Below are 144179 nucleotides of genomic sequence, written 5' to 3'. Positions count from 1 at the left end.
GTTTATTAGTTTTATATTGTACGTCACCCTTTGCACACAAAAAACGTAATTTCCTTGAACGAGTTAGCTTATGAAATATTTACTTAATTAGTATTGTAATGTGGCTGAATATAGTCCATTTACATGAAAGATTCCTAACAAAAGTAAGAATCTAATACCCCCAACTTAGAAAGATACGATTTACTAGGAAAAACTTCTTGGGCGGATTAGAAAGAGTTGTCCAGAAGGAGCTTTCTAAGCATATCATCAGCTATAGTTTTGCTGTCTGTCAAACTGTAATGTCATTCGGCTACTGATCAAAGATTATATACTCCTTTCTTAGTTAAATTTCATTTTAATGAAAAGTAATCGGAAACTGTGTGGTGCTATAGCGCTCTTGCTGTAGTTTCGAAACTTTACAACATCATCTCTCAGATATCCTTGACAGAATTCAACTACAACGCACGAAATCACCCTGTGGATATCGCTTAAGCTTAAAAATCTTAATCGGGTTGGATCCCAATATTTCCAAAATTAAATTTGCTCTACTTTCTTAAAATTAAGAATTAGATCATTTGCAGAAAACCACTCAACAATATTCATAAACACAACTACTTTCGCATTATTCTTATTAAGTACGACGTGAGCCATCTGTTAGCTCTAATTCCATCTAATTCGATAAAAAATTTGTTTTTATAACGAAATACTATGATTTACACTGTCAAAAATCTTGGAAGAAATACCTATTGCTCATGTATATATATTAGATCCTTGTAAAATCTAATGGTGAATGTGTAAATAGCAACTTTTCTGATATCCAAATTCTAATTATCAAGTACGTTACTGTTGACATGCAACTTTTCTGCTGTGATACCGCGTCATACGTAAAAAACTATTTGTGGGGAATCCAAATTTTCAGACACTGTAGACATCATCGCGGAAGCGTACACAGTTATATATTATTACTGTAGGAACGCTAGTTTAAAACACACTACTTCATTCAGAATTGTATGTAATAATGTCCTAAGATAGATTACTGATGTCAGTTACGAAAAACGACCATAAAATGTTAATTGGTTGATGTGGTGTAAGATAATTTTCCTGTTGTAGTCGTACTGATGGTTGGATATTAATTGTTTCATAACGCTGTTAATTGTTTCATAAATCGTAGAGGGAGACCAAGAGATGAATACACTAAGCAGATTCAGAAGGATGTAGGTTGCAGTAGGTACTGGGAGATGAAAAAGCTTGCACAGGATAGAGTAGCATGGAGAGCTGCATCAAACCAGTCTCAGGACTGAAGACCACAACAACAACAACAAATGCTGCATTGAAAAGGGAAACTGAAATGAATTAGCAACGGTTCAAATCACATTTTATGCAAATAAAACGATTGTACTTTGTACATTTTTTCAGCTAGTGCAATTACACCGTACATGAATTCAAAGAACAAATCGCAGCACTCAAATTCTGTTACCTTATAATTTAATAAACGTGATCTACCTTAGACTGAGTAGTATTGACCGGGCGGGGTAGGGCAGTGGTTAGCACGCTGGGTTCTCATTCGGGAGGACGACGGTTCAAACATGCGTCCGGCCATCCTGATTTAGATTTTCTGTGATTTCCCCCAAATCGCTTAATGCTTGGATGCCTGGATGGTTCCTTCGAAAGGGTACGACCCCTTTCCTTCTCCATTCTTGCCTTTTCCGGGCTAATACTCCGTCTCGAATGACCGCGTTGTCGACGGTACATTCAACAATAACAATCCTCTTCTCCAATTCATAGTATGGGTCTCTCTCTCGAAAATCAAACATTATACAAGTACTATGCACGCCTCACCGCGTCCCAAAATGGGTTAAGGAACACACAGGAGGTTGGATAGACCCTCAAGGTTACCTGATCGCCATCCTTCTGAGATAATCTGGTCTCACCTCACAAAAAACTGATCTAATAGTTCCGCATTGTAGCAATTCAAAATTAAAGCAATGGTTGGCCCACGTAGTTTTGATTAAGGGAGATCGAAGTTAGTTGCCGTAAGGGGCTCGTTGGCACATAGTTTCTATTTTCTCCCATCGTGAAGGGAGAGTAATGTAATCTTGTTAGTAGGGAATAAATATAAAGGTGCACCATACAGAGAAACTTCAGTCTACTGGGTATCGTCTCGAAGGAAGTTGAGTAGGTTTTTCAACAAAACTTTTTTGCTTTAGGGAACCTGTAGATGAAACTGAGGTGCAACTGATGACAATTGAACTGTGGTTGCATGTACGTATCACGATCTTTTATTTATAATGTTTGGTAGTGTGGTACCGATCTCGCTTCTGATATTGGCGTTGTTAAGTATGGGGTCAGTTGACGTGGAAAGATCAACTTGTCCCACACTTGCGCCAACTAAACCATCCATTACGGTTCATTAGGAAAGAAACAATTCCTGTAATAAATGAATACATATTCATCACTCCAGAAGAAATTCACCTTTCCCAAAGACGGGCCATGACAGTAATCTGTCACCACAAAATGAAGTATTACTTTTCTGTTAACAGAGAATTTTGTCCAAAAGTGAATCGTGGCTGAATCAGCCAGTAAGAACAAAAGATATGTACAGGAAAGAATGGTTACATGGCTAAGGATGATAAATAGAAGAAGAAAACATTTCCCAGAAAATATGAATTATCTTTATTGTATTTTGGTGGCGATGTGTCGAACCTAAGCTATGCCTAAAATGATGACAGCTTGGCCTTCAAGGACTGGAGACCCTCTCTGCGGCGAAAGCCTTTACCCTCAGCCTCCTGCCAAGAAGATGATGGGTTTCATTCGATAGTTCCCATGAACCGTAGACAGCCTCGAAAAGGTGCCAACGGATCACATCGATCAAAAGCAACACTGAATCTCCCACACTCTCCCGGTGCTCCTGATACCCTGAATATCATGCAAATGATACTGTTTTGGTTAAGTATCGCCAGTTCCCTGGGGCGAGTGTCGATCCGATGGAGATGATCTTCGCATGTCCACCATGCTAAAAAGGGGGAAAATTGGTGATTGCCTGACGAGGATGATTTGCCGATTCGGCCAAAGTGAAATTGTGTCGAAATTGAACGCACCTGTTCCAGCTCCTGAATTTGTATTTACTTTAAAATCTGTATTTGAATAACTACAGATAGTTGTAATAATAAGCAGAATTTATTTTTCTGGAAGAATTAACAGTTTGTTCATACTCTTAATATCACACATTTTTGGCCCACACAAGCAGATTTATCATTTTCAAGTATTCATGAGGAATTTATTATTCAAGAATTTATTCTTTTTAAATGAAAGCACGCAAAGATTTAGTAAGACGTTTTTTTCTCGATAAATTGTTGTTTATGCCTAAGTATCTCTATCAGTATCAGGTTATGTAATCTAATTCCTTGGAATAAAACTATAAACAGCCGACCAGTTGCAATGGATAATGAATTCCTTACCTAGGATTCAACTAATTTAAATTTGTCTTCTTCAGAAGGTGGCCTAAGGACAATGAACATCATATCTTACATTAGAAAGGTATGAAACTTAAGTAAAGAACAGATTTTGACACAAATTAGAGAGCTCTTGCATTACAAAAATATGAGAACGACGACTGGTACTTACAATTTTACATTAGTATGGACTGATGTATCATCGCCGTTTTTACAAATGTCGGCGTAGATCCATTTGCCAAAAATAAAATATAGCCCCAGAAGTAGGCTTTGTCACGTAAATATAAATTAGTACATGAATGTTGCAGAGCTCACAACCGACTGAGTGTAATCGGCCAGCGTATTTACTCTGCGGCCAGGGCAGGTGGCGCTCATGGTGCGAACCATGTGCCGATTGGCGTACAAAAGCAACGTGTAAATTATCAGTATTAATAGCGTCCTTAGATAAAGTAACAATAAAAAGAAGGTAAGCATTTAACACTCCCGTTATAACAGTATGGGAACCTTGGTACAATTAATGTAGTTATACATCAAAAAGGCAGGTGGCGCTTACGCCGAGAGACAGCACAGTGACATATACAGCCAGAATACAAAAATTACATTACTATATTAGCGAAGCCCACACACGGTATATATGTCAGACTTTAAAATTGACAATAATGGCTCTTAAGACAGAATTACGAACCTTGGTCCACAATCCAGTTAATACACATTCGCAGGGAACCCACGTTTTAGAGCCAGACAAAATCACATAAGGGCCGATGTAGTGGCAGCCATACATCGTGAGAAAACCACATCACATAAAGGGTAGTGAACTTAAAGATTTGAAAGTGCATCATAGCTTCCTGAGAAAATAGACCACTGAGGTTACCAGCATTAATGTTATACCATAAACAGTACAGGTTTAAAGCCTTCGAAAAATTGTCTACAAGCAAGGTTCAACTGATCGTTCAGTATATTACCGTCTTTGAGCTCTAAATGTTTAAAAATTTGTAACTCTTCCCACAGATCTAGTCTACTCCCTTTGACTTGTCTGTGTAGGATAACCGTGTCTTCTAACTGTTTAGGCGTATGGCCGGCTATCAAGAGGTGTTCAGCAAAAGTAGAGCTGAGTATATTCGCTCCTTTTTTACCTAACAGGTGTTCTTTATATCTTGTTTTCACAGCTCTGCTTGTCTGACCAATATAATATGAAGGGCAGTTATTACAGGTTAGTTTGTAAACACCTGAATTGGGAAACCAATCGCTGGCAATCTCTACTGGATGTACAAGATTTCTATTTAGACTGTTATCTGTAGAGAAGGAGACGTTACAGTTATATTTTTTCTTTAGAAGACGTTTAATCCTATACGATATATTACCCAAAAAAGGAATGGAAATAAATTTTTTAGCTTCTTTGCTATCAGTTGGGAGGTTGTTGCTCAAAGTCGAACAGTTTTGGGAAATTTTCTTATTGAACAAGTAATCGATCTTATTTTGATTGTACCCATTATTAGCCGCAATCGCTTTGATGACATTCAATTCCTTTTGTTGATCAGCAGGTGATAAAGGAGTAGTTACCATTCGGTGAATGGCAGAATTAAATAACGCCAGTTTATGAGCTTTTGGATGAGTTGAGTCAGCAGGGATGACATTATCTGAATACGTTTCCTTACGGAAAATATTGAAATTGATGGAACTATCCTGATTAGAAATTGTTAAATCGAGGAAGTTAAGTTCACCTTTTTCATTCTGAAGTTCTTTTGTGAAGGAAATCTTTTCATGTAAACCATTGAAAGTATTGAAGTGAAGCTCTAATTCATGATATGTACTATCAAAAGCAATGATAATATCGTCAACATAACGTGCATAATAGCGGATTTTGTGGCGTAATTCTGAACTTGAATTGAAGAACGTTATTTCCAGGGCGTTGATAAAAACATCTGGTCAGACAGGCAGAGCTGTGAAAACAAGATATAAAGAACACCTGTTAGGTAAAAAAGGAGCGAATATACACAGCTCTACTTTTGCTGAACACCTCCTGATAGCCGGCCATACGCCTAAACAGTTAGAAGACACGGTTATCCTACACAGACTAGTCAAAGAGCGTAGACTAGATCTGTGGGAAGAGTTACAAATTTTTAAACGTCTAGAGCTCAAAGACGGTAATATACTGAACGACCAGTTGAACCTTGCTTGTAGACAATTTTTCGAAGGCTTTAAACCTGTACTGTTTATGGTATAACATTAATGCTGGTAACCTCAGTGGTCTATTTTCTCAGGAAGCTATGATGCACTTTCAAATCTTTAAGTTCACTACCCTTTATGTGATGTGGTTTTCTCACGATGTATGGCTGCTACTACACCGGTCCTTATGTGATTTTGTCTGGCTCTAAAACGTGGGTTCCCTGCGAATGTGTATTAACTGGATTGTGGACCAGGGTAATTCTGTCTTAAGTGCCATTATTGTCAGTTTTAAAGTCTGACATATATACCGTGTGTGGGATTCACTAATGTAGTAATATAATTTTTTGTATTCTGGCTGTATATGCCACTGTGCGTTAGTCTCTCGGCGTAAGCGCCACCTGCCTTTTTGATGTATAACTACATTAATTGTACCAAGGCTCCCATACTGTTATAACGGGAGTGTTAAATGCTTACCTTCTTCTTATTCTTACTTTATCTAAGGACGCTATTAATACTGATAATTTACACGTTGCTTTTGTACGCCAATCGGCACATGGTTCGCGCCATGAGTGCCACCTGCCCTGGCCGCAGAGTTACTACGCTAGCCGATTACGCTCAGTCGGTTGTGAGCTCTGCAACGTCCATGTACTAATTTATATTTACGTGACAAAGCCTATTTCTAGGGCTATATTTTAATTTTGGCAAATGGATCTATGCCGACATTTGTAAAAACGGTGATGATACATCAGTCCATTCTAATGTAAAATTGTAAGTACCAGTCGTTGTTCTCATATTTTTGTAATGCAAGAACTCTCTAATTTGTGTTAAAATCTACTCTTGACTTAAGTTTCATACCTTTCTAATGTAAGCTATGATGTTCATTGTCCTTAGGCCACCTTCTGAAGAAGACAAATTTTAATTTGTTGAAACCTAGGTAAAGAATTCTTTATCAATTGCAACTGGTCGGCTGTTTATAACTTTATTACGTGGAACCGTTGCTGTTGTGCAGCTGTGTTTAAAATACTAATTCCTTGGCATATGAGAACTAACATCAGATCTGTGGTTACTTCGCGTAGTTGTAAGCTTGTAGGAAAAGTGTTTTGGGGGTTAACTAGACGCGAATTTAACTAATGGTGCTTACATATTTCAGTAGTGAAAAAGTTAAGCTATTCCCCGCATTCACTAGTGTTGCTAAAAATAAGAAAATCAAAAACTAAAATTTTTGCCTACTAGCCCCGATATCTCCAACCTAGGCAAAAGCTCTCTCCGGACACTACCTTTCTGCTGATGTTTAGAAAGCTGTAAAATTATACGTGACATTGGGGGGCCGGCCGGAGTGGCCGAGCGGTTCTAGGACCTACAGTCTGGAACCGCATGACCTCTACGGTCGCAGGTTCGAATCCTGCCTCGGGCATGGATGTGAGTGATGTCCAGGGGTAAGATAGGTTTAAGTAGTTCTAAGTTCTAGGGGACTGATGACCTCAGAAGTTAAGTCCCATAGTGCTCAGAGCCATTTGAACCATTTTGGACAATGAGGGTCCGCACTCATGCCCAAATTTTATCGTGTGTATGAGTTAGGTGAGTTGAACATATTTAATGTGACACCAGTTTCACTCTCTATTTCTGTTACAACATCTGAACATTAATCAAATGTATGCGAATGCACACAATAGTTACTAGTGCTATACGTATACGGGGCGACTGTGTCAAGATGCTTAAACATTATGAGGATGATCGAAAAGGGTAAAAGTATCAATCTGAAGTAAGGACCTCTGGTCCCGAAACAACCAAATCCCAAGTTATAAGTGAAAATCGTTTCGATACCTCTGGCAGTGGAATATATGTACAGATACTGTTGTTGCTAAGACTGTAGGGTAGGCAACTTTCCGAGGTGGTTGTACTGACCAAACAAGGAAAAACTCATATGAAAATAGTCTCTATAACGAATACCTTAAGAGCTGTGAGCAAATGTTCAACTTCGATACTGTGAAACACATCTTTTGCTGCAGCGTCTTTGGACTCTATACATTGCAAGGGGAAGTATGGACGAAATCAAGAAAAAGGAAATATGGGCACTAAATTGCATACCTTAAGAGCTGTGAGCACTTACTCATCTTCGCTACTTTAGAACATGTCTCTTCTACTGAACAGCTGCCCAAAACTCTTAAGATATATTATAGCATATTTTTCTTATCTTAGTCCATACTACCACCTCCAAATAATATGGAAAACAAAGAAATGCAGGGGAAGATGTATGTATCGAAGAAGAACAAGTGCTCTTAGCTCTTAAATGGTGGATCTTAGAGTGCATGTTTGCCGGAATGTTTTCCTTCTTTTGGAGAGTACTACCACCTCTGACACTTGCCCACCCGACAATCTTAACACAAAGAGTACCGGTATATGTATTCCATCGCAAAATGTATCAGAATGATTTTCGATTATAACCTGCAAGCCATTGCTTGCTTCATCATAAATATATGTCTCAGTAATGCTGCATGTTACCATCTTCACATAATGAAAAGCATTATCTTCTCAATAACCTTCAAATCGTGAGCTATACCCTTAATTTTTATTCATGGAATTAGTGAGTTTACTCATGACACTTTTTCTGTCTAATCCTGCAGTCACTTTAAGAACGCAAGTTAATAATCAAATTAATTAATTTAATAACATTGAACTTAAATTGCTGGTGTAGCCATATACCAACATAATAATATTAGAACAGTGAATGTTAGGACTATGATTGAGAACAGTGGGGTATTTAAGTTAACAAAATAATGACAAGTTTTATTAATCGTTTTATAACTAACACAAACTGATAAATCTTACACAAAAAATCACAAACACAAATCAGAAAAGACATAGAGTTTGACTGGCAAATCCTTCACAGGAATGGAAGCTATACAAATTCCCCCCTGAATTAATCCCTTTTACAAAGCATCTTGACTTTGTTTACCTGAATCCAATGTGACGCCCGACTCTATTCAGATGGAATCAACTATGACCAAGTATGTCACAAACTATGGTTCACTGGAGACCTGAGAACTGTGAATACCATTTCACAGCCCTAGCCAGTGTAGCAGTATGTTACCCTTTCATCTTGATGCAGGCGACGGCAGTAAGCGGCGCACTTTAAGCGAGTAGCGCCCCGCTGTGGCAGCTGTAATATACTGATGGGACCGCAAAAATTTGTACACTACACTGTCCGGCATTCTGATTATCGGAACGCGGGAGCCTTCTCCATCAGAGCCCTGAAATCGCGGAGATTTCAGTGTGAGTTGCAGCCGTTCGCTTGTTTAGCCAAAGCAGTTTGACTTACAGGGACGACAGTGCGCGCTTGATGTGTCTGAGATGATTTAAAGTTCCACTGTCTGTACAGTTGGAAACTGCCACTTGCTCGTTGAATACCACACGAGAGAGACGACAAGTCTCCTCCGCTAGGGAAAGACCTCAAGCTTTCACCAGGGAAGGACCAGAAGACAAAGGAAGCCAAGAATCACAATCTCTCTCCATCAAACGTAGGTATGGGAGTCAAATTATCAAAACCACCCCACCTTTGCACAAACCAATCGAACTATCCTCTGCTCATAGAATCTCCTTTCTTAAGTGAATGTTTGCCTGGTAGCCAATCCAGTCACAGAGCCGGGGTTCCCACGCCGGAGGGGGCGTTCAAATGGCTCTGAGCACTATGGGACTTAACTGCTGAGGTCATCAGTTCCCTAGAATTTAGAACTACTTGAAACTAACTAACCTAAGGACAACACACACATCCATGCCCGAGGGAGGATTCGAACCTGCGACCGTAGCGGTCGCGCGGTTCCAGACTGTAGCGTCTAGAACCGCTCGGCCACTCCGGCCGGCGCTTGAGGGTGGGGGCGACTAAGCCTTCACTTTGTATATTGTGAGAGGAGACAATCAGTGACTCCAAATTTATTTTGAATGAAAAAAGACTTTAGACTAGAGAGATGTCGTTCGCACGATAAGCATGGCCATGTTTTGGCAATAACCATATGCCTAGATGGGGCTCATTTACGGAGAGATCGAATCCTCCCAGGCCGATCATTTCCAATTTCTGAAGGAAGGCTGTCAAATTTCAGAGATAATATTTATTTTTTGCCACTCGGTAAAAGAATCTGGCCACTCCCTGGCGTCAGGGGTGTTATAGTCTTGGCGCCACTGAACACGTGCACCAGACACTCTGTCCGTATCGTCCCAGCTTCTAACGAGGATTTATTCAGTTTTATGACCTTCCCACTGTGTACGAAGGCTCAGTTTTCAGCAGTTTCTTAAGTAGCTTCCTGCAAAAGCTTTCCGCCAACTGGCCGGCTTCACAACCGACTGTCGCCAGGACCATGTAAAATGTTTTGCAAAACAGCGCCCTCCTGTCTGACCCTAAGTGGAAGGAGGAGAATGCTACGGCCATAAGTCCCTCTGAAGGTACAATCCACTGAGTGCTGCTTCCAGAGCCTGGTCGCTGCATTCAGACTTTCTGGTCCCCAGTCCATCTCTCTCTTCCTGTTCTCTATCGCCTCCACTACGGCACGTCGGGTACAAGTTCTCTAAGTGTTACAGATGCAGTTGTAAGAATACTCTCCCCACAGTTTCCTCATGTAAAAAAGTTCACAATCCACACATACCAAGCGTGGTACTGGGGAACACCAGCACTATGACCTAAAATACGAATATTGATCTAACTCACAATTCTGTTAAAATGAGATAGTGGCGTACCACCTCCCAAACTTTCGACTCTGTCGTTTCAGGGACAGGATCCCTTACCCTTCTCTATCAGCCTTTTAAGTTTGTAACTTCATCACAGAATCATTCTCTTTGAGGTTCGTTTACAAAAGTCTAAATCTTTTAAAATCCATGTTTAGTAAAGTGTTTGTATTTCATATACTTCCGAAATATTGTAATTCTATATAACGAAAAAAATTTTTGCAACCTTTAATTATCGACATGATTGTTACAGGGTCGAAAATATCCGACGCCGGGAAGATGAGGAAACATGCGATGGGGTTTTTACGTAAAAATAAAAATGGCTCTGTGCTTAATATAACAACATAAGATTATAGAGATCGTTACAAGTGAAGAGGCTGGAGGTGAGTATAAACGGTGTAAATATGTGGAGAATGAATGATAGCAAATCACACACGAAAATCGTGTTTGAAAGCTCTGGATATGGAAGAGGTTTCAGCGGAACGCCAGCTTAAATCGAGTACGGAAGTACTTCATCTGGTGCAAACGCATCTCCCGTGACGGCTGGCCAGCTATTTCCGCTGCCGCTCTCTTTAGAAACCGCAGCCTGCGGAACAAACCCGCGCCGCACCTGCTGCCGCCAATACTTTGGTCCCATTCGGTTACAGTGCGCCCTTTCACATTCGGCCGCACGGCGCATCCACTCTCAGGATTGGACGCTCACCACAGAGCCACACCCGCGGGAGCTGCAACCGTTGAACCCATACGCCGCGGCGCGGGAGGGCTGCCAGTGGGACGAGCGATCGAATCGAAACAAATATCGACGCCGGCTGTGGGGACGGGGGTTCCCCCGGCCGGCGCGCCATCCGCTCGCTGGTCACGCGCTCCGTGCCGCCATCTGTGCCGAGATTCCGCTGCCCTGGGACCGGCCCTCGCACAAGGGGCTCTAATGGTGACCACCAACATTCCACAGCGCCCCTCCCGGTGTAAGGACGCCAGACTGCCAGGTCTCCTGAATCGCTGAAGATGATGCGGTATTCAGAGAATATACGCGTCTTAGTCAGAAAACAAGGAAAAAAATTATTAGATTTCAGAAACCATCCATCCGACAGCCATCAAAAAATCAGAAGATGTTGATTATTGGGTATTCTCACAGAAGAATGGCTTATCCATCATTCCCCGTTAGTCTATTCGTCTCTCTCTACAGCAACCTGTATCCATTTCAACCTCCGTACTGAAGTCAAGTTTCAGGCTGCCCAACAAATATTACTCCACACGTATCCCTCCATCACCAACTTAACTATTCTTCGATGTCTCGTGTGCTATCAACCAATTTCATAAAATGCAAACACTTTGTGCGTTAGGCATTTCCGTGCCTGTTTTTATATAGAATGATGCAACACGTTTGCTGTTACCATTCTCTGTTTATTACCGCAACGCGTTTCGAAGCTTTAAACGTTCATCATCTAGTAGAACTGTAGCAATATCTTGGCTAGTAAATTGTTGTTGATGTACAAATTTAGCCACTGTTGGCAACATAATTATTACACCTGTCATTGTGATTACTTAAATACGACATATAAAATGTATTAAGTTATGTAACCTAGACGGTAAAGGATCTGACCACTGGAGATATTTATTCTTTCATTTCTACTTATCTACACAGCCAAATATAATTGCAGTGCTTTGAGACTTCCTCCAAAATTGTGTGTTCGAATTGCTTTATGTTCATTTCACTTATTAGTTGCTATAGACTTACTAAAAATATCTGCACCGTTCACTGGCACTAGAGTAGGTCTCTCATATAGAAACCACCATTTGCAGAGTAAAACTGTGTTTGCACTTAATAAATAATGTAAAATATATCATAAAACGATGGCTATACAATTGCTTAACGATGCTAGTAACGTTCATATTGACTCTGCACCTCTGTCGTGAGTAAGAAATTGCGGAAATGAAGCGGCTGGTTCAAGTTATACTGGAGAGTACGATTGTTCAAGCTCTTCACTTCAGGAAGGCAGTTGACACCGTCCCGCACTGGATTTAGTGAAAAAAAAAAACGCGAGCTTATCGAGTATAAGACCAGATATGAGGCTAGATTCCAGACTTGCTTGGATACAGAGCTGAATACGTCTCTCTTAACGGAACCAAATAATTAGCGGACTACCCAGGGAAATGTGATAGAGCCGTTACTGTTTACAAAATATGTACATGTTCTTGCGGAAAGCGTCCAAAGCTCTTAAAGGCTTTCGCAGATGCTGCGGTTGTCTATAACAAAGTAGTACTGCCGGAAGATAGCAACGATTTGCAGAATGGTCTCCAGAGAATTGATAAATGGTGCATACTATGGCAGTTGTCCTGGAATGAAAATAAACCTAATATGTTGAACATGAAGAAGATAAGAAAGCCACTATTGTACAAGTACACAATTGATGACAAACTGCTGGAAATAGTATTTACTGTAAATTATCAGGAGTAACTATCCAGAGCGATCAGAAGTGGAATGACGAGATAAAACATATACTTTCTAGTAGGAAAGGCGGATGCCACGTTGAGATACATAGGAAGAATCTTAAGGAAATGCAACTCATCTATAAAGGACATGGCTTATAAGGCACTTGTTCGACAGATCCTTGAGTATTGTTAATCAATATGGCATTCTTTGCAGGAAGAACTGAGAGAAGAGATAGGGAAAAAATCTACCGAAGAGCAGCCCGTCGCGTCAGATCGTTTAGTCAGCGCGAGAGCTGTACCAAGATTGGCAGACGTTACAAGAGAGGTGTTGTGCATAACTCAGGGGATTACTTTTGAAATTTCAAGAGAGCAGTTCCGGGAACGATCGAACAACATATTACTTCCTTCCACTTATAACTCGCAAATAGGAACAAAGTATTCTGAGGAGGTATTAAAATCACGTTGAACTTATTGGTTCACGCATGTGTTCACACAAACAAGAAGCAACCACTTGAGAGACGCAGAAACAGGAAGAGCGTCTGTAATTTCCCAATTAGCACAAGGAGAACATTCAAGAAATTAGAGCCAATACAGAGGCTTACCGACATTCTTCTCACAAGCCATTTGTGAGTGGAGCAGGCCATGCGGGATCACTTACTGGTACCAGAAGTACACTGCGCCACAACCACTATGTGATACATATGTAGATAAACCGAATCTCGAAAGTTTCATCTACAATTAATGTAGCACCATATGGATTCAAACTGTGAGCAACACATGCACAATGACTACTGGGGAAAACGGTCAGCACATACCTAATAACAGGACAACTGACACAGTATTTGTCACGAGATGCTCGATGTCTCTATCGACACTACCGACCCAGTGCTCCAGGCACCATCGTAGACACCGTGAGCCGGCAAACAGCCGTCATAAAACTGACCAGAGCTCGGTCGTCTAACACTTTCCAGGGTAGGACCATCTCACTGGCTCCAAGTGACTACGGGAGGTGATTCTGCGCAAGCTTGTAAAAGGGGGAAATCACCCTTCTCATGCGTCACCCGAGTTAACTGTCCACAAATACCTCCTCATTGCTGTAGTCATGTCAAGAGGCCTCTCGGTGACGGTTCAGAAACAGTAGCTGAGCACTGCCGATGCACTAGCGACGGCATCTCTGTTCGTAAGAAGCCAGTGCTCAATAAGGATACTAGTGTGTCACCCGGTGAGAGCTTGAATCTGCCAGCGAACACTGTATAAATGAAATAAATTGTATTACACGGCTCATGTATGTCTCTGAATACGACTGTAAGCTTCTTGATTTACTGATACTGTATTATTAACAGAAATGAATTATTTAGTAATAAAAACTCGATTCAATTATAACGTATTTACAAAGTATTGGAAATTAAGGGTTTATCATAAATTCACCTCTCTTCTAATTCTCACATATCGTTAGAGCTCCGACAACATTCCGTCTATGGCACTGTTATTTATAACGCAGGATAAATCAGCTAATATTGGAGTCAAGTCCGGAGCTTGATGATGTCAGGAGGAGAAGTCTGTAGACTGGATATAGCTAAATCTCTTCTTTCGTTCTATTCTAAGGTGGTAAAAAATGTTTGAAAAATTTTTCCATGGTATGTTTTCCTCTTATAGCACCCTGCTGGGCAATTTGTTTCGGGATTACATGTTTAATATAGGCTGCGCGGTAACTTCACACCACATCTGTTAACTCAACCTCATAAAAGTTTAATGATCGTATAGCACTGATGGCGGGGAGGCCCCTTTCTCAGAATTTCGGCCGCCGGGTGCAAATCTCATTTCAGGAAGCGCCGCACTGGGCGACTTCCACGTCGCGGGTGATGAGACGATGACACAACACCCACTCCACGGGTGGAGAAAATCTCCTACCCTGCCGGGAATCGAAACCGGGCCCGCTGCGTGGTAGACAAACACTCAGCTAAGCAGGCGAACACCTAATCAGCTTCTGTTAACAGATGTGGAATATTGTTATCCCTATCTTAGATATATCACCCCTAAAGAAATTTCGCAACCGAATTCTACAATAGAAAAACTTTCCATGGAAAAATTATCGGCATTTTTCAAAATAGTATGTCGCATTTTCAACCTCAAAAATGAACGAAATAAGGTTTAGTAACGTTCTGTCAACAGACGTCTACTCTCGTCGTCATCAGACTCTGAACTTGACTCCAAAATTAGCTGATTTACGATTCGTTACAAATGACAGTGCTATAGATGGGATGTTGCCTGAGTTCTAATGATATATGAGGATCAGGAGAGAAGTGAATTCGTTGTAAAATCGTAATTGCAACGTTCTGCAAATGATGCTGAAATTGTAACGAGATTTTATTAGTGAATAATGCATTTTTGTTGATAAGACTGTACGGGTACATCAAGCAAGTTACAGTCGTGTTCAGCGGCGTACATGAGAGTTGTAATGAAATGTTTTCCCATTGGTGACTGCTGGATCACAGTGTCTACATCTCCTCCCATGACCATAGGTCAGCAGCAGGGACACAGTCGTGCAGCATCTCGTCGCAGTTATGGTGGTGATTATACTGTAATCAGGTACGCACAGACCGATATTTCGAGTAGCCGTTGTTCCTGTGTTGTTTACAATTTGAATCCACATTCTGGTACCTTATTGGAAGGTGATGCGCGAATTCCACACCTCTTTGAGATCCCTATAAAAGTATAATGGCAGAGGCACCGCGGTCCCTGTGTGTCGCTCACTTGGTAAGGGAAAATTTTTCTGCACTATGGCCATCGACACGCATTTGAGTGATAGGGGCGTACATGTAGTGGGAAAGTGCATCTCTTTTCATCCTCCCTGGGAGAGCTGTTCGAAGACGGCCAAATTCTTTATTCTTGCGTTATTGAGTTCAAGAGTTTTATATCATCACCAGAAACTAACATTGCAGAGTTTATTTGCACAAATGTAGTGTTGTGGTAGGATAGTAGCAATTCCGTGGCTTTCCACTATTACGGAATACTTGTATATGCATTTTCTCCCATTGCTATAGCTTCGATAAGTTCTCGCATGAATGTTTTTTATTTTTAACACTGGGATGTACTACAAATCCAGCGTGTGTCATTGGATTACTATGGTTCAGTGAAAATTACGTTGACAGCGTTCAACATTGATTTTTTTTGTGCACTGCTAGATTACTGTGTTTAGTTATCGTAGTTATAGTTACGTGCCTTCATTCCACCTGGGAGTGCAGTCTCGCTGAAACTCGTGTTTCCTTAACGAAGCCGCAGGTTTTAAAAGCAAAATGTTTGGAGGAGGAGGGGAATGGTGCATCTTATTGGTCCAGAGAAGGACTTGGCACTTAAACTGTGAACAGTGTTTGGCTGCAAAGGCGTCGGCGAGTAACGACTCCTTTGCTGTAGCAGGGAGTTCCCTCCCTGAATAATGAAGAGTTCCAAACACTACGGACATCTCCCCATCGTTGTACTGAAATTTCTGGTGTGTGTTCTCCGTAATCTATATGTGTATATGTAGCACTCTTTGACATTTCTAACTACATATTGCTATCTGCTTACCGTTAGTTCTGTGGGTGGTATATCCCTCACCCAGAACTGATGTTGTACCAGTATCTTTTGCGGTAGTAACCAAGTTTGATATTGTTGGGTTAGAAAGGACTGTGTTTGCAGCTGTAAGTGTATACAGCTGTAAGCCACACATGGGAAAGGGGGAGGGGGTGGGGTTTGCAGATACTGGTCAGATCTCTAGGTCCGTATTTTATAGTGCTGCGTTACACGTACAAAGAGTATGTTTGGTTGGATGTAACAAAAATTAGCTATAACCTCATTGCTTCAACCAATATGTTTACGACTTTAACTTAACGTGCCTTACATCTACATCTACATGGATACTCTGCAAATCACATTCAAGTGCCTGGCAGAGAATTTATCGAACCACCTTCAGAATAATTCTCTATTACTTAAATCTCGTAGAGCGCGCGCAACAAATGAACACCTGTACCTTTCCGTGTGTGTTCTGATTTCCCTTATTTTGTTATGGTGATCGTTTTTTCCTATGTAGGTCGGCGTCAACAAAATATTTTCGCATTCGGAGGGGAAAGTTGGTGATTGAAATTTCGTGGAAAGATTCCACCGCAACTGAAAACGCCTTCGTTTTAATTATGTTCACCCCACATCCTGTATCATTTCGATTACACTCTCTCCCTTATTTCGAAGTTATACGAAACGTACTGTCCTTCTTTGAACTTCCTCGCTGTACTCAGTAAGTATTATCTGGTGAGGATCCCACAACGCATAGCTTTATTCAAAAAGAAAACGGACAAGCGTAGTTAGGCTGTCTCTTTAGTAGATCTGTTGCATTTTGTAAGTGTCTTGCCAATAAAACACAGTCTTTGGTTAGCCTTCCCCACAACATTTTCTATGTATTCCTTGAAATTTAGTAGAATTTATGGCCTTTTGATTTGACTCATTTATTGTGCAATCGATGTTTAACTGATTTCTTTTAGCACTCATGTGGATGACATGACGCTTTAAGGTTGATCAGGGTCAATTGCCAATTTTCGCACCATACAGATATCTTTTCTAAATCGTTTTGCAATTTGTTTTGATGTTCTGAAAACTTAAATAATTGATAAATGACAGCGTCATCTGCGAAGAAACTTAACACGGCTGCTCAGATTGTCTCCTAAATTGTTTAAATAGATAAGGGACAGCAAAGAGCATATAAAACTGTCTTTTGGAACGCCAGAAATCAGTTGTGCTTCACTCGAAGACTTCCCACCAATTACTAAGAACTGTGACCTCTGCAATTTCACTAGATGTCGCTTGTGTGGTACCGTGCTCAAAAGCCTTCTGGGAATCTAGAAATACGGAATTAATTTGAAATCCTTTGTCAATAGCACTCAACATTTCGTGCGAGCCAAGAGCTAGTTGTGTTTAACAAGAACGTTTTCTTCGACGTAATTCATAATGTTCGAACACAATACGTGTTCCTAAATCCTGTTGCATATCGACATTAATGATATGGACCTGCAATTTAGTGGATTAGTCCTACAACCTTTCTTGAATACTGGTGTGACCTGTGTAATTTTCCAGTCTTTCCGCTAACATACCTCACGTAGGACCAGAATCTCTTTGGATTTTGTGCCAGGTTTCGAGACAAAGTCTCGTTGTAGAAATTGTTACATGCATCTCACATTGAAGTCCGTACTAAATTTCCAGCTTCTGTAAAATTTTGCCAGTCTTGGATATTTTGTGTCCGTTAGACTTTGGCATGCTTTTTAGTTATTTCTACAACACAGTGCACACTCATTTTGTGTATCATGGAGCATCAGCTCCGTCGTTTGTTAATTTATTTGGTATAAATCTCTCAATTGCTGTCGATATTACTTCTTTGTATTCATGCCACACCTGGTCTACACTTATATTATTAATTTGGAAGGAGTGGACATTGTCTCCAAGAAGACGTACAGTGAAACATTATCTGGTTTTTCAATAGATATATTTTTGTTTATTTTTGGAGACTTCAGGCGTTACAATATTCAGTCTCGCTACGACGACCATATGTTCACTAATCCCTGTATCCGTTTTGATGCTCGTTATTAGCTCAGGATTATTTGTTGCTATGAGGTCAAGGCAATGGGAACCACTGCATTAAAGACACACAACATGTATCCAGAGGACAGGTAGCCTGTAATTGGAAAAGTGTCATGTTGATCTCTCCATTGACAAAATATTTCGGAATAGTCCTCCATTCGGATCTCTGGGAGGGGACTGCCAATGGCGAGGTGACCATGAGAAAAAGATTGAATAATCATCGAAAGAATAACGTTCTACGAGATGGGGCGTTGGATGTGAGAAGCTTGAATGTGGTAGGGGAGGCAGAAAAACTGAATAAGGATATGCAAAGGCTCAGTCTAGATATAATAGGGATCAGTGAAGTGAAATGGAAAGGAGACAAGCATTTCTGGTCAGATGAGTATAGCGCAGCAGAAAATGGTACAATGAGAGTATGAAGTACGAACGGGAGGGTAAATCAGAGAAAGTGTTACTGCGAACAGTTCAGTGATGGTGTTGTTTTTATCAGAATCGATAGCAAACCAACACCGACGATGAAATTTCAGGTATACATGCCTACATCGCAAGCTGATGATGAAGATATAGAGAAAGTATATGAGGATACTGAAAGGTTAATACAGTACTAAAAGGGAGATGAAAATCTATTAGTCATGGGGAACTGGAATGCAGTTGCAGGGGAAGGAGTAGAAGAAAATGTTTGAGGAGAATATCAACATGGCACATGGAATGAGAGAGGGACAAGACCAGCTGAGTTCTCTAAGAAATATCAGCAACTAACAGCGAATATTCTGTTCAAGACTCAGAAGAGGGGGCGGTATACTTGGAAAAGACTGGGTGGTATGGGAAGATTTCAACTAGATTACATCGTAGTCACACAAAGATTCCGAAATCTGATATTGGATTAAGGCGTACCAAGGAGCAGATTTACACCCAGATCACAATATAGCAGTGCTGGAAAGCAGACTAAAGTTCAAGAGATTAGTAAGGAATAATCAATACACAAAGAAGTGGGATACGGAAGCTCTAAGGGATGACGAGACACGCTTCAAGTTCTCTAAGGCTATAGGTACAGCAATAGGGAATAGTTCAGCAGGCAGTACGGTTGAAGAGGAATAGACATCTCAGAAGTTGAAAAGAAAATCTTAGGTACATGGAAGGTAACTCCGAAGAAACCTTGGGTAACAGAAGAAATACTTCTGTTCATCGATGGAAGAAGGAAGTACAAAAATGTTCAGGGAAATTCAGGAATACAGAAATACAAGCATCTGAGGAATGAAATAAATAGGAAGTGCAGTAAGGCACAGACGAAATGTCTACGTGAGAAACGTGAAGAAATCGAAAAAGAAAAATGATGGTCGGAAAGACCGGCTGAGCATATAGGGAAGTCAAAAAACCTTCGATGACATTAAAAGCAGGAGTGGTGGCATAAAGAGTGCAACTGGAATTCAACTGTTAAATTCAGATGAGAGAGCAGATAAGTGGAAACAGTACATTGAAGGCCTCTATGAGGGAGGAGAAGAAGAAAAAGGAGTCGGTTCAGAAGACATGTAGGATACACTATTAGAATCAGAATTTAAGAGAGCTTTGGAGAACTTAAGGTCAAATAAGGCAGAAGTGGTAAATAACATTCCATCAGAATTACTCAAATCATTGTGGGAAGTGGAAACAAAACGACTCTTCGCGGTGGTGTGTAGAATGTATGAATCTGGCGACATACCATCCGCCTTTCGGAGGAACATCATCCACACAAATCCGAAGACTCCAAGACCTTACAAGTGAGAGAACTATCGTACACTCAGCTTAGCAACTCATGCATCCAAGTTACTAACAATGATAATATACAGAAGAATGGAAAAGAAAATTTAACATGTGCTAAATGATGATTAGTTTTGCCTTAGAAAAGGTAAAGGCACCCGAGAGGCAATTTTGACGCTGCAGCTGAAAATGGAAGCAAAACTAAAGAAACATCAAGACACATTCATAGGATTTATCGACTTGGAAAAAGCTTTCGTCAAGGTAAAATGGTGCATGATGATCGAAATACTGAGAAAAGCAGGGGTGAACTGTAGGGAGAGACGGGTAACATAACATTATGTACAACGGTCAAAAGGGAATAATACGACTGGACGATGAAGAACGAAGCGCTCGGTTTGAAAAGGGTGTGAGACACGGATGTAATCTTTCCCCGCTACTGTTCAATTTGTACATCGAAGCAGCAATGATGGAAATAAATCAAAGGTTCAGGAGCGGAATTAAAATTCAAGATGAAAGGGTATCAATGATACGATTCGCTGATGACATTGCTATCCTGAGTGAAAGTGAAGAATAATTACATGACATGCTGAATGGAGTGAGCAATCTAATGAGTACAGAAGAAGGACTGAGAGTACATCAAAGAAAGACGAAAGTAATGAGAAGTAGCAGAACTGAGAACAGTGAGAAACTTAACATCAGGTTTGATGGTCACAAACTTGATGAAGTTAAGGAATTGTGTTTCGTAGGCAGCAAAATAACCCATGTCAGACGGGGTAGGAGGACATCAGAAGCAGTTTAGCACTGCCAAAATGGGCATTTCTGGCCATTAGAAATCTACTAGTATCAAACATAGGCTTTAATTTGAGGAAGAAATTTCTGAAAATGTAGGTCGGAGCACAGCATTGTATGGTAGTGAAACATGGACTGTGGAAAAACCGGAACAGAAGAGAATCGAAGCATTTGGGATGTGGTGTTACAGGCGAACGTTGAAAATTAAGTTGACACATAAAGTAAGGAATGAGGAGGTTCTGCGGAGAATCGGGGAGAAAAGAAATATGTGGAAAACACTGACGAGGAGAAATGTCAGGATGTAAGGACATCTGTTAAAACATCAGGGAAAGACTTCCAGGGTACTAGAGGGATCTGAAGAGGCCACAAACTGTAGAGAAAGTAAGAGACTGGAATATATCCAGCAGATAACTGAGGACATAGGTTGCAAGTGATACTCTGAGGTGAAGAGGTTGGCACAGGAGAGGAAGTCGTGGCGGGCAGCATCAAACCAGCCAGAAGACTTATGACACAAGAAAAAAGAGGTCAAGTGTGTTTTCACAGCCATTTACTATTTTGCCAGTGCTCATGAACTAACTGCTCGAAATAATTTTCAGAGAATGCGTTTAGCACAATTTCGGATGATGTTTTCTGCGTACCTCCTAAATTAAATACGTATTTCTGCCAACATATCGAGAGTAAATTAAAGTCACCACCAAGTATAATTGTATGAGTCGGGTATGAGTTTGAAATCAAACTCAAGTTTTCGTTGAACCTTTCAGCAACTGTATCTTCTGAATTTGGAGTTCGGTAAAAAGATCCAGTTATTATTTTATTCCGGTTGCCAGAATGACCCCTGCCCATGCTAACTCACTGGAGCTATCTACTTCAATTTCTCGACAAGGGAAACTACTTCTAACAGCAAAAAACACGCCACGGCCAACAAAGTTTAAACTATCCTTTCGGAACACCGTTAGGTTCTTAGAAAAAATTTCAGCTGAACATATTTACGGCTTTAGCCAGCTTTCAGTGCCTATAACGATTTCAGCTTCCATACTTTCTATTAGAGCTTGGAGCTCTGATACTTTTCCAGCACAGCTACAACAATTTACAACTGTTATAACGATGGTTCCTGTATCTACATTCAACCTGTGTTCGGCCTGCACCCTTTCTGACCGAAGCCCTTCTTGTGTTTTACCGTGACACTCTTTCCTAAAAAAAAATCCCAGTCCCTGTTACATGTGTAGCCGCCTCCTGCTTGTGGTGGACTCAGAGGAACCCGAAACCCAATCACCTTATGGCACAAGTCGACAGATCCGTTGCCTACACAGTCGCAGAAGTGTCTGAGCCTCTGATTCAGAGGCTTCCATCGGCTCTGTATCAGAGATCCGCAGTCGGTCCTGTCGACTGTGCTGCAAACGGTGAGCTCTACTTTCATCTCGGAAGCAAGACTGACAGCCTTTACCATTTGTGTTAGCCGCTTGAAACCGGAGAGAATCTCTTCCGATACAAGGCGACACACATCATTGGTAGCGACGTGAGCCACCACCTGCAGTTGGCTGCACCCTGCGCTCTTCATGACATCCGGAAGGACCTGTTCCACTTCTGTAATGACTCCAGCCGGTAAGCATACGGAGTGGACATTGGCTTTTTCCCCATCTTGGCATCCATGCCCCTAAGGGGCCCCATTACAGCTTCCAAGTACCAATAGCTCCACACTCTGTGATTGCCCAGATCTTGCACGCTGAGAAGATTCCTCTGAAACAGGACAGGTGACTTCATCTGGCTAAGCGACAGTGTCAGGCACAGACAGCTGCAGGAACCTGTTTGTCAGACTAACTGGGGAGGACTCACGTGTTGCCTGCCACGCCTCTAGGCATGATCCCACTCGACAACGTGTGAGGAGTCAACCTTGGTGTGAGCAGTAACTGGGCTGGCCACCGGTGAGGACCGAACGAAGAACTCGGACGTGCTGGTCGTCCGCTGGATCCCCACGGTCGGCCCACAACAGTGGTGCCTACCTACTGCAGCTTCAAGCTATGTAACCGAAGCCATCACAGCCTGCAGCTGAGAGTGAAGTGTCACCAACTCAGCTCACATTTGCACACAACAATCATAGTCCATATCCATACTAAAGATTGTGGAAAAATACACTACCCAGACAAACGGACTATCGACATGTGCTGCAGTAGTGTACTGTACACCCTGACGAAAATGCAAGAATTGTGTCTAATAAATTAGATTAATATGCATAGATTCAAAAACCTAATTAGCAAAGCACTCAGGTGAGACTAAATAATTTGACTCTGATTATGAACGTGTAATATGTCAAGAAGTCGGTTTACTTTCCGACGCAGACGCAAAAGGCGAGAACTGTGTCTATTAGATATTTAATTAACACGTAGAAACTCAAGAAACTAAACTATCAAAGCACACAGATGAAATTATACAACTCGCTCCTGGTTAGGAACTCATAAAATTCACAAAACCGGTTATTGCCTGAGTCTGCTACTGTCTCGCACAGTTGCTGCTGCATGACTGTGGGCATGCCTGTACAAGAGTTTATGCATCGACCTACTTTATTTTTGCTAGGCATTCCCATCAGGCTGACCTCATTAGGTGATGGACGTACACAGTTCACCAAGATGTGTGAGTACACAAAATTTTTGTGAAACATTTGGTACCATGTACGCATTCAATTTAGAAATGACTGGTCAGCTTTCTCTCTGGGTGTGTATTTATTTGTAGATCTGGGCTATACACACAGCGTCTTTGGTTGGAAGCATCATAAATTTGCCATGATATCACACAACCTAATAATGTAGTGGTGACTTGACTGAGGTTTATCTATCACAGCATGATATTTCGTATACATCGGTATCGGTGTTCCCTAAGGAATTGGCTATGACGTCATTATTTCAACGAATGTGTTCGATCATCACAAACATACACTATGATGGTACACGTATTGGTAATGAAATGGTGGCTTAAAAATGGTAATTGCGCTCATGCTGTACTGGTATTCACTGACAGAATCATGACATCGACGCAACAAGATATGAAGTCGAGATCAATTATTCAGAACTATAAAATTCGATAAAATATGTCAAACTGTGGAAAATATTGAAGAGTTAGAGTATTTACATGTATGCCTGTATGTGGCGTCTGCTGGTGCCTCAAATGACTAAATATTAAATTTTTATTAACAAATGGACCTAAAGAGTTGTAAGTTAACGTAATATGTTATTAACAAACAGCCTGATCCTCCATATTTGCTGCCTATCCCTTCAGTGAATCCCTCCTACTCTGATGTTCCACTTTATAAAATGTAGTTGGAGATAGGTACTTGATCCTCATTGGTTCATTAAGTTCCACGCCATTGTATTGTCATCTCATTGGCTGAGAGAGATAGGGTGTGGGTAGCAAACCAGTTGCATATCACTGACCAGTATTGCGTCCACGAGCATAAGTTGTGCAGGGTAAGAACCTGTGAACGTTATGAAGTTACATAATGTGATTCTTGAGTTTCTCCCGGCGTATTTGATAATCAAAATATCCACGGGTATGCTGCCGGTCTATAGTGCCCGTTGGACACTATAGACCGGCAGCGTACCCGTGGATATTTTGATTAAGTTACATAATGACCTTGACTACAGCTCTCGCAATAACTTCAGATGTGCTGAGATTCCTCTGGGTAATGTTGATCAGTTTCGGGTGGTTCCCCTTGGAGATTAGGTTGGGGTGACATTCAATATATGTCGGCCAAATATATAACCTGAGACCAGGTGTATAACCTCACATCAGATGTGATAAGATTGTTATCTGCTCCAAAATGAACCTTGCTATGTTGCTCATAACGTATTTTCTGAAACTTTCCTTCTTCTTCTTCTTGTGAATTATCTACTGCTGGCTCCACTTGTCCGCCCACAGTCGCCGTCTTCCTCTGTCTTGGCTTTCCCCAACGTTCGTATTCCGTGTCTCCATTGTCTCCTCCACACAGTTTTGCCAGATGCGTATTGGGGGACCCCTTTTCTTCAGCTGGGATTATCCATCGTAGTATCCTATTTGGTATCCTCTCTTCATTCATCCTATTCACACGGCCAAACAACATATCCCTATCAATTTTCATCCTTTACCAGATTATCCCATTTTTATCCTATCCATACTAGAACAACTTGAGCTTCGTCTCAAGTATTCCATCTCAGGGGCCAGCAGTTTATTCTTATTTGTTTCAGCTCTGTACAAAACTACATTCTGAACTATGGTCTTATACATTCTTTTCTTCGTTGTTCTTCTTATCTTTGTATGCCACAGTACAGAGTTCGTTCCTCTTGTTAAGCTCATCCATTATTAATCATAACAGTGATTTTAACGTTGCTTGCGCCCTGTTTATACCTCAAGATATTTTGCTTTTTCCACACGAACCATTACTTCTTCATCTACATCGAGATTATTTAGTTTTTCCTTTCCTGCAACCAAACACTTCTTCATGTTAATCTTCAGGCCAGCATTAAAGAATCGCCAAAGAAACTAGTATAGGCATGCGTATTCATATACGTAAGTATTTAAACAGGTAGACTACGTCGCTACGGTCGGCAGTGCCTCTATAAGACTCCAAGTGTCTGACACAGTTGTTGGATCGGTTACTGTAGCTACAATGGCAGGTTATCAGGATTTATGGGAGTTTGAATGTGATGTTATAGTCGGCGCACGAGCGATGGGACACAGGATCTCCGACGTAGCGATGAAGCAGTGACTTTCCCGTACGACCATTTCACGAGTGTACCGTGAATATCAGGAATCCGGCCAAACATTAAATCTCCGACATCGCTGCGGCCGGAGAAAGATCCTGCAAGAACGGGACCAATGACGACTGAAGAGAATCGTTCAACGTGACACAAGTGCAACCCTTCCGCAAACTGCTACAGATTCTAATGCTGGAATATCAACAAGTGTCAGCGGGCGAAAAATTCTACGAAACATCATCGATATGGGCTTTCGGAGGTGAAGGGCCACTCGTGTACCCTTGATGACTCCACGACAGAAAGCTTTACGTCTCACCTGGACCAGTCAACACCAATATTGGACTGTTGATGACTGGAAACAATTGGCCTGGTCGGATGAGTCATGTTCACTGTTGTATCGAGCGGATGGACATGTACGAATATGGAGACAACCTCACGAATCTATGGACCTTGCATGTCAGCAGGGGACTGTTCAAGCTGGTGGAGGCTATGTAATGGTGAGGCGCGGGTGCATTTGGAGTGATGTGGAACACCTAATAAGTCGAGATAAGACTCTGGCAATTCACACGTACGAAATCATCGTGTCTGATCACCTGCAGCCATTCATGGCCACTGTGCATTCCGACGGGCTTGCGACAATGAGACACACCAGAGTTCCTGCAGGAACACTTTTCTGAGTTTAAACACTTCCGCTGGCCATCAGATTCCCCAGGCATGAACAGTATTGTACGTATCTAGGATGCCTTTCAACAAGCTGTTCAGAAGAGATCTCAACCCCTTCGTACTCTTACGGGTTTATGGACAGCCCTGCAACATTCATGATGTCAGTTACCTCCATTACTGCTTCAGACATTAGTCGAGTACATGTCACATCGCGTTGAGGCACTTCTGCGTGCTTGCGGGGGCCCTACACGATATTAGGTCGGTGTACCAGTTTCTTTGGCTCTTCAATATATATTACTCTATAAGCTTGTTATCATTGCCTCATATGACCTTCTGTTACTTAAGTCTGATCATCTGCAAAATGCAGGCTAAATATCCTGCAGTCCTCTGATGTCACTCACGTAACCTGGCATTTTCTATGCCAGGACTGTAGGATTGCTCCTACATACAGCTTACATAGGGTCGGTGACAGCCCATATCCCTGCCGCAGACCCGTATTCACCTCGAATTCTTTTCTCCAAGTATTTCGAATGCTCACTCTCGCTGTGTGATTTTCATATAATTTCATAACAGCCTTAACCAACCTTTGATCTAACTACATCTGTTTCACCTTTCACACAGTTTGTTGGTTGGTACATTATCATATGCTTGGTTGATTGATTTGGGGAGGGGACCAGACAACGAGGTCATCGGTCCCATCGGGATAGGAAAGAACGGGGCAAAGACTCGGCTTTGCCCTTTCATAGGAACCATTACGGCAGTTGCCTGAAGCGATTTAGGGAAATCATGATGATATGGTTTCTCTAGCTCAATCAATGTACCAAGCGTTTCCTGTCCAACCTTTGTGCGTTTTTCACATATTAGTTTAATCGTGGAGATGTTTTCCATTAGCGTTCTTCCTACTCGGAATCCTGCTTGCTCTTCTTGCTACTTGTGGGTTGTTTGTTTCTCTACCAGATCTTTCAGTACCTCCGAATACAGTCTTCCAACGAAAGGGATCGCTGTCAATGTCCTATATTTATTTGTCTCATTACGTGTCAGTTTCTTATGCACCGGTCTTATGTAACTTGTTTTCCTTCCCGATGAAATATCTTCTTCACTTTATACTCTTTCAGACCACATCCTTTGCATCTCCAACAATTTCGCTGGACCAAATTTTACAAGCTCATAACATATTGATCCATATCCTCGTGCCTTCTTCATCTCACAGGTCCTCACAGCCTGTTGAAGAACTTTTATATCCAAACGCCATAACTCATCCCGTTGCGTACTCACTTCACAGCTAAGTGAAAATTCAGGTCGATTTTCCTGGAGTAAATCCCTGGAAGTCATTGTCCATTCATTATCATTAATATTATTATGATTTAACTTGTCACTAGATGACATTCTCATTGACCCGATTGTTCACTATGTCTCAGTACTACGCTCCCCACTAATCAATCTCTCAATAACATCTTTCTTCCCACGCCTTGTTTTTCCTTTTTATTCAGGAACGTCAAATAAGCTTTCCTTCTGCATCTCACCAGACTGGTTTCATCTTCCTCACAAGTTCTTCAAATGCTTCTTTCGCGGCTTCATCTATGGCCTTCTTTATATGCTCATATTCCTCTTCTGCTTTCTCTCTGGAGTTTGTTTGTCAGTCGCTGTTCTTAGTACTATCTTCTCTTAATCTTTCAAAGATATAATTTCACCCTGGTCAGCACGTGGTCTCCTTCTCTGTTCGCCAATAATCCAGAAAGCACAGGGAATATAAGTTTTACATTCCATCAAATGATGGTCACTACCAAATTTTGCCCCTCTTTTAACTCTCACACCCTGAATTTTTAAACTGGCCTTTTGTCTCAAGATTAGAAAATCAATAATTCATTTCAATTCTTTTGTACCGCTATACCGTGTAAATTTATGTGCACCCTTGTAAGCAAAGAATGTATCTTCTACTCGTAATCTATACTGCTCCAATAAACGCACAATCATTTTCCCATTCTCATTACTAACATCCTCCCCATACATCGAAGTAGACTTACTATTCCTGTCTTTCCTTACTCTGCTACTAAAATTTCCTGTCAATATCAGTTCATGGCCACTTGGAACAGCTTCTGTAGTTTTTATTAGCATCTGTTCAAAATGTTCTTTGACTTTCAATGACGAGTCGTCAGTAGTGACGTTCACTCTCACCATTACAATACACATGGCTGTATCTTTCAGAACGTGTTTTATCAACCTTTCGTTAACAGTTTCCTATGAAGTAACTCATTTTGACAACCGTTTATTTAGAATGATGAATACTCCTGGTCTCTCCCTACTGCTTTTGTCCACTCTACTAGAATAATGCATGAAGTCAAGCTGATATTCACATATTCACAACCATTTGCGGAAAGTACAGCTCTGCCTACGATGCGTTGTCGTATATCCGTTACAACTTCTTGTTGTTTACTTTTGACGTGCTGTACATTCTAGAAACCAAACGCAAAGTTTATTTTCGTTAAAAAAAAAAATGGCTCTGAGCAGTATGGGACTTAACTTCTGAGGTCATCAGTTCTCTAACCTAAGGACATCACACACACCCATTCCCGAGGCAGGATTCGAACCTGCGACCCTAGCGGTCGCGCGGTTCCAGACTGTAGCGCTTACAAGGGGAGGCCGCCAATTGTGAAATTCAGATTCGAGTCATACTGCGCATATTAAAGCTCATGGCCAGAGGTGTAATGTGGCAAAGCACCTAGATGCACTTCTCAGCCGTTGTCGAGAAAATCGACAGTTAAAAGAAACCGTTGCGGTGAAATACTCTCTACGATTCATAATTTTCTATAGCGTCGTGGCGCAGCGGTAAGCGCTCGGGTTCGTAATCCGAAGGTCGCCTGATCGGATCTCGCGTCATGCAACCCTTTTTTTTAGTATTTGTTTTTTGTAATTCAAATATATATATATATATATATATATATATATATATATATATAATTCCCGGCAATCAGTTGCAACAATTATGCATATAATAAGTTGTTGAAAGTCGTTTGTCGTGGAAAAACTGGCGACTTCGAACATCATTATGTTTTCCGCAAACAAAGTTGTATTTCACAAATGTTATTAATTGTCTTCATAATGTTAACCACGTATACTTAACGGAAGACGTAGAAACGGTATTCCGAAACGAATACGTATAGCGTAAGTCAAACGTTCGAATTAGAATAGAGACCCCACGAACACAAATTTGCTGCGGCAGGTATGAAATATAAACTCCGTTACTCGCTCGTTACACTTGAAGGACAGATGTTGAATGGGTCGAAACGAGCAGCCGCATAACAGCGTAGTTGCCTGCTAACTTCGAAAGAAGGTAGATGTGGTCCCTAGCGCAACTTATAACATCGTCGAAAATCAGTGCGGACGGGAGAGCTTTGGTACACCCTGTTAAAAAAACGGAAAAATGGAGGCGGTACAATTGGAGAGCGATCCGCCTTCACCAACATGCATAAGCAATTCATTAATATATATATATATATATATATATATATATATATATATATATATATATATATTTGAATTACAAAAAACTAATAATAAAAAAAATTGCATGGCGTGAGATTCGATCCGGCGCCCTTTGGGTTACGAACGCGAGCGCTTACCGCTGCGCCACGACGCTGTAGAAAATTATTAATCGTAGAGAGTATTTCACCGCAACGGTTTCTTTTAACTGACGATTTTCTCGACAATGGCTGAGAAGTGCATCTTGGTGCTTTGCCACATTACACCTCTGGCCATGAGCTTTTATTACGCGCAGTATGAATCGAATCTGAATTTCACAATTGGCGGCCTCCCCTTGTTAGAATCGCTCGGCCACCCCGGCCGGCTCTATTTTCGTTTCAGTTGTCGAATTCCATCAAAACTACCAGAAAATCGAGGCATGTAACTGGGTGTTTTAGCTGGCTGCATTTTTCTACGGATTTGGGGGGGGGGGGGGGGGGGTTCCGGCCCATTGCATAACGCCCAATCTACGGGACCGGGATTCTTCATCTTCCCATGGAAGACTGGCTTCACCATGCTTCAGAGTTCTTCCTACCCTCTCATGAAGGACACGGAAAAGGAATAACTAAGGATAGAAAGAGAAGCTGAGTTACATAGTTCAACCACCGGCTCTTGCAGACAAGAAAAGGAAAGGAAGGGGAATGATAGATCGTCGCGGGAAATGCTTCTTCTGTCTCCTCAGCCAGGGCGTGTTTCGCAAAGATGACCCTGCCGTCAGCAAAGCACCAGCATAGCCCCCAACTTTATTGAAGCACGGAAACCTCCCCGCCTGCACGAACAGTGCTTCGTTAACATGGTGTCCGCTGGAGAGGTTCTACAACTTTTCGAAGTACGTTAGTCATGAGACACAAACAACCACGGTACGGACCAACACGCCACATGAATCTCTTTCATGCATACAATATATTCGAGATGTTTTCCGTTAGAACTGACATCGGCATCTACCTCACGTCAAGAGCGCTCTTACACCCGTGGAATACTGAGTACAGTTTCTCAGCTTACCACAACACGGCATGAGGAATCTGCACGTTGCTTCAGGTTTTCTTCACAAGAGCTCTCAATTGTCCTCAAAAATGAAAGTATAATGAGTTTAGGCCATGAACACGTGCGGGCCAGGAAATCTGTCCATCTCCTCCTAACCGTCACGCAATCTGCTTTTAGAACTCCACAGTCATTAACAACAAAGGAGAAGTGACATAGCGCACAAATTTCGACGCACTCGTAACTGCATGTCTTTCATTCGATTCCATGAGGCAGCAGTGTAAGCTACTGTATTGTATATAGGCGAAAAAACATGAGTCCCTAACAGACAGACCAATACAATGCCAGCATATACACAGACAGAAGATCTTTGTTGGCGGCTTGCTCCATCAGTTGTATGATGATTCATGACAGCCTGTTCGTGCAGGCTGTAAAGATTCACAAACTAATGACTCTGAAATACGACAGCTGTAATAAAATATGCACGTAGTTCAATAAAGTGACCACTGCAGTAAAATCGGCTGCAGAAAGTGCAGGCGCACGCTGCAAGTGGACATAGCAGGTTACCATGTAGCAATCACCACGTAGTCGTCTGGCCACCTTCCCACAGCTACTTAATTAAGGGTGATATTCGGGTCTTCTTCAGCTGCGTGAGGAATTGATGTCTCCTTCAACTGCTGTGACACCGATCTTTAATATTTCTCCAAAACACAATTAGAGGGCTCAAATATCCGTGCTGCAAAATCGGCGATCAGTTACCTGAACTGCTCTGACAGAGCACCAACATTCTGGAAACTTCACCCAGTTCAGACGTTGACATATCTGATATAGTAATACAAACATGAAATGGGCAACTGTTAATTATTCTATATTAATGTATCTGACCTAACAACATATTTAAGCGGTGTGTAACTAAACCTGGAAAGTAATTTGTACATCAACAGTAACTTCGGTAAAACGAAATACAAAACACACTCTGTGAACTTAAGAATAACATTAAGCCAAACGTATCAAAGAGGATATTTTGGAATTTCATGTAATACATTTGTTTCGACCCTGGTGCGTTCTCTTTCTATGTGAATCTTATGATTAACCCAGCATAAACTGTTGTAGGCTATGAACAATATTGTGCTAAAGGGGAAGTTTCTATATAATATTTTTTGTTCATTTCCTTCCGAGATACGTGTTTTGAAAGTTTTACCTTACATTATTGTTATGTCCTGCAGAACACGATCATACCATTGTCTCTGGAAGCAAATTACAGAATATCGATATTAACATTTCACTGGTTTTTACGTCATCTAAATGAGTACAGAGACGTCACTGTTATTTCAGAACAGCGTTACCTATCAGTATTACATAACTTTGCTTTAATGAGTCTGTACGAACTGCTTTTACGTTCCAAAGATCATTTAAACTTAAGTGGCAATTCTGGCATCGTTTCAGTAGGCTGCATCCACAAGTAAAGTGGATGGAAATTACACTTCTGGTGTCCTCTATGCATGCTTTGTGGAAGTTACGACAATCCACAGCGAACATTTTCTTGAGAAACGGTGAAGTGTGATCATGTAACTGACCGTGCCAGTCATTGCATCCTGAATAACTGGAATATATTTAGTATATAAAAAGAAATTTTCACTCTGCAGTGGAGTGTGTGCTGATTTGAAACTTCCTGTCAGATTGAAACTTCGTGCTGGACCGAGACTCTAACTCGGGACCTTTGCCTTTCGGGGGAAATTGCAGAGGTTCTGAGTTCGGCTCTCAACACCGCACACAGTTTTAACATCTTATACACCGATAAGACAAAACATTATGGCCATTGCCCACTGTTGCACTGTAAGCCGCCCGGTGGCGTTGCGAGAAACTGACAAGGTAACAAAAATACGTGAGTGGAGCAGACACGTACGGGGGATCACCTTAGAGAAGATATGGGCTGCAAATGGGGAAATCCATTGAGATAAGAGACTCTGACAAAGGGCAAATTATTATTACGCGGATCCTGTGATCAACAATCTCGAAAACGGAGAAGCTGTTCACGTGCTACTATCGTATCTACTGAAAGAAGTAGAAGGACAGCGAAAATACCATTAGGCGCTAAATGAGCTGGACGTCCACCACTCTTCACGGAACGTGGGGTTTGGAGCTTCGTCTGCTCTGTAAAGTGGGATAGATAGTGACCTGTGGCATCTCCGCCTAAAGAGCACCATGCTGGTGGACGCACAAATGTTTCGGAGCATACCGTTCCTCGTACATGGTTGGAGCTCCTCATGTTCAAATGCTCACCCATCGACATCGCCAGTTACGATTGCAGTGGGCACGGAACCATCGAGATTCGAACGTCGGTCAATGGAGACGTGTCGGCTCTTCGGGTGAATCACATTTTCGCTATACCAGGTCGACGGTCGTCTACACGAACGCCGTCATCGAGGTGAACAGCGGTTCGAAATGAGCGGTGCACCACGGAAACAGGTTGTTGCAAGCAGTATGATGTTATGGAAGATATTCTCCTGCTGTGGCTGAGGGGTTCTAGGAGCTTTAGTCCGGAACCGCGCGACTGCTACTGTCGCAGGTTCGAATCCTGCCTCGGGCATGGATGTGTGTGATGCCCTTAGGTTAGTTAGGTTTAAGTAGTTCTAAGTCTACGGGACTGATGACCTCAGATGTTAAGTCCCATAGTGCTTGGAGACATTTTTTTATTCTCCTGCTATTGCATGGGACCTGTGGTAGTAATCTAAGACACGCTGAGATCCTTCTCTCTTTATGCTTGATGTCTTCCCCGACGGCTATGTCATCTTTCAGCGGTATAATTGTCCTTGTCTCGGAGCCAGAACCGTGCTACAGTGGTTTGAGGAGCATTATAAAGAAGTCATGTTAACGTCTCGGCGACCAAATTCGACTGATGTAAATCATGTGGAATCCATCTGGATCGCTATCGGGCGCCATCACCCCTTACGAAATACGAAAATCTGCTGCCCGTTATTTACGCGAATTACTGTCGGATCCCTGATACGCAGAATCAGTGATGTATTTCGATCCAAGGATAGACAAACGAACTATTAAGCAGGTGGACAAAGTGTTTTGGCTCATAATTGTATGGATGGCGGTAATATCGTGATCACACGGTATAAAATGGCAGTGCATTGGCGGAGCTGTATTCTGTACTAAAGTTATTCATTTGAAAAGGTGTCTGACGCGATTATGGCAACTCGACCGGAATTAACGGACTTTGATCCCGGAATGCTAATCCTTTTCTGCATCCAAAGCGTCAAGAAAGTGTCAAGAATACCAAATTTCAACTGGGAGGAAACTGCCAGATAGCTGCACCCTCTGGGTTCCTTGGTAGTCACTTACGTTTGACGTCTCGGTTACGAGTAGGAAGAATTGTATCGGTGATGTAATGACTATGGCTATCTGGTTCTTACCTCCCAATTCCGTGGGACTTTCGATTAGGTTTGAGGCCTCAGTCACGATTAGCAAGAGGTTTTATTAATTGTCTGGTGACGCCTAGAACAGGTGACAGGCGTCACATGTGCAGATCAAACAAAACTATCTTGTGACACCAAAACTTTTTTTTCTATATGTAAAGATCTATGCAGTTGCTGTACCAATGGCACCGTGGTAGTTGTGGAGTGGAGTGATTTTAGCATATTAAATATGTACACCACGTCTACATGCAGTATATCTTATTAAGGAAGAAGTTATGTTCTGAGGACCTAACAGGGCGGAAGGAGTAGTAGGTAGAAGTGCGAGGGAAGATTGCTCACTGGACTGCACTTCCCTACTCTATAGGTCTGCAAACCGCGGAGCGAGCAGGTGATTTCCCGCTGTGTCTACCCCACTATGTGAAAAGAAGAACTACATTCTGTTTCACAAAGCACTACCGAGCGTCGGCAGTGTTCTTTATGCCCGGTGGTGTTTATTTTCCGCAAAGAATGATGAGACTTCATGGATTAGAGATAAGAGTTCCTATTGATACTAACGCAACAGACGGATTCGGACAGAATCTACGTACATCTCTGCACACTCTTCGATCTGGTTAGAAAGGAAATTGCTTCTTAGCCACCGTGCAAGGCAGCTGTTGCTTTCTTCCAGGAAACAATTCTCACTAGGACGAGCACTGCTCACTTTTCAGTTTGCAGACAGACTGCACCTCTCCAGCATATGCTGTCCAGTCACCTTATGTGGGTAGACAAAATTCAGTCATTGAGCTCGTGTCAGTATAGTGGAGTAATATTTGTTTTTTAGAGAGTACTTATTTGCAGTTATTCAGTGAGCTATTATGTAAAATATGTTCCTATAAACATTGGCTTAGAAGCGTATCATTTGAAAGTGTGATACTGCCAGTAACCATTGTAGTGTTGGTGAGAAAGAAATCGGACTTGTAAATGTCGCACCTTGCAACTGTCTATCGTTGGACAGTGTATAGTAAAATCGTGTATTTTTGTTGTAGTCACTTGGTGCTGTATTAATGAATAAGCAGAAAGTTACACAACTACTCTCACCGTTAACTGTGTATGTGTGGCATCTGGATAAAACTCCTACGTTCAGTAATTTCTGGCACTTGTAGAGTAGGCCGCACTGAGTGGAGCCACTTATCATACATACACAGTACATCTTCCAAGGTGGTGTGAATACGTATGGTGGAATGGGAGTTATCAAATGCAAGCATAGCACAGCAATCTGTTGTAATGCACTGCTTTACTTATGTTGAAAAATACGAACATCCATAACATCTAGATGACATACGTCGGTTGCACGGGAGACAAGTTAAGCCTCTGAGCCGTTTAGACTTTGGGAGAGCTGAGGCTGGGGTGATGCATTTGATACCCCTCGTGCTGTGAAAATGATTCCAGCCAGTGATAGTGGAAAAATGAAATCGACACTCCTCGAATTCATATTGACAGCATGGTACACTTGGGACAGGCCCTTCAGTGTGACAGATATTTGACGGCTCCAGCTGCTGAACATTTTTGCATAACGAGTCTCCTAATAACTGCAAATAAGGACTCATTTAACGAACTGAAAATAGCTCCGTTACATAAACACTAGCTCAGTGACGCAATGTTGTCTGTTCACATAAGAGAACTGGTCAGGAAATGCTGGAAGTATGATCTGTCTGTAAACTGAAAAGTGAGCAGTGGTCGTACTGTGGGAAGTTGCCTTTTCTGGAACAACGTTACAGCTGCCGTATAGTGTGACCAAGAATTAGATTACCCTCTAACAGTGTAGATCGGTGTGCAAAGTTTTATGTAGATTTTGTCCATATGCGTTTCTTGCGTTAGTTTTACGAATAACTCGTATCTGCAATCCAAGAGGAACTAGGTAGTTCAGGAAAGCAATTGTCACCGAATTCTTTATGTGAAAAGTCTTCAAGAATTTTTAATAATACAATCGTTAAGAGCGTTCTACATATTTATTCTTCATCTCTTCATACACTCATGTTCAGAAAAAAAACAGAGCACTTGAGCACCTGAAGATACGTTTCATATTCACAGGACATGTTTATTAGTACCGTATGTTTTGCAGAAATGATTAGCCTCTGAACAACGTCGGCCCGAGGGTTCAAAGTCAACATAGATATCGCAGCAGACGTGCAGGATGACTCCCAGATGTTTGCACGAACTGTACCATCAAATCAGTATTTAGTTTGAAAGAGGACGCATATTTGGTGAGAGAATGTGATGCATCCATCGGGGAATCTGCTGCTCTTGAGGGAGGAAGTGTTTCGGAAGAGCAATGTGTGCGTGCAGAATGGTTCACGGAAGGGTACATAACTCGATGACATGGGTCAGGGGTCGTGCCACCCAGACCACTACCCGAGAAGATCGACGCCTCATCCGAATGAGATTGCAGGAAATCTCTGCGTCCTCCTCGGCTCTGGAGCAACAGTGGAACGCGTCGTATACGACCAGGGGTGAGTGTCCGTCGCCCTTCATTACGCCTTGGGTTACGTGCTCGTCATCCAGTTCTCCACCTACCTTTGACGAATGTGCAGTAACAGGCTAGGTGGAATGGTGTATGAAACGACGTTACTGGGAACAGTAATGGCAACTGGAACCTAGGTTCTGTTCGTTTGAAAATGATGGCTGCATTTTGGTTCGCCGTGGACAGTGGGCGCAGCATCCCTGTGACTACACTGCCACAAGACATACAGTGCGAATTCAAGGCCTTATAGTTTGGTTTGCTATTGGGTACAATCAAAATCACAGTTGGTTCGTGTCCAGGGAGCTGTGGCCAGTGCGACCTATGTGAAAGACATCCTGTGATCTGTAGCCATACACCCCTAACGCCATTATTCAGCAAGACGATGCACGCCATAAGCTGCTGCACGAACACATGCCTGCTTGGTGTCGCAGGATGTTAGCATTTTGCCCTGGCCCGCAAGGTCACAAGACTTATCACCAATCGGAAATGTGTGGGATATGATGAAGCGGCGGGTGCAGCTCTATGACTCAATGCCAACCACCACAGATGGACTTAAGAGAATGCAGCATGGATGAATATACCACAGGACGCCATTCGCGCCTTATACGTATCGAAGCCGTCACGCACGGAACAGGTTATCAGAGCACAGAGCAGACCTTGCACCTTTTAGACCACAGGACACATGCTGAACTGAGGTGACACAAATGCTAATCATTTCTGCAGAACATGCTAATCTACATGTACTGTGAATACGAACGTCCTGTCTCTAGTCGTTCAAGATGTTCTGCTTTTTTCTGAGGATGGACGTATTTATTTTTCACAGTCACCATGGCGGCATATATATTTCTCCCAACTAGAGACCAGTTTGTTGATACCCGACACTGTAGCATGTTTCAGTTTGTTGACGGAGCCATAATCTCGCCTCTGCTTGCACCGCTTCGCCACTATCAGAGTGAAGTTTTCATAGATATTCTTTAAGGTTTGGAACAGATGAAAATTGGATGGAGCTGAGTCGGGACTACAGTGATCCGAAGGTGTAGGATTGTTGTAGATGTCGCAGAACTCCTGTGTGGTCTGGTTTGTCGTGGCCGGAGGGGAGCGTGCTCCACGTGTGGACGGACTTTTCGAATTCTAAACTCTGTTGCAGCACTCTGTTTCTATTGAAACTGCATAGTTACACACTGTCAAGTTCCACAATACGATTCGGAGCGCTCTAGCGGCGGAGAGCTGCGAATATGTAGAGTTGAAGACAAAGATGTGGAATGTTAGAATTTTTAAGAGTTTTCACATATAAATTCGGAGACATTTCTTTTCAGCACGCCATCGCATTCCGCAGAAAATAAACACTCTCCTCGGCATGTCCACGCTCTGTGTCGCCAGCGATTCGTAAGGCGCACTGTGGATTGCCGGTGTAGCTTTGTGAAACAGCCTTTCGACGTTCTTTGTTGGATAAAGTGGGGAATCTCCTCCTAGCTATGCAGTTTGCTGACTTTCTGTCCTACGAAGGAGAGATGTGGTCTCCGACCAGCTACCTTCCCTTTCTTTTGCTGCCTTCCAGCATCACTCCCGTGACACTGTTACACGCTTAAGTGACGACGGCACGCTTGTACGTTTCATGGGCTAATCAGAGCATGTGCATCCCAGTACCTCACTTCAGAGATTAAGTATCTTCCATCACATTCTCAACACAATATCCCACTTACTTAGCAACGAACCTGTGCCGATTCGTAAAACAAGACAACTCTGTCGCCGCTTTATGCTTCGGAAAGCATCTACCCTGCACTACAAGCATGATTAAACGCCAATTTGCGTTTAAGAAAAGCTAAAGCACATCGTTCTGTCAGCCACGAAACGCTTCAACAGAAAAATATTAACGCTTACCTTCGGTTCCCCTTTATCAAATGGCGACACAAATGGTTCTATCTTCTCCAAGTTACCCTTTTTTCGCTTCATTTCTCAGTCAGTCACGTCACGTTCTCTTCCCCTGTGTTCATTAGTTCAGTTTTATCACGTTCCCCTTTCTCTCCATCTTTCAGCACCTTTAACTCGTCTATAGCTGTCAGCGCTCATTAAATTTGTACCGAGCGAGGTGGCGCAGTGGTTAGCACACTGGACTCGCATTCGGGAGGACGACGGTTCAATCCCGTCTCCAACCATCCTGATTTAGGTTTTCCGTGATTTCCCTAAATCGTTTCAGGCAAATCTCGGGATGGTTCCTTTGAAAGGGCACGGCCGATTTCCTTTCCAATCCTTCCCTAACCCGAGCTTGCGCTCCGTCTCTAATGACCTCGTTGTCGACGGGACGTTAAACACTACCTACCTACCTACCTACCATTAAATTTGTCCGCTCTACAATTTGTCTGTATTACTTTATTTTCATGAAAGGGTTTAAACCGTGTTTTCTTCCGTAATATCCCTGTCACAACAATCTGCGAGTGTGAAATCCCATATAAGACGTAACTTACAACATGCCTGGTTAGACCTCACGGAGCGTCTGACTGCCATAATCTCACCAGAATGAATTAAATTATGCCCTACTTTAAATATAGCTTGGAATTTTCTGAAGTTCCTTGCCATGCACAGAAACCTTAGTTTTAAATCTGTTTTACGTAGTGAAAATGGAACACTTTGTAAATTCGTCTTATAAGAAGTGAGAACAGAGCTATTTCTCGAGGTGATATGGCCAGGCTTTCACTTTACCTACTCGACAGGATACTACCTCTCAATCCAAAATCTGCTACAAATTTTTTCTGCTAGTAATCAGAAAATTCTAACACAATGAAAAAAATGGTTCAAATGGCTCTGAGCACTATGGGACTTAACATCTTAGGTCATCAGTCCCCTAGAACTTAGAACTACTTAAACCTTACTGTCCTAAGGACATCACACACATCCATGCCCGAGGCAGGATCCGATCCTGCGACCGTAGCAGTCCCGCGGTTCCAGACTGCAGCATCTAACACAATAAATTCACCTTAGGCTTAGTACATTTGAAACGTACCCTTTGAACAATTATACATGACTGTGCTTAAACTGACACACAATATTTTGTTAGCGCAACGCAATCTGACTTTCAAAATTCCCTACAAAAGAATGGCCCTGACTAACATTAAACTATACCTTTCACAAATCACTTACCTCACAAAAATATTCGCTGCTCAAGCTACTGCAATACAGCGAGCGCCACTACTGCCAGTTAAATAAAAGATTCAAACTACTGAAGGCACTAACTACTGATAGGGATAGTTAGCAAATGAAAGATATTAACAGAGAACAAACAATGTATTTACCTTGATATCATCATATATAAATATAGCAGTTCATGACAAATTTCAAAACTCCGCCATCTACTTCCCCTTTGAAAAATTTATACACGAGACTGTGCTTAAACTGACACACTATATTTTGTTAGCGCAACGCAATCTGACTTTCAAAATTCCCTACAAAAGAATGGCCCTGACTAACATTAAACTATACCTTTCACAAATCACTTACCTCACAAAAATCTTCGCTGCTCAAGCTACTGCAATACAGCGAGCGCCACTACTGCCAGCTAAATAAAAGATTCAAACTACTGAAGGCACTAACTACTGATAGGGATAGTTAGCAAATGAAAGATATTAATAGAGAACAAACAATGTATTTACCTTGATATCATCATATATAAATATAGCAGTTCATGACAAATTTCAAAACTCCGCCATCTCTCTCCCCACATCCACCACTGCTGGCGGCTCACCTCCAACTGCGCAACGCTACGCGCTGTTAACATCCAGCTGCCCCTCTACAATGGCAGACAACAATGCAAACTAGCCACAGACTGCACACAGCACAGCCAGTGATTTCATTTTCATACAGAGAGCGCTACGTGGCGGCGGCGTTACCAATATAAGAACCTAAACAGCCTACTTACATAAAGAAAACATAAACAGCCTACTTACACATTTGCAAAAGTTTCTGCACGGTACTGTGTAGAATTCGATAACGTTCTTTCATGCGTAAACATTTCCAATACAGAAAGACGTACCACAGCCAAAGTTCGACGCAGTCCCCTTTCGATGAAAGCTATAATGGATACACCCAGAAAAACAGTAGACTTGACACAGTACACAAGTAATAGTTTAACGACGTTTACTACTACATTGTAAAAGTGTCATATGGGTAGTTACAGCAAAAGAAATACTTGTAACATTGTTGTTTATTAGCAATATGAACTAAAATACTGTTACTTTATTTACCTCCACTGTTACATTGGCAATCTATATTCAGCAAAAATGATCTCAAAATTGACCAACCTGTTTGCACTTGGGAGACAATAACAACCACCATAACTGAAAAACTTACTTGATGCCTTGCAACTATTAGAACATTCTAATCAAGAAAAGTTTCGCTAGAGGACTATTTAATGTCGTCGTCATCCATGTTGCCGGCTATCCTGGCCTTTGGCAAGTTTTCACTGACACACATGCATGCAGAGGTCTCATTCACATATAAGCAGAAAGCTTACGAAAAAGGTTTCAAAAACTAAAATAAACTTAATTCCATCCGAACAGGCCGTGAAGGCCTAACGATACCGACCGGCCGCCGTGTCATTCCTCAGCCCACAGGCGTCACTGGATGCGGATACGGAGTGGCATGTGGTCACCACACTGCTCTCCCGGCGGCATGTCAGTTTACGAGGTCGGAGCCGCTGCTTCTCAATCAAGTAGCTCCTCAGTTTGCCTCACAAGGGCTGAGGGCACCCCGCTTGCCAACAGCGCTCAGCAGACCTGATGGTTATCCATCTAGGTGCTAGCCCAGCCTGACAGCTCTTAACTTCGGTGATCGGAGGAGAACCGGTGTTACCACTGCAGCGAGGCCGTTGGCCGAAAATGTCTCAACATAAAATAAAATAAATATTTCAGTAGTCATTGTAAAGAAGAGATGTTTAGATCTACAACAAAAACCCAATTGTAAAAAAAGTTTCTTTCCTGACCACACATCAATAAAGTGGAAGCAGTATGCTAATATAAATATGTAGTTTTAGTCGTTCGATAAACGAATTTAAAACAGTTATATGAAGTGCGTAATTTGGGGGGAATAACGGTGTATTGTATATACCTAAATATATAGATAACCCTCCAGAAACGGCTTGACGGAACCATAGTTGCGGGACCACTACATTTAATATCTAATCAAAGGGTGCTACCGACATGGAGTTTTATAGCACATGTCACCAGATCTCAGCGTCTGTACTAATGGAACTTGAATTCTGGCTCTTAGTGATGGAGCCGCTACTTGCATGTAATGGTTTTCCTGAAACGGTTGCGAGGATTGTGTAACATATGCAAATTTTTTTGTGAATGCATTGGAGTGAGTTTTCCTCATTGTCAAGGCAAAAATTAAAAATATAATTTGTAACTTCCATCTGAAGAAGGGATCCTTAGCGTTATCGAAACGTGGTAAAAGTTTTTACATTAAACTTATGCGACCAGTTGGCTGCATATTTTATGAACTGAAAATTTATTTATGGTTTTTGCTGACACCCACGCTTAAAATTGTAAATGTAATACGGCCTGTATCAAAAAGAATCATCAGTTTTGGCACTCCTATATTTCGGAAACTAATAAATATATGCAATGAATTTTGTTTTTTTGATGAACGGGAAACTCAAAAAGTTGTTTTTTTTTCGTACCATTTCATAGGTATTCAATATGCCCTCCTTGAGATGCACGCCTTATGTCAAAGTGGTATTTACATTGGTCCCAGAGTGCAGCGAGCATGTCTTGAGTTATAGATTCCACAGTTGCTGTCATGCAGTGCATCAGTTCTTTCATTTTTGTTGGTAACGGAGGCACATAAGCAGGGTCTTTTATAAATCCCCACAAGAAATAATCACATACAGTCAGGTCCAGCGACCTTGGAAGCCAGTGACGTAAGGCTGAATTATTTGGTCCTGTGCAACCGATCTCTCGTTCAGTAATCCTTCGATTTAAAAATTCCCGCGCTTCCAGATGCCAGTGTGGCGGTGCTCCATCCTGTTGGTAAATGAAATTGTTCGTATCAGTCTCTAGCTGAAGGAAAAGAAAGTTGTCAAGTATATCAAGATATGTTCTTGGCAAATAAAAATGGACCATACACCTTTCCGTGAAACTGCACAAAACACATTAAATTTCTGAGAGTCCCTCTCGCGTTGTATAACTTCATTTGGTTGTTCCCTGCTCCATATTCTCACATTACGACAGTTCACATTTCTGTTTAAACTGTTATGTCACTAAACACTAAATGTGGAGGAAAACTGTCACCCTCCATCTTGGCAAAAGCGAAATTACAGAACTCCACACGTTATTGTTTGTCACCCTCAATAAGAGCTTGCAGTAGCTGAATTTTGTATGGTTTCAGGTGTAAACGTCGAAGGGAAACACGCCAGACGGACATCGGGAGCAATTTGAGTGTCGAGCTGCACGGCGAACGGATTTCTGAGCACTCTTTGTGAAGCTATGGCGGATGCTTTCGACGTCTGTGTCAGACACGCGGGGATTTGCCTTTACACAAACAACCTGTTTCTCGGAACTGTTCATGCCATCGTCTAATGCTCTGTTCTGTAGGAGCACCCACAGCATACCTAATACGACAGTCACGATGAACAGTTACTACTGACCCGCACTGCGCAAAACGTAGAACACAAACCACTATCTGTTGTCCTGACACTATTTTTACTAGAACTGAAATGGGCGCACACTGCTGCTACCTAGCGGAAACCATGTAAAGATCGAGAATTTGCTCTCTCTAACAGCATATTGTACACGCACATATCTCAAATAACACAATAGTTACTTTTTTAAAATCGGATGAATCTTTTTGATACAATCGGTATGTTTATTTTTGTCAGGATTTCTATTCCTTAAATTATATACCAAGAACAACATGCTGCAGTTAAGGATTACATTGTTCAAATGATTTTGTTACTTACTGTTTAGAGCGTAATGAATAAAATAGCCAAAGTGATACAGTTTAAGCACCTTTCCCATACTGCTAATAGTCTCACGCTGAGTAAATGCATACACCAAAGGATAAACAATTCTCACTGAATGAATACTCTTGCAGAAAGCAAATGATCGCTGTCACTGAATAATATATAAGTTTAAAACTGGGTGTCATTCTGGAAAGCAATGTCACAGAAATGATCGCGGTTAAATGATGGAAAGGCGAGTGAACTAATTCTGAACTCCCATTTAATTTGGAACAGACATAAAATCTTTACACTATGTTTCATTACAAGCAAACTGTAATAACTTAACAGTCATCATCATACAGCAATCTTCGTAGATCCACATTTAATCTGGATGAAGGTAGGACACAGCTGGTATAATTTTTAGTAAAAATGAAATGCCTCCAGGTGTACTTAAGATTTTTTATTTAGTTCGCAACTAGTTTCGACGTTGCGTCAATGACATCTTCAGGCCCGTACACTTCGATGAAATCAGTTGTGTATGGCTCAGTCTAGAAGTCCGCGGTGAGATCAACACGTGATATTTACTGCCCGCCATGCATGGAGCACGTGTTGGTCCCACCGCAGACTTCTCGACTGGGCCACACACAACTGATTTCATCAAAGTGTACGGGTCTGAAGATGGCGTTGACGCAACGTCGAAACTAGTAGCGAAGTAAATAAAAAATCTTAAGTTACAGCTGGAGAATTTCATTTTTAATAAAAATTGTTCAGCAAAGATTGGATTCACTAAGGAACGGCGGATGGTGGTGCAGTTGCTCACAAACAAAGATTAAACTCGCACGGAAATCGAACGGCAGTTCACCAATGTGCACCACTAAATCCGGACCGAAAGCAGCCACGAAAGTAAACTTGGCATAATGCATGAGGTGAATCATGGCCGATCAAACGACAAGTTCGGCTCCATCTGAATCTAAGTAAAACAGATGTCGAAATACCACTCGCGAGCCGGCCGATGTGGCCGTGCGGTTCTAGGCGCTTCAGTCTGGAAACGCGTGAGCGCTACGGTCGCAGGTTCGAATCCTGCCGCGGGCATGGATGTGTGTGATGTCCTTAGGTTAGTTAGGTTTAAGTAGTTCTATCTTCTAGAGGACTGATGACCTCAGATGTTAAGTCCCATAGTGCTCAGAGTCATTTGAGCCATTTGAACCACTCGCGAGAACCCCGCACTGCTACTAACTACAGAGATTAACCATTATAGAGAATCTTAACTCAGTACTGAACTAACTCTTATCCGAAATCGCCGTTCGAATGCGTACGGAAACAGCACGTCGTACTTACAGGAGTAAGGGACAGCAGCTGACAGACTCTAAAATCCAACATTCCAGGCCTCTGCATACAGAACTGAAGAGGGCAGGGGGTGGACTGACAAGTCACCAAGAAGAATTTGACAATGGTAGCCGGCGTCTCTTCCAATCAGAAGACAGGAGGGACACCACTGGGATCCTTCACCTCAAAATTTTGCACTCGGTTCAGCGACCAAAACTCTAACATGGCATCCCTATCGCATGGATCCATAGGAAACAATCTCATCGCCACACCTTTAAAACGCTTGGGCAGACTAGTGTTGAGATTGACTGGCCCCACGGGTCGCCTTCTTAAGATTTCGTTCAACCGCCGTTCTCAGGCTTCTATTGGACACTAAGAATATCCACCTGAATTCACCTACATTCATTCGTTCCAGCGATCATCCAAGTTTAGCACAGGTGGTTAGAGGTACATAGCGCGCTAAATATAATGTCATAAAAATTAGAGTAACACTAGGTGCCGGTTCCCAATGTGATTTTCCTCCCTGGCACGGAAAAACATGAGGAAACTCGGGCAGAGAAACTTAACTTCATCGACGTGATTAAATCAAGGAATTATAGAAGCACAAATGTATATTAAAGGTGGATTTATTGCCACGTTTCAATCTGACTATATCAAATATATCACAATGAAAATTCTAACGAGTTGGAAGACGCATAAAACATGATAGATTGAAAGTTTACAAATATAACAGACAACTTTCAAGTCGGAGAAGTCTTAGTCTGGATTAAAGAAAATGCCATCGAACCGTGATTTTAGCGAATCAGAGAAACAACCACGATAAAAAAAAAATAATGGCGAAGTGATTCAGCGTTCCACGTTGCACTCTAGCGGTGACAACAGATTGGAGTGAGTTGCGCCGCTGTTGCGGGCAGCGACGGTGTGTTTGCGACAGGTGACTGTCGCCGCTACTGATCCAGTAGGTAGTGCACGTATAGCGAGCATCCGCTCTTTCTTTTAGAATTTCTAATCACGCCTTCCGTTAAGTGATATAGCCCTTTGGACCCCTTACGGAGTGGAGCGCACATCTATATTGCCGACAGACAGCATTTCAGTGTCATTGAACGGTGATTTCGTTAGTGCACCATTCTATCGGTCTTTGAAATCGCCTTCCGACCTAGATTTAAGCAGCTCTTACCTTGTCCTCCCGAAACGCTATTCTAACACTATAGTTAACGACGCCTGTAAGCAATTGAGATAACTGGTGCAAGGGGAATGCATAAGATTCCTATACATGACGACTGCTGTTTGACTCCTCATCAGACCTTCGAGATTTAATTTTATCCGGATTGAATTTCCACGATTTCTCTAAATCACTTAGGACAAAAACTGGGATGATACCTTCGATGAAGCCTTTGTGCATGGATGCAGGACTTCGTGGCGGGTACAGCTCCCTTGCTAGTAACGGGACGAAATCGACAGATGTAAAAGTTGAGATCGGGAGAACCCGAGGGAGTGTTATAGGTCCTAATAAAGTTTACAGTGCACGTTAACGCTCACAATACTAAATGGGACGGGGGTACTTTATGCCCAGCTTTTGAAAATATTCTGATGTAGTGTATTATTTTCAATGAATACTTCTACCACATTCGTGAATTTTTTTTTAAATTTTTGGGTTATACTTAATGCAAAAGTTTAATTCTTAGTAATAGATGTCAGACCTCTCGATGAATGTCATATTCATTATTTTCTGGTTATTTCTTCAAAAAAATATGTTTTAACTGAAAGTGAACTACAATTAACTAACTTTACATTTCAAAAATATTTTTGGTGGCCATAAAGTAACTCCATCGCCCTCGGTCGTACAAGTTATTAGAAGGGCCTTGATATGGCAAAGACTGAGGTAAACGACGTTTTCGAGTTCTGGACCCTACTTACACGTCAGAACTTCTTTAAAAAATGTGTTGTTTACGTAATCAACAACTATTAACGAATTTTCTAAATTTGTTTACTTTTTTAGGGCGGGTATAAGATACCTCCCCACCCTTCCCGCCACCACCCGCCCCCACCTGTGAAAGGCTTCGGTATTTCTAGGGTTTATGATATAGTTGATGACAGAGGAAGCTCCACTAAGACCATTCTGTTCGGTATAGGACAGTGTCCACTTCAAAAGCGTAAGCAGAACCGGACGAAGAGCTGCAGAGGAGTGGTGATTTGTGCAGGGACGAGTAACTGGATCTGAACATGAGTAATTGCATCGCGTTTCTCGTAAATAAGAAAAGAGATCCACTACTGTGACGATCACTTCATTGGTGAAAAATCAATCTATTGTGTTTCCCCTTTTGTTACCAGTGCTCTGATCCATCGACAATACAGAGCAAAATTTTAATGAGTCCGATATACCGACCTCAGCACTGTTATCCCTCTCAAACTGAAAACAGCTTTAATAACGCTCAGATTTCTCAAATGTTATAATTAGTCAAGGTCAAGGCAATTCTACAATTAACCCTTATCTTTCCATACTCATCTCATGATTAACTGTGATGTGTAACATTTATCCAGTCAGCAAGCTATATTGCACTTAGTACTCTTGTATTTATCCTTGCATATACTATAATCACATTGCTTTGGCTTAACAGTTCTTGCCCGCATCTCGTGGTCGTGCGGTAGCGTTCTCGCTTCCCACGCCCGGGTTCCCGGGTTCGATTCCCGGCGGGGTCAGGGATTTTCTCTGCCTCGTGATGGCTGGGTGTTGTGTGCTGTCCTTAGGTTAGTTAGGTTTAAGTAGTTCTAAGTTCTAGGGGACTTATGACCACAGCAGTTGAGTCCCATAGTGCTCAGAGCCATTAACAGTTCTTGACTCAAGAAGAATGACGATTGACAGTTAGTCATTTTTTTACAAATAAAGTGCACTTCCCTTATGAATCATTGCCATATACTTCCCTGTAGATATGCACTTTGTTAGAGGTATAAGTTATATAACAGATTGAAATATAGGAAGCCCCAAGGATGCTACATAAACTATAAATATTGTGTCTTTACTCATACAATGCCATACTTTCATTTTATGATGCTGTTTGTTTAAAATTTATTCATACAGACCACACAGAGCCATACTTCCACATAATAATGCACTATTTTCTTGTAAAAGCCATATGCAGTTACACATTCTCATTATGTCTTACGCATAGGCCTCTGTGTGCCACATCCAGTTATAGGTAGATGATATTTTATTATGCTTTCTCAGCTTTGATGTTTATGTCATGTTAAACTAGGCCACCTTAAGCCACAAATACGATTTCTGTTACATTGTTAGCTATTAAGCTCACCACTTATTACATGTACTAGGCCACTTTGGGCCACGCAGGTTATTTCTGTCACATTTTAGCTATTAAGGTGAACATTTATCTCTTGTAAAACTAGGCCACTGCGAGCCACTAAGAAGTTTCCTGTCACTTTCTTAGTTATGAAGGTCAGCATTTATTTTATGTAAAACTACGATACTTTGAACCACAGAGATGATTTCTGTAACTAAGATCAGCATTTATGTGGGTAGAAAGGCCACTAGGAGCCTCTGCTTGATTTTTCTATTCAACTGTTTTAAATATTGAGATTACATGTATTCCAAGCACAAGCCCACATGGAGTCGCTCTATTCTCTATTTTACTGTTCGGTTTTCTTATGTAATTATGTCACAGCATTGCATATACAAGGCCATTGAGGGTCACAGTATAACGTTATGAACCAGTGACGTTCTCTATCATGTTAGATTTTTCTATCTCAAATTCGCAGGCTGATTCCACACTTATTTACGTAGCCTTGTTCATAGTTCACTTTCAGTTTTTCCTATTCACTCTGATGTAAAGCATTGTTCTTCATCGAGTCTGTAATTTCATTACGATACTGAACTTTTTTTGATCAGATAGATTACTCGATGGTGATATAAGTAGCAATGGTCAAGTTCCTCTACCTTACCTTTGGTACCATTTCATACCTTACATTTTCCGGTCTTCTACCTCTGTTCATGGTATTGGAGCAATTTGTTACTGAGAAGAAGAATCTCTACTATGGTTCAAATGGCTCTGAGCACTATGGTACTTAACATCGATGGTCAGCAGTCCCCTAGAACTTAGAACTACTTAAACCTAACTAACCTAAGGACATCACACATATCCATGCCCGAGGCAGGATTCGAACCTGCGACTGTAGCAGTTATCTCTACTATAAGGAACTGTGATGATGCAGTTCATCATGTTACTGATATTAGAATGATTGTTAACAATGGTTGTTTGTAATTTGTTGCCGAGTACCTATTGTATCTCTGCACATGCCTGAAGAAAAAAATACGGATTTCAAATGTCTTTGCACACTGAATGAAATCCGCATTTGTCACTAGCCAGTTGTTAAACATGCACAAAACAAAATGAAACGGACTTACAGTCAGTTCAACATGCTCAAAGGCTTCAGCCATGACTCTTCCTTTCCCTTGTCCAATCTTATAACATTATCTTGAAGACGAGGATTGTATACTGATTTTACCTTATATGAGTTACTTGTCAGCAGCCTTGTTTACAAGACAATTTACTCATAATATAAACAGATTATGAATCGTACTATTGCACCTGAGCACTCTCAATTCTTTCAAGTTTAATGATGTTATAGAGTTAAATTTTTTTTGTGGAAACATAACATGCTACTTTATAATGCTCCTTAGGACTACACTGTAATGGTTTTATACTACTCAAGATTTCTAATTATCAGTAATCAGATAAATTTACCACATTTTGTTGTACAAGGTACTCCCAAATATGTGATAATTTGTTAACCCTAGCATGCATGGTGCCGAAAACACACATGAATGCATATGCAGGGCCTCCAAGGCCCTGCCCTAATTTAAAATTTTCCTCTTTTCATATAATCATTCTTTGAAGTTAAATTTATTTCTGTCAAATTTATTGTCATAATGAAAGATTCCTAAGATGCAGTAACAGGATCTGGTGGGCCTGATTAACATTTTATTAATTTAAAAAAAAACTCTTAAGAGTGGATCTTTATTAGCTACATCCATTTACATACAACATAGACAAATAATTTTATTAATTTACCTATTAGTTGCAGTTTACATTTTATAACATTTATTACAACCAATTTCTTCTATTAAAACATATTATTCACAATATTATGTATACAGGCAATATTTTGACAAAAAGTTATTATTCATTATTCATATGAAATTGCATTTTTCTTAGTTTTCAACATGTGACAAACAAGAAGCAGAAAGAACGTCTCTATGTTCCTTACAAATGTTGGTTTTACACTTAATGCATGTCGTAGCACTTTTCCTGTGTTTATTATATGGACAATAATTGCATCTTCTTCTTTTTCCTGAAACAGGTAGTTGGTTTGGCAATTTGACATCCTTTTGAACACCACATCTTTGCACGGCATGAACGATTTTCTTTGGAAGATTAGGGATCTGCATACGAAGTTCCATTGGTGGTGTTACCATTTCCTGTGCTAAATCTCAAAGAACAAACGCCTTTTATCACTTCTTCCACTATGGTATGTCAGATGTTTGGCGGAAAATAAAATTTCACTGTTCATTGCTGCGATGTCCATCATATTCATCAATAATGCAAATGGCCATCTTCTTGTTTGTCTCTTGCAAGTGTAATAACGAATTTTCTGGTCCATTTGATCTACTCCACCCTTCGTAGAGTTATAGAACTTTATTATACCTGGTGTCTTTTTTGCACGAGTTTCATCGGTGTTTCTGTCGTGATGCATTGAGCTAATGAGAATTACAGACTTTTTCTGTTTGGGAACATAACTCGCCTTTGTAATGGCACCTCTAAATGCAAACAAAGAGGAATGAATCGCTCTAGAGGCAGATGGTTTGATCTCATTAAGAATTTCTGGTTTATTTTGTTTGATGGTTCCCACCACTGTAATTTGCTTCTGAAGCATCTCTTCTGCCAGCTGCACACTAGTAAAGAAGTTGTCAACAGTAATATTTTTTGATGATCCTTCAATGCTTTTAGCAAGATCTTTCACCACATTCAGTCCAAGATTTTTCTGAATAGGTTCATGGGGCTTCCTTCCTGTGTAAACAATTCCGTCTAAAGCATATGCAGATGTAGCATCACATAACCAAAATATTTTAATGCCATACTTGGCTGGTTTAGAGAGCATACACTGAGTGAAGCTGCATCTTCCACGGAATGGGACTAGCTGTCCGTCAACTGTGAGCGAATCATTGAGAATCATTCTATTTCTACACTTGATTTCTACACTTGTCAAGAAATAGTTCCCACACATAGCGAATAGCAGCAAGTTTGTCATCTGCAGATCGAGCTTCATGGGTACGCCTGTCATCAAATCTAATCATTCTCCTTATATCCTCGAATCTATTTACTGACACAGTGGCCTTATATGTAGGATTTGCCTTTTCATCCAAGAGTAATTCTCTAATAGGGACATCCCAACTCTTCTGCCTTCAATATTTGTGCAGTTGATGATATCCTCTAGTATTTCCTTGGAGATGAAATAGTCCCAGGCATCCTTAGGTTTATAGGTTTTCAAATCACGGGCTGGACCAGGTGCCTTCTTTACGATATTATGGGCAGGCGTACGAAAAATTGCAGGAGGATCTAATTTCCAAATCGTTCCATTCCGACTAATGTATGTGTGGTCTTCTATACCTTTTTGTGGTGGTTCTTCGTTTGCAGACTCTGATGAAGTAATATTATCAGAAGGACTATCATCTGCCTCAATATTCACATCTGCAGGTTCATTGGCTGATTCTTCACTACTTGCATCTTCAAAAATATTTCCTTCCTCGCAAGAATCATCTTCTTCAAACCACTGAGCCACAACACTTTCAAAATTATCTGCATTTGCACGTACTGACTCTCTTGCTTTGCGTGTCGAAGCCATAGCAAAAGGCATGTCTCTCGAACAGCAGCTTGTGCAGCACTAAACAAATCATACTCGTAACAATATGGGCCTTGCAGAAACAAACAAACCACAGTAACAATGAGGCTGACATGAGCAGTACAGGATAACAATACTAAGCAATAATAAAACATTTGATAGCAAAAAGATCAATAATACTCCGACATCGCCAATACGTGATAGTAGTGTGTATTATGTTTTAGTTGTACTATTACTACTACAGCTACTGCTTCTGTTGGCACTCCTGTTGCTGGAAATACCACTACAGTTATTGTTGAATTAAGAACTGCTCCCAAACAAATGTTAAAGACAATATGGGCTAAAGAACATTTATAAATGTGTGAGGGCTTCTGAAGCCCTGCTTATACATTCATGGTGTATGGGTAAACGTATTGAATTATACAAAAAACTTAAAAAGGTATCTCGTTCAGACTTGATAAGAGGAATGTCACAGTGTTTGTGAAAGAGTACTGGAAAGCAGTTTCAAATGAAACAAAAAATTACAGAATTTTTTTAAAAATGAAGATATACAAGGGCCTCGGAGGCTCTGTATATGCATCCTAGGGTTAAACCCCTCTGGAGGGTTGTGAACGGAGTCTACTGGGGCACGCTTGTATTTGGCACCCGAATATGACAATAATATTATTGTAAACTAAAATGAAACTGCGATACTATAAACGAAGTATGTCTCTGATAGGCTTTATAAAGCGGATCTCTGACTGTACATGACCGTAGAACCGAAGATACAGCTTCTGGTCTCAGACTTAGTGTTGGAGTAAGAGAGCGCTGTGTGCATGGTTGTAGGTAGGTAGATGTCTGTCAGTGAAAGAGGATGGTGAAGGCAGTTTTTGTGGTGTCCTCTGTGAAGCCACCAAGTGTTAAATTAACATTGGAATAACGACAACATGGAAACAGAAATCTTCATGCAAGCAAGGAAAAGATGTTAGATAATTATGATGCTGGTTGCGCCAGCGCGTTGTATGGATGAATTAGCCGATAATTTTCAATTGTTGAGTAACCCCAGAATGTACATAAACTGACTGGATAAAAAAAGCTAGTTAAATATTTCACTTTTGTAATGTTTCCAAGATCTTTTATGAAGTGCTATATGTAATTTGATGATCTGCATTTAATCTGGTTTAGTGAGGTTAGATAATGCTTGATGTATAAATCTCATTTTCGTTAATCAAAAATGGTTCAAATGGCTCTGAGCACTATGGGGCCTAACATCTGAGGTCAGCAGTCCCCTAGAAATTAGAACTACTTAAACCTAACTAACCTAAGGACATCACACACATCCATGCCCGAAGCAGGATTCGAACCTGCGACGGTAGCAGTCGCGCGGTTCCGTTCTGCAGCGCCTAGAACCACTCGGCCACTTCGGCCAGCTTTCGTTAATCAATTAGTAAATACGATGTAGGTTTTTGACCAATGTAACTTCAATTGTCTAAGGTTTTCGAAAAATCCAATCTTAACTATGGACTCTATTCCACATAAAAAATATCAGTGTTAGTAATTCACCACAATCAGTACCCCATCCCTGTGCAGGTCATACGTTTTTCAAAGAAGTTGAATTTTTCTTAAATATTTTCATTTATCAGCCAAAAGAATTTCATGTACATTTCAAAGTATTATCGCCAGTATTGCACACGGCTAGGAGAGTAGCTAGCGTACGTATATTTTCTTAATGAGAGATCAAAATACATCGCGTTCCACCGTTGCTGCTTTATAGGTAAGACAATTTAATTTATTTTATTCACTCGCCATCATTCAAGGTATTCCAAACAAAGCAGAATAATTTTAACAAGTATCCAAACAAATAAATTATTTAACGAACGTTATAAATGTATTCCTCTCTACCTCAGTTTTAACCCTCTGCAGCTACGGAAGTTATTGCTTGATTTATCAACTCTTGTCGTATCTTGCTGTCTATTCTTCGTTTCAGTGTTCTCAATATGTGGTTTCCTTCACCGATTCTGTGTAGAACGTACTCACTTCTTACCATATCAGTCTACCTAATTTTCAACATATTCACGTGGCACCATATCACAGACGCTTCTATGCTATTCGTTTGTGGTTTTCCCACAGTTAGAGATCCATACAACACCGTGCTCCAGACGTACATCTCAGAAATTTCGTCCTCCAATCAAGGCTGCTGTTTTGGCCAGGAATTCCCTCTCCGTCTGGGGAAGTCTGCTTGTGATCTCCTCTTCCTGTCGTCCATTATGTGTTAATTTGCTTCCAAGGTAACTGAATTCCTTCATCTGATACTCGGTTACCAATTTTCATATTAAGTCTCACTAATCTCAAATTCGTTAGTCCTCGTCAATTTCGCGTTTGTTCTGGTTGCTATGAACCCTAATTATGTGCACATTGGACTATATACAGTAATAACTGAAACCTACCTATGAGTAACAGTCAGTATTGACCTGAATTGGAATAACTACATGACACTATGTCTACGAAGACCAGATTCCTAGTTGAGATTTTAATGGAAGAAACTGAAGCAAGGAACATTTCTCGTGGAGAAAAACAGAGGTCCACCTAGATTAGTTTCAATTGCACTAAAAAGAGTATTGTCTGCAATAATACATTTATTTGCAATTGTCAAAGTTTTCGATTAGTGTGTGGCCATCTTGAAACCACCTATACCACGATGGTAGGCGGTGGCAATGAACGATCCACGAATGTCACACACTCCGTTCACCACCACAGTCTAGACACATGGTACAAACCGTCTGAAGATGGCCACATTCTGACCTAAACCGGTAAAAAATATTTTATTGCGGTCAAAGTTATTGTTAATCTATTTTAAAGTATTTCATCAATGATAGAAGGGGCTGACAAATCACTTGTTCTACTGATACTTCAATACTGTTCCTCAGACTGGGGTACTAGCAGCATTGGTTTAATAAATACAATCTCCCGAAGAGTGAAGTGTTTCACAACGGTATCGCTTAGCAACAGCGAGAGCGTTATGCACGAAAAAATCTCAAAATCGCTAAAAGAGAAAGACGTTGCGAATCTCGAATAGGCTTTTCTGTTGGATTTCTGAGAGCGTATGTTCCAAGTATAGCAGGGTCACGTATTACTCCCTCCACCGTATTTTTCGCGAAACGGCTACGATGAAATATTCATAGAAATTACAATTGAAACGAAAATTCATCGGCAATCCTTCCCATGCGCCATTCGCGAATGTTACAGAGAAAGGGAGAAAAGCTACCACATGTACCGAGTATGGAAGTTGATGTAGATCGAGCACATCCCGTTTCCTTTTGTGTTTCTTCTCCAATTCGGGCTTTTGCTACATGTCATAAGACCACTTCGTCGTCGTAACTTTAAAACTTAATCTCCCTTCCTTTTTTTCTGTAGAGAAATCGGATGGAGTGACCGCCCAACTACGAACACGACTCGATTGTGGTAACCGTATTTGTTGAACAAAATGTGTTTCACTGAAGTATCATAAACAGCTCCCTGTCAAACACGACATAACGAATAGTTCAAGGTCAAAGAACGAGACGCGACTGAAAGGACCCGTAAGCAAATGTTGTCAGACGATAATTGCTTTGTCTCAAGCTAACAAATTATCCGCACTCAAACGCGACCAGGAAACGCCGTGCCTCAAGTTTCCTGGTCGATGGAGTAATGAGAGGGCACGTGAAAGGCAGTCTTCATCACTGGAGAGCTCGCTAAAATTTCATGTGCGCCCATTGTGGCGCTCATGGCCGCCGAGGCGAGCTTTTATCTTCGGACGATGAGCACAGCGTGAATTATTCTGCAGTGGCGCTCCGGCGCCGTGGTCGCATGTTGTTGCTCTCTGGTGATTTCCAGTATCCGCCCATTGTGAACGGCTCATCTGGAAATCAGCACTTTAATGTTGCACGCACCCGTCCGGACAAATGCGATGGCAATACCACGAGAGATGCGTCGCTAACAGACGCGACGTGGCTTAAGCGTGCAAGTGAGGTACGCACATTTCTACGGCCGAAAGCGTACCCACGTATCGAAAGATACGCCATCACTAGTCACCAGAAAACCTAAAGCTTACGTCGCTCCTGACTTTTAGAGATAGGATAAATTATTTATGACCGCAATCCAACGGCTCCATTTGACCTTTTAATAGATCTTGGAAAGTGTAGAAAAAAATAGGATCACAACACTGTAGAGTAACAATCGACACACGCTTGCTACTCCACTCCAAACATCGTGTAATATCGACTAAACACAAATAATCGTAAGTTACTACTGAAGCAGTGTTTTTAAATATCAATGGCGAAAAGCTTCAGGACTTGCGAAAATTAACACGAAAAGTGCGAGGGTGGGCTTAGACGCAAGATCTCCAGGATAGACCACGAACGGATGCCAGACCACTAACTGTAAACTGTTACTGTTTATCTTACACACATCTAGATAATGTGATACGAACCCACAGAAAATTAATCCAAATTTCGCCTCAGAAGTTACAGTAACTGATGCATTCACGAACATGAGAGATATTTTCCCATGAAATTTCGAGAGAACTGCAGCATGTTGTAACTTCATGGAACAGGGATAGTTTCCAATTTCACGCCACAGAAATTATCAGTCAAGGTTTTAGCTACAACTTAAGTGCAGAAGCTAACCAACCCTGTGGGTTGCACCGTTGTATCTCACCACGAACAGCACCTGGATAATGACCTCAATAAGCTGCCTCTTCAAAATAAAAATAAAAAACGGAAACAAAAATGACAGTTCAATGCTAACATAACACAGAGTACATAAATAAAAACAGTCTGAAATAGTAAATAAATCACTCTTCATAGTCCTTCGACACGTATTTGTGAGTATCGTTCAGTTTTTTGCAGACATACATCATGCACAACACACCATTGTCTATTTCTTCTCCCTCCTTTCTTCTTCTCTTCCGCTGCATAATATTCACGTCTTTATAAACATTCAAACGATGCCTATTCAGTTTCTTGTCTGACCATGCACATACAGCTGACTTACACTAATTGCTCTTCGGTCATTACACTTATTTCTGTATTTTTTTCCGTAAATCGATGAGCCGTAATTATTTCGGGCACATTTTCTGTGGTATTAGTGTCATTTCTTGTTCCTTTCACTTGCGTTTTCCTTCACTTCTGTTGCTTCTTCTCTGTTCCTCTTTGTACAATCTTCCACAGTTTAAATTACTGTGTCAGCTAGATGACCGCAAACTTTAACCGATCGGAATTAAGTTACCTAGCATACATTATGACTTTCTTCATAGTGAACTTCAAAATATTGATTCCTTCTCAATCCCCTTTCGAAGAAAGTTCTCACTACAGTTTGTTATATTTCCACTTGAATGGGTGATTGAAAATCAAACTTAAATTCTCATCTTTCCTGCTGTAAGAAAAGTATTTTTCTAAGAACATCTTATCACGTTACAAATACGATTAACTATCGTCTTCTTAATTCAAAGATTCAAGTCTTCAAACTTATTCTCACGAACTAACGAATTCTCACATTGTACTTCTGAATCTTGGTTCGTTTCCGTACCATCTGCTTCAGCCCTTCTGTAACAATAACCCACTCATAATCTGCTTGAACCTTGTGCTTTAAAATATGTTCATTACCCACTGACTTACCTGAGTCCATAGCGAAGATGTTAGCATCAGATTCAGTACTATCACGATATGTGCATCCGCTAGCCATTTCATCGTCTAACATTGCAGTAGCAATTATTGTTTCAAAAGGATCAGAATTAGGTATCTCAGTTAATAAGTGATTATCTTACGTTGCTTTCAACTGTGGTTGTCCGCCCCAGTAGCTGAGTGGTCAGCGTGACGGATTGCCGTCCTCTGGGCCCGGGTTCGATTCCCTGCTGGGTCGGAGATTTTCTCCGCTCAGGGACTGGGTGTTGTGTTCATCATCATTTCATCCCCATCCGGCGTGCAGGTCGCCCAATGTGGCGCCGACTGTAATAAGACCTGCGATATGGCGGCCGGACCTGCCCCGCGAGGGGCCTCCCGGCCAATGACGCCAAACGCTCATCATCATCAACTGTGGTTGCATAGGTGTCGAACATTGTGGAAGAAGAATAAGAGCGTATCGTCATATACATCAAGTTTCTATTCTTGCCTCTCTTCAAATATCTTCGCAATTTGCTCTCAGCTCTTCTCAGATACTGATCTTAATTCTTTTTTTAATTTCTCCTTCATTTCAACCGCAATTTCGTTTTGACTTTTCTTTAATTCTTTTATATCCTTCCTGTTTTGTATGGCTTTCTCTTTGCTTTCCTTTAATTCCTTTACTTTCCCTCTGGGTTTCTTTTGACATTCCTTTATCACCTTGAAGAGTGCTGTTGTATAAAGCTGACTTATACCTGGAGTCAATAGATGTTCATTTATAGTACTAAGTGTGGACCCCTCAACTCTTCCCCTTTTGTATATCTGAATTCTCTCACACTTAAATTCTGCCATTAGCTTCACGTCTACAGATTATCTATAGTTCTCATCTACATTTTTGAACCCTGTATTAAAGTAGTCTCCCTGTTTATCAAGCTGAGCTCACACAACAATATTTAAGAATACTTTCTCTTTTCTTGATGACATATCTGCACTAGAAAGTCAGAAAATATACAACACTACCCTAGCTGACGTCGTCCACACAAAATACGTCACACTCCAAATAACGCAAAACTTCAGTTATTTTAAACAACGCACAGTTGGCAACTATTGGTAGTGTGATGCTGAAAACTGCATTCGGTGTGGTGGTGGCGGCAGCGGCGGTGGGCAAATTGATCCTTAACGTCCCATCGACAGCAAGGGCACTGGAGACGAAGCACAGGCTTGGATTAGGGGAAAATAGCGAAGGAAATCGGCCGTGAACTTTCAAAGGACTCATCCTAGCATTTGCCTTAAGCGTTTTAGGGAAATCAAGGAATACCCAAATCAGGTTGTTCGGAGGCGGATTTGAAGTCCAGTGTGTTGATCACTGCACCTATTCGTTCGATGCATGCATCCCTTGTATCGCTGAGATGATCGTCTTAAACTGCAAGGAATCCAAGATGATGAAGATTCTCCTCGACTCACACATGATTTAATGGTGATGACACAGTCGCATTTACTGTCTCCACACATGCATTCATAGCCCTATTGTTCACAGTTAGCTCTCATCACTGCGTAAAAAAACCAAAGAGTAGTTATACTTTCGCAGTAACCCTGATGTAATATTCCTTATCCCGTCAAGGCGACAGATGGCAGCTTCACCTTTCGGTTAATATAGTTATTCATTCTGATTATTGACTCGAATGTGGGAGCCTTACATAGATAACATGCTTCATTACTAAATAAACATACACATGCTTTCAAATATTGAAATGGTTCAGTCGAAAATTGAAAATATTATCTTGAAATAATATCAGTACAACGCAGATTACTCTATTTATTGTACTTTTAGCATGTTACACACCTTCCTAATAACACCTAAGCTCGTCCAGTTTTGTGTTAACAGTTGAAGTCGTTTCACATTCATTCTGAAGTAACCATTGCTACCTTGCGTTAGTACGTTAATTTAACAGATAATCACTGATCATGGAAGCCTTTTCATTTACGTTCTACTGCAGTGTGGGATACTGGCGAATATTCTGTCTCCTCTCATAGTGTTGCCATTCGTTGTCTTGCTTTTGTGTATTTGTCTGTCTAAAGTGTCAATTGTTTTGGTTGTGTAGCCATTGCTTATGGCAATGCTCTTAATTGTATCCATATTATTCCTCAGGGTGTTTCCTTCTTGATCAAGAGAGTGTACTCTCTGTAGCATGGACCTAAATGCAGCATGTTTCTGTATGGTGGGATGGCATGATGACTTGTCCAGTGTTATGTCTATATATGTGTGTTTTCTGTGTACGCCGACGATCTGTTTTTGTTGATGGTTGGTGATTTCAAGATCCAGGAAATTTATGCTTTGATTGTCCTCATATTTTATTGTGAATTTATGGTTTTATGGAAAGAACTGAATACTCCTAGTAGTTCCTCGATCTCATGTTTTATTCCATCAAATAGAGGCAAGACATCATCAACACTTCTCCAGTAATATATTATTTTACTTTTGAATCTATTGTTTTCATTGAAGAACTTGCATTCCAGATGATTGAGAAATATGTCTGCCGAAAAATCTGATATGCTACTGCCCATGCAAGACCCTCATTCTGTTGGTAAGCTTTCGCATTGACTGTAAAGTCATTAAGAGACAATATTAGCTGCAACTTGGCCTTGAATTCTGATATTTCTACAATTAACAATTTTTTATGTTTTATTAAGTTTTCAAATATGTCTATTGTTTTTCCAGTTGGTCTTTTGTAAACAAGTTAGTTACATCAAAATAGGCAATCCTGGCACCTGCAGGAATATTTATGTCTTTAAGCTTATTTGCTAATTCCTTCGTGTTCTTAACTAAGTATGATTTAAGAAATGATAATTAATCGAAACCCTCAGCTGCCAACAGGTGTCGTGGATATACCTCACTGGGGACAGCTGAAAATGTGTGCCCTGGCCGGGACTCGAACCCGGGTTTGAGTCCTGGTTGGGGCACACATTTTCAGCTGTCCCCATTGAGGTATATCAATAACACCTGTTGGCAGCTGAGGGCTTCGATTATCATTTCTTCCTAGAGACGCTGCATGGTCATCATTGGTATCTGTTCTTTCGGAATAGTTATTATCTTCATATAGGTATGACTTATCAAATGTATAGTACTGTTTCAGAATTTTGTTCAATAATTGGGGAACTTTGAAATCAGATGTATTCCTAGAATTAACAATAGCACTCAACGGAAACTGGGGTTTGTGGGTCTTACGTTGAGCTCTCAGTCTTGGAGCTGTGGGAATCATTAACATTTCGCTTGTTTTCCTGTGAAGAGGAAATTGAAATTATTAAGCATTTTCCTGATTTTGTTTGGAATTTTACAGTTGGATCTTGCTTGAGATGCGTTATTTTGTTTTAAAAAAAGAATGTTAGTGTTTTAGTGATGTATACATCTTTTTTCTAAATTACTAGAGAATTTTTTGGCGAACATTCAGAATCATGGCATTTTTATTTTTGAGTTTAATGTTTATGCTGTTTACAATCCTTCTCTCTTCATAAACTGCTTTGGGGCTTTCATTATGGTTACTTACGCTTTTCTGAATAATTTTATTTATGTTGTGTGCTAGGACAGTCTGTTATTTAGGTAAGCTAAGTCAGATGCCTTTTTTTAGTGTGTATGGTGAGGTTCTTTATTTTATCATTACTTAATCTGGGTTTTATATTGTGCCTTAGCTATTTCTTGAGTAGATGTTGTTCGTTTTCACTGAAGGTAATGTCAGTTTAGTTAATGCTCTTTCATAAAACTGTGATTCGTTGGATGGTTGGTTGCCCTGCTGCTGATGCAGTTTCGGTTGCATGGCTTCTAATTTATTTTGGTACCTGTGTGTGATTTTAGTCTGCATTTTGTTTACAATACTTAGAGCATACTGCTCAGCAGCTTTTAGTTCTAAGGAGAGTAGTGTATTAGCTAACTGTAAATATGTGTTATAACCGCACTTAACAATATATTCTTCGTCAGACCTTAACTCTTCACGGGGAAATGAATGTTCAAATAAATAATTTATGGGTTTGCTGCCGGGCGACGTCGTTGACCACCGCTGATATTTCGGCAGGAGCGCACCCTACCATTCTCAAGTCACAACTGCAAGGAGGAAGCAATGTGCAAGGGAATTTAATATCTCGGTGCACAGAGGAGAAACAAGGAAGATACCACACACAGAACAAGCAACCGCAGAGTCAACACACAACCAAAGATAACCATCATCAGAAATATCGATAGTGACTATTAATCAACAGGTGAGGTAGCACTAATTCTGTCCTTCCGTTTTTTGATGAGAGACAGAGACGGGTTCCAAGCAGCTTTTAGACAAAATCCACCATCTCTGTTTATAAGGATGCTTCATAGTTTGATTTCAACAGCTTCCTTAATGACAATATCCCAATAGCTGGACGTGCGAACTAGAATCTCCGTGTTGTTGTATTTCATAGGATGACCGGTGTCAAGGCAATATTCTGCAACAGCGGATATGCTCTGCTGTTGTAAGCGTGTGTGACGCTTATGTTCAATACACCGGTCTTCCACAGTCCTGATTGTCTGGCCAATGGATGACATGCCACAACTGCAAGGAATACGATAGATACCAGCCTTACGCAAACCATAATCATATTTTACGGACGTCAACAGGTCCTTAAACTTAGAAGGTGGTGGAATAACCCATTTCGCATAATATTTCCACAAAATACGGCCAATCTCGTTGGAAATGCGTCCTGTATAAGGTAAAAAGGCCGTAAACTTAGGAACCACTTCCTTGCTATCGTCACTCACCCGTTGCACAGAAGGCTGATAGCGCAACGCACGTTTGATCTGCCTCTCACTATAAACATGCTGAGTCTGAGCTACGAATTTCGTAACCTAACATCTAACCTTTTCCTGACAGGAATATGCATTTCATCTCATTCAAGAGAACAAATAAATCATATATTAAGACCTATGGGGTCCGAAACGCATCATGTACTGAATAAAACAAGAAAAATTGTGACTGAAGCCTTATTTAATTCATACCTCGAGTGTATTGAGTAGTCACGTTTGAAGCTCCAAAATACGGAGAAAATTTAATTTCTGTGATACTTTGAGAGTACAGAATTTCTCTCACAGTCGAAAGAGTGAACAGCCTTGGCGCCATACCAAATGACTTCTATGGATACAGAACAATAGGGTACGGCAAGTTATAATCGGGCTCGAACAGGCCCAAAACTTACTGGTACGCCATAGCGTTCGACACACAATCGAGCTTGTTCTGGCAATCATGTTACATTTACTTCACGCTGGATGACTGCATGGGATACACAAGAAACTATGAACTGGCCACAATAATAACTATTGCTCCACTTAAAATTTGACAGTTTCATGCAACACTTGAGGAAATAGCATTAAATTCTACCACTGCACACACTCCTATTGTGACTGAACAGATTTAAACAGGACTTCTCAGAGAGTACCGGTACAAACATTTATGCTGATTTTTAAGTGAAAGTACTAAAGACAAAAAAGTTGTCTTCGAAAAAACAGTGTTGTTGTTGTTGTTGTTGTGGTCTTCAGTCCTGAGACTGGTTTGATGCAGCTCTCCATGCTACTCTATCCTGTGCAAGCTTCTTCATCTCCCAGTACCTACTGCAACCTACATCCTTCTGAATCTGCTTAGTGTATTCATCTCTTGGTCTCCCTCTACGATTTTTACCCTCCACGCTGCCCTCCAATGCTAAATTTGTGACCCCTTGATGCCTCAAAACATGTCCTACCAACCGATCCCTTCTTCTAGTCAAGTTGTGCCACAAACTTCTCTTCTCCCCAATCCTATTCAGTACCTTCTCATTAGATACGTGATCTACCCACCTTATCTTCAGCATTCTTCTGTAGCACCACATTTCGAAAGCTTCTATTCTCTTCTTGTCCAAACTGGTTATCGTCCATGTTTCACTTCCATACATGGCTACACTCCATACAAATACTTTCAGAAACGACTTCCTGACACTTAAATCTATACTCGATGTTAACAAATTCCTTTTCTTCAGAAACTATTTCCTTGCCATTGCCAGTCTACATTTTATATCCTCTCTACTTCGACCATCATCAGTTATTTTACTCCCTAAATAGCAAAACTCCTTTACTGCTTTAAGTGTCTCATTTCCTAATCTAATCCCCTCAGCATCACCCGATTTAATTTGACTACATTCCATTATCCTCGTTTTGCTTTTGTTGATTTTCATCTTATATCCTCCTTTCAAGACACTGTCCATTCCGTTCAACTGCTCTTCCAAGTCCTTTGCTGTCTCTGACAGAATTACAATGTCATCAGCGAACCTCAAAGTTTTTATTTCTTCTCTATGGACTTTAATACCTACTCCGAACCTTTCTTTTGTTTCCTTTACTGCTTGCTCAATATACAGATTGAATAACATCGGGGAGAGGCTACAACCCTGTCTTACTCCCTTCCCAACCACTGCTTCCCTTTCATGCCCCTCGACTCTTATAACTGCCATCTGGTTTCTGTACAAATTGTAAATAGCCTTTCGCTCCCTGTATTTCACCCCTGCCACCTTCAGAATTTGAAAGAGAGTATTCCAGTTAACGTTGTCAAAAGCTTTCTCTAAGTCTACAAATGCTAGAAACGTAGGTTTGCCTTTTCTTAATCTTTATTCTAAGATAAGTCGTAAGGTTAGTATTGCCTCACGTGTTCCAACATTTCTGCTGAATCCAAACTGATCTTCCCCGAGGTCCGCTTCTACCAGTTTATCCATTCGTCTGTAAAGAATTCGCGTTAGTATTTTGCAGCTGTGACTTATTAAACTGATAGTTCGGTAATTTTCACATCTGTCAACACCTGCTTTCTTTGGGATTGGAATTATTATATTCTTCTTGAAGTCTGTGGGTATTTCGCCTGTCTCATACATCTTGCTCACCAGATGGTAGAGTTTTGTCATGACTGGCTCTCCCAAGGCCATCAGTAGTTCTAATGGAATGTTGTCTACTCCCGGGGCCTTGTTTCGACTCAGGTCTTTCAGTGCTCTGTCAAACTCTTCACACAGTATCTTATCTCCCATTTCATCTTCATCTACATCCTCTTCCATTTCCATAATATTGTCCTCAAGTACATCGCCCTTGTATAAACCCTCTATATACTCCTTCCACCTTTCTGCCTTCCCTTCTTTGCTTAGAACTGGGTTTCCATCCGAGCTCTTGATATTCATACAAGTGGTTCTCTTCTCTCCGAAGGTCTCTTTAATTTTCCTGTAGGCAGTATCTATCTTACCCCTAGTGAGACAAGCCTCTACATCCTTACATTTTTCCTCTACCCATCCCTGCTTAGCCATTTTGCACTTCCTGTCGATCTCATTTTTGAGACGTTTGTATTCCTTTTTGCCTGCTCCATTTACTGCATTTTTATATTTTCTCCTTTCATCAATTAAATTCAGTATTTCTTCTGTTACCCAAGGGTTTCTATTAGCCCTCGTCTTTTTACCTACTTGATCCTCTGCTGCCTTCACTACTTCATCCCTCAGAGCTACCAATTCTTCTTCTACTGTATTTCTTTCCCCCATTCCTGTCAATTGTTCCCTTATGCTCTCCCTGAAACTCTCTACAACCTCTGGTTCTTTCAGTTTATCCAGGTCCCTTCTCCTTAAATTCCCACCTTTTTGCAGTTTCTTCAGTTTCAATCTGCAGTTCATAACCAATAGATTGTGGTCAGAATCCACATCTGCCCCTGGAAATGTCTTACAATTTAAAACCTGGTTCCTAAATCTCTGTCTTACCATTATATAATCTATCTGATACCTTTTACTATCTCCAGGATTCTTCCAGGTATACAACCTTCTTTCATGATTCTTGAACCAAGTGTTAGCTATGATTAAGTTATGCTCTGTGCAAAATTCTACAAGGCGGCTTCCTCTTTCATTTCTTCCCCCCAATCCATATTCACCTACTATGTTTCCTTCTCTCCCTTTTCCTACTGACGAATTCCAGTCACCCATGACTATTAAATTTTCGTCTCCCTTCACTAGCTGAATCATTTCTTTTATTTCGTCATACATTTCATCAATTTCTTCATCATCTGCAGAGCTAGTTGGCGTCAAAATGTACGTCGGTACTGAGTTTTAGTTTCATAGTTTACATTGAGCACATAATTAGTTTCTTTTGCTGTTTAATTAGATTCACATTCTTTTTTTCAAATTTTGCATTTCGTGAAGGTTACAGTTTTATTTCACGACACTGTTCACATGCATAGCATAGGGCCAACCAACCGTCAGATTTGCTCAGCAGTTGAATATGATATCTGAAGTACACGTTTCATGAGGAGAAGGTTTTTGAAAGCTTTCTCGCATTTAGAATTTTTTTTTTCAAAGTCCTACTGTACTGTGCTACAAACTAGGCATTAATTCTAACCCTGTTAACCTTTCAATGACGTTAATCTTTTGTACATGCTGTGGTAACACTTCCATCCTAACTAACTGTGGTATTCTTATTTGATTATTGAGTAGTGCATCTAATGCAATACAATCAGTTTTTCTTTGCTGCTTTACATTCTGGGCGCTTCACTCTTGGCAATAGTATGGGGTAGAGCTTTAAGTTTGAATGCATCTTGTGATTTAACATGAAAGCGATACTCATAGCGCGCTAGTTTCCCTCTGGTTTAAGCGGTATCTGGTTTAAGCAGTGCTTTCTCCAACTTGTCCATTAATGTTTGCAACCTCTTCTTAAATTTTCCTTTTATATTTACATCTCATTGAACCTTTAAAACTGGGCTATCCTTCCCTCACTGTTCGCATTCTAATATTGTCAAAGATGCATAGTGTGGCTCATTTCCTTCGAATCTCAGTGCCTTTTCTTCATTATATTTTTTTGTTCCCATTAACTTTCAGTAAAATCTAACATTATCCTGTTTGCTATTAGCTAATCCACTCCTAATATTAAAGTAAAAGTACCAAAGTACTTACAGTACTCATTGTATCTTGCACTTTAAGAGAATTAACATCTATAAAGGTTCCTCCTGATTCCATAAGCTGTAACAATATTAACACTTTATACTGATAATTCTATAATCTTCATATTCTTTTTCATTTTGTCGTGTAAGTCCTGGATGCAGCACTTGTCTCACGAATAAATCCATAATTCTCACGTTTTGCATGCTAACTTCAATAGATCGTTGGCAGTCTGCTTTTTCATCGTATGTATCTTCTTCCAGTACTGCTTTCTTAATACAGCGCTTCTATCACATCCGAGAAATTTCGTACGTGGTCGATCACATTCAAGTGTTCAGAATTAGATCAGATGTGAATCCTCCTCTAACATTCCTGCAACTCACGAACACCATCATCCGATTTTGACAATTCTGATACTCTCTGTCTCTTTCACGGTAACTTCCTGCGCTTACGCCCCACCGAAATATGGCTCTCCCTCTTTTAGATGGGCTAAGTGTACGTTGCAGTTGTTTATTCTCTTTTCAGCTGCAACACATGTCATTGCTGTCCACGCCACTTTCTCGTCATTATACTTGCCTGTATTCTTACTTTTAGTTCTCCACCCTTCCGGCTCTTGTCTGTTTCCAGATAGTGATTCTTAAGTGCATGCAGCACGTTACTGATGCCCACATTGTTAATGCTAATTAGTTTTCCTATTCTCACACTGGGAATGCCAATATTATAATATCAATAAAATCGGATTCATGAGTTGGGTGAGTGAAGAACATGTTGCAAAAATTATTTGTAACTACCACAGTAGCTAGTGGTGACACTTTTGCTTTCAAATATTGCACTCTAGAGACTATTCTGTGTGCCACTAGACCAGTTTTGATTAAGAAAAGCATGCACAAGTTCGCCATACGTTTTACATCTGCTAATTACACAATTCACAAGGACGCAATGTTCCATTCAAATACAATAAGAATCCACTTTTTTCTGTGTCACTAAGATGAATCAGCTCAATTATCTTCTGTAAAAGAGCCTTTCCACTTTTCTTGTTCATATTATGTTTCTGATCATTGTTTAATTTCGTTTTCTAAGTGACACGATAAGTCACATCTGGTATTTACGGGAGTATTTCAATCCTTTCTTCGCTATCTCTCAGTTTAACATGAATCACTTTCGCATTTTCTGTACATCTGGATTCTACATTGGAAATATTACACCCAAGTTTACATTGTGCATTCATAAAAGCTGCTATTTTTGTTTCTTGTTTTTGATGTCTTTCTTTACATGACATAATAGCTTAAGTTTGTACATTGATGATTTTACGAACCTTGTATGTATCTGACTACTGCAAACGACCTTAAGCTCAAGTTGCTACTGATGACCCTAATTTATCTTTAAGTTTATTCTGACTCTCATTTAAACTTATAATCCTTTCTTTTCTTTCTGTACATATCTACCTGATAATTTTATCAGTTAAATTTTAACATCAGTTTTCATAACCTTGTGATATAGTACCCTGCAGTTATTCTTAATTTCGTCTTGACCTACAATCACCGTACTTGTTTCATCTGTATTTAATTTCTGTTGTTTTTGCCTTCTTCTAACTAAGATGGATTTTTGATGAATATTTCGTTATTGACACAAATAACTTGTATTGGTTGTGTCCCTTTATTTTCCTCAGTATTATTTTCATTTCTCAAATTTTCAGCTCACCGGAAGACGTGGCTTCACCTGTGGAAGCCATGTGTCGGCTCATTTGAAATGATGACATCACACTCATATCTCTAGTGTCTTAATTCAGATTTACCATGGCTGAGCCAGATACGACAGAATCTGTAGTCATAGAGGTGTCATGAATGACAGAAACTATGTATGCACGTACATTACAGTAGAGCCTCGATTATCCAAACGTCTGTCAGCCGGACGATCGCTAAGCCGAACTCTTGCCAGCTTGCGGGTACCGCAATTCTCTAACCAAGGTCGTGCCCCCTCCTCTCTCCCCAGCTATACGCACCAATGCCGAGTTTCAGACAGTAGTAACCGTTTGTTTTCTGTTACTATCACTTTTTCAATTTTGCTACGTAAAGTAACTTATGATATATGAATAAAATTTTCGGTATTGGGGAAGCTATCCGTCTCAATGAAAAGAACGAACGGAATGATGTATCTGAAATGCTCAGGATGTCGAAAGAACTCAGCTGCTATGAATTGATGAAGAAGACGTTCAAGAATGGATGACTGTTGACTGTGCAGGTCCGGGGCACTAAATCACGTAGGATAGTGAACACCGTTACAAGTTGGCGCAACCAACATCCCTTCAACTAGTGGTCCAGAAAATGAAGATGAAAATATAACGGCTGAAGCACTTACGTGTTTAGAAGTTGTCTTTCGATGGATTTGTGGGACGGTGGCTAATAATCCAATGGTCGTTACTTCGCTATGTTGACATGACGCATAAAATGTCTGTGAGTTCTTTACACATAACTTCGTCGTTTACAAGAGCCTGAAAACTTCCTTTGCGGAGAGCCAGAGAGCTATTGATATTATACTGACCATAATTTCCAGTCTGCAAGTCTGCATTCCTCTTTGTGCGCACTGAGAGAAGATGTTCCTACTTCCTATTTACTCAGCGGGATCAGGGACTATGACTAAAAAAGGTTCTAAGTTTTAACCGATTGATATATTCTGTAAAAGTTCACACGCACAAATTACAATGATGTCCGAATAATAATAATAATAATAATAATAATAATAGTAATATCTCTATCGGAAACAGCACTATTAACTGTTCCGAGTAACTAGTAAAATGGTCTACCGCCCTGACTTCTAATCACCAAAAGTTTATTTTTTCCCTTGAAAGTTGAAAATAGTTTTTACCACTTTCCACGTTGTTTTGTCAACATTACTGGGGCAACACAAACAATTATTACTTCCGTGAAATCCAAGCAAACCAGGATGGTGTACAGTCCTATCGTGTCCACTTCCTACTTTCACCGAAAACCTGTTCAGGTCTGCCCAGCTCTGACATCATCCGAAGCAAAAGGCATGAAGGCATTTCACGCAAGCGAATAGACTGAGATCTCGGCGTGAAGAGCCTCTTCGCGCTGCCTCTCTCGTTGTATTTATGTAGCGGAGTAGCGGACCGTCAAACGGAACATCTACTATCAACCGCCCTTGAAACTGGTAGCAAAATCTGAATGATGCCTTTCTCGGACACGTTATAGTTAATAGCTCTGTCCTTTGACAATTTATAATCTTCTTAAATTTTATGTAAACAGAGTTAGGTTTCCTTTGATTACTGACGAAGTTCTATGTCGACTGCATTGAAACTTACCTGGCAAGAAATTTTGGAACGAAAGTGACATCAGACCGTGCCCGCTCAACTGCTTCGTTAAGATTCCCTGTAATCATTACTATTTATAATATGCAGTCTTTAACCCAACACGGCTGTATTACTGCATGAATGTAATTGAGTGCTGTGATTATAAATTTTTATTACAAATGCAAATGACACGTAATCTACCATGAATAAAGGCATTTTCATGCCAAATTGGATCTTAGGAAATGATTTGAAAACTAATAGAGGTACCTCACTGGTGTCACGTATTTAATGTTCGGTTAGACACGAGTTTTCAACTTTCTGAGTCTAACACTTAGTGGCTTAAATTTTTCCTAAATACGCCTATTTTAACCAAAATATTCCTATGATCAGGTTGGGAGTTGTAACTTTCAATTCATATTCTGAACGGTTTTTAGCCTTGTATCATTCGCAACCACTTATTTTTTTCTTAAGATTATGTATTTTGCCTAACATATTCATTTGATCATTTTGAAACTTTACAATGTTATCGTTGATATACTGAAGCCTACACTAACCAATTTGGAAAAGTTTTATCAATTTTTAATAACAGTTTCAAATGATGGTGCAATCATTTGTAAGTTAAGCATTTGCGCGTATGATGACATGACGCAGGTAGTAGTGAGCTGTGGTAAGTCCCAGGACACGAGACAGCCTCTGTGCCTCTTACAATGACACAACGCTTGCTTCATCTCAGATTGAAGTTCAAGATGAAAACGACCATCAGAAGATACCTGTCCTGGAAACGTGCGTTACTTAGCTGCCCGTAAGCGGATGGTCTTGCCCACTTGTATAGCACTTATATTTTCTTTACTATGATTTACCGCATACATTCGTACAGTACATGCCTTTTTAATAAAAAAGCGATTCATGTTATTGTCAATATGTAAATTTGATACTATTAAATTCGTGGATGAAAATATGCTGTTCGATTTTTCGAATCAACCATTTTCAGTATACCCATGTCGCGCATTTAGTTCGGATATTCGACGCCCTACGGTATATGTAACCTAATGATTTGTAACTTGTAACCGATCTGAAGGATCATCCTCGCCACATTTTACTAGCAGTCTTACACCAGTTGGCCTCTGTGGTAGACCTTTAGGAGGACCTTGTTTACACTTACTGTATATAGCGATATTACCTGCTTCCTTTTTTGCCTAAATTGGTGTGACCAATACAAACGTAGAACTAACAGTGTAAAGTCAAGCAGTACTGATGCAGATAGCAGTTCAGAATGATGAAATTACTCTTAAATGGAAGTAATCAGCAATACCGATCATGTAATGTCAATCATGTAATCTACTCTTTAAAATGGTGAAAGTGAAAGGAAAATCGCATAATTATAAACATGAGCTACGTATTTAGTGATTAACCTCATTGACATCATAAATCATCGTTTTATTCTGTTATGCACTGTGCTTAAACAGCAGTTCACCACAGACTGGCGGATATAACGACTGAAATAGCATCCGTTGAACGATAGCTTTTGGATTCTACTTCAAGTGTAATGGCCTCTATTCCTAAATAAAGTATCAGGAAATGAAAGCGAATGTGTGCCATCCCTCGATAATATTGCACAACGCTTCCAGCACAATACGGAGTACAAAGGATATTCTAAGAAAGTTAGCCACCGTTGCTTTTCTGAACTTAATGACGATTCGGAACTCTGTTTAGTAAGGACGAAGAAAAGAAATAAAGAAATTAACTCGAAACATTGCTTTCCCTCACTCCCTTATACGAAGGGGTATCAAAAAGTCTCGGACTATCTCTGGTTCCAAGAAAGTACATTTATAACAAGTACGCATTAGGAGTGATTTAAAATGGAATTATCATATAAAGTTGACCGTCGGTAAAGCAGATGCCAGACTGAGATTCATTGGAATAATCCTAAGGAAATGCAATCCGAAAACAAAGGAAGTAGGTTACAGTACGCTTGTTCGCCCACTGCTTGAATACTGCTCAGTAGTGTGGGATCCGTACCAGACAAGGTTGATAGAAGAGAGAGAGAAGATCCAACGGAGAGCAGCGCGCTTCGTTACAGGATCATTTAGTAATCGCGAAAACGTTACGGAGATGATAGATAAACTCCAGTGTCAGACTCTGCAGGAGAGACCCTCAGTAGCTCGGTACGGGCTTTTGTTAAAGTTTCGAGAACATACCTTCACCGAAGAGTCAAGTCGTATATTGCTCCTTCCTACGTATATCTCGCGAAGAGACCATGAGGATAAAATCAGAGAGATAGAGCCCACACAGAAGCATACCGACAATCCTTCTTTCCACGAACAATACGAGACTGGAACAGAAGGACGAACCGATAGAGGTACTCATGGTACCCTCCGCCACACACCGTCAGGAGGCTTTCGGAGTATGGATGTAGATGTAGATGTAGATTGTTTGCGTGGCTGTCTTCGCAGCAAGCACAGCAACGTAAATATGCGTTGTTAAAAGCACAGTGTTCGAACAAATAACTATATCCAGTGGCAAAAGAATTACAGTACACCACAAAAAAGAACGAGAAACTTGTTCAACATTACGAAAAATTTCGGAATGCACCAGATGGGAGAAAACGCAGATCACAGCAAACTATCCCCCTGACAAGTACATTTATGCACTATCATCTTCAAAACTATTGCTTTATAAAGCAATACAACGCTCTAGGCATTTCTGACAATGCTGAAATGTGGCTTGATACTCTTCTTTCTGTAGTGTGTCAAGCACCTTCTGCAATTCAGGCTGGATGTCAGCTTCACATCGAGCATTCACGTCCAGTCACCTGTAATGATCCTCAAGGTGAAGGAGGGAACATTCGTTGCACGCTGACGGAGGTCTAGCCAGACTTCAACGCTGTGTTCCTTCTGCTCCTGAGTTATGTAAGGAAACCAGTTCCAAGAGATCTACATTTGCGAAATTTTGACATTGAATTTAGGTAAAAATTTTACTTGGCAGAACGGACTGGAGTATACTTTAGTTATTTTACACCCCAAAAACTAGTTTCACTACGAAACGTAGCGAAATGAACTGTGACTGAATATGACAAGCAAATCCAGAAGCATATGTACTGCAAAATCTTGTGATCTCTGTATAAACACCAGTGAAACAGGCTGTAATATTACTTAATAATAAGTATGAAATTCCAGTATAAATAAACAGTCGCTCGAGAGCATGCTATAATATCACGGTCTACGCACTGTGAACATAGTTATTGTAAATGGTCAGTTGTCAAATGTAAATTTCCCATCGATTTCATTTCTTGCTTCAATTCCAGTCGAATAGCCTTGCTTTCATTGGTCAGAGCCTAGAAGCTAGTCGTAGACGCCACAAATTACGCAATTTACCACACACAGACCTAAATACATAACTGTACACAACAGAAACAACGCATACATGCGAAAAAAGTTGTCTTCAAAAGATACGTAAAAGCGTTTGAATTGAGAAACAAAATAAAATATAAGAGAATGACTACAATTGATGATAGGTTAAACAATATCAGAACTAAATCGTGATTGTTCTCACTGAAAAGCTACACTACTTTACAGGAAAATGTTATCCTAAAATTTAGTCACAATAAATTACAGTTGCAATCCTTTAAAATGCTTTCTGAATATTTATAGAGAGAAAGAGCTTTGTGTTTTGGTTTATCTGTCACGTAGGTATTGATATGCGAAGGCGTTGGCAGCTTTTTGGTGGGGGCAGCTTAACTAAACTACATCCGTTAGCGATAAAATTTATCCACCTTCTTGCCTGTTACGTGATCCGGTCGGCGATGGTGTTACCGTCCCGTCATGTACGTTTCAGTATAGGACGATCGGTTGTAACTGCTAATGCTATTTGGACTGGAGTCCATTAGTGTACTCCAATAACGCTACTGACACACTCGCTAGCTCTGTTAACTTTAAATTCATGGCTTGCACAGAATGTAATATCCACTTTTACTCCATGTTCGTTGAAGGTAATTCATCCTTCGCAAATTCACAGTTTTGACGAAACAGTTTCATATGTTCAAAAGGTTCAAATGGCTCTGAGCACTATGGGACATAACATCTGAGGTCATCAGTCCCCTAGACTTAGAACTACTTAAACCTAATTAACCTAAGGACATCACACACATCCATGCCCGAAGCAGGATTCGAACTTGCGACCGTAGCAGCCGCGCTGTTCCGGACTGAAACGCCTAGAACCGATCGGCCACAACGGCCGGCTAGTTTCATATGTAGTAAATAGTTTGACAGCTTCTGTGGCGACGGTTAATGATTTACCCCGTCAGGAAGTCAATTATGCTGCAAATATAATTACGATTTTAAACTACCTACGTAAGTCTCTACAACACGCTTTGGTGCAGAACGATTTGATTCCCACGACAGCAGGCATTGTCCACTCGGGTGCGACCTGTCACTACTGTTTATAACACTCCACGAAAATTCAATCAGTATAACATTCTTTTTTTTTTCAAAACGTGCAAATCATTATCTACATTTACGTGATTACGCTGCATTTCACAATTAAGTGCCTGCTGAGGGTTCATCGAATCACCTTCAACTGCCAATGCACTCTCGAAAAGCGCGCGAGGAAACGAACACTTAAATCTTTCCGTGCAAGCTCTGATATCTCTAGTTTTGTTATGATAGTCAGTTCTCCCTGGTTAGGTGGGCGCCAACAAAATGTTTTCACGCTCTGAGGGTGAAGTTGGTGATCGAAATTTCTTGAGAAGGTCCTCTTGCAGCGGAAAACGCTTTTTTGTTAGTTATGGCCACCCCAATTCTTGTATCATATTCCTGACGCTCTCTTCCCTATTTCGTAATAGTACAAAACGAGCTGTCTCTCTTTGTTCCGTCTATCGTATCTGACGCGGATCGCACACCGCACAGCTGTACTCCAGAAGAAAGCCGACAAGTCCAGTGCAAGCAGTCTCTTCAGTTGCCCAGTTCCATATTCCAAGTGTTCTGCGGGTAAATCACTGTCTTTGCTTTGCTTTCCTCGCAACCTATTCCCTGTGATATTGCAGTTGAATTTATTCCTACTTATAATCCTTGCATACTCAACTGAATTTATAACCTTCATATCTGTGTAATTTATAGTGTAATCGAAATTTAGCTGATTCCTTTTAGTACTAACGCAAATGACAACAATTTTCGTAATTTAAAGTCCCTTACCACTCGCACATTAGACATATCTCGCCTAAATCGTTTTGAAATTTGGTTTGATCATCTGATGAATATGTAAGAAAGAAAATGACACGCTCATCTGTAAACAGTTTAAGTGGGGTCAAATGGTTCAAATGGCTCTAAGCACTATGGGACTTAACTTCTACGGTCATTAATCCCCTAGAACTTAGAACTACTTAAACCTAACTAACCTAAGGACATCACACACATCCATGGCCGAGGCAGGATCCGAACCTGCGACCGTAGCGATCGCATTGTTCCAGACTGTAGCGCCTAGAACCGCTCGGCCACTCCGGCCGGCGTTTATATGGGCTACTCAGATTGTCTGTAAAAGAGTTTATGTAGACCAGAAAGAGCAGAGAGCGTATGATTCTTCCTTGGGGAACGCCAGATAATAACAGTAGAACATAATAGTTGAAAACAGCACATCCCAGAACAGTAAGGTAAAAGTAGGGAACAAATTGGATTGCGACCAGTTGTTCACGAAAGAATAACAGGTCAGCCGGGAATATAGCGTATTGTATTGCACCTCGTAAGTCTGGCAAATGAAGTATTTTTCCTAATAGCAACATGTTGCAGAGCAGAGGAGCGTTCCGTGCTGACAGGTAGGCCATCAAATTTAATTACCATCAAAGTTCATGTCCTTCCTATGGCACACTGATTGTCAGAGTGTATTTGAAAATAATACCATACCAGTTCAGAGACCTAATACTAGTAGAAGATTTCATTAAAGTGGCATCTACTGAATTTCCAAGCAGTTTTATGAGAAAGCCTGATGCGTCAATTTTTATACTCATTTGTTGTGTGATTACATAAAGAGTTTTGATGCAGTGACTATTAGTAAGATTAAAGATGAAGATTCGCAATATTGAGGGCCAACATTTTAAGAACCATTTTGTTTTGCAGTCAGATGCCGTATGTAAATTTCACTAAAAACATAATGGTTTCTCGCACACCAATAGTTTGATGTACTGGCTAGTCTGGATTTTGCATCGTGTAGCGTGAACTTCACATATTTCCGTCAACATTATATTTTTACAAAGTTTTGATGAACTGCCTTGAGATTTTGGTATTTCGATATCAAATGTTTACACATTTCTCAGAAACCAACTTGACACTTAAGAACACGAGTTCAAATTAATAAGAAATTTTCACAGTATTTTATTTTGTGGATTTTGCAAGTCAGACGTTACACTTCATGTTATGTTACTTCCATAACCTATTTTATCATTGAGTTTCACTTAAATAGTTCTCACTGTGTACTCTGTTTATTTTGGGTTGTAATTAGATTCATTTTTATTACTTCAAATTTAGCTTTTCAGTAAGATTAACGTTTCCTTTATCGACACTGTTCACAAGCTTAACACAGTGCCGACCAAGCGTCAGCATTGCTTAGCAGTTGAATACAATATCTAAAGCACGTTGTAATGTCGAACATTTAATTTTGCCCATTAATTTTTATTGTTAGTGTGTTGCTTATACACATAGGCCACTGCATTTGACAGAAGCAGAAGTGTACACATTTTGCAAGTGGTTGTTTCAGCGCAAGCCGAAAAGGACACGAGGAGCACCAAGTACCTTATTGTGTCTCATTACTTTTGCAAACTCACCGGGCCACTTTGTTACAAAGTGTCCTTGATATTTTGGAGGTCTCATCCCACTAATCAAGTACAGCGATTTCGAGAAACCATATGAAACCTAAACGTGAAACCTATACGAGGCTATGAACGCACCCAGGTCGCTCAGAATCTAATAGTGGAGCAAATAATTCCCACATTAGAGGAAGAATCTGGCTACTGATTACACATCGCAGTTCAGATAGATGCAATACATTCTGTTTCCTCGTCGCCTTCGGCATCAATTTGTCATTCAAATCTCATCAGACCTGCACACAATAGCAGTGCATTCAAACGAACGGGGCACGCTAAGGCTAATGACTCGTCCTCACTCATATGTTGTGAAAGGGGTTGTAATGGTGGTCTCTAGACTAGGCTTCTTTGAAAGGTGTGATGTGCTTTTAAGCTTTGAAGTCTAACGAACTACAGGGCTTCGAAATTCAATTAATCTGCACTGAACTAACTATACGCGAGAGTTGAGGAACAGAATTTTAATGAGCATTTTGTAGGAGCGTAAGTGAAAGACGCTAAGTTGCAGGAAATTTCTACGCATTCATGTAAGTGTCAGGGACGTGTAAAAATTCTGAGACAGCAACAGGAGAAGAATTACTCATATGATCTTACTTTTATTTAACAACGTATTTCCACATGTCTCTGACCTGTATTAAATGTCGCAGGTAAACACAAAACTCCGGTCATTGCAATATATCTTTAGTTTAACTCCTCTCACATATCAGCAAACACGTAACTCGGGAAAATGCTTTTTGAAAATTGAAATCCCTTCTTCATTCGTTTTATTCCCAAAGGACATTAATGGGAATTAAGGGTCCTTAAGTGGTGGACTATTCACTAAGCTTGCCTTCACTGAGCTTGTTCTCTGTACACTGTTTAACCTACTTCTCAATCCTTATTTCTTTCCTGGTTTACCGTAAACGTACACTTTTTCTGCTTTTCCTTGTTGTCGCCGTTTTCACTGTTTTCATTTGCCCAAAAGCATTGTATTACAAGCCTAGACGGGCTGGTCTTCAATCTGCCTTCTCTCATTCTCCCTTTGGCGTCAATCCAAGTTATGTTGCCGCTTTAGATGGAGAATTCACTGGACTACGATATAAGGATATAGAACAGTGTGACATGCAATTCTGTGGCGGTCATCGGAGCATGCACGGATTGTTGAAGTGGTTAAGACGACTGTTCGCGATAAGTGAGAAATCCAAACTCCGTCTGGCAGAAATTTTCATATATCTACTGAATTGTAGATCCCTGTCTAATAGAGCTAATTAATTTCGAATTACTTCGTTGTTGGAATGTTATGTTCATTATTAGTTTCATTTCTGATAGTTTTCACTGCTTTCGTCTTTCATCGGTTACTCTCAATCCGTATTCTGTACTCATTAGACTGTGCACACCCTTCAACAGGTCCTGTAACGCTCCTGCACTTCATCGAGGATAGCAGAGTCATCAGCATGGCTAATAACTAATATTCTTTCACTCTGTAATTTAATATCGCTCTAGAACCTTCCGTTTATTCCAGTCAAAACTTATTTGAACTACAGAGGTGAGAAACTACATTCTTGTCTTACAGCCTTTTAAACCAAGACCTTTGTCTTGGACTTCAAAAGTCAGAGATAGGGTATTACCTGCTTTTTACTACACCTTTTACTATTTCTCTCAAAGTTTCAATCAGCTTGAACTATTTTACATTGTCAAACACCGTTTCTGTGTCGACAAATCCTATGAATGTGGTTTGATTTTTCTTAAGTCTCGCGAAGAAAGGATGATATGAACAACACGGACAAGAGGAAGAGATAAGATTTCTTAAGACATTAGGGAGTAACTTCCATATTATTAGACGGTTTTGTAGAGGGTAAAAATTGCAGAGCAAGTTAGAGATTGGAACAAATCCAACAAACCATCGAGGAAGTGCTAATGTAAAATGAAGAGGATGGCACAGGAAACGAAATCGTGGCTGTGCGTACCGAACCAGTCAGAAGTCTGATGACTCAAAAAAAAAAAAAATAAATAAATAAATAAATAATTGACATTCTACATGTGCTAAACTGTTTCTTCTGTAGTCTACAAAGGCACCTAAGAACCTGTATGCTGTGTCGTGAACGTCTGGTCTCTGGTCTAGTTGTCTAGCTTAATGGTTCGATTCTGCTTCCGGGAAAATGTGACTTCAACCAGCTTTCATTTTATTTGATGTATTTATTTTTGCTACCTGATCTGATTAGGTTCAACAGGCCCTTTCTTCGATCGGACCAGGGTTTTGCACATACAATACCGTTTTTTTATGAGAAATAGTATTAAAATAATTTGAGTATTTAAAGTGACAATGTAAATAAATAATGGTGATTATTAAACTACTTGCAGTACTTGCGCTACTGCAGCTGCTGCCACTAATACTGATAAGAGTGGTAATAACGGTAATGACAATATTAAAAATAATGATAATGGCAGTTATAAGAAGAATTTATGGGTGTACGAATCAGATGTTTTCTAATACAGCGAGTTCCGGGTAAAGGAAATTTAAGTTTACTGCGGCTCCTATGGATAATGGGAAAAGAGGACGATACAATGGTAATGAGTGCATACGAGGACAATGGTAATCAATTGTGTTTCTTTGGTAAATATGTCATTAACTGTCTTTTGAAGCTGGAGGTGTTTCTGAGTTCTCTAACACAATGTGGGAGTTTTTCCAGGAGTCAGGTTCCTGCTAGTAAGAAGGACTTCGAAGAAGTGACTGAAAGATGGAGTGTGACAGAAAGGATTTTGCTCGGATGGGGACAGCTGTTTCTGCAATGTTGTTCCGACGAGGAGAGGTATGAGGGATATGAGGGACTGTGTACGTTGATAAGACAGTGGAAAAGACGGAGGGTTTGTTACTCCCTGCGCTTGTCGGCATGAAACCGGAATAGTTATGCTTGTGATGGTGAAATATGACCAAAAAGTCAAACATCACAGATATCACACTGAAAACAGACTATCAGAACCAGCTACAGGGGCCTTGAGTGTTGTATCCTGCCTACTTGTCAAATATTGCGTGCCTAGAAAACCTGCTTTCTCAGATCGCTAGACAACACTTCAAACAAATAAGCAAATTGTATTAATGACGTTTATTACAAAAGGAAACGATTACAATACTTAACTTCATGAAATACAGATGTGTCACAGGCAAAGGGCGACAGAAAAAAATAAGAAATCTCTTCAGTATATACAAGTCCTAATACAAGTAAAGTAATACAGTTCGTAAGCCGCCGCTATATAAGTGCCTATTCTTGATGCCACTGTGGAAATAGGCCGCAGCTGGGCGGTGCGGCTCTAATGTTCTCTTCGCATAGAGGGAGCTGCCGTTGCGTTGTCGTCCCGGTGAGGAGTCAGTCAGTGTGCAATTGGCTGACGTCATCTCACAGCCTTCTCTGCTCTAACGTTCCCGCCTGACGTGCCGGCGCTTGACTTCACGCTGGAACGTTGAGTTTTCCTGAGAAAGACCTTGCGGGATGACATCGCTGAAATCGCTAAATAGAATAATTATTTTTTGCAAAAATTTATTTTGCAGCTGAAGAGGGAAGAGCTTTTTATAGGTTTGTAGGGCACGGAGAGATGCCGTGCCTTGTATCGCATTGTAGTTACGTACTCAGTCCAATTTAGGTTTTCATCTATCATCACACCTAGATTCGTTGCTGAGGGAGAGAACTTGATATTTGTCTCATTTACGGTTAACGATGGTAGACATTCCCCATATTTCTCGCCACTCTGTTTAGAATAACCAGTCGGTACCGCTTGGGTTTTGGACGGGTCGAGCATCCACCCTATACCCCGCGACGATTTTGTTAGTACACAGGTCAGTATTGAGATTCTCGGTCCTTGTCTTCGGATTTACTGGCTTTACACACAACTGTAGATAATCACCGTATATCATCTATTTGTAGTTGGACAACCTTAATGACATACAGTGAACACAGAATACGACCTAATACCGAATCCTCGGAGACGTCTGATACTACCTGCTTCCATTGTGACTTCGTGGTATCGCTCATGACGCATTGCTGGCGAGTCGCCAGGGATGACCGAAACTATTGCACTGCAATTGTCGAGAACTTGAGGCTGTTAAATTTGGCATGAAAAATGTCAAAGATCACAGTGTTGAAACATGAGATAGTTGTCTTGTGTGCATCCTTCGCAAACTTCAGGTCATTTGTTATTTTTATTAAGACAGATGTTGTGCTGTGATGTTTAAGGAAACCTGTCTGGTGTTCGTCTACTAGGTCGTTTTAAGTTAGTTAGTTTGTTATGTAGTTGTGGAGTATATACTCTAAGGCCTCGGACACTGCTGGATGGTTGCAACTAGGTCTGTAACAAGAGGATGCTGTGGCAATGGGCTGTAGTGGCCGTTTCCAAGTCTGAGAAGAAATATTTGTGGTAAACGACTTGTTGAAGATTTCTGTTACAGTGGGCCATAGTGTGTCGATGATACGCTCCATCAATGGGGTTGTTACATCATCGCGTCTAGTAGGCGCTGTGCATATGATTAACGGATTTTTTGACGGTACTGCGCGCAACATGCTTTAGACAAAATATTTTGTTGCAACAGCCGTTTACCGCCATAAAGTAATCAAAGAGTCTCTGCTTGGTTTGTGATTCAGTTGTGATTGAAGATAATGCGAGATACCGGTTCAGTTCTTCTGCTGGACAATGTGTCAGACGCAACTTTTGTTTGTCTACACCAAGGCCCCGCAAGGTTTTGCATAGGACCACTGGTCTGTTCTGTTGTCGGTTAAATCTATGGGCATTTTGTATTTCTCTCAACTTCACTTTTTCTGTTCCGCTGCTGATTTTTAGACGTGGTGTGCAGAATGCCCGATGCCCGATGTGCAGCGCCTCTCTGAGATTCACGAGCTGTTTTATTTTTCAGTCACCCAGGGTGCAGGCCACCTTCTTACTTTTCCCATCTTTAGGAGAGCGTATTTGTCATATAGTTGCGTAGGTGTGTTAGTAAATCCATAAAGTTTTACGTTTTTGTCAGACAAGGGAATAGACGACATCCCCTAAACTATTTCTTGCCCCTCAGTTGGAAGTTCAGATAAATCAATATCTCTGAAGTATTGGTATGTAGTCAGCTCTGGTTTCTTTCTGGGACAATCTAGCCTGAAAATTATGACATGGGCAGCCATGCCAGTTGCACAAATTTGGCAGAAACGAATTACTCTGTTTGGGGATCCACTGCATCTATGAGAGCGTCACCACTGTTCGTATGCTACGTAGGAACTAGCTGGGGTACCGATACGTTTGAAGAAGAAAGCATCTCTTCACACTGGAAGGGCTATTGTACTGAAAATTTATGTCAGTGTCACGAGCTGTAAGCATACGGCCGTATGTTCATTTGAGAGTCGAAAGAGTAGTTTCAAAGCAGGTAAGCCCGCCTACTTTAGGATGTTTTAGAGGACACATACCAGATACTTTTATTTTAAGGGATTTGACCTGTATGAACATATATTCTGCTTCTTTATCTTCATCATTGTTGGATCTGTGTAGCGTGGTAGGTGATAAATTAGAGTCTATGTACGCCCCTACACCAGCCCTCGTTCTTCTTACATCTACTATTAGTTGGTTACTTATGAAACACCATCGCATCTTTGACAGCACATGGTTTGCATTTTCTTCCAGCTCCGGTCTAGGATCGTCAGAGACCACCAACAATACTTCATCGTCTTAATTCATCACTCTACTCGTTTCATGTGTTCCATCCAACAGTTACAGCAGCAGTTCGGTTGACAAGTTCCATAATAACAGTGACCCCACATATCGATCTTTGTGTGCTGTTCTTGGTAATCTCTCTGTTTCGTTGTGGCGCCCAGTAAACTATTCTACTGTGCAACCGTTACCGTAGTTCATGGAACGTAGATGAAGGTATTCTAGGACACGGTGACTTCTTAGGCAATCGAACATCGCACGTTCCCATTAAAGTCAAGGACGCCAGCAATGCTGGTTATAATGGGAGCAAAATCCTTGTTGTTTACCATGTTTACCAATGAGGAAGCCTGTCTGAAGGAGTAATCGACCGATTTACCTCTTCAGGAACTAAAATGACATCAGCTCTCTGCGTGTTACACAACAGCTGCGTTTGAATTTTTCATAAGATGTCTTTTATACATTCACGTCTATAGCTCTCCCGCTTTGCAGGATCTTTACAGACGGCTTTCTTTTTGACGAATTTGGGAACACATATAAAGGGATTAGAAATAAAGTTTTACTACAATCGTATAATTTGAAAGTTGCTGGATTGGTGTGAGAATGAGACTTGGGCATGAGACCAATTTAGAATAGCATAGGAAATGGATTTGTGGATTTCGGCTGTTTGGAACAATAACCTGACATGTCCAGGAGTTGCCTTGTCATTACATCAAACACTAGTCAGATACTGCCTTGTGAAAGGAGTAGAATATTACGCAGGGATATATGCAGTGACATTTCTGTGTGCGGAATGTCACTGTGGTTGATGTGACGCAGTGTATATATTTACACTTCTCATCCCAATAAAATATACGTTTCATTCTACTGTTAAGAGTGCTGATAATGAGAAACAGTAATATCAGAAATTGAGTCCGCCTTGATGCAAAACACCTTTTATTCGCTTATATCTTTATTATCCCAAACTAGTTTCGTCGACAAATATCACCATCATCAATGGGATTTGTTAATCTAAATCATGCAGAAAATGGTATGGTTGTACAAATACAGTAAAACATTATTACATTTTTACAAATCGTCTTTTGAAGTACAGTTTTATATTGATACTTTCATACTACCTTATTTATTGTATATTACAGCATGTTTTAAGCAATTATTGGAGCTGTTTGTGACATATTTTCTGTGCTCTTTTTTTCTGTAGCCGTCTTTTTACTTAGCGAACATCATGTCATCTGCAACCATGTGAGCGGCTGTTAGTAAACAAAACCTGTTATTTTGGTGTGTAAGGAGCTGTTGCTTAGCTATTGTGTACTCACGTTCGTTGGATGATATGTGGCTGCTTTTTACACAGAAATTGCAAACTTTTGCACTTCGTTTCTGTTCCAGAATATTACGCCATCTTGCTGTTCGGGTGCGTGGCGAGAGGCGTATCGCATGTGGCGAGAAAGGCTATGGAAAACTGTAGCGCGAATTACGACGAATTCTGTTCATTATTTATGTCTCTGTGTTTGATGGGGAAGTCTTTCTTTTGCGCGTGTGTGCTTTGTGTTCCGTGTCATGGGTCAGTTCTCTCTGAGCGGTTAAGAGTGTGTTGTTGCAGTGTTTTGTGTTTTCATTTATTACATATTTCCCTTCGACTATAGCATTTTGTGTGTGGTAATTTTCTTCTATTGTTAGTTGTCGGTATAGACTGTTGCTGTTTCTCAGAATGTGTAGATCCTTTGCGATATTAGTTGGGTTATGGTTTTTGTTCATTAGATGTTCTGCAAAAGTTGAATGTGTGCTGTCACTTCTTAGAGCCCTCATGTGCTCTGTGTACCTCGTTCGGAAATTTCTGCTTCTTTGTCCTATGTAGTGGGCCGACAAGAGTTGCAAGTGAGTTGATATATTCCAGCGTTGCTGAATTTGTTTGAGGTTTTTTTGACTGGTCTTAGTCTTTTCTGAACTTTATTGTTTGTTCTGAATGTTACTGGGATCCCTTGCTTTTTTAAGATGTTTCCTATTCTATGTGATATTTTGTTATTGTGTGTTAGTGTGTACCATCTCTCTCTTTTTTGTGAAGCGTTGTGATCTGCTGTGTTGTCCGTGTGTGCTGCATGTTCCGGTTTTTCCCTGTTGTTGAGTTTGCTTATGATGTCTGTTTTGCAGTCATTTTCAACAGCAATTTGTTTGGTTTAGTTCCTGTGTGTAGTTTTCTAGTTTAAGAAGTGTTCTGTTTATCCTGTGGAGCATGTGTGTGAAACTGGCATATTTATGCGGAGTCGGGTGGTTGGATGAGCTGTGTATAACGGTGCTTGTGGATGTAGGTTTTCTGTAGATGGAGAATTCATGTTGGTGGTTGTTTCTTGTGATTGTAAGATCATGGAAATTTAATTGCTTGTTGTTTTCTATTTTCATTGTGAAGTGGATTTGGGGGTGTTCTGTGTTGATGTTACTGTGGAGCTATTCTATTCTGTTATGTGTTCCATCTACAAGACAGATTATGTCTTCCACATATCGGTACCAGTAGATTATTTTATACCCTCCTTGTTTCATAATCTTATGGAATATTGTGTTCCCTATATAGTCCACGAAAATGTTGGCTAAGATTCCACTGATGGGGGACCCCATGGGAAGCCCCGTTTGTTGTAAGTAGATGTTGTTGCTGAAAGTGAAGTAGTTTTGTTCTGTGATTAGCCTAAGGATGGATGAGATATCATTCATATGTACATCTGTAAATTTCTTGCATTTTAGCTGTTGTTCTATAATACTTATAGTTTCTTCTGTGGGTATGTTTGTGTACGTGGATGTTATGTTTTAAACAATTATTGGCGCTGTTTGGAACATATTTTCTGTGATGTTTTTCACTCTTCTGTTGCCGTCTTTTTACTTAGCGGACATAATGTCATCTGCAAGAAATAAAGAAACAACAAGGTGTTTTGCATCAAGGCGGACTCCATTTCTGATATTACTGTTTTTCTATGCAAACACGGACCAAATGGAGGTGTTCCAAGGTAATATTACTGATAATGAGAAGTTCATTATTTGAAGTACAGGTTCTTCCTATACTCCACTTAATACCAGCATCTAGTTCGCTGTAGTGCATCTGTGTCACAACTTACCTATCACGATTTCGTCATTCAGAAAGCCTCAATTACATTGACTTTTTCTGAGAAATAACTTTATAAAGTGACAGTTAAATTTGAGAACGTGACAAGAAATGTGTGCCAGACTCAGATACAGAATTTTATAATAAATTTGTATGTGACGGAACTCTTAAGGACGCTACATTTAGATTATCAGAAAGAGAAGCACAATGAACTTCTTATTAACATTTCACAGCTATTACTTTTATTACCGAATTACCTTTTTATAATTCCCTGAATCCTTATAATATTCCGTAACCTGGGCACTGACATCAGTTGTAGTTTCTTTGGTTATCTAGTTATTCATTCGACATCATATTCATAATATAAAGTTGTTTGGTTCACGACAGAGAGAAGTACAAATTTTAAGGAAGAATAAATGTCATAAACCTAATGTAATAAGCTATTACGGTGTGCTGGTGGTGTAAATGAAATTTTGGAAAAGACAAGTCCGATTAAAAATTTTTACAATTTGTGGACAGTTTTTTGTGTTTTACTCGAAACTATCTTAACCTGGTTGTGGCACCAAAGCCTTCATTTCATAGTCTCAGGTAACCTGCCTTGCCCCAGTGCGTCATTCAACACATACGTTAAGAGCAGCGCTATGACTGATCTTATCTTCTGTGCCATTTTCTTCTGTTCACCTTCAAAACGAAAACGTCCGGAACCGATTTGGCATGTTTTAGTGTGACTATCGCTACAGTTACTCTTTCCTGAACAAACCGGAGTAGGAAATCCTTAGCATGCATCGAACTCATCGAGTCACAAGACGTTGCTTTTTGTCTGGTGTTTGGCAGAGGACACTTTGTGTTCCCCTGCCATTTCCCCTTTTTCTGACCGAGTCGCGAATAGTTCTGGGTGGGAACGCTTTCTCGTAAGCCTCAACGTGAGATCGAAAATTTCTAAGTTTCGTGTTCGCGGAGTTTTCCCGAGATATATGTAGGATGAAGCCACATATTGGTTGGCTGAGGTGAAGAGAGTTGAAATAAATCAGGAATTTACCACAAGTCTCTGTCGTCAACTCAACAAAAGTTTGAAATCGGTTGAAAAATTTCACACACACAAAACTTAAGAACAGAAAATATTTATTTAAATGAAATCAATTTTCATTGCACCGACAAAAAATATAAAGTAATTTCAACCAGCGTCATAAAGATTGCTAACCTCACACGGGTGGTCTTCAGAAATCGTGACTGTGAATTTTTAATAGCAATGAAAACACTTGTACGACTGAAAATAAAAAGAAGTTGGGCGCATGCAGTACGTACGTAAATTATGCATGAATAGGTCACCTCCTTACTATTTTCTATTGGTTGCGCATACGTTTTTCTCTATAAATTACGCAGACACTTTCCCATCTATTAAAAACTCATGATCACAGATTTTCAGGAGTATCACTAAGGAGTTACTTTTCTACATAATTCCGACCCATATCAGGGCACTTATAGTAGGGCAATCGTAGAATTCTGCCTCCTGATTGGCAACAATTGCATACAGCATACTTCTTGACACTTCAGGTTAAGCATCAGATAACGTCGATATCGTAAAACGTCTGTTGTCTCTCATTTTTCTTATCAACTTTCTGCTGCAAATCGTCAATAATGACTGCTGAAGGTCACGCACATCGTTCCTAATCATGCACATTCCTACGACCATCTTTAAAAGCTCTGATGTTTTCTCCTGCCGTCCCATCGCTTATTGTGTTTTCTTCAAACACTTCACCGATCTGATGATCAATTTCAGCTGCTTTCGCATCTTTAGCACTAAGAAAACAAATCACAGAACATATTTCACAGTCAGTGGTATTATCTGTCACAGGAGGCATTTGAAATACAGACGAAATCAGACACGCCTTATATTGGAGGGAATTATGTAAAAAAATTGATTAACGTACAGGATTTTATGTAAAAATAAAATTGCTAAAATATTATACTTATTTATTTTTGCCTGCAAACAGTACTTACAAAATTACGCTTCGTATTTAGCCCTCTGTCTCTTAACTCCCGCCATACTGAGCGTTGGAAATTCCTCCTTACGTTACAGAATATTGTCTGCGTCCCTATGTTCCTATTCCAAAGTGTCCTAAGAACAGCCGTGTATAACCTTTCAGGATGTGATTTGCCTGCATACGTCCAAGGAACTCAGTAAAGCATGCTGTCTCAGATCTATGTTCTTTAGTAAATGGTGTACGTCGGAGAAAGCTATTTCTGCAGTAGGTACATTCACGTTTGTTTTCTTTAAATACCAGTCCTCCAAGTCCGTATCGACTACACTATTTTTAGAGCTTCTGTTACTCTTCTCACATCAAAGGTTATGTTTAACCTCCCATGACGTAAAATTTTTGCCCGCTGCGGGATGTGTGCTTATATGTATTGGCCTCTGCACTGTCACTAGTTGTAAATATGTCGGACTGCCCTTTATTGATTACAGTCATATTCAGTTCCTGAACCAATTTCGCGGTATTATACCGCGTTCGTCTATTGTTATATTATAACAAAGCAATGACTTTGCTTTCACATCGGCCCCTATTAGGTGATACGTATCACAGTTGATCATTGTCGCAGCACTTGTTTTACTATAGGGGAAAACGCACTTGCATTGAGTGAGGAATAAACGTCTCTCTTTCTGGACTAGTGAGACATATTTGAATTTCACTTCTCACCCATAACTGATGTGCAGCCCATAGGACTGATCTGCGGCTTTGGTATGAACATGGGACATAGATAAGACTAAGTTGATGTCGATACTAAATCGTCCATGGTATGGATGTTCATGGCGAATAACTACATTGTCGGGTGTTTAGAGCTTTCTGATTAAATCGTAGAGCTGTTTAATATTTCTATGGAGGGTACTGCAGACGTTATCTGGTATGCATATTATTATGGGTCGCACTGTAAATTCTGTTTCTTACGTAAGTATCGATATGCATAGCTCATACAGAGCAAAACCATGTAGCCAATTAGTCTATGATTGTTGTTACAATATCTTTGTGTTACTACACTGCCTCTGCCAGAGGGCGCTATCAAAATTACGTGCATTCTAATTGGAGCACTGTACAGGAACAGTCATACTTCGAAGAATGGTCAGGAAATTTTCTTTATGAGTGTGATATGCGATTGATGGAATTGGAATATGAATATTTTTGATGATAATGACGAGAGAAGCTAAGGAGATTATTTTTGGATATTACTTGAATGTTGAAAAATTGAGGTAGGCACACAAGTACCTAGCATTCTTTTGTGTTACTGAGATTGTAGTAACGAAGCTCAGATAGTTGAATTGTTGTATGGATTGCTCTGACGGGAAGATGAGATTCCCCTTTCATAAAATTATTTCTTGAGGTAATCTAAATACGATTGTGAACATTCAGTTAATTTTTGAAGTATTACTGTTGAATATAAAGCTTCATTTGAATTTTTTCGGAAGTCATTTCTTACTAGTTAAAATTCCCACCCTTCATTCAGTTTATTATTTACGGCCACATGTTGCTCTTTGTGGTACGGAATTTTCAGTCGTAGTGTTTAATGTTACTCTGCTGCTGCATGCCGAGTGTTGCCTTCATCACAGCCGTCCCACGACAAGTTTCTTTTCGCTTTTCATTTCCCAGTTGTTATTATTCTCAGCATCTCTCCGTTTAGCCTTCAACGTTTCAACCTCCGGTATGTTCCCTTTACCAATATAAAGAATTCGTATTGACGTTACTCAGCATAACTCGTAGTTCAGCTGAGCAATACTTAATCGTGCTAGAAGAGAGTGATGGCCTTATTGCGTCAGTGATGTTACATTTCAGAGCCTTTACGAAAACATCATTATTTACAGAAGCAGCTTATTGTCGAAAAGTGATCAGCACCGGATTTCTAGCTATGAAAATTAAACATTGTGGTACTGGTATGAAAAGATTGAATGAAAAAATATTACAATGTATTTTGGATATTCCTGATTACAGAAAATCCTGAACAGCCTCTTGTGATGGCCATGATCAAAGATTCTATTATCAGGTAGCTTCTGAAGAGCAATCAAGATAATTTCAACAACGTTAAAAACAATTTCTTCTCCTTTGCATCGTTCTGTCTTAACTAGCTGTATCACAACATTGCTTAGAAGAAGTTAATTTTAGCGTCGTAGTGTGATTTTGCGTCTGCTTGTTATATTTTTTGCACGAAAGTGCTTGCTGAAATTTATTTTGTGTACCAATGATGCCGTGTGTAAATATACTAACGCTCATATAACTAACAAACAAACAACAAGTGCCATAGGCTTTATGAGTAACAGTTGCAGAGTTTCCTTTAAAATGACTGTTTGCATAAGTGCTGTGTCAGTCTGTTTTATGGTAGTTTTCACATATGAAAATCGCTTTCATGTTGCGTGTTTCAATTAAAAGCAAATCAGACTAGTAGCTATTGTTTGCTGCATACTCGAAATGGGAATAGACTGTCAATTGCAGACTAATAACGAAGTTAATGAACTGTGGAAGTTTTTACACTTGTACTGTTTGCAGCCTAATTTTGTTCTCAAAAAATTCATATCTCTTCATCTGAAGAGTGGTAATTGGATAATGTTGCGTAGCGCTTGGTACTGACGCGCAGATGTGCACTGGATGAAGTACTCCCAAGAGTGGAGGACATACACTGTACTCGCTTGCGTTCAATCTAAATTGCATTTCCACGCCCTTCAGGATGACTGATCACCTTAGCAGCACTCTTTAATCACATTATTTGGAAATACGTAATATGGTCAATAACTGGTCAGTCTGAGGTAAATATCCCACTTGTACACTTCTTTAATGAATACTTACTGGAAATGGCTTAAACTGTTATTACTTATTTGAAACTTGTTCTTCACAAATTATAAGTTTGGTTATTCAGGTATTAGTCTTTAACTATCATCAGCTGGTAGCAGACAATTTACTATTACACATTCACTCAGTTGAGGAGAAAGTAGTGTTCTCATTCACCTACAGATTCAAAAACAGCACTTTGAATTAAGAGACTTATGTATGTAAATATCAAACGTGTATTCTGATGACTGTAGGTTCACTTTAGGCGTTGCATCTGTAACACACAGTATTCAGTGAATGAGATACCGGTTTTTCATTTACTTTTATCGTTACCATCACTGAAATGCCCATAAAAAGTAGGTGGGGTATGCTGCAGTGAACATTGTTGCTTTTCAGCAATGGAGAAAACAAATTACTGATGTATAAATTATTTACAAACATTTTAAAAGTGTTTACTCACGCTTATTGCGATCTTTAAGATTCTTCTGGGGAAACAACAACATTCTAGTAACGCTAGGTAATGCTTGTTAAGTTTCATTCTTGCCCTGAAAAAGGCGATACCATATTCAGGCGAGCTTTCCGAAGATAGTTGGACACTCATTGCAAGATAAATCCAAAGACGTAAATGTCTTTTTCTAACACAGTGCTCAAAGAATAGTGATAGCAACAAAGCACCATATTTAGAAGAACTGACTGGCATCAGTGAAGCATTATTAAGGTGTTGGATTATTTAATGGTTTGCTTTGGTGTAAGGTTAATTTTAGGATTATATGTAGACATAGCACCGGGCGAACTATTGGTATGTTTGTAATTCAGTATGAGAGCCAGAAATAATAGGAGGAATGTAGGAGATGTTGGAAGCGCTGACACGTAAGGAAAGCTGTTGGCAAGTTTTTTAGATAATAAGTACTTTTTCAAAGTGACTACGGGTATTTCATGAACTAGTCAATATATTAACTTCCACTTAAAGCGGCTTAGAGCGAGCTGTTTGTATAGTGCCTAATTAGTTATAGTTAGCACAATTGTTAGTTATAATAGTCGATTTAAGTGCTAAAAATTTTCATCTGACTAAGTAAAGTAATGCACATGAGCGCAGAGTTTACATCCAGTAGAGTTTGGACCGTTAGGTGAGTCAGCTGCTGCACTGAATTGGGAATATAACACAACTACTTTTATTTTCACAAAATCATCTATTTTAGACCACAGATAAGTTAATGATGGCTACCATTTACACCACAAATGAATACCTTAGCCAAATGTTATTGAAGTAAAAGAATTTAGCTCTTTTCAGTGAAAATTTAGGTTGCAAAACAGTTAATAATAACCTAAGGGTTGGTTTCCTGCGTGTTAGTTAAGAATGCCTTTGTGATAAATGAAACACTTAACAGACAATGTTTTGCTTGGGATACCTTAACCTGAGTCTTGAATGACGCAGCGCTAAGTCATGCTGTCTCGTAGAATGCACAGATGCAAAGTATCTCCTAATGGAATTCTGTCAAACTTTCTTTACCTTCCTGGCAAGCTGGAAAGATTCATCCTGTGTGTCTGCTTACTTTTGATTCAAGAGTTCAGAGTTTGGTTCTGACATTCGTGTTCTTTATTAACGGCTTCCGTGGCCCTTGATGAGAACTTATTCCGATTGGTCTCAACAATATTCTTATCAAAATGTATTTCCAGTAAAAGGATTCTAGAGCAACAGTTAGTTCCTCTCTTGGAATCTGATTAGACGTGAAACTTTCTGTTACGACTGTTCAGCTTTATTTCTTCTGAACAGCTATCCCGCTCATACTGATTCGCAAACCACCAAAAAGTCGAAACTCCTCCGATAACTGCTATTAAGCATTTTGAGGAAGAAAGAGCGGCTTTGCCTGACGATACCTTTTTTTTTTTTTGGCTGTTTGAGCTCAGCCAGCATACACCCACATTTCAACACTATAAGGAATTAGTATTTGGGGGATAGCTGGAAATGATAAACAGTATATAATGTTTGAAGATTTGAAGAATCTGAACAATTTACAGATAGCAGAAGTCAACGAGACATTGAATTAGGGAAGGCTAAATAGAATGGGGCTTTATAACGAATAATGGTAGATGACCGCAATTGAAATATTATCACAGCTCATAAGTTTAATCCATTTTCTGATGACTGTTTTTTATTAATAGGTTCTACTTCAGTTTATGATTTTCATCACTCTGGAAAAGTTGAATTTGTTATTTCGAAGAATAGGAACTGGAAGGTGTCAAATATCATATAGGAACGAGTTTTGACACTTTTTTTTAAATTAATGCCTGAGTTTGATAGCAGTGTATCTTAAAAAAGGAACTAGTGCAGAACTCGTGAATACTGAGATTATCATCGAACGTTCGGAAGAGAAGTTAAACCTTACGGAGCCTCTTCATGGTATTTGGAATGTTCTTGTTTTAAACACAGAAATTCAATAAATCATATTTATTAATAAAAACTTGGTTGCAAGAACTAAATTACAATCGACCAAAGTATTAGAGCTTAGGTTCAATTAATGAGAAGGCATATCTGTCTTCATCTTCAAAAGAACTTAAAAAACATTTAAAAAGAGTAGGAATTAATGTTTATCAGCTAAGCTTCAAAATTGCTTCTCAAGCATATAAATTACAAGCACACATGAATACCTTTACATTTATACAATGATATTCAGCCAGCTTTTATATATTCCTGGTGACAACAGCGCACTAAATATTTAAAAAAGTTAAATGTGACAATTTTAATAAAACTGTATTTGGGCCAACATTGCACTGCACATTTAAAAATATGTTAAATAAATAATGCTTTTGGTAAAATATTACAACGGTTTAACATTGCCTAAGGACACACAGCGGAAACACAAGTAATCGATACAAAAGCACTAAGCTTCATACTATTTTCCAAGCAAATGGGATGAGTAGGAAGCCCTGAACTCATATTAAACACAAATACACTCAGCAGTACAGCTTGAAGATACACAATTTTCTTCGAGGATGCAGCCTCACACAAAACCCACGAAAGACACCATAACTAAGAAAGACAACGCCGTGAGAAACCAAATACTTAAAGAGCAACGACGCACAAACTCCGATCAGGCACAATATAACGTTCATGTCCGCTGCTATGTTCCCGCGCTAGGAACGAATATACTGATTAGCCTTCATCAGTACCAGATGTATTATTGAGCACCGGTAACTTGCAAAACAAATTCCACAACTCCGCTTCTTGCAGTCTAATTTCACTGGCAGCCACAACTGACAGTCACGATAGCATGTAATCGTCACTTCGGGGTGTGGCTGTATTGGAAGGGGACATGAGTAGCTTACTCTAGCGCACCGTTCTTCATATACATAAGCGAGAAAAAATGAAAGAGGGGTAGAGGGAAGGGGAGAGAGGGAGAGAGAGAGAGAGAGAGAGAGAGAGAGGGAGGGAGCGAGAGAGAGAGAGAGAGAGAGAGAGAGAGAGAGAGAGAGAGACAGCATTGGATGTCTGTCTCTTGCTAACTGACACTGCCAACTGACCGCAACGCTAAGAGGTTCCACCTCTCGTTTTCGTCCACCAGCTGACTGCCTGCCGAAACCAAGCACCAGCCGACTCTATGGTTGGTTGGTTTGCGGGAGCCAACCAGTTAGCGAGATCATCGGTCCCTTCCGGTGAGGAAAGGAAATCTGCCGTGCCCTTTCACAGAGACCATTCCGGCATTTGCCTGAAGTGATTTAGGGGAATCACGGAAAACCTAACTCAGAATGGCCGGTCGCGGGTTTGAACCGTCGCCCTCCCGAACTCAAATCCAGTGTGCTAACTACTGAGCCACTTCGCTCGGTCCAACGCTATGTGCAAACTGAATCTTCAGCTACGAAGCAAATGCAGCGTCGCTTCTATGGAATCGATAACTAAGGTCGTTCCCCAAACAGCTCAAATAACGTTCACACGGTATTGAAGAAAGCCAGATTGGATAAATATGAGAATTAATATGAAACGTAACAGAATGAAAGAGGCAGTTCTAGCTTCATGCATTCTGATGGAGGTGGGAGTTTAAGAAATAGAAGACGCTTTCATTGTTTCTGTTGAACATGACAACGCGAAGTTGAGCATAGGTGGAAAATCTTGAGAAAAAAGCTATACGCTGCGGGGAAAAGTACAGTGTACAATATTTGCAACTAGGAGAAAACGATGAGATTGAAAGACCAAAAAAGAAATACTTTACTGTAACGTGTAAGACTTGATGAAGGCAATAAAATGAAAGTGTGATTAGAAGTTTGGATGGAAGACCATCGATGATAAGATTCGCGGATGACATTCTCTGCCTCCTTAAGGGATTCTCCTTAAATCGAATGAATAGCCCGCTGAAGATAGAAACTGGACTTAGAGTAAAGAAGGAAAAACGGAAGTATGGATGAGTACCATAAATGTGATTACTCATTAGCGACATTTTAACGTCAGAAGTGGAGAGCATGTTTTAGATGAAACGTAGGAGTTTCGTTGCTGTGGAAAGTAAACAACGCATGGGGGAAGGATAAAAGTTTACGTATAAGGGTTGAGTGCCACACGTAAAGGGAGCATTTCTTGCCAAAATAAGTCAAATATAGGCTTCGTTTTAGGAACAACTTCACCCCAAGCAACACCTACCACAGCATGGGGTGCCAATCTGAAAGCGGTGCCTGACTCATCACAACTGTAATATTTCTGTACAGTATTTGTCATAATTAGTACCGGTCGTTTGAGTACCAAGCTGAGCGGGAAGCCAATGAGGCGAAATGAAATATTTGTATGCAATGTGTATCAATATAAGTAGCGAAAACTGACACAGGTGGAAGCATGCGAGGTAAAAGATGTGGAGAAGGGGTGCAAAATGAGAAGTAGTTTGTGTGGAAAAATGTTGTCGAGTCGGCCTCGCTTCAGTTCAAGACAGAAAATTTCTGAGGTTGCACGCCTGGAGAACGGCCCTGTATGGAAGTGGCTGTTGACTGTTGGAAAATCGGAAGAGAATTGTAGCGTTCTAACATCGGCTTTATAGGAGTCTGCTGGCACTTAAACCGGCTGATAATGAAAAAAAGGAATCCCCATAGATTGTAAGAGAAGCAAAAAATGCAGGTATCATTCTGGGTTGAAGAGTCAGAGACAGTATAGGAAATCATCACTGGCTGCACCGAACCAGTCGGCAGACTGAAGGTTAAGAAGAAAAATAATTTGTCACATGGAAGGAGGTATGTATGAAAAACTGATTTAATTGTGCCAGGAGACTGGTATAAAACTTGACCTAGAATTTAGTTGTTGTAGGAAAGTGGCTTTCTAATTTCCATACTGACTGTGGCAGTGAATCTACTGTTTTTGCTTCAGATTCCAACATTTCCTATCGACTTTACTTTGTCGGTAGATTACAGTGTTGCCCCTTCACCTCTGTATTCCTGTCACGTTCTTGCGTAGGCAATGGCTTATTAAATTTCACTTACGATCGTCATGAGATATTGCGTCAGCCATTTTGCGGTGCAGCCGGCAATAAATGCAAATTTAAATACATCCAACAGGACTACTTGTCCTACCATACCGACAAAAATGTGTAAACTATGAACTTTATACGCAATCTAGAACAAAACTCGACTAACCGCTTCATCAGAGTTTCTTTTCGAAAGAAATTCGTGTGTAATGAGATGGTTACCCAATGAGGAAACAACACAGATAGCCCTAAGCCGATTTCAGTTTCAAGCTCGTTGTTCCACGCTAAATCTTTGTTTACTGAAAAACCTTCTCAAACAATTTGTGTTAATTTCTAATACACACGGTGAAACTACAAGGAAACCGCTTTGTGCACGGTGTAATCGTTGCACATGAGATTGGTATTCAATACGAACGCTACAAGATACCAGAAAAACCACCAAGAATACATACGTGACCTGTTATGCAATGCCGGCCGTTGTGGCCGAGCGGTTCTAGGCCCTTTAGTCCGGAACCGCACTGCTACTATGGTCGCAGGTTCGGATCCTGTCTCGGGCATGGATGTGTGTGATGTCCTTAGGTTAGTTAGGTTTAAGTAGTTCTAAGTCTAGGGAACTGATGACCTCAGATGTTAAGTCCCATAGTGCTTAGAGCAATTTGAACCACTTGTTATGCATTTCCTTTCTCCTCCCAGAGTTTTGACATTGTGCTGTTTTGGCTATGAACCTAGAAAATAACATATATGCGTCACACCAACACACTCGTGTGAGGTAACCTACACCAGATCTGTAACACACTTTTAATTCCCTTTGTTGATTCCCACGTCGACCACTCCTTACATTTTCCAAGCCAGTACGGACAAGGTAACAGAAGACTTCTTGAGGCGAAAGTATCATCAATTATGTTTACTATATATGTGTGTGTGTGTGTCTGTGTGTGTGTGTGTGTGGTTTGCGTATGTGTGTGTGTGTGTGTGTGTGTGTTTGTGTGTGTGTGTGTGTGTGTGTGTGTAAAGATTTCTCTGGAGAAAACTGAGACACTTTTCCCTTTCCTTCAAAATCGATACGATGTAGCTGGTACGAACAGAGAAGAGTACAGTTCCGTAATATTAAAGAAAATAACTGTGCTAGGCATGCAAACTTCTTTGCAATAAAAGAACCCTTGCTAATTCTTCTCTCCATCCAGCTACTGGAAAACCTGGTATTTAGTCCTCAAGTGTCTGCGTTGTGAGTGCAAGACGCCGTTAAAATTCTACTTTATAATTTCCCTTGCGCCACAGTGCACTCACGCTTTCGAGCTCGCTGGATTCTCAGATTGTCGTAATTGGCGGCTCTTTTTAAGGAAGTGCTTTAAAGCGCATTTCGGTGCCGCTATTATGCAGGAATAACAATAGAATCACAAGAAGAAACGGCTCACCGACTCGGTGGCATTAAAAGAACTAAAAAGTTCTTCTCAGGCAACCGAAAGCTCACTCTTAGTGTTTGAAATTGCACGCGTAGCTCCAGAAAACTCGGAGGGAATGCCGGTGGACGTGGAAGGGGTCGAACATTAAGAGGCGTGGCCCAGTGGGCACGGCTTAATGGAACTATTAAGCCTGCGCCTCTAGACGCCTCCAGAGTCGGCGTCGACTGGAGTCGGCAGCTGGCTGCGTCCCCATTACCGCCCTATTACTCCGGAACAATGGACAATGGACGTGTCGGCACAGTGGGTGGTCAGTGCTGGGGCTATCCCAGCAGAGACCGCGTCCACGTCTCTACTCGAGTTCGTAAGCTTACCAGCTGCTACACACTCATTATCCCTCCTACCTTTCCAACGTTACTGCACTGGTCGTGAGATCTTCTTTAGGATCCCCTTTCTTCAGAGACTCAATACTGGAGTATTGAGTTACTGAATTCGTTTCATTTTTTCCCAGAGAAGATACTCAACGTGAGGCTAAGTCAACGCTAGTAATTACGTGGTAGCTCAGAAGCTGCGCTCTTCAAGTTTTATCTGCAGTATAAAAATGTGAAGACGCGCTGGAACCTTGCATCGTAAGGTGACGTTAAAAACCACTGTATAACGCTACATCAATCCACTAGTTCGTCTTCAACAAATTTCGACTCTTGGCTGAATTGGTGTCGTCGAGATGCTAGGGGAAGAAATATTTTTGCCGCTCGCGTAATCGTGTTTCTCCGCAGCAATTATCGTACTGCTGGGTTAAACCGAAGCCATCACCCTATCTCTTCACATCCTCTCTTCCCCTCCTCTTCCCCTCCTGCTTGTGCCCAATTCCTCCATTCCCCTCATTGTCTGCCCATCTCCTCCTGCCCCCTTCTCTCTTCACATTGCCGGCCGCTGGTGGCCGAGCGGTTCTAGGCGCTTCAGTCTGGAACCGCGCGACCGCTACGGTCGCAGATTCGAATCCTGCCTCGGGAATGGATGTGTGTGACGTCCTTAGGTTAGTTAGGTGTAAGAAGTTATAAGTTGTAGGGGACTAATGACCCATAGTGCTCAGAGCCATTTGAACCATTTTTTTTTCTTTTTTTGTCTTCACATTATCACGCTCACCCCAATAGAACGCTCACGGTTCTTACTCCGACAATATTTCTTTCCAGACTGTAGTAACGAGCTGATATCTTTCCAGGGATTAAGTATGAGTTTTTATCCGCGCCTTTACCGCATACGCACATGTCAAATATACTTCACATGTACTTTATATGCTTTAGACGTATTTTACACATATTTCGCCTGTATCTATAGCGAATTTCGGTATAATTTTCACGCAACTCAGTGTTTAAGGTGTCGTATATCTTGAACTGTAGGCTGTATAGTAATAGAAGTGAGTGGGTACATCCAGTGGTATATGAGCTACTGTTTCAGAAATATGTTGTGAATAATGTTAGTAGCAATGAAGTAATAAATTAAAAGTATTGGATTATGTGACATTTTTTCACGCGTCTCATTGTTCATGTCTTCATATCTGCTGAACTATGAGTCGTACAATGATACATTTTTCAAGGTGCATTCAGTGACGTGTGTGACCAGTGTCAAAAAAATTTGTCCTAAATATGCTCAATAGTAAATAAGTAATAAGTTAAAACGTTATGCTTCAGTTTTAGTCCATGAACAGCGAAAATGTAGCAAGCGATAAAGTATTTTCATTTCATCATTTATGGGAGTTGTCGGCAATTAAATTTTCGAAAAGGTTTGAAATTACGTGTAAGGAATGTTGCATGTTTATATGCACTCTTATTTTCAAATACTGAATGATTGAAATATGGGAATTCGTGCGTCGTGAACTCCATTGGTTTTTCAACCACACACCAACCCCTTTGATAGGTAGGTGATTCTTACCCCACACAGTGATTCCAGACACTAGGTCATTTGTGTACCAAGTTAGGTTGATATCGGTGCAAGGGTTCAGGGGAAGATGTAGAACACACTAACGTTGATGTCTACATACTCTTACATTCGTTTTGACTTTATAATATGTATTGAAGGTAAGGCAGGAAGACGGTTCAGTTACCACCCCAAAAGAAACAGGCTACTACCACGAAAGGTGGTGATGAGACAAGTCTTTCTGTACACAGATCCTGCAACCATAAGTGCGACAAATTTATCCTCTTAATGGTTGACGTGGTGCAGGCGTTGGTTATAAGGTCTGCATATGGACGGTTCAGGAAACGTTTGACTCTGAAAATTACCTTGTTGTCATATTGGAAATGTCTGCCGCGCAGTGAGTTTTCATATGAGGAAAGAGGAAGATGTCACTGGGTGAAACTACGAGGGGTGAGACCAAATTTTATAGAATAAACTTCCTTTAATTTACGTCTATGGCCACAAACTTTTTTTCACAGATTACAGGTTTCGGTCTGTAATGACCATCTTCAGATATGTATATTATAAAGTAGTGTCTTAATGGTTTTATAAAACACAGATCTGAAGATGGGCATTATAGACCGAAACCGATAATCTGTGAACAGAACGTTTGTGACCATAGACGTAAATTAAAGGAAATTAATGCTATGTACGGGTCATTGTTTTATTCGCGACAATGTCGCAGCTTGTGAAAAATTTGATAGTTCAAAGCAGCAGTAGGTCCGACTGTGCCCTGTGCACAATGAGCAGTGACGCTAAAGTGTGCGGAACCCGGTTGGGGGCGACCTTTGTCGTGTTCGAAATGTCCAAAACGTTGACAGCCAATCCATGACTCATCGCCACGTCATCCATTATCGCCCTCGTTGTAATACTCTGATCTTGCACCAACAGGGCCATCACTTCTCTTTCTTTCATGATAAATTAAAAAATATCCATTTGTACATGCAGCGATATTACAATAAATACATATTTTCTCTCTTTCTCTCTCTCTCTCTCTCTCTATCACACACACACACACACACACACACACACACACACACAACACATAGACACTTTCAAAAGACCATATATAGTGCATGAACAGGCGACTTAGACCCATGACAGAAGACAAAAGTATACAATTACATGAACGTAAAACATAAATATATTATCAAAATATTCAGTCCACAAACCCTGACTAAATTGTAACATCACAGTTACTGATTACATTCATTCGTCCATCTACGTCTGTCATCCTCAATTAAGGCTGTTCGATCTGCTTCAAGCGTCACCAATCTTCTGTCTTTCAACCTCGTTCATATATGAGCTCTTGCAAGTCTGCCTATTGGCTGATGTACTAGCATGTACTAATACTTTGATAGGGAGAGTACCCTCTGCTCGGAGAACATGTCCTGCCCACTGTAGTCTTCTTCTTGCAACCAATCTCCCAGTATCAGCTTTCTTAAACCTCCCATACAGATTTTCGTTGTGCCTTTTTTCGCATCTTGCAGTTTCTGTACTGTATATTGGCCCACAAATTTTTCTTAAAATTTTCTTCTTAGATGCACGGAAGAGCTCTGTATTGTCAGTGTACTTGCCCATGTCTCATATCCATACAATATCACTGGTCGCACTAGTGACATGTACAGATGTGTCTTACTTTCCTGGGATACAATGCGTGAAATGTATAGGTGATCCGAACGGTACTACACCCAGTTTGCATTTATTATTGTTTGTTGAATTTCCTTCTCAAGCTCACATTTATTCGACAATATTGATCGTTCGAACCTGAATGTTTCGAATCTTTCAAAACTGTGACCATCTGTACTGATGGCATCCATATCACTTTGTCACCAAATACTACCATCTACTTTATTTTCTCGTTGTTGACCAGTAACACGATTTTGCCAGCTTCTAGCATAAATCGGAATGTATCTGCTGTCACCTCATTCAGTGTTTCACCCACATTACGGCATCATCTGCAATTGCAAGGATTGTTTAACTTCCAACCAACTCCTACCGAGCGAGGTGGCGCAGAGGTTAGCACACTGGAGTCGCATTCGGGAGGACGACGGTTAAATCCCGTCTCCAGCGATCCTGATTTAGGTTTTCCGTGATTTCTCTAAATCGTTTCAGGCAAATGCCAGGATGGTTTCTTTGAAAGGGCACGGCCGATGTCCTTCCCAATCCTTCCCTAACCCGAGCCTGCGTTCCGTCTCTAATGACCTCGTTGTCGACGGGACGTCAAACACTAACCACCACCACCAACCATCTCCATCATTATACACTCCTGGAAATGGAAAAAAGAACACATTGACACCGGTGTGTCAGACCCACCATACTTGCTCCGGACACTGCGAGAGGGCTGTACAAGCAATGATCACACGCACGGCACAGCGGACACACCAGGAACCGCGGTGTTGGCCGTCGAATGGCGCTAGCTGCGCAGCATTTGTGCACCGCCGCCGTCAGTGTCAGCCAGTTTGCCGTGGCATACGGAGCTCCATCGCAGTCTTTAACACTCGTAGCATGCCGCGACAGCGTGGACGTGAACCGTATGTGCAGTTGACGGACTTTGAGCGAGGGCGTATAGTGGGCATGCGGGAGGCCGGGTGGGCGTACCGCCGAATTGCTCAACACGTGGGGCGTGAGGTCTCCACAGTACATCGATGTTGTCGCCAGTGGTCGGCGGAAGGTGCACGTGCCCGTCGACCTGGGACCGGACCGCAGCGACGCACGGATGCACGCCAAGACCGTAGGATCCTACGCAGTGCCGCAGGGGACCGCACCTCCACTTCCCAGCAAATTAGGGACACTGTTGCTCCTGGGGTATCGGCAAGGACCATTCGCAACCGTCTCCATGAAGCTGGGCTACGGTCCCGTACACCGTTAGGCCGTCTTCCGCTCACACCCCAACATCGTGCAGCCCGCCTCCAGTGGTGTCGCGACAGGCGTGAATGGAGGGACGAATGGAGACGTGTCGTCTTCAGCGATGAGAGTCGCTTCTGCATTGGTGCCAATGATGGTCGTATGCGTGTTTGGCGCCGTGCAGGTGAGCGCCACAATCAGGACTGCATACGACCGAGGCACACAGGGCCAACACCCGGCATCATGGTGTGGGGAGCGATCTCCTACACTGGCCGTACACCACTGGTGATCGTCGAGGGGACACTGAATAGTGCACGGTACTTCCAAACCGTCATCGAACCCATCGTTCTACCATTCCTAGACCGGCAAGGGAACTTGCTGTTCCAACAGGACAATGCACGTCCGCATGTATCCCGTGCCACCCAACGTGCTCTAGAAGGTGTAAGTCAACTACCCTGGCCAGCAAGATCTCCGGATCTGTCCCCCATTGAGCATGTTTGGGACAGGATGAAGCGTCGTCTCACGCGGTCTGCACGTCCAGCACGAACGCTGGTCCAACTGAGGCGCCAGGTGGAAATGGCATGGCAAGCCGTTCCTCAGGACTACATCCAGCATCTCTACGATCGTCTCCATGGGAGAATAGCAGCCTGCATTGCTGCGAAAGTTGGATATATACTGTACTAGTGCCGACATTGTGCATGCTCTGTTGCCTGTGTCTATGTGCCTGTGGTTCTGTCAGTGTGATCATGTGATGTATCTGACCCCAGGAATGTGTCAATAAAGTTTCCCCTTCCTGGGACAATGAATTCACGGTGTTCTTATTTCAATTTCTAGGAGTGTATTATAGCCAACTGCGCAACTCACCTTTCCCAGCACCAGAGAACGGAACAGGGTCTCCCTGTCTCAATCTATTCTTTATTGCGAATGGTGCCGACAGTTGATACGCAAGGTGTACTTGGCAACTTGAACCACTGTAAGAAGCTGCAGTCATTCTAATGTACTTGCTTAGTATGCTGGAATCCTTTGTTATCTCCTGGAGGTCTGGGTGATTAATGTCTCGTATGCCTGTTGGAAGCTAATGAATATGGTGTGTACGCATTTATGAAAATCATAAAACATCTCCATCATTTATTTCAGTCTGAAGATGTGGTCGGTGGTTGACAGTCCGAGGCTAAATCAACACTGACGTAGGCGTACAACCCCTCCGAGCAATGCCTTTAGTCGACATAGTGTCAGAGTAGTGTAAACTTTTATGTCCTATCCCCAGCAATGAGATGCCTCGGTATTTACACACTCTCATGACATCGCACTTTTTAAAAATTGGGCATACAAAAGCCTTTTCCCCCTCTGCAGAGATCTCCTCAGCTGACCATATTTCTGCCATAAGCTGTCTCAGACCTTATATCACCGCTTCCCCCCGTCCCCCCATCCCAGTATGGAAACAACTCCGCCTTGAAGTCAGTATCGCCTGGAGCCATATTGTTTTCAAGCGCTTTCATGATGGTTTTTATTGCATCTGATGTTGGCTCAGGAACTTCTTCCATTATCTGTGATGTCTCTGGTTCTTCGATTTCTACATAAACTTCATGATTTAATACTTTGTCAAAAAATCTTCCAAAGGCATCTACTTGCTGCACTTGAAGGAATCATTATTTACTCATTATCTGTTACTATGTGCCTCTGGCAATACTTCACAGCAGAAAGAAGGAGCAAGATAATTTCCTTGAATTCTCAGTTTTCCTCAGTAGTTTTTTGGCACGTTCTCGATTCTTCTGCTGTATGACTCTATATGTCCGTCTTCTTTCGACGGTGTATGCTGTCTTTGTTTTTCAGTTAGATTCTTCACCCATTCTAATCTTCTTGCTGTTGTATACTGTAGTGTTCAGAGACTCTTTGCACTCACTTACAATCACCGCTTTTTCATTGACAACTTTTTGAGGACATTCTCAATAAGTTTAAAAAATAGTTGATATAAGAGAATACTTTTTGACTGACTTCATTTCATTTGTTCTTTCTATCCGCAATTATTAAGTAGAGAAGCAAAAGATTGATAGCTACACACATTTGGAGACTATTTTATTCATATCATCAAAGTACTAAATTACTCTTGGTTGCAAAACGTGAGGCGTCCTTGCAACTTACAGAAGAGTTCAGAAATACCACAATCTCCTAAGAAATATAAATAAGTACCCAGCTGAGTTGCTGTATAGCAGTGCAAAAATATGAGAAAATAGGGGATTCTTGTGTCTGGGAGACCTTGAGCGTGTTCTGCTTCTGAGTAATGTGTGGCGAACTCCCTTTCCAGAAACGTTAACTTGCTGCCGAGTCTGTTTGCTGACATGTAATGCTGTAAGCTTACACAAACAGTACATACCCTTACCCCGTTCTTCACTGGCTCTCTTATTCTCACTACTTTAACATGTGCAACGGGAGACACTAAAAATACTTTTTTTGTGCCCACAATTACGTCAATTGTTCAAAAAACAAACAGAATCAGATGTTTATTAAAATCATCGACAATGTCTGCTTAAACAAGTAGTACAATTAGGCGACTGTGTAAGTACAGTAAATTTTGATAACTTTCAGGCAGTTGTAGAGCTAACAGTTACAATAATTTTAAAACCTAACTCTCTAAGATTTTCGAAAAATACTGCAGGTAATATGCTAATCCAAATTCTGTGGAAAAAGTAAAAAGCGGCGGGAATCTGTAGGTAGAGTACTTCTCGATCGCAAGCGCAACAGATAATTTGCTACAGGGACCAACTTCTCCAGTCATCGATGACTAGATGGTTTCCCTTCATTACAGTTTTCAATAGAAGTTCTTGGTCCATACCCACCCTTTTAGAAGTTTTGCTGTATGCGACTTTATTATCAAAGAGGCTTAATTCCCTTAGAAGGAATCTCTTGCATGCAAGGTCGCATGCTGCTAATGGCACGAGGGGAGGGGACTGGAGGTGTCCTGTGGTGAGCACAGCATGAGGCTGCGGAGCGTAGTTGAGCTGTTTAGTCGACGAGTAACTCAGAACAGTGCTACAGTGAAAGTGGTGTTGATACAAAGCAGAATAATGCAACCAGTGGCGGCTCGTAGGTGTACATTCTTGGTGTTCACATTTTTTTTTAAATTCAAATGAAGATGAGAATGTATTAGTTATGCTTATCAACACATTTATACAACTTCAACCGCTATCAGTAATAATTATAATAATAATAATAATAATAATAATAATAGTAGTAGTATGCATAACTTGTCTGCAAAAAGGAAAAAAAAACGTTTTTGTGGAATTTTGTTGTTTTGTACATAATAGTTTTGTACATAATTTCGGCAAGAACGAAATAATGTGTTAGCTTTCACTATTCTCTGTTTTTCATTTTTGTGTAAGCGGTAGTTTTCGTGCTTTTTCTATTTTTTTAGACAAATGTACTAGATCCCTAATACAAGTATTACTTAACGAATTAACATCCGGGCTGAAAATCAGGCATTCTTACGCTACACCCACAAATCAACGTAAGGCTTATTATAAATTTCTTTGTAACTTTTAGCAGCCAACCGACTACAGTCAACGCTTGTTTGATTTCTTCACTTTCTGAGACAACGGACTCTTCCTCGGACTTTTCCTGGTAATTTTCCTTTCTGTTCGTGCTTCATCCAGGTTCATCAGAGTTCATATTCACAATGCACAGGAAAGCCGATTCCTGCACAGTAAACAACCAGCTCCAAACACAAAGTGCCATTAGCGGAGATTAACAATTTCAAGTAGTACTATCTACCAATAAGGTCACTTGTCTAAAATACAAATGAGTTCCTGAGAGCCATAAGGGCCAAAAGCACAACGTCTTCGACCCTCACCCCTACCCTTCCCCATATTTCAGTAAATATCATAGGAACCAGTGGGACAGCTTTTCGTGAATGTTCAGATACACGTACGATGTGGGCCTACAGTACGGAATCTGACACACCACAATAAGATCAATAGAATTCAGAAGCATGAACAAATGCTACAGTCTCATAATATGGTTCTCAGCGCCTGAAATGGGTTACTGTATGATAGACTCCAAAACTTAATATACTGTATCGCATTCAGAATGAGATAAAACAGGTTTTTCTATCAGTGTAACTATAACATATACTGATGCCTGATCTAATTTTACTATATAGTGAGTGAATTGGCTTGTCTGTGGAGTCTGCTACCGCCTAGCGAGATTTATGGCAAGCGAAATCCGTTTGTATTTGGCCCGTTAGGAAATTACGTCAAGCCAGTTGCACATGCGTAGAAGTTCCTGAAAACGTCCACAGGCGAAGGTGTGCTCGTGGCTCTCATGCCAAGTTTCACCGAGTCTAGAGGACCAATGTATCACAGCGCGGTAGACTTAGTGCCATGTATTTCAGATTACCGCATCTACATTACGTTTAACAGAGTTCAAAGAAAAGTAACCAATAAATCCGCAAAGCGTCAAAAGTTGTGGTGTTCACGTGCTTTTGTGCTCTTACACAACTGCCACCTCTGATGACAACAATTAATCTAACTTTGCGTTATAGCTACAACAATAGTTAGAGAAGTGGACCCTTCGTGAGAAAGGTACCCAAGGAATTTCACAGAATGAGAAAGAAGAGGCAGATGAAATACACACATCAAAAAATGTTTTGCATCAACACGGTTCCGAAAGGTGTACGGAAGGTGTACAGAAAATCGGAATAGAGATCAGCATAAATATAATTTCTTCCATTTTTTTTCTCATGAAAACCGCACATTGCATGCTGTACCACCATACAGCGAGACCTTCAAGGTGGTGGTCCAGATTGCTGTTGCACCAATACCTGTAATACCCTGTAGCACGTCCTCTTGCATTGATGCATGCCTATCCACAAGTTCATCAAGGCACTTTTTTATGTGTGTATTAGCCTTTTTCAAGATGAGTCAGTGGAATGCGTGGTGTCGTATATGCTCGACGTGAGGGCAACGTACATGAGGAATACAATAATGATGTTATATACTTAATATATGGAAATGATATTGAAACAAGAGTCGCGCCATGTAGTTCATCGTTCTTAACTGACATGGAGCCATAAACCTCGTCTCCAGTGAAATATAGTGAAGGACAATCGTTGTCCGAGGACCGTGTACATGGAAGATCATGTTTGACGAACAGCAACATCTAACTGTAGCAAATGGTTCAAATGGTTATGAGCACTATGGGACTTAACATCTGAGGTCATCAGTCACCTAGAACTTAGAACTACTTAAACCTAACTAACCTAAGGACATCACACACATCCATGCCCGAGGCAGGATTCTAACCTGCGACCGTAGCGTCGCGCGGTTCCAGACTGAAGCGCCTAGAACCGCTCAGCCACTGCGGCCGCCTCTAACTGTAGTAAATGTAATATTAACTAATAAGTACGCATTCAAACTACAACCGGATTTTTACTGTTATATATATATATATATATATATATATATATATATATATATATATATATATACAGCGTATTTCACAATTCATGTTACACACTTCTAGATGTTGTAGAGTGGAGTTAATATATCAGAGTTCACGCAGGAACCCATATCGAGAAACAGTTCGTTCTCCTGTTACAAATAAAACAAGATGTACAGATTTGCCGGCCGAAGTGGCCGTGCGGTTCTAGGCGCTACAGTCTGGAGCCGAGCGACCGCTACGGTCGCAGGTTCGAATCCTGCCTCGGGCATGGATGTGTGTGATGTCCTTAGGTTAGTTAGGTTTAATTACTTCTGAGTTCTAGGCGACTGATGACGTTAGACGTTAAGTCGCATAGTGCTCACAGCCATTTTTTTGTACAGATTTCACTCCCGCTTACTGTGATATTACAATGGCTGTTCGATATGACGACTCCAAAGTTCTGTGCACACAGTGTATCTGCGCAGTAAGTTCACATAAACTCTGTACAACTTTCGTCGTGTATGGTTAATCACTTCTGCTACTGCCGTGATCAGTGCAACCTTATGTTCCTCCTTCATATGACCCAACAAGACAAAGTACAAAGTGATAAATTCTAGGGATCTTAGTGGCGACACATGTGATCCTCCTCGAGCAATCCCCCTCTCCGTTTGGACTGTGTTCCGATGGTTTCGGACGCGAGCTACAAGATGCACTGTCGCTCCATCATGCTGGAATCACAATTCATGCCAAATGTCCAATGGCATATCTTCCATAAACTTCGCCAGCACCGGTTGCAGGAGTACTTCAGTTCACTTGGCGTTAGGGTTTTCATGATCCATAATCTGTCTATATCGAGAGTTCAAAGCACCTTTCCTGCTGAAAGACGCTTCGTTAGTGAACAAAGCTCGCCTTGAAAACTGAGAAAAATCATCACAAGGATGCGAAAAATATGTGCAGGAAACGACATGTGGCCCAAAATCCGCCGGTAACAGGGCACGTAGCTTCTGAATGTGATATCAATGGATTTGCTGTTCATGTAGAATTCGCCAGACAGACGAGTGAGACACACACATGTCACGTGTAATGGCTCGAGTACGCGTCGATGGGTTCTGTTCAATTTGACGGAACACTTTCTTTGCAAATACGACAATGCGCCGCCAGTTCCCTCTATCGCCTGTGAGTTTTTCCCACAACCGTTGCCTTACTCTGGCAAACATGGGATGAGATGGCGTCACACAATTTCGAATGTACTCGTAGTACAGGCGTTGAGCTTCCCTTCGATTACGGAAAGCTTCACCGCAAATTAACAGCATATCGTTGAAATTTGGGAACGTATACTCAAGCATCCTGTTAATGTTGTATTAATCATTGCAATGTCAACTGACGCAACGTCAAACGTGAAGACAAGGCAGAAGGAAATAGGGAACATAACGCGATATCATCATTGTGCCATTCATGAATGTGGGTAGCCAACCATAACAGGCGAACTGCGTAAGAAACATCTACCGCATGACTGAGTAGTTCTTGGTTTCCTAGTAACAAGGAAACGAAACGTTTAGTGATTGTGGGATCCTCTGAAAAAATTGATCTACTAAGTCCCCTATGCAACTTCTAGGAGTGTGTAACATGAGCTGTGAAACACCCTACATTAACGTCAAAATTTATCTACAATTGGATGTAGCGTGACTCTTATTGGGTAGCCACTTTGTAATGAGTCTTCATTGAAGACAGGACAGTGCCATTAGGAGCTGTGGGGAAGCACTGGAATCACCTCCAATACACAGTCTCCTCAGGGCGGACAATAAGCCCACCATGCGACTTCAGACAGCAATTATTTGATTCGAAAGTCCTCCTAAATAGAAACAAAGTCAGCAGCAATAAATAACACGTATTATACAAATGATGTGCGCGACGTAATCGCACGACGGAACCGTAAAAAGACTGGTGGAGAACGCCTTTACAATTACATTTGATGTCTCTGTCGAAGCCCACATGGCTACCGTAAGCAGTTAATATAGCAGCCTGTGAACTGATATCGATAAGAGAGACATCTGGAAGTTATCTTCTGGTCTTGCACCTGCCGCCGAATCATCTTACTTTTATTCAAAGATTATATTGATCACATACTACTGAAGTGATGATCTCAGTGACGCAAACTAAGTGTCGATATAGAAATTGATCCGTCTGTCAACTTTCTGGAGGTTCAACATGCCTCTGTTTGAAATGCTGATTCAAATTACAATCACGATTGGGTAATAGAATATGGTAAGCAAATATGTATTCCTTAAGGCCAAGAAACATTACGTTACTTCAAGAACAGACAACAATGTACTGACGAAGGCTGTTAAATTTGGAGGTCATTCATCTCAATTTTCCTTACAGCTTTAGATGCATTTACTTCTAGAACAGGTACCAGCTTCAGTATCTTTACCATCATTTATCTGTAAATTTTCGGCCAGCAATCCATCTGCCGAAAGCATATTCCACACACTCTCCGTTTCAGATTCAAGTAACTGATGAAGGTATTACGAGCGCCGAGTTCTAAAATCAGCTGTGTACTGAATATGCAACAAGAAGCGCTAGACCGTGACTAACGATAACTATCTGGAATACTCACTAACTCAGGCATAGGGGGCGCCAGTACCCTTTGTGTAATACACTCCATTGCTTCACCTTCAGCAGCACAGCGCCGAAACAGATACGTCACGGATGTACGAGATTGCCGGTAAACTCGCTGCTTTATGTATTCTGCATTCAAATCGCCGACTGCAATTGCGTGCACAATGTGACCTCGCGTCAACAGAAGCTTAATTACTGTTCAGTATCTGCTAATGTGACAATACCTAATAACTGTCTTTAATGTTGAGCTCACTAAAAGTTGTCGTTATGTACAATTATTTATTTACTGTATCATTCATGCGTAGCTGATTTTTGTAACTGTTGAAGAAAAATGGTTCAGATATCTTTTTCTGCCGGGCACCGTTAACCGTGAATGCAGGTCCATGGCATATTGTAGCAGTATGAGGTGGAATACCACAAAGTTCGTTCATATTTTCGCACGCATAGTCCTTAGGAATTTATTTATTCCTTTGAAAATATGTAAAAACTCTAGACGTATTGAATCACGTGGCAATGCAATCCCAGAAGAAACCCTGAGTACACGAATTGCGAGAAGTCACTATCCGGAGAACCAAGCAGGCGACTTCGTGTAGCGTGGCAGCCTCGCTTAGCTACCTGGGAGAGGCAATGCGGCCTTTCTAAGCCGTCTGAACGCCATTAAACGTGTTGATTGCGGCCATATTTAATTCCAGAAGCCAGGCGCGAAATTCTCGTTAGCCCGGTGGGACGTTCATTCAGCCGGTGGCGCGCCTGAATGTTAATGCTGCGCCCGTAAGTAAATGCTCCTCAATAATTCAGCCCGCCGCAGCCCAAGTTAAGTGTTGATCCATTGAATGGAGGGCCTGCCGTTCATTTGACTCAACAAAAGACGCCGCCAACCCTCGGCTTCGCCCGCTCTTCCGTCGCAGTCTGCGAGAAGCGTTCTGAAGAATCTGTGAGGCGCGCCTATCTGCATCGAGGAAAATCACTGGTGGCTTCCACAACCTCCCACTCTATTGGTTTTCCCACTCCATACAGGCGTCCGAAGCTGTGTCGACATTTTTGGCAGTCGATGCAAATACGCCTTGGATTTTAGTTACTTGGAGTTCTTCACAAAGAAACTGTTAAGCCGCCCTCTCACGGGACGTGAAAACGCACGTGGACGAAGAGCTGGTGACGTCACCGCATAGAATTCCACCGTTCCACTACACTGTGGAACGTGAAATGAATATAACATTTCAGATTTTCGTTTCGAGGCGACGTACTTATCCAATGGGATGCGACACATTTTTTACCTCACAAGCTGAACTGAGGAGCCGTAATGTTGTATTGCGTTAAATTACGTATTTTGTAGGTTTCCTTCATCATAGAATGTGTGGTATGAGGTGATAAATATAGCTTTTACCTGGCGTAGTGCAGCAACTTGACATGGTTGGAACTTCCCTGCGAAAGTATTGAGCCATGGCTATATAGTCGTTCAAATTGCCAGAGTGTTGCCGGTGCAGGATGCTGTGCAGATCTGACGTCTCCATTATTGAGCCTTTAACAACCCTATCACAACATAGATAAGAAATTAATTATGATTGTGGCGTTGCTCACGCTGCTATATACTGCATTTTCGGGCAACAACAAAGTTATATTATTTGGCAGGTGTCATTAGAGCACAGTTAATAAAGTCATTTCATGAAATAATTGATAAACTAGGCACTCATCTTTTCGTATTTTCCACGCTGGTCTCGTTGTAATATCATGGCTCAATCGTCGAAAATCCAAGTAGTGATGATTCAAAGCTCGGATGCAAACAGGCGTAGGTGTTATTCTGCGATATTCAAAAGTTTTATAGTTGTGTTTCATAAACCATTCTTGAAGATTAAACTTTTGCAAGTTAGCACAATGGTGATGTACAAAAAGTAATCAGTACTCTGAATTTAAGTTATACTTTTTTTTATTACTTTTGTTGCAATATCACGTAACTCACAAAACATCACTACACAATATAAAACATACTTGAAAATATCTTCCTCACTGTGAAAGTTCACATTTTATAAACATCCTACAATTTGCGTCTTTTCAACATGACGACCGAGACTTCACTCTCTAATAACCGCTTACGAGCCCAAAAATCAGAGTTACAAGTACGACAAAAATCATAGTGACAAAAGAAAGAATACACATAAGGATAATATCATTGCAACATAAACATATCGATGCATCACAGTACCTCTACGTTAATGAAATCAAATCTGAATTTTGTCTCAGAAATATGTTAACTGCTATACAGAAACACAGTAGAATGTTGCTGGTATCGAGAGGTTGAGATGAGGTGCCGTAATGGTTACGTAATTCAAGTACCATTACAAGCCGCAGTTGTGTCCGGCTCTTCGAAAAGCGCGCCAGATGGAGTGCTTTCGCTTCGCGTCTAGTGTTTGCGGTGGCGCTTTCGCTTTGGCGCGCTGTTTGGAACGCCACCGCCCTCTGGCGGGAGGTGATGCAAGAGTAGGGTGACGTGACGACCGAGGAGTACGTACTGGGCGGTGACCGAGAGAGGTGGTGGCGCGAGCGGGGACCTGTTGCTGGGTGGCGTCAACTGCTCGCGACGTGCTTTGGCCGACCTCCTGGCTATCAGGGGCCGAGTCTGCCTTACCCGCATGTACGTGGCTTATGAAGCTTAGAACCCGTGATGCAGGAGATAAGCGCGTGGGATCGTATGTCTTCTTATCGATCGTTGAAACCACAGGAAGCGGTAGGCTCCGACGAGCATCAGGAAGTGCAACGTGTTCCCGGCGCTGTGGTGGAGTGTGAGAAGTTGAGTACTGTTTTTATGTAAGTGTTTTTCAAGTTCTAGTGAAGTGTGTGAGTTTCTTCATCAGTGGTTTTGTTGGGGTCTTCCCACCACAGTTTTCGTTTGCCTGTCTGTGGGAATGTGGTAATTGCTTCTTGGTCGGACCATTTCATTCATACCTTGATTGGGTGATTTAGGGTCGGTGTCGTGTGTCTCTGTGGTACAGAGTCTATACAGGCAGCGCCCTTGCTACATCTTCTGGTTTTGGGTATCTCGGTGAGATGGTGGCTTGTAATGCAAGTTTTGGGGCTGACCTGCTGTGGCCCTGTAGACCACCAATAACTAATCCGACTGTTGTGATCTGGGCCCCTTTAGACGTGTCACTCCCTCACCGAGATATGGAAAAATTTTTGGGACCTGCCATTAATGTGAAGGTTTGTGTGCTGGCTTATTCACATTTATCTTGTAACAACTGTCTGGTGTAATGTAAGTTATATAATTGGCAGAAAGCAACTATTTTAACTTTAGTACAAACTAGCCACTTCAAGGTTTTTTTAGGAATTGTTCCCTTATATATATGTATATGTTTATGATAAGTTTAAAATCTTATAATTAGGAAGTTGTTAACGTCATACCTTGCAATATTCTTTACATAGAGAAAATTTGCCAGCTATTGAAAAGAGTTTTTGTCAAATTGTTGTCTTTTATATATATTGAAAGGTGGCTACACTGAGCCACAGCGCCAGAGATTGCGCCAAAAAGTTTTATTCAGCCGCCTCCACTGGCAGTGTTGGTTGAGATGTGGTAGTGGAGAGTGCTTATCGAGAAGTAGCAGTAGGCAGTGCTTATGGAGATGCAGCAGTAGGCAGTTCTTATCGAGAAGCCGTGGTGGAGAGTGCTTATTGAGATGTAGCAGTGGTGAGTCGTTGCTGAGAGGTTCCCATGGAGAGTGCTTGTTCAGCTGTTGTCATATTGTTTTGATGGCTAGACACCAGATGTTGTTGGATTAGGGATGCTGTAATGTGCTTTTCGTCAATATATATGAAGGTAAAAAAATTCCTTTTTTTTGTATTATTTCAATGTCTTGAACAATAATGCCTATTGGTTACAGGTTCAGTCAACAAAGCATTTGGCTCGTGTTCTTGTATTAGACTGTGTTTCTGGTTTCTATGTGCAACTATAGTATTTCTGGTTTTTTTAATTACTTCAGTATAAATGATGTTTAAAATATCTGGTCTTATTGAGGAAGAACCTTGCCAGATGTGTACGTTGAATCACACTTCCACACACAGAACAGCTACACTTGTGTTTTGTTGTTTCGTGGGTTTTATAGTTGCTGGGGACTTAATTAATTAATTGTGTTAACGGAAATTTTCTTTCTTTCTTTGTTGTTATTCTATGCAGTCAGATTGCGTACTATACCAGTCAGGGCCTACCGTTTACGAGACAGCGTAATCGGACAGTCAGCTACTAAAAAATTAAAATTATTTGCATTTTATTTAATTAAGCCCCCATGCAATATATATATATATATATATATATATATATATATATATATATATATATATGTGTGTGTGTGTGTGTGTGTGTGTGTGTGTGTGTGTGTGTGTCTTGTGTGTGTGTGTGTGTGTGTCAAGTTTAAAATCTTATTATTGGGAAGTTGTTAACATCATACCTTGCAATCTCCTTTTGATAAAGAAAATTTGTCAGCTACTAGAAATTATTTTCTTTTCAAAATGCCAGATTTAAAAAATTTACTATTGAGAAAGTGTTTTAAAATAAAATGGTATCTTTGGCAGTGCGTGCTATTTCACCAGCACCTTCTGGCTCCTACTTCCACTATAACGTTTTGAAATAACATGTGTACTTGAGTTGTTCGTGAACCGCCCTAATTGATGCTTCAATTATGTTCCATAAAAGTTCGATGACATTCATGTCGTGTGCCCAAATCATTCTCCTGAATTGTTCAGAATGTTCTTCAAACCACACACGAAAAGCTCTCTCCCAATGATATGATATCGTTGTTTGGGAACCTACAAGTCCATGCTGCAAATGATCTCCTAGTACCGGAACGTAACCAATGATTGGTATTGGCTCCATAAACTTCCCCGGCGTAGTGATTGGTTGTATTGAAGTCGGGTCTCCAGCCGGAACATATCTGCATCTGGACACAATATTTCGGCGGTCCACCTAGCCACCATCTTCAACTGAGTAGGCCGTCGCACTATCTCGCCGGAACCGAAATCAAACACGGCGCGGCGGCTCCTTTACACATCGGCCGCGGGTCCACCGCGCGTGCGCGAACATCATTGCCCTCTAGCGACAGGCACAACAACGAACCGGTGGTGAAAGCTCGCGGAAACGGTATATCGATATAAAACGCTAATGAAATTTTTTATGACCAAAACAACGACAGTTGTTTCTTAATGTAAAACGGAACAGGGCTCCAACTCTTACTTAAAGGACAACCCCTATTTTTGCTTATAATATTGTCAGATAGCCGGATTTCAATGGCTTCTTTCACTACACAGTCACAATAACGCTACGCAGGGGCATTCACTTGTGTCTCCTCGTAGAGCATTTTATATCTTTCAGTAGTACAATGTTCCGCCACTGCAGATTTTTCTGACTGAGATAAACGGATGTGGCGATGATGCTCCACGCAACGATCCTGGACCTTACGAATCGTCTGTCCCATATAGGCTTTTCGACAATGGGAGGGAATCTTGCACACCCCGAGCTTTTTGAAACTCAAATCATTCACTGAGAGCTCTGGTCTCAACGAGCGGACGGAATACACTTTCACGCATTCGGGAGGATGACGGTTCAATCCGGCGTCCGCCCATCCTGATTTAGGTTTTCCTTGATTTCCCTAAATCCCTCAAGGCCAATGCCGGGATCGTTCCTTTGAAAGGGCATGGCCGACTTTCTTCCCCGTCCTTCCCTAATCCAATGAGACCCATGACCTCGCTGTCTGGTCTCCTCCCCCAAAACAAGCCAACCCCAATACACTTTAAAACCAAATTGCTTTAAAATTCTTTCTATTTTTAAAGATATGCTCCCCGCATAAGTTAGGAATGCCAACGATTTGCTTGTATCTTCTGTTGGTTCCCGCGAAAATCCAATCTGTAGAGCTTGACGGCTCTGATTGTCTGTATAACTGTTCTGCTTGAACACAGCTTTTAGATAACCCAGTTCTAGTGTCATACTATCTGCATCTGAGATGGCGTAGGCTCTTTTTAACAATGTACATAGGACCCGTTGCATTTGTACCGTGGCTGACAACAACCAACTCTATTTAAAACGACAAATGGAATGAAGAGTCAATTAAGATAACAGATATCTTCTACTAGCATGTGTGTCAGATCGCTGTACAGCATTATTCACTGTTCAAGCCGTCGATGAGTGCAGCATCTTATTCGTGACTTCATTTCTAAAAATGGCTCTGAGCACTATGGGACTTAACATCTGTGGTCATCAGTCCCCTAGAACTTAGAACTACTTAAACCTAACTAACCTAAGGATATCACACACATCCATGCCCGAGGCAGGATTCGAACCTGCGACCGTAGCAGTCCCGCGGTTCCGGACTGAGCGCCTAGAAACGCTAGACAACCGCGGCCAGCGACTTCATTTCTTCTACAATCACTAACGTGATTAACACAGCTATTTACGCGGCAGTTGCCACAGACTGCCGTCGGAGAGCGTTGAGGTGGCAAATCATGAGTACATCCTGTGAGAAGTATGGGGATCGTTTCAGAACGTCCAGCAACCACGACGGACTTCACGTCTCCTAGCTTCGAGATGACAAACTCGTTCTGAGCGTGATGTTCTCTACACTAAAAATGGTTTGAGTGGAATGCAGGAAAATCTAACGGATTCAGAACTATGCAGCACCTTATACATCCAAAGCATCAAGAATAAACGGCATAATACACGAAAAATTGTTTAAGTGGAATGCAGGACAACCTAACGGCATCATATCAATGCAGCAACTTATACATCGAAAACGTAACAAAAAACGGCACAATACACGAGAAACGCCCTAAAAATGGGAATCGATTTCGAAATCCGTCGTGTAAAAGACAAATAAAACTAACATCTTGCCTGCCAGCGGAGAAATGTAATTTTGCAAACAAAACGGTACTACAAACAATGCACTAATTACTGTAACTGGGTTATACCAAAGTCACAATGCAGTTTATTATACTAGTGTATTGAAGAAAGTTTTTTTTTTTTTTAATCTAGTGTTGTTGGAATGTAAAATATCGGTTTAAATCCTGCATGGCAATCTAACAATAGCTCGTAAGATTTATACACTCCTGAAAATTGAAATAAGAACACCGTGAATTCATTGTCCCAGGAAGGGGAAACTTTATTGACACATTCCTGGGGTCAGATACATCACATGATCACACTGACAGAACCACAGGCACATAGACACAGGCAACAGAGCATGCACAATGTCGGCACTAGTACAGTGTATATCCACCTTTCGCAGCAATGCAGGCTGCTAATCTCCCATGGAGACGATCGTAGAGATGCTGGATGTAGTCCTGTGGAACGGCTTGCCATGCCATTTCCACCTGGCGCCTCAGTTGGACCAGCGTTCGTGCTGGACGTGCAGACCGCGTGAGACGACGCTTCATCCTGTCCCAAACATGCTCAATGGGGGACTGATCCGGAGATCTTGCTGGCCAGGGTAGTTGACTTACACCTTCTAGAGCACGTTGGGTGGCACGGGATACATGCGGACGTGCATTGTCCTGTTGGAACAGCAAGTTCCCTTGCCGGTCTAGGAATGGTAGAACGATGGGTTCGATGACGGTTTGGATGTACCGTGCACTATTCAGTGTCCCCTCGACGATCACCAGTGGTGTACGGCCAGTGTAGGAGATCGCTCCCCACACCATGATGCCGGGTGTTGGCCCTGTGTGCCTCGGTCGTATGCAGTCCTGATTGTGGCGCTCACCTGCACGGCGCCAAACACGCATACGACCATCATTGGCACCACGGCAGAAGCGACTCTCATCACTGAAGACGACACATCTCCATTCGTCCCTCCATTCACGCCTGTCGCGACACCACTGGAGGCGGGCTGCACGATGTTGGGGCGTGAGCGGAAGACGGCCTAACGGTGTGCGGGACCGTAGCCCAGCTTCATGGAGACGGTTGCGAATGGTCCTCGCCGATACCCCAGGAGCAACAGTGTCCCTAATTTGCTGGGAAGTGGCGGTGCGGTCCCCTACGGCACTGCGTAGGATCCTACGGTCTTGGCGTGCATCCGTGCGTCGCTGCGGTCCGGTCCCAGGTCGACTGGCACGTGCACCTTCCGCCGACCACTGGCGACAACATCGATGTACTGTGGAGACCTCACGCCCCACGTGTTGAGCAATTCGGCGGTACGTCCACCCGGCCTCCCGCATGCCCACTATACGCCCTCGCTCAAAGTCCGTCAACTGCACATACGGTTCACGTCCACGCTGTCGCGGCATGCTACGAGTGTTAAAGACTGCGATGGAGCTCCGTATGCCACGGCAAACTGGCTGACACTGACGGCGGCGGTGCACAAATGCTGCGCAGCTAGCGCCATTCGACGGCCAACACCGCGGTTCCTGGTGTGTCCGCTGTGCCGTGCGTGTGATCATTGCTTGTACAGCCCTCTCGCAGTGTCCGGAGCAAGTATGGTGGGTCTGACACACTGGCGTCAATGTGTTCTTTTTTTCCATTTCCAGGAGTGTATTTTCCATATTTCCGACTGTAGTGGTACCACAAAAAAAAGACGGCAGCAGGACGAGGGAGGCAGACCAACACACACTCAAACATCACAGAGAATATGAAAGTAAATATCTGAAATTGAGAATGAGAAAAAATATTCGAAACGCCTCGCGCTGTCCGTGAACAAGCGCTAAGTTCAGTTTCCACAGTGCTCGTCCAGAGCGTTTGGGCCATCACAATCTGTCATCAGTCTAACTCTGATAGATCGTGCACCCTCCCAATTCTAATCCAGGACAGCACGCTCACTGATACTCATTGCCCCATGAATGTCTCATTAGCAGCCATTCCTGGCCAGGTGACGGTGCTATCGCCTGGACGGGCTTATATGGATAGAAGGTTGATGGTAATAATGTTCTGGACGTTCGGTGTTTGTGATCACACACTCACACACATATCTGCAAAAGATTTTGCGTACATACAGTATCTCCAGAGTTTAGTGCAGCAGATGCCTCGAAGAATGAGAGAGAGAGAAGGCCACAGCTAGCTGAGCATTTCACACACATCTACACCTAAATCTACATCTACACACTCTTGTACATGACAGTACGTCCGACTGCACCAGTTATTAGGATTTCTTCCCGTTCCATTCACGTATGAAGCGCGGGAAGAATGGTAATCTGAATGCCTCTGTGCGTGGAGTAATTACTGTAATGTTAACCTCACGATCCCTATTTGAGTGATACGTAGCGTATTTTAGTATATTCCTGGCGTCATCACTTCAAGCTGGTTATTGAAACTTCGTTAGAAGTCTTTGCGGGTTAGTTTGCGTCTGTCTTCTAGAGTCTTCCAGTTCAGTTCCTTCACTGTCTCTGTGATTGTCACGGGTGAAACAAACCTGCGACCATTTGTGCTGCCCTCCTGCGTATATTTTCAATATCCCCTGTTAGTCCTATCTGATACGTGTCTCACTCACTTGAGCAATATTCTACAAACGGTCGCACAAGCGATTTGTAAGTAATCTTCCTTGTAGAGTGATTGGACTTCACAAATACTGTACCAGTGAACTGAAGTCTACCAACCTCATTACCCACGACTGAGATTCCGTGATCATTCCACTTCACGTTCCTACTAAGTATAGCACCCAGGTATTTGTATGAGTTGGCCGATTACAACAATGACTCATTGATATTATAATCATAGTATACCACGTTTTTTCAGTTTGCGAAGTGCACAATTTTTCATTTATGAACACTGATGCAAGTTACCAAACTTTGCACCACTTTAAATTATTATCTAAATCTGACTGAATATTTACGCAGCTTCGTTTAGACATTGTTGCTATAGAAAACTGCTTCATCTGCAGAAACTCTGAGGTTACTACTAATTAATATTGTTTGTTATGTCATTAACATACAACCTGATCAACAAGTATCCCAACACACTTCTCTGGGACGCCTGAAGTTACTTCTACATCTTACTATAAATCTCCATCCAAGATAATATGCTGCGTCCTCCTTACCAGAAAGTCCTCAGTCTAGTCACAAATTTCATTTGTTCCCCACACGTTCATACTTTTAACATTAAGTGCTAGTGTGGTAGTGCCTCAAACGCTTTTCGGAAATCAAGATATTCTGCATCCACCTGACTGCATTGATCCAAAGCTTTAAGTTTGTCATGTGAGAAAAGTGCAAGCTGGGATTCCCATGATCGATGTTTCCGGAATTCATGCTGGCTGTCATTGAGAAACTCATTCTGTACATTGTATCTAGTTAAGTTTCAGCTTATAATATGTTCTAAGAGTGTAAAACAAATCGATGTGAATGATGTGGACGATAGTTTTGTGGATAACTTCTGCTGCCATTCTTGTAGACGGGTACGATCTTTGCCTTTTTCCAAGTCGTGGGCACGGTTTTTTGTTCTAGTGTAATACGATAGATTATAATTAGAGCAGGGACCGACTGAGTATAGAATCTGATACCTATTCCACCGGGCCTTGGAAATTTGTTTAATGCCAACGATTACAGCTGATTCGCAACACTACTGTCACTAATAGTTATTTCATTCATCTTGTCAGTCGTTCGGTGATAAATTTGGACAGTTCTCCCTGGGTGTTCCTTTGTAAAGAAACATTTGAAAGTGGAGATAAATATGTCAGCTTTTGCTTTCCTATCCTGAATTTCAGTTCCTGTCTCATTCGCTAGGGTCTGGACACAAACTTTGGTACCACTTACCACTAACAGCCATTACGTACGACCAGAATTTTTTTGGGTTTTGTGAAACATCATTTGACAATATTTTTCTACGGTAGACACTCAAGGCATCACACATTGGTCTCTTGACAGTCAAACGTATATCATTCAGCTTCTCTTTATCCATATCGCTGCACTTTGTTATACCGTTTCTTTAGGAGTTTCTTTACGATGACTGTATATCATGGAAGTTACCTCCACCATGAACTGTTCTATTGGTTACACAGCTGTCCAGTGCATGGTCAAGTATTCTTTTAAACATGAGCCACAGTCCCTCTATATGCTCCTACCCTATGCTGGAAACTTCAAGCTGCTGTCTGAAAATTGACACTACTGATATTTATATAGTTAGGTGAACATATGTATCTTTCCCCCCCCCCCCCCCCATGAACCATGGACCTTGCCGTTGGTGGGGAGGCTTGCGTGCCTCAAAGATACAGATAGCCGTACCGTAGGTGCAACCACAACGGAGAGGTATCTGTTGAGAGGCCAGACAAACGTGTGGTTCCTGAAGAGGGCGTCCTCTTGGGTAAAATATTCCAGAGGTAAAATAGTCCCACATTCGGATCTCCGGGCGGGGACTACTCAAAAGGACGTCGTTATCAGGAGAAAGAAAACTGGCGTTCTACGGATCGGAGCGTGGAATGTCAGATCCCTTAATCGGGCAGGTAGGTTAGAAAATTTAAAAAGGGAAATGGATAGGATAAAGTTAGATATAGTGGGAATTAGTGAAGTTCGGTGGCAGGAGGAACAAGGCTTTTGCTCAAGTGATTACGGGGTTATAAATACAAAATCAAATAGGGATAATGCAGGAGTAGGTTTAATAATTAATAAAAAAATAGGAGTGCGGGTAAGCTACTACAAACAGCACAGTGAACGCATTGTTGTGGCCAAGATAGACACAAAGCCCACGCCTGCTACAGTAGTACAAGTTTATATGCCAACTAGCTCTGAAGATGATGAAGAAATTGATGAAATGTATGATGAGATAAAAGAAATTATTCAGACAGTGAAGGGAGACGAAAATATAATATTTATGGGTGACTGGAATTCGACAGTAGGAAAAGGAAGAGAAGGAAACTTAGTAGGCGATAAGGATTGGGGCTAAGAAATGAAAGAGGAAGCTGCCTGGTAGAATTTTGCACACAGCATAACTTAATCATAGCTAACACTTGGTTCAAGAATCATGAAAGAAGGTTGTATAACGGGAAGAACCCTGGAGATACTAGAAGGTTTCAGATAGATTATATAGTGGTAAGGCAGAGATTTAGGAACCAGATTTTAAATTGTAAGAGATTTCCAGGGGCAGATGTGGACTCTGACCACAATCTATTGGTTATGAACTGTAGATTAAAACTGAAGAAACTGCAAAAAGGTGGGAATTTAAGGGGATGGGACCTGGACAAACTGAAAGAACCAGAGGTTGTACAGAGTTTCAGGGAGAGCATAAGGGAACAATTGACAGGAATGGGGGAAAGAAATACTGTAGAAGAAAAATGGGTAGCTTTGAGGAATGAAATAGTGAAGCCAGCAGAGGATCAAGTAGGTAAAATGACAAGGGCTAGTAGGCAGCCTTGGGTAACAGAAGAGATACTGAATTTAATTGATGAAAGGAGAAAATACAAAAACGCAGTAAGTGAAGCAGGCAAAAAAGGAATACAAACGTCTCAAAACTGAGATCGACTGGAAGTGCAAAATTGCTAAGCAGGGATGGCTAGAGGACAAATGTGAGGATGTAAAGGCTTATCTCACTAGGGGTAAGATAGATACTGCCTACAGGAAAGTTAACGAGACCTTTGGGGAAAAGAGAACCACTTGCATGAATATGAAGATCGAAACCCAGTTGTAAGCAAAGAAGGGAATGCAGAAAGGTGGAAGGAGTATATGTCTATACAGGGGCGATGTTCTTGAGGACAATATTATGGAAATGAAGGAGGATGTAGATGAAGATGAAACGGGAGATATGATACTGCGTGAAGAGTTTGACAGAGCACTGAAAGGCCTAAGTCGAAACAAGGCCCCAGGAGTAGATAACATTCCATTAGAACTACTGACGACCTTGGGAGAGCCAGTCCTGACAAAACTCTACCATCTGGTGAGCAAGATGTATGAGACAGGCGAAATCCACTCAGACTTCAAGAAGAATATAATAATTCCAATCCCAAAGAAAGCAGGTGTTGATAGATGTGATAATAAATAGATAATAAATCACAGCTGCAAAATACTAACGCGAATTCTTTACAGACGAATGGAAAAACTGGTAGAAGCCGACCTCAGGGAAGGTCAGTTTCGATTCCGTAGAAATGGTGAAGACGTGAGGCAAAACTGACCCTACGACTTATCTTAGAAGAAAGGTTAAGGAAAGGCAAAGGTACGTTTCTAGCATTTGTAGACTTAGAGAAAGCTTTTGACTATATTGACTGGAATACTCTCCTTCAAATTCTGAAGGTGGCAGGGGTAAAATATAGGGAGCGAAAGGCTATTTACAATTTGTACAGAAAGCAGATGGCAGTTATAAGAGTCGAGGGACATGAAAGGGAAGCAGTGGTTGGTAAGGGAGTGACACAGGGTTGTAGCCTCTGCCCAATGCTATTCAATCTTTATATTGAGCAAGCAGTAAAGGCAACAAAAGAAAAGTTTAGAGTAGGTATTAAAATCCATGGAGAAGAAATAAAAACTTTGAGGTCCACCGATGACATTGTAATTCTGTCAGAGACAGGAAAGGACTTGGAAGAGCATTTGAACGGAATGGACAGTGTCTTGAAAGGAGGGTATACGATGAACATCAACAACAGCAGAACAAGGATAATGGAATGTAGTCAAATTAAGTCAGGTGATGGTGAGCGAATTAGATTAGGAAGTGAGACACTTAAAGTTGTAAAGGAGTTTTGCTACTTGGGGAGCAAAATAACTGATGATGGTCGAAGTAGGGAGGATATGAAATGTAGACTGGCAATGCCAAGGAAAGCGTTTCTGAAGAAGAGAAATTTGTTAAAATCGAGTATAGATTTAAGTGTCAGGAAGTCGTTTCTGAAAGTATTTGTATGGAGTGTAGCCATGTATGGAAGTGAAACATGAACGATAAATAGTTCGGACAAAAAGAGAGTAGAAGCTTTCGAAATGTGGTGCTACAGAAGAATGCTGAAGATTAGATGGGTAGAACACATAACTAATGAGGAGGTAATGAATAGAATTGGGGAGAAGAGGAGTTGGTGGCACAACTTGACCTGAAGAAGGGATCGGTTGGTAGGACACGTTCTGAGGCATCAAGGAATCACCAATTTAGTACTGGAGGGCAGCGTGGAGGGTAAAAATCGTAGAGGGAGACCAAGAGATGAATACACTAAGCAGATTCAGAAAGATGTAGGCTGCAGTAGGTAGTAGGAGGTGAAGAAGCTTGCACAGGATAGAGTAGCATGGAGAGCTGCATCAAACCAGTCTCAGGACTCAAGACCACAACAACACAGCATGGATCTTCCTGCTTGATTTAGTTGTCGTTTGTACTTTTTTAATCATTGTTGCTTCAACTGAGTCATGGTCACTGATAACAGTTTCGATGTGGACACCAATATAGAGTTCAGGTCTCTTTGTTGCCATTAGATCCACCATATTTCCATCTGAGTAGGATTTCGTACTACCTTTTCTAGGTAGTTTTCAGAGAAGCTATTTAGTGATGTTTCACAGGATTTCTTGTCAATTCCACCGCTAGCAAATCTGTAATTTTTCCAATTAATTGTAGGATGAGTAGGTCTCCATCGATGATTCAATTTGACTGGGGAACTTACGTACAAGAGAACTGAGGTTGACTCTAAGGATCTTGCTTACGTCATGAGATGGGTCTGGTGAGCGATAGAAGGATGTAATTATCATTTCATGCCAATCCGGGATACTGAGTCTTGCCAAAACAATCTCACATGCAGCTTTAATTCCTATCTCAGTGAATTTAAGTCTCTTGTCTATTGCTACAAATACACCACCTCTATTTCCCATTTGCCTATCCTTTCGATGTATACTAAAATTTTCCCCAAAAATCTCACTGCTATCAATTTCAGGTTTCAACCGAATTTCTGTACTTAGTATTATGCGAGATTCACTGTTTTTCATGAGCATTTCAAACTTTGCCACTTTACTGTGGATGTTTCGGCAATTTACCTTTAGAAGTGTGAGGTATTTCTTCTGACTTTACACTGATACTTCCGGCTATCCTACAGCTTTTTTTTATCTCTATCGGATGGATAGTCGCCAAATCTAAAAAGCCCTTGTCTGCACCCCATACACAGTTAGCAAAAGCCTGTGAACTGTACTGCACACCTCATTCATTTGATCCATTGAGGAGGACTCTAAAATCTCAACCCTATGGTCCAAGTCGAGGAAGTCACAGTCTGTGTTGTCACAAAACTTTCGAAGTCTCTGGTTCACTCTTTCCACTGGACTCAGAACGAAAGGGCCACGATCAGTTCTGGAGACAATTCGGCAATCTGTGAGTTTCATTGAAGCTACATGCGCCAGACTGGTCTTCATAACACTCTCTGCCAGTAGTTCGAATGAACTAAGTGTGACGTGAAGCCCAGATGACAGGAACCATTTGTTCCAATGTGCACCACAATCCGTAATTGGTTGCACTATGTTCCCTCAGTGGCTGTTGGAGTAGACTTTTTAACGTGTTGACTCAAGTCTCCCCAGGCATACATGGTGAGTGCATCTGCTGTCGTTTTCTGTCGCTATCTGCCTTTCCCTAAGGAGTACCATCATTTCCCACACATTTCTACTGCCACGATTAATAGACCCCTACCTTTTCGTGTTTTCCTCCTCTTGGCACCAGACAAACAAGTGTCCTCAAAACAGGTTAAATGATTCCCACTGGCTCAGTTTCATTTTCAGTGGAGGCCAGCACCTCAGACCTATTGGTTAGGGGATCAGTACAACAAATGCCTCTGAGCAATATGGGACTTAACTTCTAAGGTCATCAGTCCCCTATAACTTAGAACTACTTAAACCTAACTAACCTAAGGACATCAGAAACAACCATGCCGAGGCAGGATCAAGTATGGGGTCCCACAGGGTTCAGTCTTGGGTCCTTTGCTGTTCTTGATATACATTAATGACTTACCATTCCACGCTGATGAAGATGCAAAGTTGGTTCTTTTTGCTGATGATACACGTATAGTAATTACATCCAAAAACCAAGAACTAAGTGATGTAATTGTAAATGATATTTTTCACAAAATTATTAAGTGGTTCTCAGCAAATTGACTCTCTTTAAATTTTGATAAAACACAGTATATATAGTTCCGTACAGTAAATGGCACAACTCCAGTAATAAATATAGACTCTGAACAGAAGTCTGTAGCTAAGGTAGAATTTTCAAAATTTTTAGGTGTGTCCATTGATGAGAGGTTAAACTGGAAGCAACACATTGATGGTCTGCTGAAACGTCTGAGTTCAGATATGTATGCTATTGGGGTTATTACAAATTTTGGTGATAAGAATCTCAGTGAATTAGCTTACTATGCATACTTTCATTCACTGCTTTCGTATGGCATCATAATCTCGGGTAATTCATTGTTAAGTAGAAATGTATTCATTGCTCAAAAAAGTGTAATCAGAATAATTGCTGGAGCCCACCCACGGTCATCCTGCGGACATCTATTTAAGGATCTAGGGATCCTCACAGTAGTCCATGATAGGGTAAAGAGCCGTATCTCGCAGTATAAAGCATTTGGCATCTTTTGCTAATAATGCTAACTTATGGTGTCGCACAGTGGAGACCGGATGTGACATCCATGAAACAATGTACTGAACGGTAGATTATGGCCGCCACTACCCATATTGCTTATAATATCAACAAGCTTAACAGTAACTGTTCTGTCGTTTGAATCTTGCAGCATATCGATCCATTCGAAAGAAAGTTATGCAGTGAAATGTTTAACCGTCTTTATTAATAAGAGTTCTACCACCTCATTCCACAACACAAGCTTCGTAGGTCTATTTGTAAATAGTTAAGCATCCTATTACCATTTGTTTCTTATATCTTTCTCAGTGCCTCTTCAATCTCAGTGCTACTTTTCGTCTCATGAGAGTGGTGACTAATGTATATTTGCAGTAAATATCAACTACTATTGACTTGTTAAGATATTTCGGCTTACATGGCGATTACCACAAGATCAAGGTCGTGTTGGAATCAGAAATCAACAACAGCATGCAGAGAGGAAGGGAAGAAAATAAACGAAACCAACAAAATGCCGTAAATAAAGAGCTATTATGAAAACATTATATCCTTTTTCGCTCATCTACAACTAAACATTTTTATTTATCTTCAACAGTTTTTGAAATACCATCCATGCTACAAGTAGGTTATTATAAGAAGAGTAAATATGTGAAGTCTCCAGCAGCTTGCCGAGTCTCAAAAGGTGTGTCTGCTTACTCGAACTGATACTGAACTGCCTTTTGTGGTAAACAGTTTACCAAATGAGTAATATTTCTTTAACGCAACTATCAACTGATTTTCCTTCTGAGTCGCAAACAGTTATGTGTAACCTATAAGTTCATTTTTGCAAGGCGTTTCAGGGACAACATAGTGTTTAGGTTCCGTAAAGTGGTCATTCTTGAGTGACAGTATGTCTTCACATTTACTTCTCAAAAGGTAAAAGAGCTACACTCTCTTTAAAATTAAACACGGAACCACAACAGACTTTTTAATTACATAAATGTTAATTTCGCTTATACTTCAACTGCATGATTCCCTACGTGTAGGCACTGACATTTTATATGCTTATAACTTTCATTATTGCATACACAGTTATTACTGATCAAATAAGCAAAAAGAAAATACTGTAGTTCGTATGATTTGAAGTCAACTGTGTCCACATCGTTTAGTCTGTTCTTATAACTGAAACACTTGTTACCATTATGTGAAAAAATGACTCTGAGCACTATGGGACTTAACATCTGAGATCATCAGTCCCATTATGTGAAACTGACGTGTCTCATCACTGATAGCTTAATAAATTGCTGGTAGATTGACCTTACAGCTATTTAAATAAACTAGTAATGCTGCTCCAAATTTGGTGTTGAAGCATTTGGCTCAAGATCAAGTGTCTTTCGCCTTTCTCCAAATCATTCAGTCTTTCAGTGAATTTCGCCCTTCTCCAAATCATTCAGTCTTTCAGTGAATTTTACACTTCCTTCTTCACCCAAATGCCTCAAATTCTGCAATATGGAAGCAGCAGAATCTCAGTTTTCTAGGATTGCAGTAATTGATAATGAAAAGGCACATTTTATTAGCAAAGGTGATAATAATATCAACAGCAGTAGAAAACGGTGGAACTAGTTATGAACTGGAAGGGATGATAGAGTGTAAGTTACTGTGAACAGTTCAGTGATAGCACTGTTCTCACCAGAATCTACAGCAAACCAACACCGACAATAATACTTCAGGTATACATGCTGACATCACAAGCAGAAGGTGAAGAGATAGAGAAAGTATTGAAAGGGCAATTCAGTATGTAGGGGCAGATGAAAATCTAAGCGATGGGAGATTGACATGCGTTTGTAGAGGAAGGACTAAAGGACTAGAAGAAACGGTTACGGGGTAGTATGAGCTTGGAATCAGGAATGAGAGAGGAGTGACTAATAAAATTCTTCAATAAATGTCAGTATGTAAAAGCAAAAACTGGTCTAAAGAGTACATTGAAGGCCTCTATGTGGAGGAAGATTGGTCTTATCTGATAGAAGAAGAAACAGCAGTCGACATAGAGGATCCAGTGTTAGAAATGGTTCACATGGCTCTGAGCACAATGGGACTTAACATCTGAGGTCATCAGTCACCTAGAACTTAGAACTACTTAAACCTAACTAACCTAAGGACGTCACACACATCCATGCCCGAGGCAGGATTCGAGCCTGCGACCGTAGCAATCGCGCAGTTCCAGACTGTAGCGCCTAGAACCGCTCGGCCACTCCGGCCGGCTATGAAGTGTTAGAATTTAAAAAGCTTTGGAAGACTTCAGATCAAATGAGGCAGAAGGGACAGATGACATTCCATCATAGTTTATAAAATCGTTTGGGTGAAGTAGCAACAAAATGACGATTCACGTTGGAGTAGAAAGGGAAGAGATAGAGGATCCAGTACTAGACTCAGAATTTAAAAGAGCTTTGGCGAGTTAAATTCAAACTAGGCAGAAGGAATGGGTAACATTGTACCGCAATTTCTAAAACCATTGGGGTACATATATGACTTAAAATCAAACAAGGCAGAAGGAGTGGATAATATTCCAACGGAATTTTTAAACTCATTGGAGTAAGAGCCGACAAAACCCTTATTCACGTTGCTTTGTAGAAATTACGAGACTGGCGATACAACACCAAACATTTCGAAAATATCATCCTCACAATTCCGACGATAGAAAGAGTCGACGAGTGCTAGAATTATCGTACATTTAGCTTAACAGGTCATGGATCCAAGTTGCTGACAAGAATAATATGCAGAAGAATAGAAACGAAAACTGAGGAACTGTTCGACGACCATCAGTTGGATTTAAGGAAGTTAAAGGCACCAGGGTGGCAGTTCATACGTTGCGATTGATAACGTCTGCACGACTGAACAAAAGGCAAGACACTTTCCTAGGATTAGTGAAAGCCGTTGGAAACTCTAAGCAAAATTGGGGTAAGCTACACGGAACGACGGGTAATGCACAATATGTACATGAAACAGGAAGGAACCATAAACTAGAAGTCCAAGAAGGAAGTGCTGAGATTCAAAGTGTATAAAGCAGGGATGAAGTCTTTCGCCCCTACAGTTCAATCTACAGGGTGATTGTTTTCACTTGAGACAACTGAATCACTCGGAAACGACGCATCGAACAAAGGAACGTCCTAGGTGGAAATTTTATATTAGTAAGGGTGTGCGATACAACTTGCCACCTCCTAACCAACTCTGCGTGGGAAGCGTCAACTATGTTTTCCAAATGGGACAGCCCCATTTTTATTGCATATGCAGATTCTATGCTAAAAAACGCGTACGGTTTACACAAATCATTGTTTTCCATAGTAGTAGATGGCACTGTAACTGACAAATATAAAATGTGCCTGTTTTTGCAATAAACAGCAGAGGCATTTGAGTCTACATTTCCTTTACATTGTAAAAGTACAGCTTCGTGATCTAACGATTGCTGTTATTGCGCGGAATTTAGTTTTAGTGTTGCAAATTTGATTGTACAATACAATATGGTTAGTCGTTTTACTGTTTCGTTAGAAACTACTTGTAGCGTGGCCTAGGAACAAGGTGACTTTTGTCCTTGCGTTGTGTCTCCTTGCCTCTCCCTATGAATGAAATTAACAATGCATTTAAGTTGTGTACATGCAGTCAAATGGTTCAAATGGCTCTAAGCACTATGGTACTTAACATCTGAGGTCATCAGTCCCCTAGAACTTAGAACTACTTAAACCTAATTAACGTAAGGACATCACACACATCCATGCCCGAGGCAGGAGTCGAACCTCCGACCGTAGCGGTCGCGCGGTTCCAGACTGAAGCACCTAGAACCTCTCGGCCACATCGGCCAGATACATGCAGTCCATGCACTTACTGTGAATTACAATAATAGTTAGAAGCAAGCACCCTAATGGTGGGAGGCAATGGCAGTCACAGATATCAAGCATCTCGACGGGAACAGAAAACTATTACATTCAAGTCGTTTTTTTGTGTCATGATAAACACGCACTACTGGCCATTAAAACTGCTACACCGCGAAGATGACGTGCTACAGACGCGAAATTTAACCGACAGGAATGAGATACTGTGATATGCAAATGATTAGCTTTTCAGGGCATTCACACAAGGTTGGCGCCGGTGGCGACACCTAAACGTGCTGACATGAAGAAAGTTTTCAACCGATATCTCATACACAAACAGCAGTTGACCGGCGTTGCCTGGTGAAACGTTGTTGTGATGCCTCGTGTAAGGAGCAGAAATGCGTACCATCACGTTTCCGACTGTGATAAAGGTCGGATTGTAGCCTCTCGCGATTTCCGTTTATCGTATTGTGACATTTCTGCTCGCGTTGGTCGAGATCCAGTGACCGTTATCAGAATATGGAATCGTTGGTTTCAGGTGGCTAATACGGAACGCCGTGCTGGATCCAACGGCCTCGTATCACTAGCAGTCGAGATGACAGACATCGTATCCGCATGGCTGTAACGGATCGTGCAGCCACGTCTCGATCCCTGAGGCAATAGATGGGGACGTTTGCAAGACAACAACCATCTACACGAACAATTCGACGACGCTTGCAGCAGCATGGACTATCAGCTCGGAGACTATGGCTATGGTTACCCTCGACGCTGCATCACAGACAAGAGCGCCTGCGATGGTGTACTCAACGACGTACCTGGGTGCACGAATGGCAAAACGTCATTTTTTCGCATGAATTCAGGTTCTGTTTACATCATGATGGTCGCATCCATGTTTGGCGACATCGTCGTGAATGCACATTGGAAGCGTGTATTCGTCATCGCCATACTGGCGTATTACCCGGCATGATGGTATGGGGTGCCATTGATTACACGTTTCGCTCACCTCTTATTCGCATTGACGCCACTGTGAACGGTGGACGCTACATTTCAGATGTGTTACGACCCGTGGCTCTACCCTTCATTCGATCCCTGTGAAACTCTACCTTTCTGCAGGTTACTTCACTACATCATGTTGCAGGTCCTGTACGAGCCTTTCTGGATACTTAAAATGTTCGACTGCTGCCCTGGCCAGCACATTCTCCAGATCTCTCACCAATTGAAAACGTCTGGCCAATGGTGGCCGACTAACTGGCTATTCACAATACGCGAGTCGCCACTCCTGATTAACTGTGGTACCGGGTTGAAGCTACATGGGCAGCTGTACCTGTACACGCCATCCAAGCTCTGTTTGACTCAATTCCCAGGCGTATCAAGGCCGTTATTACGGCCAGAGGTGGTTGTTCTGGGTACTGATTTCTCAGGATCTATGAACCCAAATTACGTGAAAATGTAATCACATGTCAGTTCTACTATATTTGTCCAATGAATACCCTTTCATCATCTGCATTTCTTCTTGGTGTAGCAATTTCAATGGCCAGTAGTGTAGTTTCTAACCAGATACGTAAACGGCTAATCATATTGTAAAGTAAATCAACTTTTGAATTCTGAACGTCAATTTAGAAGATAAATATGCAGCCAGAGGGAGTGGTATAAGTGGACTGAGCAGTGATTGGTTTCTTCCCCCCTTGTCAAAATAATTTTATACTTCATTTAAACAAGCTCTATATATTCATTTGCCAATTGTTAAAGTGAATTTACGTAAATTTTAAGGCGGTTAAACTTGCCAGAATGAGAAACAGTTCACTATTATAGAACTGTTACGATATAGGAAAGTAATAGAATAATCTACCAGAACAACCAGATAGTGGAGAAATAGTTTAAAATCTTTCCATCAAACGATATATGAAGTTACAGTGGTGCTTCGCTATTAACATCAATTGAAATTAAGTCCTCAGTAACAAAATAAGTCAGTAATTGATTTAAAGCTTGAGAAAATAATTTCGGAATGATAATACAATGTCCGCAACTGAATGTTTCCGCAAGGAATTTACGAGAGGATACAAACACGATAGCACAAGCTTAACCAGAGACTGAACGGTTAAATGTTCCGTAATAATTTGCTCACAAATGTGTTAGTAATTTCCGTCAGTCAAGAAAACAATTGTGCACGAATCAAATTCTACTTAAAGTTTTGAAATAAAGCACACAATATTTTTAAAGTAAATACACAATAATCTAGACAGAGAACAAATGACGACGCACGAACGTATGGAACGGACCACAGGGAGAAATCTGCAGGCAGTCAAAACGTTTATTAATACGACCAGTGCGCTAAAAAACCATCCATAAAGTTCAGGTGAAGATGACGTGCTACAGACAGGAAATTCAACCGACTGGAAGAAGATACTGTGATATGCCTGGCAGTTAAATAAAGAGTACGCTGAATACAGAATACGTGAGTGGAAGCTCAGATGACATCAGACTTCAAGAGGGCTGGACGAACCGGCAAATCACAAGTTTGGTATTGCATGTGGACAGTTCAGACACGTGGACACAAATAAAATAGCGAATATAATATATGCTGATCAGGCTGAATTACACTCACAAGAGGAAGCCATGACTTTTGGATAACATATTTACTTCAAACTTTGTACACCTTTAGTAGGTCATTAAAACACCATAATATGAAAGGAGTAAGATGCATACTCTGGCAATTCCGAGAAAATCGCAAGAAAATTTTGCTCTTCTGTTAATTGGCAGACGGCGGACAATAGCGTTCATGGTGGTCAAGCAACTAGTGTTTGAGCCTCGTAAGACAAACATATATAAGGTGACGATTCGATTCCCGCTCAGACTTAACTAATAATCTATTTTTATCACTGTATGATATTATTTAATTTATATGACATTTGAGAAATAATGTAATTAAAAAAGCGCATGTATTTGCACTAAGTATTTGCGTAAAGTTTCAGGTTATACTTTCCATGTCTGTATGACAAATACGACCCAACGTGTGATGTCGAGAGCACGTCCGACAAGTAACTGTACATTACTCTTGTGGTCTGGCGCACTGTGACTTACTGTATTACAGATTGTGAATAAAGTAATTCGCATCATTGTTTATCGATGTTTGGCTGGGCCTTCCCAACTCTATCCCTCGTCCTTGAAAATTTAGTTACAAATAGTAAACAGTCAATATATGAAATTGAATACAACTTCTTGAAAATGCATGTGGTTTCTTTTTCATTATATTACCTCTCAAATGTCATATAAACTCTTTTTCAAAGAGAGAACGCTAAGCACTAAGCTACCGTAGCAGAGTCACTGGGCTACGATGACTTCTCACAGCCATCGCCTTCCCATAGATACATCAGTTACGTAATAGACGCGTAAAATTTCTGTTGTGATTTTCTCGCAATTGCCAAAGTAGCGCACCTTCCTGCTTTCACATTATGTTGTTTTAACGGCCTAGTAAAGTCGTACAAAGTATTTTGAAGTAAATCTATGATCCCAACTTCGTGGCCTCACCTTGTCAGTACATACAGAAGCCAACAACTGACATGTTCTAAGATCAGTAGACACCCAACCAGCAGAGAACAGTCCCATCTTGCAACACATATATAAACATCACACCACTTTCTCTCTCTCTCTCTCTCTCTCTCTCTCTCTCTCTCTCTCACACACACACACAGGCAAATTCGCTGTCTCCAGATTCTGCATGCGGGAAAGACCTGCCAGTGACCCTGAAGCAAACTGCAACCCCCCTCGCGGTATAATAAGTACTCGGACAGCTCGCTCCTCCTTGTTGCAGCTGTCCCACCGCGGCAGCCACTGTGTGCAGTGAAATCCAACGGTCGTTTCCTCCACTTCTGTGTGTCGGCTGCTTGTTTCCCGCTCGCTCTCCGTCGCCACAGTCCCCTTTCGCTTCTTCTTTCCTCCACTTGTACTCGTCGTGGCGCCTACGTCGTGGCGCCCATGCCCCAGTGCCGCCAAGGAATCACTCCGCCGTCACTTCCAAGCCGGTGGCCCCGCTTTATAACAGCCGCGGCTGCGTAACGTCTTACGATACCATAGTAAGTATCAACCGTTAGAACGCAAAGGTTTGTATTAACAGGGAACAATAGAGAGTAAAAATTGTAGAGTAAGACAGAGATTGGAGGACATCCAGCAAATAACGGAGGACGTAGGTTGCAGTTTCTAAATTGACATGAAGAGGTTGACACAGGAAAGCAAGTCGAGATAGGCCCAATCAAACCAGTCGGAAGACTAATGACTAAGAAAATAAGCAGAATGATTCTTAGTCGTTCCTCTTTCTCGTGATGCTTAGTGTTTTTGTACTGATTGCTTGTATTGCATCAGTGCACCACCAAATGCAGGCACGCTAACTCAGCGTGTTCGGTCAGAGGGTTAGCTGCCCTCTGTAATAAAAAAAAGAATTGGGCTAATGGATCAACGACGAACGGAAACGGGTGTCTTGCGACGTCCGCCCCGAGCAGGTGCAACGAACGAAAACGAACGTAATGAGATTTTTAAAAAAAGGTCCGCGGAATTGAGATAAACATTGTCTCTAGGTGGCGCAATGGCTAACGCAACTGCCTAGCAAGTGTGGCATCGCGGGCTCGAATCCTGGTCCGGCACACATTTTCCCAATGCAGCTGACATCAATAAATCCTTCACTTCATTTGTCCCCCTTCCACCTTAATTTTACATAATAACATCTTAGTAAGAGTAGAAGCAAATTCTATTGCACAATACATGCACTGAAATCAACTGAAAAATCATAAAGAGATGAAGTTCGAGATGTGCCTTTTGAGAAAATTGGCTTAGGAGAGTGTAAACTTTATCCCTGAAAACAAAACTCGCTATGCCTTTTACATCTGGAAACAGAAAAGGAAAACGATAAATTTTTTTCTGAGATATGACAGTTAATAATAGATCAAATTGTATTTGGAACTTACTATGGGCACATACATAAACTACCGATTTCTTCTTCTAAAGGAGGAAATCACAAACAGCTATTTTCTCAGGCCTCGGAGCGTCGAACCCTTCCCTACTTTATGCGTCATATTGCCATTCTAACTCATCCCCTTCATCCTTGCTGAATTCCACGCACTCATATTGACTTGAATCAGAATCTGACAGCCACCGTTAACTGGAGGAGACACTTTTCTCTTCAGGATATCTGGTTTCTTTTTTTTCCTACTGATTTCAGCTGCTTTGATCTCCTCTTCATTACATTCGCTTGCCGTTTTCTTTCCTTTCCTTCGTGTAACATTTGTAGCTTACCGTTTTCTGGTGTTTCAGTATAAATCGTTGACTTTTTCTTCTCTCTTCCTTTCTTAGACGCTTTTTCGTTAAACACTTTTGCTAATTACGGCCCTCCTGCTTCTGGTGCCATAAATAGAGAAGAGAATAGGAAGAAACTCGTAGAATGTAAAACCATTGGAAGTTAGAATGACGTTTAGAGATGCAGTAGCATCTGGTAGTTTGTCAAAAGGCTCCATTCGGTGAGTTACCGGTTGTTCTCCTTCGCAACTATCAGTAACTTCAGCATTTTGACTTTCTCCCACTACCATGTAATACACTTCCTGTCTTTCAATGTCTTGTATGTTGTCATCATTTCCTTCTTCAGAACTCACATTAAAAACCTCCAAGGGCTCAAGATCATCGTACCCAAACACAAACCAGTTAAATGGCCAAATTCCCGGTTCTGAAAAACAATTTGTAATATTAATACAAGTAGGCCAATTTTGAGAGTTCTGCTATGTTACATAAGGCTTTCCATTGTTTCTAATGCGCCGATCTTTGAACGCTATTTCAAGTTTGCATTTTAACGGACCGAAAATGCTGACAGACAGTTTGTAGCTTGTGGGAGGTGTGTGTGTGTGGGGGGGGGGGGGGGAGGCAGATAGATAGTTCATCATATATATATATATGTATGTATATATATATATATATATATATATATATATATATATATATATATATATATATATATGACGGCCTGGGAGCGTCGAACCCTTCCCTACTTTATGCGTTATATTGCCATTCTAACTCCTCCCCTTCATCCTTGCTTAATTCCACGCACTCATATTGACTTCAATCAGAATCTGACAGCCACCGTAAACTGGAGGAGAAACTTATATATATATATATATACCAATGGGTATATATATACACTCTTGGAAATGGAAAAAAGAACACATTGACACCGGTGTATCAGACCCACCATACTTGCTCCGGACACTGCGAGAGGGAGAGGGCTGTACAAGCAATGATCACACGCGCGGCACAGCGGACACACCAGGAACCGCGGTGTTGGCCGTCGAATGGCGCTAGCTGTGCAGCATTTGTGCACCGCCGCCGTCAGTGTCAGCCAGTTTGCCGTGGCATACGGAGCTCCATCGCAGTCTTTAACACTGGTAGCATGCCGCGACAGCGTGGACGTGAACCGTATGTGCAGTTGACGGACTTTGAGCGAGGGCGTATAGTGGGCATGCGGGAGGCCGGGTGGACGTACCGCCGAATTGCGGAATGGAAAAGTTATCCCAGCGTGTTCTGTTGTGTTCATTCAACTTGCGTAAAAATGCTACAAACTTATGCAACAACCCTATATATTTTATATACTGAATCTGTCCTTCTGATGGCCACAACATTTGCCCATTCTCCACACATATTCTGAGCCATTTCAATTTAGCTTCCTTGCTCTTCGAACTGAATTCACTTCTGTGTGACTGATAAAGCTGTTTTTCATTATCTTCATGAATGTTTTTGTGTTTCCGTCTTTCATCGACCAAATGAAGCATTTCTTCTGGAATTCAAAATTTCCCAGCAATTACCTTCATTATACTTACATCTGTGTGTCCAAAGTCCACACAACTCTTTTTTTACGTGACAATTTCTCCTGAAGTGCACTACGTACTCTGGCATCACAGTATGTATTATGGAGAATTTTGAACTTGCATTATCATTGTTTCAGTAAGTACCATAGAAAAACAGACAAAAGAGCAAATTTCACTTTTTCTCTTTTTTTCTTTTAGTATTTCAGTATCGTACTTTCTTGCAAATTGTTCCTTGCCGTACAGTGTCTTAAATTTCAGCATACTCTTCATTACTAAATTACGAGTCGGGTTTATATCTGCTCACGCGTATACGTTAGAATCTAGTACCGCGTTTCGGAATCTGTATTTCATCATGATATAATGTAGCTAATTTCGTCCTGTTGTACTTACGCTTTTCCATAAAGGACGCTTACTCTTACGATTTTTTTTGTCCTATATGTTACTGAAATGTGTATTAGAACTGAAGCAGTAGTGCACCCCCTCATTCCCATTATAAAGCACATATTCTTCCATAACTCTGACTTCCATTCTTTGCTCTCTGTAGAGGCCGCTGCTCCATTACTCTTAGATAATCACCAAGTTATTCTTCCACTTCCCTCATACACTGCCGCTATAATATTACCTTCACCCTGTGCCATCGGGATGTACGTACAGTTAACTTTAACTGTTGATATTGGTTACGTTTTGGTGCCTATCGGAATATTTCCATCAATGAACTGTTAACATTGACTGGCACTTCGGCGTATCTTCCTGTTCATAAGGATTCGTACTCTCGTATAGCGTATCCCAGTCCCGTTGATACACTATGTGATCAAAGGAATCCGGCCACCTGGCTGAAAAGACTTACACGTTAGTAGCGTCCTCCATCGGTAATGCTGGAATTCAATATGGTTTTGGCCCACCCTTGGCCTTGATAACAGCTTCCACCCTCTCAGGCATACCTTCAATCAGGTGCTGGAAGGTTTCTTGGGGAATGTCAGTGCATTCTTCACGGAGAGATGCACTGAGGAGAGGCATCGATATCGGTCGGTGAGGCCTGGCACGAAGTCGGCGTTCCAAAACATCCCAAAGGTGTTATATAGGTTTCAGGTCAGGACTCTCTGCAGGCCAGTCCATTACATGGATGTTATTGTCCAGTAAGTACTCCGTCACAAGCCGTGCATTATGAACAGGTGCTCGATCGTGTTGAAAGAAGCAATCGCCATCCCCGAATTGCTCTTCAGCAGTGGTAATCAAGAAGGTGCTTAGACCATCAATGTAGGCCTGTGCTGTGATAGTGCCACGCAAAACAACAAGGGGAGCAAGTCCCCTTCATGAAAAACACGACCCGCCGTAACACCACCACCTCCGAGTTTTACTGGTGGCATTACACACTCTGGCAGATGACGTTCGACGGTCATTCGCCAAACCCACACCCTGCCATCGTATCGCCACATTGTATACCGTGATTCCACACTCCAGACAATGTTTTCCGACTGTCCAACCGTCCAATGTTTGCGCTCCTTACACCAAGCGAGGCGTCGTTTGGCATTTACCGGCGTGTGGCTCATGAGCAGCCGCTCGACCGTGAAATCCAAGTTTTCTTACCTCCCACCTAACTGTCATAGTAGTTACAGTGGATCCTGATGCAGTTTGAAATTCCTGTGTCATGGTCTGGATAGATGTCTGCCTATTACACATTACGACCCTCTTCAACTTTCGCCGGTCTCTGTCAATAAACAGACGAGGTCGGCCTGTATGCTTTTGTGCTGTACGTGTCCCCTCACGTTTCCACTTCATTGTCACATCGGAAACGGTGGATCTAGGGATGTTTAGGAGTATGGAAATCTCGCGTACAGACGTATGACACAAGGGACACCCAATCACTTGACCACGTTCGAAGTCCGGGAGTTCCGCGGAGCGCCCTATTCTGCTCTCTCACGACGTGTAATGAGTACTGAGGTCGCTGATACGGAGTACCTGGCAATAGGTGGCCGCACAATACACCTAATATGGAAAATGTATTTTTTTGGGGGTGTCCGGATACTTTTAGTCACGTAGTATTTTTTTTTTTTTTTAATTCGTCTCAGCAGAGACATTTGCCTTTCCGGCCCACTTTATTGACCCATTCTATTCAGTTTATGTTCCTTAGCACATTTCGATTCATAGTGTGTTCTCCTTTGGTAGTTGTTTCAGTCTTTTCCTCGTAGGCATTTCATCCTAGGCATTTCTCTCTAGCAGAGCTAAATGAAGGAGTAATCTGGAATATTTAGCCTATAGAGAGAACATATAATGCATGATAAAGCAGTGAGAAGTCCTTTATCCACCAGTAGATGTAAAATGGCTAAAGCTACTGATAATTTTGGTGAGTTTCTTTTCAATAACCAGATCGCTTCTGAGACTTGCGTACATTTTGTCTGACTAAAAAACCTAAAAATTTTGACGGTCACTATTTTCCTCATACTGAATTGGAAATTACAATATTCACAATTCAAATGTTGTATAAACTACTTATCATGGAAATATAATAAGTGAAAATGGTGCTACAGACTACATTTCTGTCATGTGCATTCAACAGTTGTTTCATATGTCTTAAAGACAAATGGTTCAAATGGCTCTTAGCACTATGGGACTATGGGACATCACACACATCCATGCCCGAGGCAGGATTCGAACCTGCGACCGTATCGGCCGCGCAGCTCCAGATTGTAGCGCCTAGAACCGCTCGGCCACTCCAGCCGGATCTTAAAGACATATTTGATACAGTAATACGACGCATTTCGCATCGTTAATGTAACTTGCTTGTTGTTATACTTTTCGAATAAACAAGGAGAGAAGCGTGTGATGTGAAAAGCCTTCTTTCGCCATCCAGAATTTCCCTTAAGACGTACTGACGCAAGGGATGTTAGGTTGAAGTCCTATTTCCAAACATGCCGACATTGTTCTTTTCTATCTTTGGTAGGTTTTCGATCTTTCCTTCTCATAACGTAAACCCAGAGAGGTTTTCGAGTTGCATTGATGGAAGAGATAAAGGCGAAGGACAGAAACGAAAGCACAGCAGGAAAAGTAAATAGTACAATCAGAAATCATATATATGTAACAGAACAGATTATCTAGTAAACGGTATGAGTTGTAATTAAATTCGATAGACTATAAGTGGACACCAAGGCAAAGCCGAAATTTATTTCCAATGACGAATTAGAGTGAATGCTCGGAGCTAGTATAGGGACTGCGAGGAACTAGCAGTACACGTTTAGCTCAACGGAACATTCACAAATATTTTCCTAACTGCTTGGCCAGAAATATGAGTTCGGATAAAATGTAGAGAAGAATAAAGAAAATCTTTAGTACTTTTTTGTTAATATATGAGAATGACCAGCTTTTGATGAGACTGCTCGTAATTTCGTGACATCCAATAGATAATAGACAGCTTCGTTACTAATTTCTCTCAGCATTGGATCCACGTCGCTGGTAGAGTCAGATTACAGGTGGATATCCAAATGAACTATATGAACGTATACATCTGCACAGTGGACGTGCCGATTCGGACCGCTGGCCACGGCCGTTAAAGGTGCAGGAATGACATTACAAGAAAAAGGCCAATTTCATCAAAATCGTCTTCAGAAGAGGAATTTTGCGTGTTATTCAGCGTGTATTTTCAATATAAAGAAGAACAACAAGAATTAATCAATTTTTTCGGTTCTGAAAAGGCTGTGGCGTGTGTCATCACCTTCGCACGGAGCCAAGAAGAAATTCGACGTGTTCTTTTTGACTCTAGAAAATTCAGCTACATTTTAAAGGCAACTGACGAAGGTATGGCATATACCCCTTACTCAGACTATCCTGAAAGAAGACTCATTTCTCATCGGAGATGCTAGAACACGATAAAGACGTTCAGTTACTAACTCCATTTAAAATTATTTTATTGTAATATTTTGTAGTGTTGATTCATAAATACGACTCCGTTATGTAAAATGTTCGTTTATGATTGTGTGGAACGCAAACTCCCAAACTACTACTTTCATTTCGTTTATAAATGATTATTTCTTCTCTTGTAAATCCACATTATATTGTTGAGAAAATTTTAGAACGTAATATTCAAGATAGGTATGGTCTATCCGTCATTTTTCATCAGACTTTTCCGGGAAATATTAGAGCTTTTGTCTCTCCGTTTGTAATAAAAGTTCATTACAGTCCTCTCTCCATCCTCGCCTCATCAGGTGACTGCGAGGGCAAAAATAATCGGAGTTTATTAGACATATTTGGCTCTTCAACATAATGGAAAATGTAGTCTCTGCTCATATACTGAAACGGAAGCGCGTCTGTGTCGTGCACCCGAGAATCGTTCCTCTTGTAGTGGCACAAACGTGTACAAAATAATCATCGCGTTGAGAAAACAAGGGTTATTAGGAGTTCCGGTGATTTCATTACTATAACAACGAACTTTATGAACATCAAAAAATGAAAAGAAAGTCACTTCTATCCATTGGTGTCATCTGCTATAATTCCCAGAAGTTGGGCCAATTCTCTTCCAAACTAGTGTCTTTCATTTCGTGTTTATAGTAGTGAAATGATCCGACGACAATAAGGAAACGTAATACTGTTATGTGACTGAACTGTCATCAACATAAATCCTTAATATTTTGAAAATTACTAGTAATTCAGTCATACCCGGTTGTGTGGATAAGTATTCGTCAACTTTACAGCGATTACAATTACTGGTTAAAGAAAACTAAGTTTAGGGTTTATATTACTTTCTTGTTACCTTGTTACCGGGAAGTCATTAAAGCACTTGCATACGAATATACGATTGGAACAGTTGTATCTCCAGTGTGTACAGTGACTATTGTAACTATTATGTTGAACAAAGTCGAACGTGAAAGTATGCCTGCGTCAACAACGAAAATTTTAGATGTTAAGCGGAAGAGTTTCATAATATTCGGATCATTCCTAGTGGAGTGATCCCTCTCCCACTTGACCCATATTACTATTTTATCGGGAACGTGTGCGTTTACAGTTTTTAGTTCAATCATTTTCTCCACAGTATAGGCTCTGACGGGTATCAAACCACTAGCTGAAGCAGTTGCTGGCGAAATAGAGACAGACAAAGAATATGGTTATTACAATCAATAAGTATTAATTTGATATCAATTTGAAAGACACAGTTCTTTTATAAATGTTTTTTCGTGTTGCAGGCATTTCATACTGTTCATCGTCATTATTGCTCATAATGTCTGATCAGGCTGCATTGCAAGCACATTCTTATGGTGTCTTCTAAACTGAGCTCAAGACGCTCATTATTGATTGAAGCTGTTTACTGAATAAAATAAAAACTGCATGAGATCCAAAGCTGATATAAGCACTGCAACTTCAAGCATATTGAAAAAGATGATGGCTGGGTATCCCACCTAGGACACTAAACAATACTCGCAGCACATCAGACCACACTCTGTCACTGAGCCACAATGACGGTCGCCAGCTTCCAGTAGGTAGGTAACTTTATTCCACTGTGTGCACTCTCGTACAAAGTCTGTGCATCCTGTAGTCCTCTTCCGCGCAGTTAGACAGTGGGAAACAGTGTTCGATAATTGTTATATTTATCGCCTCGAGTTGCTTTTAAAATGCTATACTTAACAACAAGTTTCAGTCGACAGGTCATCATGAACGTTTACAGCATCATATTAGGAGAATATAAAATTACTGTCATCATACAACATAACTATGAATTTGTCACTGTTGTCACACAGTAATATAAGTTACACCGTCACTATATATAATTTGAGCAATGCACTTCACTCTTTCATGTTAGTTGATGTAACACAGAAGATGGCTCTGAGCACTATGGGACTCAACGTCTGAGGTCATTAGTCTCCTAGAACTTACAACTAGTTAAACCTAACTAACCTAAGGACATCACACACATCCATGCCCGAGGCAGGATTCGGACATGCGAGCGTAGCTGTCTCGCGATTCCAGACTGCAGCGCGTTTAATCGCAAGGCCGCTTCGGCCGGCTAACACAGAAGAGCGCGTAACAATGATAAATTCATGGTTCGATTATATGATCTCAGTAATTTCATATTCTCCTAATACGATGCTGTAAACGTATCAGGAGAAACAAAACTGGCGTTCTATGGATAGGAGCATCCAGTGTCAGATCCCTTAATGGGGCTCGCAGGTTAGGAAATTTAAGAAGGAAAATGGATAGGTTAAAGGTAGAGATAGTGGGAATTAGTGAAGTTCGGAGGTAGGAGGAACAGGACCTCTGGTCAGGTGAATACAGGGCTATAAATACCAAGGACTTGGAAGAGAAGTTGACCGGAATAGATAGTGTCTTGAAAGTAGGATATAAGATGAACATCAGCAAAAGAAAAATGATGATAATCTAATGTAGTCTAATGAAATCAGGTGATGCTGAAGGAATTAGATTAGGAAATAAGACACTTAACGTAGCAGATGAGGTTTGCTATTTCTGAGTCAAAATAACTGATCATGCTCGAAGTATGGAGGCTATAAAATGCAGACTGACAATTGCAATAAAAGCGGTTCTGAAGAAGAGAACTTTGTTTACATCGACATTAGATTTAAGTGCCAGGTAGTCGTTTCTGAATGTATTTGTATGGAGTGTAGTTATGTGTGGGAGTGAAACATGGACAATAAACAGTTTAGACGAGAATAGAATAGAAGCATTTGAAATGTGGTGCTACAGAAGAATTGTGAAGATTAGACGGGTAGATCACGTAACTGATAAGGAGGAACTGAATACAATTCGGCAGAAGAAACATTTGTCTTACAACCTCACTAGAATAAGGGCTCGGTTGGTAGGCACATTCTGAGGCATCAAGGAATCACCAATTTAATCCTGGAGGGAAGCGTAATAGGTCAAAATCATAGAGGGAAACCAGAAGATGAATAGAGTAAAATGTTTCAGATGGAGGTAGGTTGCAGTAGTTACATGGAGATGAAGAGGCTGACACAGGTTAGGGTAGCATGGAGAGCTGCATCAAACTAGTCTTCTACTGAAGACGGCAACAACAACACGAATTCTGGGTCACCACCCCCTCCGCCCTCCAACCCCTCCCCTACCGCCCATCGAAAATAAATTAGGAAATAATGTCTAACGAAGTATCAAAGGGTAAGAACAATCAGTCACATAAAGCACTGCGTTTTCAAATCATTTCTCTCTAAGCTCATGACTGGGTCATAGTGGGAAAGGTACTTGGAGAAGACGTTATTCTTGACCAAAAAGAAATGGTA

Source organism: Schistocerca piceifrons, chromosome 7 (genome assembly GCF_021461385.2).
Source record: "Schistocerca piceifrons isolate TAMUIC-IGC-003096 chromosome 7, iqSchPice1.1, whole genome shotgun sequence".
Taxonomy (NCBI): Eukaryota; Metazoa; Arthropoda; class Insecta; order Orthoptera; family Acrididae; genus Schistocerca; species Schistocerca piceifrons.
The sequence above is the reverse complement of the archived record's forward strand: the minus strand, read 5'-3'. Positions refer to the sequence as shown.